Source organism: Lates calcarifer, linkage group LG9 (genome assembly GCF_001640805.2).
Source record: "Lates calcarifer isolate ASB-BC8 linkage group LG9, TLL_Latcal_v3, whole genome shotgun sequence".
Classification (NCBI taxonomy): Eukaryota; Metazoa; Chordata; class Actinopteri; family Centropomidae; genus Lates; species Lates calcarifer.
Window position 1 is genome coordinate 13,213,159 of NC_066841.1, and position 103,858 is coordinate 13,317,016.

At 40.7% G+C, this 103,858-nt stretch overlaps 3 protein-coding genes and 1 long non-coding RNA gene across 4 annotated transcripts; 2 read left to right on the forward strand and 2 right to left on the reverse strand.

The window, feature by feature from the left end:
* Positions 1 to 29,150: 29,150 nt before the first annotated feature.
* On the reverse strand, positions 29,151 to 30,681 carry LOC127142812 (uncharacterized). Its single transcript, XR_007813885.1, has 2 exons — positions 30,624 to 30,681; positions 29,151 to 29,813 (listed from the first exon to the last, which is right to left on the reverse strand). It is a non-coding gene; the product is annotated as an uncharacterized LOC127142812 (long non-coding RNA).
* On the forward strand, positions 30,644 to 78,002 carry znf462 (zinc finger protein 462). Its single transcript, XM_018662375.2, is given in 16 exon segments — positions 30,644 to 30,774; positions 52,431 to 52,681; positions 52,907 to 56,814; positions 56,816 to 58,147; positions 58,816 to 58,950; positions 61,457 to 61,603; positions 61,605 to 61,882; positions 63,037 to 63,155; positions 64,821 to 65,018; positions 68,080 to 68,335; positions 68,490 to 68,629; positions 69,310 to 69,380; positions 69,382 to 69,534; positions 71,787 to 72,096; positions 72,820 to 72,955; positions 73,436 to 78,002. Coding segments are annotated over 15 exon segments (7,614 nt in total). The 5' UTR covers positions 30,644 to 30,774; positions 52,431 to 52,470; the 3' UTR covers positions 73,656 to 78,002.
* A 3,685-nt stretch (positions 78,003 to 81,687) lies between these two features.
* Positions 81,688 to 90,220, forward strand: rad23b (RAD23 homolog B, nucleotide excision repair protein). The gene is given in 11 exon segments (XM_051072921.1): positions 81,688 to 81,900; positions 82,882 to 82,963; positions 85,793 to 85,872; positions 86,853 to 87,034; positions 87,146 to 87,201; positions 88,058 to 88,185; positions 88,370 to 88,502; positions 88,609 to 88,736; positions 89,081 to 89,160; positions 89,162 to 89,270; positions 89,466 to 90,220. Coding segments are annotated over 11 exon segments (1,158 nt in total). The 5' UTR covers positions 81,688 to 81,834; the 3' UTR covers positions 89,580 to 90,220.
* A 1,545-nt stretch (positions 90,221 to 91,765) lies between these two features.
* Positions 91,766 to 96,494, reverse strand: klf4 (Kruppel-like factor 4). Its single transcript, XM_051072920.1, has 5 exons — positions 96,152 to 96,494; positions 95,906 to 96,017; positions 94,281 to 95,169; positions 93,359 to 93,529; positions 91,766 to 92,890 (listed from the first exon to the last, which is right to left on the reverse strand). Exons 1-5 carry the CDS (start codon positions 96,154 to 96,156, stop codon positions 92,715 to 92,717), a joined length of 1,353 nt encoding a protein of 450 aa, XP_050928877.1. The 5' UTR covers positions 96,157 to 96,494; the 3' UTR covers positions 91,766 to 92,714.
* Positions 96,495 to 103,858: the final 7,364 nt, after the last annotated feature.

The window sequence follows — 103,858 nt, forward strand, 5'->3', positions numbered from 1 at the left end:
TTTCCCACGGGGTCCACCCATTATGTCAAAAAAGTAAGTTAGAAGGGGGTGCTTAAAGTCAGTTTTGGACCCGTCTGAACTTTCAAAGACTACCTCTAAATTACTCGAGGTCTCATTATCCTGATAGTTTTGGATTCATTCTGTCCAGACTGTTCAGATCTTGACTAGAAAGAGGTTTGGCTACATTAATCCCAGCATCCCAGAGATTTACATCCATATTGAAATTGGCACCTCTTTACGTCTAATGCCAACTTTCAGTGCCAGCACAGGAAGTAGTGTGACCTAGATGCAGCAAGGCAGAAAGGGTGTGGAGGACAGGATTGTGGATAGGGGTGTAACTCATGCAACTTTCATGCAGAATGCCAAGTTTGTGTCCCGTCACAAACCATATATTTTTATTAACAATAACCATAATTTTAACCTCAAGCCCAACCCTAACCAAGTTGTTTTAGTTGTGTAACCCTAAACATACTTCCACCATAATTTAAGTGCCAACAACAATCTTTCTGTAACCTTAACCAAACCATGGTTGCCATGCCAGATATTGCAGAGAGGGAGATTTTTAACCACACTGCCATTGAATGTAATCCAGGTTTTGCAGATTCGTCCAATATCAATGTTCTTGTTGGGCAATATGATTGCTGCACCATAACCAAAATCTCTTGTGATTAAAAAAAAAAAAAATCATCATACATAGGAAAGCCCAGCATTTCCCTCACCAATCCTGCTCCATTTTTTTAAAAAAAAGGAATGATTGAAAACATCCTTGAATCCCCCACCACAATCTGGTTCTAATCTGCCTCCTCCTACACTAAGGACAAGCTCCAACATGGTGTCTGTGCTGATGAGTGGGTGAATGGCTGTCAGCTGCCCTCCACGAAGGAGCTGCGTGATGCCAGGGTGACAAAATTTTAAAAAAAGAAAAAAAGAGGGCAGGAAGGATTGCCACCGAGCCTGCACACCCAGGCAACCATCTGTTCTGAAACCCTTCCTGTGGGAGACAGTGCCTCCCCTTCACAGCCCCCTATGGAACTGTCTGCAAACCTACCATGGTTACTGTTAACATGCTACTTACTGTAAACTGAAGCCTGTTTGCACGGTCTCACTGTGACTGTGAAAAGCCTCTGCACTATGTCCCTACTTTGCAATGCTCACAACTAAATCATGCGTTTTATCCTTTTCAGTTTGTCTCTCTCATTAAGCTCCAGGTCCTCTCAAAATTCATCCTGTACAGCTGTAGCATGGCAACACTGACTGTACTGAAAGATCCATTTTTGTGGGGTGGTATGGATTGTCAACAGGGCCGCAACTAGGATTTCTGAGTAACTGAGGTCATCAGAGTCCCCACATACCCTAACACCTGAGGAAACACCTATGAAACAACAAGTGCATATAAATACAACTAACTAAATGTCTCAAAATTTTTCTCCTTTAATCAGTATGTAGATCTTTCCAGGAGACTACTTAGAAAATAGAAATAGACTTTCTATTTTAGCAAACATTAAGGTGTAATTGCCATTTCAAAGCATTTTAATGTTGCTACAGACAAATTCAGGTGGAGAAATATCCATTGATTATCTATTTTGTCAGCCTAACTATTATGGCAATCAGCTCAAAAATATGTAAGTTGCTAACCTCACTCCTGCCCTAAGGACATGTCCTCACCATCACCAGTGGTTGGTTCTTCATGTTTGGCATCATTTTGTTGGACTCTGGTGACCAGATGTGTGACCATAAAAAGAGAACAACAGACAGATACATAGATAGACAGACATAGATAATAAGACAAAGAAATAGTTCTCCAAGTGCCAACACATTTTAAGACAACATACATTGACTTTCACAAAGTCTCAAATTACTATCATTCTCCAGCAATCTTCTTTGAAATACCATTCGATTTTCCCAAACATAATTTGTCACATCTGTGACATTTTACCCATCACAGCATGGAGCTCCCAGTGTTTTTTTTTTCATCGCACCAGAGGGAGCCCCTGTCACTGCTCTGCTATGTTCTGTCCCTCTGCAATTTCTAATGCCTCCTCCCTTATGATAAATTAATGCTGGATGATGACGACGGATATCACTGTGCCAAGGTAACTGCCATTATGGGGCAGTGATTGAGGACTGGTGAACCGAAGCTGTAGTTTATACTGTCTCCCTGGTGTAAAGTGCTGGTGTGGAGCCCATGTGATGACAAGGGTCATTAGCTAGGGGAAGGTCAGCGGTGTTAAACTTATGTGCTTAAACTTGATGAAGACTGATACCCAACAAAAAAGGTGACTCGTCTGAGCTTCAAATTGTTTCATACATAAAAGACATGAATCCCATCCCATATAGCACTTAGTAGCAGTATAGAGACACAAATTGTTGAGCACCTACTGTAATGTTGTTGTAAGCTGTCTAAAGACAGGGATAAGTGTTTATAGACAGGTTTCCAGTGACATGCATGTGCAGTCATGATGCAGAAAATTACTCAAAATGACTGCATGATTATGGGGAGATCAACATGAAAAGTTGTTTTTGTGCCTAAAACTGCATGAATCACAAAAGTAATGGGTAAAATTGTTAATTATCTCTACAAAAACCCTGTGTTAGCTCAGGTTTAAGAATTAGCTACAGCAATCTGGTCAGAGTACTGGATTTTGTAAAGGCAATAGATGGTTTTAGTCTGAAACAGCAGCAATAAATCCCAGTTTCAAGACATCTCACAGTATTGCTGTGTATTTAAGGCTGTTAAATGATTATTGCTAACATTTATCAGGCTCTGTGTGTTGACGTGTTTCAGTTAGAGAATCGGTCACAGCTGATGGAGAAGACTGATGGCTTTGGATGGAAGATGTGTCACGTTGTTATGCTTCTAATTTTCCAGAGAAAAATCAGGCATGCAGAGTCATTTTTCCATGATTCTGTGTGACTGATCAATAATACTGATTAAAACCTATATTGACTGTGTTTGTCAGGAATGCAGCTCTTCAATCATGAGTTTTTATATTAATGTACATGTGGCATTTTTACAAATATAATGTAACTCATTCTGTGCTTATAACTTTAACTTTAAAGCTAGTTGATCTATATAGGGGCGAATCACAACAAAAGTAATCTCAAGGCACTTTTCATATAGAGTAGGTCTAGACCATACTCTTTAAAATAGGTATTTATAGAGAGAGACCCAACAGTTCCCACCATGAGCAAGCACTAGGTGACAGTGGCAAGGAAAAACTTCCTTTTAAGAGGCAGAGACCTTGAGCAGACCCAGATTCCCAGACAGGTTCCATGTAAAAAATGTAAGGTGATACCAATAATACAGTAGTAGTAATGACAGTAGTGATAATTAAAGTAATAAAACTAAACTAAACTAAAATAAACTTAGTAAAACTAACAGCAGTACAAGTAACTAATTAAGTAACTAATTCTAGCAGCAGGTGTTGAGTGAAGTTGTAGGAGCAGCAGGAGACTTGTCATCACAGATCAGACTCTACAGCTCCAGAGGCAGAAATACCTGCAGAAAGTGCAGAAGAGGAGAGAGACGAAGACACACTACGGAAAGGAGAGATATGAGTAGTAACATGAATGAATCCATATTGAGTGGAGAGAGAGAGAGAGAGAGAGAGAGAGAGAGAAGCTCACTGCATCATGGGAGCTCTCCCGGCAGTCTAGGCTTAGAGGTTCATTCTTGATCTTGGAAACAGTAGTTTGCAAAAAGAGCAAAGAACAAAAATAAACATGAATTTCATGGAGGAATGGTGGACCCTGCCACCAGCAATGAAAACTGCTAAATGTAAGTACACTGAATGCCTATTGCACGTTATTAAGTTAAAAGGTTTATAAAGAAATATAATCATCATAACTTCCTCATTGATAAATATAATAAATGTGATACATAAAAAAATATATTAATCATGTATTAATTGTTTAATACTTGCTGATAATTACAACCTCCTAAGACAAAGTCTGTTGACCTTGTAGCCTTTCCAGGAAATGCAACTGCAGCTCTATGATTCATATCTGGAGATTAGCCACAAAGGAAATGGTGCTGACGGAGTAGGTGGCTAATGTGTGAAAAGTGTGTCAATCTAGAGTGTGTGAATTTGTCTGAGGCAGTAGAAATGTGTGTGAGTGGTTTGGAAACTGAAAGTACAATGGTAAGTGGGTCTGAGGTGACAGGTCAAACGTGCTGGAGCATGGTTGTTTGTGTGAAGACTTAATGAAACTACTATAGTGTGATTTTGAGCAAGTTATTACCCTCTGCAGTGATGACAAACACTAAACCTAGACAAGATTTCAGGTTTTATTTTAATTTTACCATCAGACAAAAAGTATTAGTTAACTCCTGGAACCTGAGGTTGTTTTGCACTCACTTTATTTGTTGGTTTGTGGTATTGTCCCTACATGTTCAGCCAGGCTGCCATGTTGTTGCTTTCAGAACAGGTTAGACTGCTCATTGGTATCCTTCAGCATGTGGTTATTCTGTGGCACTTTACATGCTCTGTTGTTTACACATTAGTAATGTGCTACTGTAATGAGTTCAAGTTTTTTTCAGTGACAAGTAGTGTAAGAGATTACAATATGAAATTCAGTATTTACATAGCAGTTACCATTCCTTGGAAGGCTCTGTATCTTCATCAGTTTGGAGATAGACCTGTTTGCTGTGTTAACACTTGCAGTTTAGTAGAGGGTTGATATCAGTTTGATCTCTGTGCATTCAGGGGACAGACTTGGTGCAGGAGTTGTTGAGAGGCAGTTAGCTTCTACCAAAAGACTAGAAATGAGACCTTGAAAAAGCAGCCTCATTCACATGTGTCATCCTTGCTGGCTTGCTACAGCCAACATTCGGGAATCACCTGGGTTTTGCTCAGGGTAAGAGGGTGAGTAAACCCTCTCAGTTTCACTGTGAGGACAGGACTTCTGGAATTCTGCAGCAAACGTACGATTGAACTAACCTTTGGGACTGTAGCACTCTGTATATACAATAAAATGCCTGGAAAGATTAAATGTTTCTCTGTAATTATGTGTTTAAATCCAGTATTTCCACAATTTTGTAGCCCCCACCCCCACCCAAAACAACTCTGACCCATCTGAGAATGGACATGGGACTTCTGGGGGTGTCCTGGGGTTCCTCTGGGCTATGGGGTGGGGCCTCTATGGATCTGGCTTGTTACAGCGCATCCTGCAGATGCTCAGCCAGATTGGGATCTGGAGTTTAGAGGCTGAGTCAATGCCTTGGGCTCTTTGTCATGTTCCGCCATTTCTGAGAAGTTTTTGCATTGCAGTGGGTGTATTGTCCTGCTGGGGGAGGCTGCTGCCATTGGGCAGTGCTGTTAAAGACACACTGACAGAGCTGGTCTGAGGATACAAATTCATTTAAAAAGTAATTACCATAGCTATAGAGTAACTGGTTATGCAGTAATTACTTATTCAGTGAGCAATTGATTACATATTTAATGTAACTTGCCCTACAATAAGGTATTGTGATGCATTGTGATGCACCGATAGACCAGTTAGAAAAAGGTAGAAATGTACAAAAAATAATTATAATGTTGAAATCAAGGCCATGTACTGCAACAAGAAACAACTGTTGTACCATTTTATTTCCTTTCTTTGCCTTTTCAATCATTAAGCTCAGTATTCAGCTCACAAATCTTGACGCCCCCATCTCCTCATCTCCTTACAGTATTTCTCCTGTCTGTCATTTCCTCTGTTTTGCCTTTGCACCACGTCGCTCAATTATATTTATTCATGCATGTCTCGGTTGATATACAGTATGAATATTCTTATTAGATGCTGTTGTTGAGACCCATTTCTTTATGGAGTGTTGAATTTATATTCATGACCATGGATGCACATTTGAAGGTGCGTAATGATAAAGGAGTCATGTACTACCACGCAAGGCTATAGAGGAAATAATATTTGTTATGTTTGCATCAGCTGGAATGAGCCTGTGTTGCAAACACAGGGATGACACCTTGACTCAGATGAAGAAAAAGAAAAAATAAGAAAGAAATATATTGGATCTGAGTGTGACTCACAGTGGTTTTTGATCATCTAGCATCACATGTGACGCAAGTATAAGGTAGGGGAGTTGTTTGTTGTTCATGGATGAATATTGGATGTAGAAGTTGAAACAGTTGAGGGAGAATAAAACCTGTTGCAGCATTTTAAGTATGGCGAAGCAATCAGAGCATTTACACATACATTATAGGTTTGAATAAAGACATGTATGAATTCAGTCTGGGCCATTTGTTGGTTTAGAGATAGCATTACAATGCAGCTGAATGAAAGACATGAAGAAGAGAAGAGATAGGGAAATAAACATGAGACTTCTGACTCTAACATTACATCTAGAATATTACTTTTCCCCAACTGCTAATATACCAGCACTGGTTGTACAAACAGAACATCAAAAGCTTTACATTTGCTGATTCGTGATCTCATGTTTTGTCATTCAATAACCAAAAACTATTCATTACAACGCAACATTAAGTCCTTACACTAAAAGCTTTATTGTGCAATCACCAGTTAAAAACAAAGATTCATATATTTCAGAGCAATGAATAGATAGACACCACCAACAGAGAGAGCACAAATAAGACAATAACACAGCAGTTGTTCTAATTTTGCAGAAATGAGGGACAGCTAGCTGATGGTGGTGAGTAGAGTGAAAAGAAGAAGCCATTGTGTCTCACATCTGTTCTCCGCTGTGATATTCAGCCTCAAGAAATACAGAGTAGAAGAGTGGACGATATTATTTTTAAGGAAATTAGTGAGTGAGTGTTTTAACAATGAACCACAACTTTCAATGTAACTGAGTTTGAATGGCACAAGTGTGAAGGGCTTTATTTCTCTTAATAACTCTTCTCTTTATGGCCACTCTCATCTTCTTAAAAAGAAAATGAAAGTGTTTCATGTGTTTAAAGTCTTTTGAGTAATTTATTATTGCAGTTCTATAAATATAATGGATATGTGAGAGACTAATTGAAGTACCAGAATTGAAGTACCAGGCCAACACATCCTGATTCTAGTATGTGTAAGGTGTGGAAACTGCTCTGAGTAGTGTGCAGTTGGATCTACCAACCATGTTTACTAGCACTTGGTCAAGATTGTGGTTAACGCAGAAGAAGTCCACAGTGACTTAAATCTTGAAACGTGTGTGTGATTATCACCCCCTGAATGAAACCACAGTTTTCTCCTAACCTTAATCAAAGTGTTACCTAAACCTGACTACATACAGGGAATCAAACTGCAAACCCTGGTCTCTGGAGGCAGAGTGGTGTGCTTTTTATCATCCACCCCAAATACATCCTGTATACATCTGTGACTCCCATGAGATGCTTACACTCAATGCAGTGCTTTATCCCCCCACCCCCCGAAAAAAAGCAGCCTCTTGACATCATCCAGGCGGCAATTATGTTTGTCAGCACAACAGAATTGGGAAAATAATTTTGTATTATATAAACATAATTTCTCACATATAAGGTTGGATCTATACATCCCAGTCTGCAAGACTTATACACCACAATGTGCAGAACCAGAGCTAGTAGGATTATAAAGCACAGATTGCCATAGAACCTACTGGCTTTAGTTATAATTGTCTCTAACACCACCAGATTGACATTTTTTTTGCTTTTTACTTATTCTGTGAAATATTTCAACATCTACTGAATACATTGGCACAAAATATTGCACAGATATTCATGGCTCCCAGAGAAGGAAGCTCACTGACTTCGTTGATCCTCAGAAATACCTCTGTGAGGCTGACATTTCTGACTTTGAGTGAAATATCTCAACAACTACAGCCATGAAATTCAGTACAAATATTCATGTCTCCTTCAGGATGACGTGTTATCGTGTCAGTGATCCCCTGACTCTTCCCTTAGCTCCACAATGATGTAAAAATTTAATATGTCAAGCATAGCGTGTTAGCATGCTAATGTTAGCATTTAGTTCACTTGTGTAAAAACCTCATAGAGCCATATGCTAGTCTTTTAGCACAACCCCAGAAATGTGCCACATTATAATTCACTACACATATTACTTGTGTATTTGACAAACTTACTTCAGAAATCTATAATTCCCAATAAGTAGTAAAAAAAAATTGACAACAGTTAAAACTGGTGGAGTATTCCTTTAAGAAATGTAAGCTTATTCCAGTATCATCTGCTGTAGGCTGCATGACGGCCTACATCCCCTGATCTGTTCTGCAGCGTGTTTTGACAGCGGTTTTGTTTTTCTAATATATGTTTTCCAAGCAACAGAGAATACACTGCATCATTGTGAACGTCCTTGGCTGCAGCAGAGGCAGTGTCACTCTTTGTCAGCCATTATGACATCCATCATGGGACAGCCAAGCCAAACTGGGCCTACGTACGGTAATGCTAAACATCTGCTTGCATTCCTCAATTGTCTCCTGGTGCTTTACTCCACAAGAAGAGGGAGGTGATGCTGGCCAGAGCAGCCCTGCTACAACATCTGGAACGATGTCAGTTTCCATTGGTCCATATCTGCTGCTTCGCTGAAATCCTGACATTCCCCAGCGTGTTTCTTCTACCCTTATCCCCATTCTTTAACGTTGCGATGGAGTTTACTTCTCCGTGAGAGTGGAAGGTGTTGGATCAAAATTCCCGTAAAATGCAGAAAAACTTCTCCAGGGGCTGTACAGAGGAGGTTTGCGGACACAAAAGCTTTGGTCTCATGCCAGGGGTATTTCTGCTGCTGGCTGGCCAGGGCCAACATTGTCTGTGATGTAGCCTCAAAATTCTGGTGTGACCTAGCCCAGAGGTGGAATGCTTGGAAAGAGTAAATGGCCTTTTTTAAAGAATCACCAATTCTCCTCTGTATTTATAGTTTAGGGGAAATGTGTCATGTGAGGAAACTTTTAAAAATAAACCGTCTGTATTTCTAAGCTGAGAAACAGCCAGACAGAAACAATGAATAACAGACAGAATGAGGGACAGATGGACAGATGAAGAGACATGCAACAAGTCAAGGTAGGTAGACAGACAAACAGATGGATAAACAGAGGAAAGACAGGCAAAAACGGCATGTACAAGAGGGAGCTATGAGGGAGAGAGAGAGAAAAAAAACACAATGTTCTTCTTTGGTTGGGAAAATTGAGGGAAAACAGCTCTTCACTTCCCAAAGAATAGATTGTCATTATGACTACCAGCTGCAGGGCGCAGCGACACCGTGGTGACAGGTCTGAGATTGGAAATATGATTGGCTAATCCTGCAGGATGAGACGAAATACTGCGCCTTTCAGGAGACCAAGGTAAACTTTGTTGAGGACGGGGAGTTAATTGAAGTGTCACTCCACTCCCGATTTGAATGACGTCTCGGACAAATGAGAATCACTGTTCCCCTCTCCCTCACTCCCCTGCTCTGCATAAATCTCTGTTTGGAGGTCACTGACTCTGAAAACAGCATCCGGTCAGTTAGTTCACACCAATATCTTAGTCACTCTCTGGCATAAAACGGTCGCTCCGGCTTTATCTGCTGCCAGTGGGCTTGACTGACATGCATATTAGCTCCTTTCTCCCAAGGCTCTGAAAACACATCATATTTTCCACAACTTTCATTTTCTCTATTCAGATTGTGGCCACACTGAGGAGTCCTTGTTGCATACTAATTGCGCCATGCTCACCTCTGAGAATGAGCGAGACATCTATGCAAAGAACCAACTATTTTTCACTGTCTCTGTCGCAATAAAAAGTGTCATCCAAGACAGGTTGCCAAATACCTAAGATCCGGCGTCATCCGTGGAGAACCGGCGTAGATCAAAACGGGGACAAAATGTGATTGTTTGGGGACGAAAAGTCTACATGGCAATATAAACACGGTCTCTCTTCATCTGCAAACCCTGAAAAACCACCTTTTGTTCCCCCACAGCCTCCGGTGATATCCAACATCCCAACTGTTGTCTCTCCCCTCTCCCAATTCTAATTCCACAGCAATCACCTTTGCGTTTGTTTCTCAATTACACGACAAAAGCAGGGCCTCTTGTCTTCGACCCTCCCCCCTGAAGGATATCAGACGATTCCTCTGACGCATCTCTCAACCTTCACGCTCCCATTGTTGTGCTGTAAGGTATGTTATTTCCTGCCTGAGAGAAAAGACGAATGCAAATAATGAAATGCTGGAGTGACATGTAAAAACATTACAATTCTGAGGAGAGAGACTAGCCCAAGCACCAGACGTTTCTCTAGAACGCACACAGTTTTATAACCTAAATAAAGGGTTTGGTAGAGGGACAGAAATTTTAAATGAGACAAAGACCAAATGAATTGAATACACAAAACAAGATTTTGTGTAATCAACAAGACTTTGGCATGGTGGGACTTCAGGGGTGAAGAGGCTGCTTATTCACCTATCTCATGTCTCAATTTTATCTACAGGCCTTTTCATTATATGCATGGAGAAATTTCTCAAGGAGAATGGGCTGCTCACAGAAAAGGAAATGTAAAAAAGGCAATGAAGAGCTTCAGTAACCCTGTTTTGTTGCCCATTTTATAGATAGCGTGTGTGATGAAATATGGTCTGAGCAGGCCTTGTGTTTGGGATGAAATGAGTAAGATGGTGTGTGTGTTTGTTTGTGTGGTTTAGGATGATATGAGTAACATGTTGGTGTGTGTTGGAGCCAGAGGATGCATGAGTCGCACTGGAGGACAGAGGAAATGGCAGCTGCTGTGGCACAAAGACAGACTTGCAGACACAGAAACTTCAATAAGTCAAACCCCGGCTACGAAACATACTTTCACAATGAGGTTTATTCCTCATATCAATATGCTTATACATTTTTTTTATTTTTGTCTGCTTGATCTTGCACGTAACAGCTCATAATGTGTCATTAACCAAATTCACAGAATAATTTCAATCCAATTTACTCTGGAAAAAAATACAGAAAATTTTATACAAGTGGGGTGGACATAATAATAGAAACACCTGTCAGTATAGTGCAGTACAATTCAGAAGAACCACAAACAGAACCATGTCACATTCACGAAGATGGGGTTTATTGCAGGAGTGTTGTGCTATACTGAATTGGTTTTAGCAAGGTGTACCTAATAAACGGACAGCTAGAGAGTATACTTTTAGATATCTAAAGAAGAAAAAAACTGAATTGTTTTGCTGTATTTTTTGCCAGCAGGTTAGTCATTGTACATGGGATTGGTCAATCAAATACAAAATGAAGTAAATCTACTAATCTAGTTTAGGCCATTATTAGTGTGAATGCTGTTAAGCACTATAGTTCTTCTAATCTTTTGTTAGTGTTTTTAGTTTGAGGCTGTGCAGGACGTAATGACTGTAACCCACTGCAATCTGCAAAGCCTCTAAGTCCCACCTATTACGCAAACATGACCGTGCTGACCTCATATTAACAGTTTTGAAAGACTTTGATCAACTTATTATTTCAATAAGTAGTATGAATAGAGTGTTTTATTCATGAGTGAATTTTCACTGTAAAAAGTGTTTCTCACTTCTCTGTCGCTGTCAAGTGCTTTAGATGTGTTTTATGGAGCCATTAGGTGAATCAATCACAAATCTAAATTGCCTTGGAAACAGATGGAGGGATGAGGGAGGGTGGGTTAAGTACTGCTGGTCTCTGAGAACTTTCACACACAACGGTCTCCAGAGTTCTCTACGCTAAAGTTCTGTGGATGGATGCTTTGTTGATGAGGGAGGTCACAGGAGAATTACCAGACTGGTTGGGGGTGACAGAAAGGCTACAGTAACTCAGATAACCACTCTTTACAAGTGTGGTGAGCAGAAAAGCATCTGATTGCGTACAACATGTCCAACCTTGAGGATACATCGGCAGAAGACCATGTCTGGTTCCACTCCTGTCAGCCAAGAATCTGAAATCTGAGGCTGCAGTGGACACAGGCTCACCAAAACTGGACAGCTGAAGACTGGAAAAATGCAGCCTGGTCTGACGAATCTGGATTTCTGCTGAGGCTCGCAGATGGTCAGGTCAGAATTTGGCATCAACAGCACAAATCCATGGACCCAGCTTGACTTGTGTCATCAGTCCAGGCTGGTGGTGGTGGTTATTCTTGGCACACTTTGGACCCCCATTCAATCACTGTTTGAATGTCACTGCCTATCTGAGCCACAATTTGCCATCTTCTAATGGCCACTTCCAACATGATAATGCACCACGTCACAAAGCAAAAGTCCTCTCAAACTGCTTTCATGAACATGATGATGAGTTCTGTGTCCTTCAGTGGCCTCCCCAGTCATCAGATCTGAATCCAATAGAACACCTCTGGGATGTGATAGAACGGAATATTCGCAGCGTGAATGTGCAGCTGACAAATCTGCAGAAATGATGTGACGCAATCATGTTAACATGGACCAAAGTCTCAAAGGAGTGTTTCCAACATTTTGTGGAATCCGTGCCACGAAGAACTGAGGCTGTTTTGAGAGCAAAGGGATGCTGTAACCAGTGTCAGCATGCTGTTCCTAATATAGTGCACTTGTTCTTATTTTAACCTAAACTTGTTGTTCTAAATTAACATTCCTATATAAGAGAGCAGCAACAATGTCCTTGCTGTACATTTGTGTTACTGGGTAATGCACAGGTAAAAGTGTAAACACTTAGATTATTTATGAAAGAATGTGCGTATGTGCAAAGACACACTGTGACACAGATGTCTGGCAGGTGCAAGAGGGGCCAAGTTGTCAGAGCAGCAGCAGAGTCTGTAAATATGAATATTAATGTACAGTACAGAAGCTGCATTATTATGCTAAAACCACTCTGTCCTTCTGTCAGAGGTAGAGTTACAACCAAAATGCACTGAAATAACAGTTCATTTTCAGTTTAGTAGTTTTGTCCATCAACTTTTATTTTTAAAAATTGTTGTAGAGGAGGAGCAGAAAAAGAAAGAGCCAAAGAAGACACAAGAAAACAAAATACTGGCTTATGTTACAGAGTGTTTTAAAAGACATTATCTTTTTTTTTATGGTCTGGCCTCTTGCACAAAGTCTCCAGCTCCTGCTGGTATCATCTGACACATGGTGTGTGTGTTTGTGTGTGTGTTGGGAGAGAGAGAAAGAGAGGGTGAGGGGGTCTGACAAAGGAATGTCTGAGTGAAATGAAGGCTAAATCTGCCCATCAATAAGCAGCTTGGGCCTGTGCCACGAGGGCTGCATGCCTCCCTGCAGATGCAGCTCCACTTTGAAAAAAAAAAAAGAGATACATCTGGATCTCAAATTGTGAGCGTGAGTGTGTGTGTGTGTGTGTGTGTGTGTCTGTCTGTGTCTGTGTGTGTGTGTGCATGCCACATGCAACTTGGTGCTCCTTCCAACTAGGATTAAACTCTCAGACATAGACTCATCTAATCACTGGTGGCCCAAATGGAGAGAGAAAATCCAATCCCCTCCCAACAAAGTGCGATCACAAACACACACACAGGCAAATGTGCACAGCAGAGCACGGCTAGATGAAGAGCTTCCCCTCTGTCAGGCCAGCAGCTTGTGTTATTTAAAATGCTGGTTCACCCAAATGCCCACAACATGTTTTCTCACTTGCCAGTGTGACATTGTGAAAATAACATTGTTATTATCCTGAATTTTCTGACATTTAGTGAAATCCATTCTTCTCTCTATCTGCACAATGTCTCCTGTGTCACTGGCTGCTACACAACCCTAAAGCAGATTTTTTCCACTCCAATGCTTAACAGTTGGCAAGGTATTCTTTTCATCAAATGATGTTCCTTTTTTTTCTCTAAATGCACCTGTGGTGATTGTGGCCAAAACGCTAAATTTTAACTTCATCTATCCCTAGCACCTGTTTCCAAAAAGACTCTGGCTTATCCAGATGTTTCTTTGCATATTTCAGACATTGACTTATGTGATGAGGTCGCAGGTAAGGTTTCCCTCTGATGACTCTTCCGTGTAGACCCTGTTTGTGCTGCACAGTGGAACAGGGCACCGCCACTCCTATGTCAGCTGAACCTTCCTGCAGGCCCTCTGTGGTCACGTGGGGGTTTTGCTTTGTCGCTCTGCCCGGCAGACTTTAGCAGTTTTATCTGTTTTATCTTGGTCCTCCAGATCTTTTCTTGACTTCCACAGTTCCCCTTAACTGCCACTTCTTAATGACATTTTGCACTGTGGAAATTTTGAAGCTGGAAGCGCTTTTACCTTTTTATAGCCTCCCCTGCTTTGTAGGCATTGGTTAGCTTCATCTTCAGAACCTTGGTGGGTGCTTAGAGGAGCTTATTTCTTCTTCTTCAATTTATCACTGTAATAGCTTGTGACCTGTCTTATACTGCAAGTCCTAATGAGTCAATTAAGACCTAAAAAAATCAACAAAATATAGAGTTTGCCGAGTGGAAATCCCTGGTTTAATCTACACAAATGTATTGGATTATAAGTGTTCTATCATTTTTAATGTAAAATCTTAATTCTACAAAGTAATTAGTAACTTTCCATCTTAGCATCAATTAAATTTTGTTTGTGGAGACACAACTGAAGTGGATCTTTAAACTTAGATTGATGAATTTTATTACACAGAATTAAACTTCCTTCCCAGAAACAGTATTTTAATTAAACTGGTTGAAATTCTTGAACTAAAATCACAATATCCTGAGTCAAAAGTGATGTTAACTTTAACAACAAAGGCGTCTGGCTGTTGAATACATCAATATACAGTATGGTATAGTGTATGTGTGGTATAGACAGATACCAGTGCTCAAAAAAGACAAATGTTTATTGTTTGACGCTGTGGCAATGCTGCTCATCTGTCATTCATGCCAATAGAGCACAGTGGATTGAAGTGAAATTAAGAGAAATAGCAAGGGAGGAAAGGAAGAGGGAGATGGAGCAGATATGGCTTGGCGTTGATTGAATTCTGCACAGACAGTGGCCAGATACACCTGGGTTCCTCTGTTCATCTGAATCCAGATATTACCCCTGAATATAAAACATCAGAAGCCTGACAAGCTGCCCCCAGTGTTTCTGAGATAAGGTGGTGCTCCTTCAGATGCAGTTCAGATTTTTTTCTTCTCTTTTTTATTTTACAAGGATGCTGCCCTTGTGAGCAGTTGTACCCTCCCACATGATTATCTGTAGAGGAGAGATGAGTATGAACAGCAGAATCTGCATTAACGTCTACAGAAACAAGCAAAAATAAAAAAAAATAAGAGACCTTTTTTTCTGTTTTGTGACAATTATCGCGCAGAATAAGTTGATTCTGTTTTGCTTATAAAGCTGTCTAACACTTACACTCAGGAACAATGTGTGTCCATCAACGGCAACAAAATGAATGTTAAGAAATGCAGACACATACACTTCCCACTGAGGCGTACGCTCCTACATTGAGAGGTTTTGCTTATTTAAAGCAGATATGATTACCTTGCCGCTCAAAAGCCATGCAGTTCTCCAGAGCTGTCATTGTTGATGTACACCAATTAGTTCACAAACCGACTGAATCAGTAACATGCTGTTCTTGTTCCTGCTGCACCATCGTTGACATCATTCTTATCCAAATTTCATCACAGTCAACAACGTGCAAATTACTGTATGCTTCAAACTTTACTATGCATTTTTTTCTTACTTCATACAGATTTTCTATTTAACCACAGTGGCAGGAGAATATTGACTGTCAGGCATTTAAACATAAGCCATTTCCACACTAACCTTTCAAATCAATAGTCCAGCACTGCAACACACACGATCACACTGCATCTGCACAGCAGTTTCCAGGAAGTGAAAACATACTGTTCATTGTGGCAATGCACCATGTTCCCTTCTGAGAATAACTGTACTAAAATCACCAGTGGACACTGGGAACTTGTTTTTCATTAATTCATGTGTCCAAGATCACTATGACCAGAAATCATTATTATGTAGCAACTGATTCATTCATTCATTCAATTTCACTATTTATTTATTACTGTAAAGGGGGAGGGAAATGCGTGTCCTTTCTCAATTATATGGGCCTCTGGATCCTTCTCTTCAGGGATTCATTCATAGATTTGCTTTACCATCTAAACAACTGGAGTTATTTTCTATGGAATTACATGGGAATGAATGAGCCTGAAAGTGTAAAAAAAAAATCAGTAACTGTGGCACAGTGTCAGTAGAATGAATAGAATGAGAGAGAAAGATAGAAATTAGCAAAGACATTCTATTAATGTTGTTCTATGGCTGCTCCATTTGGTACTAGATGACTCCAGTCAGAAACAGATTTAAGTGTAATTTGTGTGTGTGTGTGTGTGTGTGTTATTCCTGTATATTATACATAGAGTATTTCTGTCATGCAAAGGCTTTAATGTAAAGTATGGACTTTTTTATGCAATTGTCTGAAGTATTGGTGACTGACAATAATCATAGAGATAAAACCTTCCCATTCTTATTATTGTCCAGTCCTGGACCAATTCAATAAGGTATGAGGGCTTTGAGAGATTTATCATCTGTTGAAACAAGAATTAAGAGTCATACAAGCACTGTCTCATGAGGCCAAAACAATAATAAACACAGATTGCTGTTCATGGATTGTTCACTATGACTTCCTCCCACGTTATGTCAGGTCCTCTTTAATGTCACCCCCCACACCCCCACCCCCAACACACACACAATTAAACCTCATTACACCACATACCTCCTGAGCGTTTCTGCTTCTCTACAGTACGTGCAATTTCGATGCCTTCAAATACCAAGAAAATTATCTCTATCTTTGCTGTGACATTTCAGCACAGCAAGTCATCAGATCAATAACTTCATAATGATGCCCTGTGAGGATTTTTGATAGAACTGGGGAGGATTAGACTTTTTGCAGACCTCTGCTTCAGCTCCATCTCACCGATTCAGAAAGCCGCAGAAAAAGACTGCAACCATAATCCAGATTCAGGCACCTGCAACATTACAGCCATTCCCACAGTTTTCTCAGATAAAATCTCAATCTATATACCTGCTGCAACCCCCTCCCCCATCCCCCACCCCCCACCCTCTGTCATTTCCACCCAGTTACATCAGCAGCTCTGTGTGTAAAACCTGAAAGAGAGGCTCCTGCCATTTGGCCATGCAAAATTAATGAATGTAAACTTTTTTAATGCATTGAACTGGCTGTTTGTTTCTGTGTGTATACAATATGCTGTGAGGGAGGATGTGGATTATAGCCTTGCTACCTCTGTCTAATGAGCAGAAACCTTAATCCACACCTACCAGCCACTAATTCCTAACCTGACTCACCTCACTCTCGCTTGGAGACTAACACTGAGTAAGAGTGTGTTGATGGCAGCCTGACACTGGTTCACAAAGAGTGTTATCAGCTTGTATTAAGGTCAAACTGAAATTAAAATTCATCTTTGCTAAGGAATCAGATTCTGTATCCACACACACACATTCCGGTTTTCTGGAGTGTGGGAATTTGTAGTAACAACTGACAAATTCTGTGGAAGTAATTTCATTGGTGCAATATTTGCATGGGTATCACTTAAATCCCAACGACCTCATGAGCATAAGAGACTGTCCTCCCATTTGGGCCTTTTCCATCTATAAAAACTTGGAACACTGTTATGTTCCAGAGGGTGTCAAACTGTAATAGAGGCAAGGGCAGCTTACAGGTGTTAGGGGGAGACCTCATCCACACCTCTCCTGACCTTAGGCAAATGTGTGGTATGAGTTAGAGGACAGGCATGCAAGTGTGATAAAAACAATGGTAAGCAGTGACACTGACACACAGCTCATGCAGACAGTTAAGGTAGGCTAAAATCATTGCACAATTTGTGTCAAATGTCAAGTCATAACTTTGTCAAATCTGTGAGATCTGTGTGAATTATACTTTTCAAGGTTATCATTATCTCCAACATCCTCCAAATAAGTGCCCAAAAAATTCTGCTCAGAAAAAGAGGCTCCAGAATATACCTGAGAATTATCACATTTTTAAGATTTTTAAGATTTTCAGCATTAAAGTAATATCCAGTGATAGTTGTAAGTGCTAAAGTTGAAGGCAACTGGACTTCTTTTAGGTTTCCTGAAGACATTTCACCTCTCATTCAAAAAGCTTCCTCAGTTCTGAAAACTGGTTGGGGAATCCCAGGTATTTAATCTCTAGGACTCGTTATGCGAGTCATTAGGGTCACCTGAGCCAAGGTGTGAATGGGGGTTAAATCTTAAATCTCGTAGGTAAGGATCTCAGGACTGTGTTATAGGTGGCTGACACCAACTTTCAGCCACCACCAATAGTTAATTCTCCAAAATGTAAAGAAACACAAAAATTAAATTTAAAAAAAAAAATGTAGTTAGGTAGTCAAATTGTAGTTTATAGCACAACTCCCATACATATGTATACAGATGTATACAACTTTAATGTCCAAGAAACATAGCACTGTGTGTACAACAGCAGCCACTGATTCAGTAGGTGTTAAAATGACATTAGTGAAACGTTATGTATAGTAAGAATCAGTGCAAAGGTTACAAAGCTAAGCTAACTAGCTTCCGCTTTCCAAATGGAGCTTCCATTTTCCAAGTGGGAGCTAGTTAGCCTGGATTGCTAACTCTCACTTCCTGATTGGAATAAGCTACACATTCAACAGCACAATAGGAAATGTTCCATGTTGTAAAAACAGATTAAATCAGCAGTTAATGGAAAATGCTGCACTATAGGGGGTCTTGGAATAAAATTCATAAGCTATATAGGCCTATACTCTCCACCACAGTTAATAGCAACACCCAGTAATACCCACCAAGAAGCTTAGATGCTTTTTCGACAAACATGTCCGAACAGTTTTATCCTCTCGTGAAAATTGAAAAATATACACAATAGCTGCAGTATAGCTTGTATTTGCTTACACAAAAAGTGAGGAAAATTCCAATTTCAGTTGAGCTTCAAGGTATAAATTGTAAGCATTCTCATACACATGCTCTACATGCAAAGATCACACAAATACATGTCAATACATTATCAGAATGAACCAGCACACACGCACATACCAACATATACACATGGACATCCACACCCTTATTCAGACTTTCCTTTACACACACATTCATACAGTGGAGCTACAGGATCTGTCAGGCCATGCGAGACTTCTATACAAGTTATCATATCGTTCAGCCAAAAGGACATCCTCTTTGAAAAGCCCCGCTCACAGACACACCATTTTATTTGTCCTTATAATTCGGTTTACCCCAGCTGACAAGTGTGATGTCCTTTTACACACCGGCTGAGGGGGGAGAAACTGCTGACATGGACACTTGTCCCATGAATTTTGTGCCAGCGGCAGGAATCTGCTGACGCCGCCAACTGTCTCAGGAAGAAATCTCAACAAAGAAGTGAAATTAAATGCCGACAACTTCTTCTGTGCTTCCTGGAGTTACACCCCGGCTTTAATATTTCATACCAGCTTCCATATCTTCCATATCTTTTTATTGATGGCTCTGACCATACCAGAATTAGGTTCAAGGAGAAGCGCAACATAACGTGGAGTGTGATTTTACCACTGGTCACTCCTCGATGTAGGATTGTAAAGCACCTTTTACTTATCTTTGAGTTATTCCAATATCCATACAGGGTAACTCCCTGTACTACCTGGAGAGAAAAATGAACTTGTGACATTTTGGATGGCTAAATTAAGTGTATAGTGTATAGATGTGTATAGTCACGTGATCACTTCCTTTAAATACAATAATGAGATTTAGGGAATTTTGGAGGAATGGTTGTTGGAATATTTCTATATCTATTAACTGGGAGAAGTGAAACAACCAAGTCATCTGAAGGAACTGGCCACCCAAAAAATATGGGTCACTGTATTGCCTGCAGACTTGGATTTAATTCCAGAGATTTAACCCAAATGGAAAATTTGCCCCAAAATGAAATTCACAAATATTGGGCCTGTCATCTTGAACAGGCATGTACATTTCCAAACATGACTGGCAGTCAGGAGTTTTCAGACCTAAAATTCAAATAATAGCAATGTAGAATGATTTATGAAACCTAATAGACAGTTTTCCCCATTCGCAGGATTTCAGAAGACCACTGTTTGTTGTGGTTTCCCCCCTCAGGATGCTGCATGCTTTTCATTTATTTCTCATGATTGCATGGCAGCCTTGGTGGGGAGATGAAGTGTGACCTTGGAGAGACTGTGGCACCTTGTAGCACTGTGGGTGCATTGGAGATATCTTCTTTATGCGCTAGTATCCCCTCATATGATGGTACAACGTTACAAATTCATGATTTTTAAATGAATGTTATTCCCACAGTTCTTTCCCCCGTGTTTACTGAGAGATTACAAGGTTGTAATCAAATAGAACTGAGAGGAAGAACTCATCTCAGATCTCACCAAGACAAAGCCCCCAGAGGATTGTCGAGAGCCTGTATCAAGGACAGTAAATCAGTCTGCCATCCTGCTCAATATGCTAAATATACATATATCTATACCTGTAGACATATCTGCTTTGGACCCACTGACTCTCATGAGATGGCTGCTCATGTCAGCACAGATCCCCCAATGTTGACAACTGACTCTGCCCACTGTGCTTGGTATTTGATTTGTGCTGATTAGCCATGCTAGCACTGTGGCTCTACAAATGGTGATGCTAGCCAGTCCACCACTTTGGTCCTGGCTGAAATAATTCAACAACTATTGGATGGACATTCATACTTTCAAGATGGTGTATCCAAATGAGATATGTGATATATGATGAGTCCCTTAATTTCCCTCTTATACCATGAATAAGGTTGCCATTTGTGGTTTTGAGTGGATCATCTTGCCGACTCTTTCATCAAGCGCCATCATCAGATAAAGATTTAAATTAGTTGAACTACTTTGTTGACTGCATACTTAGAAAACTGACAGCATTCCCATAACTCTAAGCTGTACTTTGTTTTTAGAGCTGATTAGCAAATGTTAGTTTAAGACATCACCAAAGTGCAGCCTTACAGAGTCTAACAAAGTCAAAGACCTCTATTAAGACTCACACATTGCATAATACAAACAGATTAAAATGACATGTTCTTGTAGCTGCATCTGTTAAGATGAACATGGGCTAAATCCTGCAAAATAAACATGCGAGACACCACAGTGGGTTAAGAATAGCAGCAGAATAACTTGGATCCTGTGGGACTTCCAGATCTGGTAAGATAAATGAGTGGTGGCCACACAACCCGGCAGCACAGTAATGGACAAGGAAGAAAATACAGCAGTGGAAATACATGTAGTGGTCCCAAGTGGCAGCAACATCAAGATGAAGGACTATGAGAGGCTGAAGGAATAACCCTGTCTCACTATCAATGGGAAAAGTTCTATTGATGGTGGAAGCACTTGGGGCTGGGACCTCAGTGTTGGGATAATGGCAGGCAGATCTTGAAACAGATATTGTGCAGAACACATTTTTAGTCAGAATTTTAACTCTGTGCTGTTAGTCAATAGCAATGCTGATGCTTGGACGCCCTTAATGTACGAGCTTGAATCTCTGAAAGGCAGAATCAGCAAGAGAGAGCAATTTGAAGCGAATTGGTCAGGAGAGGCAAGTGAAAAGCATGAAGATGAACATTTCAAATGTTTCTCAGTGATTGGGGTGTGATTGTTAGCTATGCATGTTGTTGTCTTGTTTGTCTCTCCCCTGCACTCTAAACTCTCCCTGTATCAGTCGAGATGCTTTTAAGGGGAGCTGACAGCAAAATGGATTAAATGGGGTTTGCTGACGGAATACATATCAAATCTGCGGGCATGCAATTGTGGGCTGCGGCATTTGCAAGGCTTATGACTTCTGCTGAGGCTGTGGATCCATCAAGCCATGCCTGTTCTCCTCTTCTCCTTGCTATTCAGATGTGGAGGAAGAGAGAGGGCGAAAAAGCGAGAGGCAAAAGGAAAGAGCTCTTGATCACCTGCTTTGTCTGAAGTGAGTCACCTTGCAAATATATGAATAGCAAATGCAGGAAAAGTAATCTGGTGGCGCACTGGTACATCCTCCTATTTGCATACCTGCCAGCCCCTGTAGTTAGCGCCTGCATTTCAGGACTTGGCACCTCAAATACGCAATGCTATGCATATATTTTCTTCCTTTTTTCTACATCTGTGTGTCTTTATTTTTCTATCTCGTCTCTTTCCTTTGTCTCCTCCGCAGTCCTGTCCATCTTTTCCCCTCCTCTGTTTGCCCCCCCCCCCTTCCTCCCCTCAACTCCCCTTCACCTCACTCATCCTTTTCCCTCAGTCTCCCTCAGACATCAGGGTGTATTTCCCCCCCGGCAGGATGCATGACAGGGGAGCAGGTGGAACGGAGAGAGCAAATGACAAATCTCTCTCTCCCCGTCCCTCCCTGCATCTCTCTCTCTCTTGCTCTCTCTTTCCATCTCACCCACTGTCCTGCCAGAGGCCCTCCTCAGCCTTCCTTCCTCCCTCCTTCCAGCACCTTCCCATCCTATCTGACCACATTGATATTCAAATCTGCCCAGGCTGCATTCCACCTTCTCTTGCCATGAAGGTCTCACCAAACCACTGAGGGAGAAAAGAAGGTGGGCTATAATGTCCCCACCCTGATTCCTAATCCACAGTTAGACATGTGAAAATGACAGGGCATATGCTGCAGGTGGTGCTCTCACAGAGCTCATATCCAGCTAACTGGCGTGCAGTTTGCATTGAAATAAGCTGAAGGTGGTTAATAAAAAGACTATGTAAGAAAATGGTCCAGCCCGCGGTTGAATTAACTTGTGTTTTCTGTCCCTAACATTTGCGTACATTATGTGCTCATGTGTCTGTCTGCATTTAGCTGCTTCTGCAAGACACACTCCCCAAAGAGAGATGGCAGAAGAAAGTGAGAAAAGACTGTTTGTCTGGCTGTTGTTGTTATTTACATGGTCCCACATGACATGCAAGCGGAGCCAACGTCTCACATCTGGCCATGAGCTATCATTATCTTTGCCTTCTTCTCTCTGATGAGTCTGCCCCAGCTCCTTGCTGAGGAGCTGGGCTTTATTTAATGGGCTCTTTCAGCTGTGGTTTGCTAGGCGGAAGCCTCTTACAAACCCATTTAAAGAAGGGTCTATGGATTTCATGGCTCCCCGGGCACTCTCTCCTCCTTTCAATAAGGTGAAGTCCAAGGCTTTATCCATCCGTCAGTGGGCCAAGGGAACAGTGGATGCAGCAGTTTTTAATCCCAGAGATGCCACTGTCCACTGTATGCTTGGCTGTTCCCTGATAGCAGGGCCTCTTTGCACAGCTCTCACCTGGGGACTTTTTAGTTCCTGTGGCAGAGCAGATTTATTGTTACATAGATGGGGATAAAGACTAGGCACCTTGGACGACGCCTGCAGACAGAAGATTGAAGATAGAAGGATGGAGGGACAGACAGAGAGAGAGGATGGAAGCAGATGCAGATGGCACTTTATAATGCCACTTTATTATGGCTGAACACAAACTAAATGGAATGGAATTGTATGTCTGCCATTTCTCTTTGTAATAAAAGGCTCAGGTCATTATCACACCCTGTTCCACTGCTGTTTACAGCAAGCAACATGGAAAATATTGCTGTAGTTTTTTAACATTAGAGTGCTGTTTGCTACTGCCAATTCATTTCACCATCTTTCTCTGTCTCAGCCACCGGCATACAAATGAAAGGCTTAGTAGGTGAGGGCCGATCAATGTATGATTCAGTTAGTTAGAAGCAAATAAAATGTGGTCAATTTTCGCCCCTTTGATAAATCAGGAGTGAGAAACATCCACACCTCTCTCAGAAATAAAAGTATTTTCTATTCTCAGTCTCTTCACTGCGCCCCAGAGAATTGTGGGGCAGTGGTTAATGGCATTATCAGAGGCAATCACTTCGCTGAGGTCAGAGAATGAGGACTTGAAAGCAATAAAATTCCCCACCATGAGAAATTATCCGCCAGCATACACGCAGAAACTCACACAAGCATGCACACACGGTGGCATTTCTACTGTGCAAAAACATATGGAAAAGTAACTGTAGGAAACTGATTGCAGCAGATAAAAGACACAAACATAAGACCAGTGAGTCATTTTTAGCCATGCTAGCAGTATGGCTCTAGGAGTAATCTAGCAATCTAGTAGTAGTCTAGCAATGTCAGTCTGTTTCAATTATATGTCAACAACTGTTGGATTGGATTGAAAATTTTGTACAGACATTCATGGTGTCCAGAGGATGAATCCCAATTGTCTGATGTTTGGTGATCCCCTGACTTTAGCTCCACCAGCACCATCACCACCACCGTTAGCTTGCTAACATGCATGGTGAACATGGTAAACATTATACCTGCTGACCATTAGCATGTGCCATTGTGCAGCCTCACAGAGCTGCTAGCATGGCTGTAGACTCTAGATCTGATATTTTAAAAATAAATAAATACCAGTGTATTCCAGCATGATGTGGAAAAGTATGCCCTTGACTGTTTCATTTCTAATTTTCAGAGTCAATAGTGTAATAGGTCTAACATTAGATATTATGAGAGTTATTTATTTGATCCCAAATTAATAATGCTAAGAGATTACAAGTGTGAGTGTAGAGTGTAGTGCTCCAACTATGAGAAATAAAAAGCATGCCATCCAGACATACCCATTTGTTTGCATCCAGTCCATGTGTGTAGATCAGGCCTTCACGCTGTCAGTACCATCAGCACCAAGGAAGCAGTCACAGCTAGTCAGCCATGAGGGAGATGAGGGATAAGCAGGAGTGGCAGAGCAATCCGTCAGCCCTTTAGAAAGGTGATACATCCAGTGACAACATCTACAGATTATCATAGCCAAATGAGCTGTGGAAGGGTTATGCAAATCACTGGGCAGCTGGCATTCTAAAGCCATGCTCGTTCTGTCTTGTTTGGCCCAGTTCCTTACAATCTGTATCCATGAGACTGTATCAAAGGTTCAAATTTGTATCTAACTAGATGTGTATGTGAATGAACTGCTTGCTATTTGTTAGGTGCTGATTGAAGTAAGGGAAAATGCATATTTTGTCTAGTTCACTTTAATCAATTGATAGTTTTTTTGCTGAAGGCCAGTTGAAAAACGTTGTGATGCTATAAAATGTTTTCTTGTGTTTTCTGATGTTCCTTTCCAATTTGCTCTTAATAACTGAGGATGTTCTAAGAAATATGATTAGAAACATTTTTGCATATTTTAAGGGAAACAGCAGAATTTCTAAATTGTGACAGTAAAAATAAAATACTCACTCAGCCTCTTGTTTTGTGTGCCATCACAAACTATTGTGTTCCACAAAATATATAAAGTGCTGTCATTCAAAAGTGCATTTTAAGTTTCGACTGCTGAAAATTCCCTTCAGATTACACAGCAGGTATATCTATTGTTCGCAGTGCTATTTTGATATGCACTGTAAGTGCAGTGTAATCATTGCACTGCCTGTTCTCTTTTGATTTGGAGGAAAATTTGACTAGAAACCACACAGGGTACAAAAAAATCCAACTAAATAAAAGCTCAGAAACACCTGGATGACTGACTAGGTTTTTCTAAACACCTCAGACACTGCTCATAAGTCTTGTTAATACTTTTTGCACAACATCTTCACAGATTCTCGCTCTTTTTATTATCTTTATTTGCTTATTCTCACTAACAGTCACAGGAAGCGGGGTTCAAGAAGACAGTAAGGTATGGTAACACGCTTGTACAGGTCACTAGGCTGCAGGGTAAACACAGACAAACACAAACACACCTTTGAGCAACTTAGGACCTCACATTTACTTAATTTGCATCTTAAAACTGTTGGAGAACACACACACACACACACAACAGACCAAATCCATGTGTGTATTACAGTACAGACGCCTTGAGCAACATTTCTGGTAATCCTGAAAACATGAAGACATTTAGGAAACATTTCTGACATGTTAAAGGTCTTATCTAAATGAAATAGTATCTAAAGCATTAATAATTCATAATCATTTCTCCATTTAGGCACATGCCATGACAATTGCCCTTGCAGGCAGCAGCCAGTGGTTTTATTTTCCTTTTATGCACATTGTTATGCTCGTGTTTTGTAATTTAAGCGATCCCTCATAGCTGCAATGTCATTTTTGGAGAAAAAGCTCTTCTGGAGAGATGGTGTAGATACTGACAAAACAAACAATAGGTGTTGCAGTTTCTTTCATCATAATCCCATAGAAAAATCCATTTCAATTAAGAAGACATGTCAAAATCCATCTATTTAGCAGAGGAATCCTTTCATTCTACTGTCTGTCTGCCTTACTTGATAATATAAAACTATGTCAGAACTGAACTGGCACAAACAGTTGCAATTGCATGTTTATGTGTGTATGTATGGGGTTGTATCTGTGTCTTGTGAGAGAGAGAGAAGTGAAAGAGGTTAAAAAAAAAACAGACTTGTAGTTGAAGGTTGTTGCCCATGAAAACTCACACTATCAGGGCAGCAATCATTTTATCTCCTTGTATCTCCTCTGTCCTCTCCCCACCAGAACAAAGATATGACCTCTCATAATGTTTGCTGACCCATGGAGGACTCTGCTGTGTCTCAATTCCAGTCTTAGGAACCTTTCAAGAGGGCACATTTGAGTCTTCAGAGTCCTAGAGTCAAAACTTAAATCCACCTCCAACCACCAAATGCCTGTCATTAAACCATGTCTATTTGCAAACAAACAAAAGAAAAGAATTATAAGAAGATGTTTGTTTTTAATGAGCAATATGATTTTCTCAGTGAAAGGGAGATACATTAATATCAATGTATCCAAACAGTCACTGGTCACCTTCTAAATCTGTACAGCAGCACTCCCTCTCCTCCCACTCCCCCACTGCTCAGACCATCTGAATCCCTGACGACTGGTCTGTTTTTAGCTGTGCTGGATGGAGGCCTGGCACGGTGCGCGGGGGAGGCCGGACCAGTGGGGATGTCCTGGTGCAGTCTGTCCTACACTGTACGCTGGACTCCTGGCCATCCCATATTAATCAGATTTGCCGCAGCAGCCATATGTCCAAGCAGCATGATAAACCCCGGCTGCTACCTGGCACCCGCAGGACGCACTGTCAACACAGTGTGTATGTGTGTGTGTGTGTGTGTGTGTATGCGTGTCTGCATGGGTGTGTATATTTCACACATGACTTCTCCAGACACATTCCTTCAAAGATCTGTTGAGACATCAAAATGATATTGGAATATGTAATGCAGGTATTTTTTGTGGGTTTAGAAAAAAAAAAGCATGAATGAACAAGAGGGCATCAGAGGTAAACCTGAAGGAGGAGGAAGTCAGTTTTGGGCCAGGTGATCATTTGCCACAGTGTTTGGGAAATACATGGGGCTATGTACGTCACTACAACAGGAGAACTGGCACTATGGAAGTGCTTTAAAAAGAGGCTCATTCCTGTTTCCATCTGTCACCTTATGCTTAACAGCACATTATATATTTCATATTCTCACACGATTCAGCTCCAAAGGTGTCACATATTTTAGACACTGTTTATATCACACTGTGTAACAGCACTGTGGAGGAACTGGCCCTGCATTAGCACCGGTGACACGGATAGCAGGTTGGTGATCCAAAAAGCAACTGAATATCATTTCCTATCTGAAACTTTCTATTAAATTCCACAAAATAATTAAAAAATTTTATTCCACAATCCATAATTCATAACCAAACATCGCAAGAGGCAACACCAACACTTGTCAAACATGATTAACGATGTCTGTATCTTACACAGATTTAATTCCTCTCAGTGTCTCTGCCTGTAAATCAGACAACAATCACCAGTGAGCCCACTTGAAAGATTTGTGTCTGAGGTTTTTCAGGTATTTGAAAGTCACAGACAGAATTATTAGGGATAAAACTTTCTGGGATTCAAACAACTTTTTTATGAATGAGTCAAACATGGCTGTTAAACTGAAAATGGAAAAAAAAAACCTCAATACAGAGGACAAATAGTTCAAATGCTTTTAGATGAATAATCAGGGCAGATGTTGTTATTGCCATCTACTGTCTGCAAAAGGCAAGAAAAAAAAACTAATGCATCTCACACAACTGTGTACATCCTGCACAGGAAAGTAATTACTTTGAATGAGTAAAAATAATAACCATAAATCTACAAGAAAAAAAAAGTCCTATACTTAAGGTTGGATAAGCTTTAATGAAATGAAGCTTTAAGGTGACCTTTATATAATGCATGATTCATATACAGCACTGTGTAAACATGTTAGGCACTGTAGCTGTTTAGAGTCTTATCCATCACACTCTATCATCACGGAGGCATCTGACTGGTTCCAAATTCATTCTGTGGCATGACAACGAGCCCAAACATAAAGCAACGGTCGTAAAGATCTATCTTCAGCGACAAGAAAAACAAGGAGTTCTTGCAACAGATGGTCTGGCCCCCACAGAGCCCTGATCTCAACATCATCAAGTCCGTCTGGGATTACATGAAGACACTGAGACAGCCTAAATCCACAGAGGAACTGTGGCAGGTTCTCCAAGATGCTTGGAACAGCCTTCCTACCAAGTACCATGAGGAACTGTGCACAAGTGTACAGAGGAGAATGAGTGAAGAATGAGCAAGATAAATAAAAACTACTCATGGCATTATTTTTGAAAGCATCCTCATCCTTTATAGCATTTTTTACATGGGCCTAAAACCTTCACACGGCATTGCAGCTGCCAACTAAAGTGAGTTACAGAAAAAAAAAATGCTACAATGCATTCAAATCTAAATTCTTAAAATAGTTGGAGTGTATGAGTCTAAATGCTTTTGACAAAAGAACTCAGAAGTCTACGTTTCTAATGAGATTGTTCTATCAGAAATAATCTTATGGTGCAATAATATAACAAGAACACTTCCACCGTGTAAATAACCTAAATATATTTCAGTGCAACATTTCCTCTTAACAAAAGCCACCAAGACAGAACATTTTCACATATTACAGTCACTCAATTACACATAGGTAAACCCTTCTCCTCATCACCCACCCTCCCCTATGTCCCCCCCCCCCCCCATCTCGCCGCTCAACCCCCACCCCCTCACCCACCCACCCATCCATCCTTTACACTGACATACATCTGAGCAGGACCCTGCTGCACCTTTTGTCTTGGGCTCCCTCCTTTGTTAGCAGCTGGTGGACAGAGCAGCAGCCTGCAGCGGCAGGAGCAGCATCATGTGTACTTTACAGTGACAGTTTAATGACAACATACTGCAACACACCACATCAGATTTTTTCTTTGAATGAAGGACAGAAATTATGACATGTGATTTTATTCATTGTTTTGCTTTGCTTTTATTTGAATAAAGATGTTAAACCTTTTAATTTTTTTTTTTTTTTTTTTTTGGTGGGGGGGGGATAGTGGATGGAGGTGATTTTATTTTGAAAGTGTTGAATGTTACTGGTCGTTAGTGGTTTAAAAATTCGATCTTTTTAAAATCATGGTTACATTTTAAACATTTATTTTATTTTTTTAAAGAATATTATTAACTTTGAATTAACAAGTCTATCTATATATCTGTCTGTCTGTCTGTCTGTCTGTCTGTGTTGTTGTTGTTGTGTGTCTGGTTGAAGTGTGAAGCAGCATCATCACCACCAAAGTGAACTGCAGATAACCCCATGACGTGGCACACACAGTATGGAAAGCCCTATATAAAAATTCACGGTGCCCGCGTGCATCTTGGTGGTGGTCTGAGCCGCTGATAAGGCTTTGCAGGCTATCTGACTTCAGTCTAGATGAAGGATGAGCTTCTCAGACATAGACGTTGTCCATCCTGCTGATGCTCCCTCGTCTCATCGTAAACTCTTGTGCACCCTCTGGTGCTTGCTAGTCTCCCAAACTTCTTTGTGTAGCCTGCTTTGCAGATTGTCTTCCTTGTCTGTGTGGTTGCTCATTATTCAGAGACAGACGGATCTCAGGTCATCTGCAGCTGCAGCAAAGGAGAAGCAGGAAAGATGGCGATCATCCATTAGACCGACCGGGCGCACGCATGAAATACGAGGACAACTTTTGGGAGGATCGCTTGAGGAGAAGATTGTACCAGTGAGTTTTTTACCCCTCTTGCACTATATTTCCAGTTTCGCCAAGATTTCGGTCTGGGCTTTCAAGGTCTGCGAGAACGTCGCTATGGTAGATCATGGGATATAATTTGGAGAGCGCCTCGTGAATGACCTGGAAAGAGCTGATCCCCCCCCCGTTTTTCTCCTTATAGTCCAGGTCCAGCCGACTTGGGAGAGGAAGCTGGGGAGAGATTTTTTAGTCGGGTGGGCGCTCCGGCTGGCACCCATGCAGCCCAAAGTCAAGTGGGTCTTCTCGCTTCCCACTTAATATCCTAAACCAACCCCTAGCGCTTCCTTCGCTATGTCGCCCTTCGGGTTTGTTGTCAAAGTGACACAAGGAAATGGACGCGGCGGTTGTTAACCGAGGGCTCTGCCTTGCGTGTTTTCAAGCGGCACCGGAGCGGAGTGTTTTGTTATTCTGACATGTCTGGTCAGGGGAATTAACTGGCCCCGGCTCGTGCGTCCCCCCCACCCCCACCCCCCGTCTTCTCCTGGCTTGTGCGTTGTGTTGTTGCGCGTTAGCTTCATGGAGAAGCCATTGCACGGATTGCTCTCCTCTCCCAACCAGCCTCCATTAGCGACACAGAGGAGCTGGCATTAGCCCGCTGGTCCAGTCACACACACACACACACACACACACACACACACACATACATACACTCACACACTCACACACTCACCATGAAAGCCATGTCCAGTGTGAAGAGGCTATATGTGCTCCCTCCCCTTGCTCCTCTCAATTTTAAAAAAGAAACCTTATCTGGTGGCGATTTTGACTCGGGTTCTCCACAGGGTTGGAGCTAGATGTCTCTTGATGGTGGTGAAATGAATGTAAGCGCACTGTGGCTTTCTATATCTATTTAATTCTAATGTTTTGTTCTTGTTCTTGGTGCTTATTGCTACATTGTTATCCGCTTGCCCCCCCCCCCCGCACTGTTTGGATGCCTTGTTTGCTGTCACTGGTCTCAAGTCAGGTATGTCATACTAGTGTAAGGGCTTCACCATAAAATGGAGGAAAGCAGATGAGTCTCCAAGGAGAGCCCTGGAGTCAGACAGGCAGGATCCCTCACGCCAGAACAAAGGTTGTGTTCTTTAAAAGCTGATCAGCCACACAATCTCTTCTTCTCCTTCTTCTCCTTCTTCTTCTTCCTCTTCCTCTGCTGCTGCTTTTTCTGCTTTTTTCAGCTCCGAAGTTAAAGTCTGAGAGGAAGCAGAAGAACTCAGCAAAAAAAAAAAAAAAAAAAAAAAAAAAAGTGAGGCTGGATCAGTTAGTGGGTCTTTCAAGGTTAACGTCTGTGTTTTAACTCCATGAACTCGCAGCTTTCGTTTTTGTGTGTGCAGTTTACACACAACTTGGCTTGTACAATGTGTGGAACTTTGTGGACAGGAGTACATGTTTTTGTGTGACTGCGATGGCTGAGGGACACATGGATGAGATAGGAATTTTAATGCAGAATAATGCAGTGGGGTTTTCTTTGGGCCATGGAGGTAGTTAATGTTCAACAAAGTGGTCTCAACACAGACTAACACACACATTCTCTTTCTCTTCTGTTTGTGTGTGCATGTGTGTGAGAGTGAAGTAATGGCTGTTGCAGATAGTTTCTTAAAGGAAGTTCTCAAGATGATTCTTGTTTCCTTGTTTTGGATGACTTTTTTTGGTCAAAAAAGGGTTCAGCTGCTGTTATCTACACTGTTTGATGGCTGTGAATGCAAAAGTAAAGTGTTTGGTTTATATCATTTGTGGACTAATTAGCTACACAGGAGCTACTGGAGTTCTCTCAGTTTACTGGGAAGAACATGGGCCTGTTAAAGCAAGGTTAAACAGTGCTTATTTGGTGTTTCAAGTATGTTAAATTACTTTAAAAGTTATTCGGACTATTGGGTGAAGCTGTTGGTCATTTATTAACAAGCTCTATGTTGTAATGCGCTCTGTGTCCACTGCACAATCTTAGGTGACTTACACTCACATATTATATCCTAAAGGTGTCTGTTGACCAGCCTGTCAGGAGAGTGGAGGTGTGTTTGCAAGCTGTAGTGTGTTTCTGTGTGTAGCCTATGCGTGTGGCAGTTGCTGTGTGTGTGTGTGTGTGTGTGCGCGAGCATGGCTGTGTGCTACGCTCTGCAGTTCCGCTGGCCACTGTGTGAAATCTTGCTGACAAGGAGACTGTGAGCTTGACACACTGTGCTGCGACAATGCTGGGGCTGAGAAGAGCAATCAAAATGGTGGCGATGCTCCTTCTCTCCCTGGCGTGGCAGGGCAAACAGGTTCTCAAGGAGGAGCCGGCAGAGGACGGCCGCGCAGGAATCTGCTGCGGTCGACACATTTTGTCTCACAGACGGGTGCAATGGAAATAGTCTGTTGGTGGATGTTCTTCAAATGAGCCCGGTGATTTTAAACCTGGATGTGGTTGTGATGTGTGTGTATTTTTTTTTTTTTTTTTTTTAAAGAAAGCTCAGAGTCAACACAGATTGTCTCCGACACAGTGTGCTGTGTCTTTGCGCTCAGAGTTCCTGTTGTAACTTTCACAAGTCTTCAACACATTCCTGACTCTTTCTCCATTGTAAAGTGTATTCATGCTAGAGTAGTAGATAATCTGTGTGCTCAGGTTTTCAGTTCAGCTCCTCAGTTGAGGTCATGTGGGTCAGGGCTGTTTGCGTCTGCTGTGGCTTAGATGGCATTTCCACTGGTTTGTGTTATAGTAAACCAAGGCTGGATTACTAATAGGGCAAACGGGCAACTGCTCAGGGGCCCCCCAGACTCTCAGAGGCCACCAGACGTCCCCAGGTTCTCTGTGTGGCAATTACTTCATTTTAATTTGAATAATTACAGATTTGTCTGGTAATATACAGTGTAAATGTCAATTAAAAACTAAAAAGCACAGGGCCCTAAGGTGGCCCCTGAGAGCCTGTGTCTAAATTATAAAACTAAAAGGATTAGTTCATTAATTGATCATTTAATTGACAGAAAATTAATTGGCTTCAGTCATTTTTCAAGCCAAACATTTATCCGGCACCAGTTCTTCCAGCATGAGAATTTGCTGCTTTTAATTGTTTTGTATCACTGTAAACTGATATAACTACAATCTGTTGCTTTCCTTTATCATATAGTTTATTTGTAAACAGAATATCCTAGGAGTTTAGACAAAATAAGACAGTTGAATATGTCGACAACTGTGATGGGCAGTTCTCACTTTTTCGGGTCATTTTTCAGATATTTAGAATAGATTGATCGATTAATCACGAAGATAATCGGCTGATTTATCGATAATGCAAAGGATTATTAGTTGCAGCCCCCCTAATTAGAATTTAGTATCTTAGGTATCATGTAAACAATTACAATGGCTGTTGTTTGTCATCAATTTATAACAAACTAAGTGACACAGAGCACACCTGGGGCAGTAGATTATAGAAATTCTGTTCTGGTTTCTGGGGCTTGTGTGTTTTTGTGTGTCTACACAGCATTGAATTATTCACAGTGCCTTGCATCACGCTATAAGATACTGCACTATGTCAGACATTTAACACTAACATAAATATTTCTTCTTCTTTTTTTTTTTTTTTTACATTGACTCTTGTGGGTTTAATCGTAATTTCATGGTCCATAGTGTGACACACTAAATATTTGTACCATATCTTTTCTAGTGCTACCGAGGCCATCCAAAACCAACCTGGTTGAATTTTTACCTCTGCATAAAATATTTAATACACATTGTTGCTGCAGTTCAGCTTTAAGGTGACAGGGCAGAACTGAACTATGGTAGATATTACATAACTGGATTTTTGCAAGGTATTTCAGGATTACGCTAAAAAAGCTCGACAGAGAGGACAGAGGATTAAACAAGAGAGACTTCTGTGATGGTTTGAATGCTGGAAGGAAGTGGTTGTGAAGCTCATCACTCACCCTGATACTCTTTCTGTGTCTCTTGCACTCTCTCTCACACACACACATACACTAGTGCTTTCTCTCTCTCTCTTTCTCTCTCTCTCTCCCTCCCTCCGTCTTTCTCATTCACCCACTCACATTGGGTGATGCACTCCTCCATTCTTCTCTACCTGGGGCAGTGAAGAAGGCTAGGGAGGCGCACAAAAGCAAATTGAAATGCTCCAGTGAGTGCTTTCTTGACATGATGCATGGCTCATGAGATGCAGGCTGGCCCTGCTGCTACACTTGTAAGTCTGCTGAAACACACAGGCCCCACATCCACATCACTATAGTCATTACAGCAAGAAAAAAAACACTCTCACTGCTTGCTCTTGCAATTTTCTGACCTTCTACACTTCATAAACGTGTATGTCTCTCTGATTTAGCTGCAAGATTTGATACTGTTGGATTGTGTTTAAACCCACCATGATCAGCTGAATAATTTAATGCTGTGTAACTAGGTACAGGCCTGTTTGAAAAACCAAAAAGGCAAGATCATGTCAGGGTTTAAATGGAACAAGGAAGTGGCTTGCTAGAGGTGTCATTCCAGTTTCTGTTGTCAGTTGCCACGTTACACTGCTGCAGAACTGGTTCCTCCTCTCTGCTTTCCATCAGAACATCAACAGTTCAACGCTGCCTTTCCCCTCCTGGAAAAAAAATGCTTGTAGCTCAGACAGTTGTGTCTATCTTTCTCAGTCTTTTCGGCATGCATGTGTTAGGTATGTAGGGAGGCTGGACTTATAGAAAATGAAGACTTAAGTTATAGAGTGACCATGCTGATGAGACAGTTTGCCCAGTGAGATAAATTAAGCCATCTATACAGGGTCCTCAGGTTTCCAGCCTAAACTCAGGATTTATACCCCTCTCTAATAAGACACAGTGAACCAACTCTGTCAGCCTCAAGCTGCCTGTGGTGGAAAAAATCCTGAATTCTTTGGAGACGCCCGTTCCTTGGGCAGTGTGGTGCCACTGGACAAGGCCTTCATTGAGCAGGAACAGGAGTGGTCTTGTAGAAGGGATCCACACTGGCTCGGCCTACGAAGCAACAGAGCTGTCCAAGGACGATTAAATATTTAAGAGCTTGGAAAGGAGGTCTCAGTGGTAAGTTAATATTGATGGGTCTCTCATCTTTCCCTTCTCAAACTTGTTGAGTTGCCTCGAGAGGTCAGTTTGGCGAACCCAGAGAGGAACTTCACTTCTTCTCTTAGATAAGCTTACCAGTAGCTTTAAAAAGATTGACATCACACATTCGCCTTTCTGCGAGTGAACCGGACTGACTTTGACTTTTCAGCTCTTTCTTTTATTATTACTTCCTGTGTCCTCTTTTGGTCACTCTGAAATACTCCATCCTGACTAGCTTGTAACCTCACCCACTCTCTGTAACTGTAGTAACTGCCATGTCAGGCTTACAAGGAAGTCAGCATTGCAGTGTTTTCTGGCAGTTGTCCACTGAGCACCACTTATAAGAAACCCTTCAGTGCATCTCACAGCCTTTTCTTGCACTCTTTTTTTGGTGAATTGGTAGAATTAGATACTGCTGAGGAGTATTTTGATAGAGACAAGAAAAATGAAATCAAGGTTTTAGACTTTTTATTGAGATAAGAGCCTTCAGTGAAAAATGGTTTGAGAAGGAGGGACCATTTTTGCTAAAGTTTGGCATCTGGATTGCTTAATCTATGTAATTAGCTCACAGTTCTTCATACATGTTGTCTGGGATAAAACAGAATTAATCTGAGACAGCAGCAGATTGATTTATGTCAGGAAACAGTTTCCTAGGATAGTTGGGCTACACAGCTGCGTGGAATGTAAGGTTTCCTGGAGTAATTGTCCTTGTGGAAAAACACTTCCTGGTTTCTCTCCAAGATCTGTCCTTGGACATCCTTCACTTGCCCGACTCTCTAGTGGTGTTTATTTAGCCCATAAACCTGTGCATTTCAGTTGTTGGAGATCTGGATGAAACATTTTTTTCAGCCTTGTATGTCTTGCCTGCGAACATGTACGGTTTAGAGGTATAAATTGTGTGGAGCAGCGAGCACATTCGTTTTTTTTTCCTTTGCTGTAGCCTACTTGTGTACAGCACTTGATAGAATTCCTTTTCTCTGAATTTTTCTCTTCAAGCTCGAGGGAAGAAACCTCTTGAGAAAACCAAATATATCTACCTATTCCTTCCCATATAAAATTGTAAAAATAATCACGCCTAAGGCTATTAATTAAATTGTGCACTTAATCATTTTTGGATGGAATATTTAATAATGTTGCTGAGGGTTGCCCCAAGTTTTATCTTTTATGCTTTTCAGTGTAGAGAAAAACGATTTGAGCTCTCTCATAGAGGCACTAAAACATGTTTAGACCATGTCTGGCCACCTGGGCTACATTATAAACTACAGAGATGTAGAAACATCTTCCTAAAGTTTTTTGTGACAGTGTGGTCGAAAGCTCCATATTTAGATGCATAATCCTCAGATCTCTTCAGCTTGTGAAGAACATCAGAACCGCTTTCTAGGTGGCCATCTTTGCAGTGAGCAAAACCACACGTCTCACTTCTGCTTTTCGCTGACTGTCATGACAGTCTGCAGAGGAACCGTCAGGAGGGGAAGCTGCTTGCTCAGGTCTGCGCTCTTAAAGTTAAACACTTCCATCTGTGTAACAAGATAGCGGAGTGAGCAGAGGCAGCTCCACACTCAGCTGAGCAGGACAGTCAAAGACCTTGAGGAGCACAAAATGGTGGATGGCCATGCCACTGATACTCCAGCGTGATTGGCTGCGTCTCCTTGGCCACAGTGGGGCTGGCTGTGTGAAATGGAGTCCTCTGTGTGGAGCGTTGGCCCAGCCTCAGCTCTGATGCAGAAGATAATTCTGTCAGCCCCGAGAGAGAGAGGGAGAGAGGGAGAGAGGGAGAGAGAGAGAGAGAGAGAGCGCAGCCAAGTGATGTGACTATACTAAAAGAAGGTTGAGCAGTAGACTTCCAGAGAACTCAAGCCATGCATGTCTGCTTGCCTCCACTTCTTCTCCTCATGCAACCACTTGATTTCCTGGGTTCTGACTTGTGTTATTAACTGCATTTTTCATTCAGTGCTTTTTGCATTGAGCAAGCTTGCAGTGGCCAGAAAAAAAAGATCAGCCAGGATGAAAAGGTTTATTTTTTGGTATTGTTAACAGGAGTGAGGAGAGTGACTATGTATGGGTATTCATTATCTAACCTTCACACCCAGCAGGCTTTAGCCGAGGGATTTACCAGCTCCCTGTTTTGTTGCTTTGTGAAAATTTCAGGCTTGAAGGTCACATAACTATCTCTGAAGGCTCATGATTAAAACGTAAATGCAGGAGATGTAAAAAAAAAAAAAAATGAGTGTAAGGGCTACATTTTGAATGGGCAAAGTTTTTTTTTTTTTTTTTTTTTTTTTTAAGGTGAGTTTTCACCATGACAACCTGAAGACAGTAGCCTCACGGAAGATGGCTATTAATGCTTGTCTTCCCTTAATCTGCTTGGTCATTATCTTCAGTGCAAAAGAGGCCAAATGTTGCTACTGAGTGCTCTCTGTTGCAGCCGTCCCCCTTTTCAGGAGGAACAATCTGAGCCCTTTGCTGAACACAAAGGCTACCCTTGGAGCAAGGTTACTTGTACCATGATGATGGCCAGCTTCTTTTATTTTTTTTTCTGTGCAGCTTTAGAGAGAAACATGGAATTAGAAAGTTGGATGTCTTGGATTGAGAAAGGAAATGTCTCGGTTTGCACAGAAAGATTTTAAGGAGAAGACTGAGTGCAGTGATATTAAGTATTAAAGGCTGTCTGACTGAGTGGGTGATGTCAGGTAACCATCTGTCAGAGAGAGACAGGCTGACACAGGCACTGTCTGACCTTGCAGTATGGACGACCCAGACATAAAGTAGAAAATTATCATCTCTTCCTGGGATTAGAGTTGCAACTGAAAGTCATGTTAATGGCATTCCTCTCTCCCTCTTTCAGCTTCTGTCTTTCTTTTTGAAGTGAGGACTTGCTTGAAGGCCTCAGTCAGCAGAATACTTTGAGGTCCAAAGATCAAAATCCCTCAATCCTCTAGGCTCTGCTCATTGTCCTTTATTACTGAGGTGGCACATGTTCATATCCTGTAATGCATTAACTTTGATGTTGAATCAGATGATATCTCAAGATATTGTTGAGTAAACCAGTTCTAAGGGCAGTACGGACATGTAAATGTTCATTCAGTGACACAGTTAAAAAAAGGAACCTGTTCTGCATCTCCCTGCTTCATTTGGTTCCATTAAACCTGCATTCAGTCGGCTTAAAAGGATGGTGGTAAGCCTACATGAACTTCTCCTTTACCCAGAATCCTTAAGGGTTGCTTGGGCCTGCTGCAGCGTGGTGTTTCTCCTTCCTTTTTTTTTTTAACGCCCTCTGAATGTGACACCAGTGAAGGTCAGGCTACAGACAGATCAGCAAAGCTTGCTGGATTGCAGCGTCTGAAAGGCTCTGCACCTGTATTTACCAGTCCTCTGAGACAATCTGGGATTACTGAGCTGGTTTCACAAAAAAAAAACCACACATTTTCTTTCTCATTCATTCAGTTAAAGTAATCAGTAAAAGAAAGTTAAACACAAAAGGCTACTGTTTGTATTCCCTCCGTGGTAAGAGTGGGTAAACAGTTCAGTTGCATAAGTATGCGCATACCTCAATAATTTGGGGTTGTAATAGTTTTGAGATTCAATTAGTTGCATTGAAAATCATGAAGTGAGCTAATGTTGCACAAATTAACTGCCCTGTTTCTAATTAGATCAAGTAAAACTAGATTTTAAGTGAATGTCAAAGGGGCCAATGCGACATTTTCGAGATGTTACAGCTGAAAGTCTCAGATTAGGAAAAGGAAAGAAAATAAAATTAGATTTAAGACCCTTGACATTTTTTCTGGAACATAGTAAACACAAACTTGAAGACTTTGAGGAATTATGGCACCATCAGGACCTTATCTAGATCAGGTCATCTTTCTATGATAGATGTTCATGTAAAGAGGAAGCTCTAAAAGAAAAACTAACAAGAGGTCAACAGCAAACTAAAAATAACTGATGGACTGTATAGCAGAGTCAATCCACAACATACACTTTTGTGAGTTTTATGTGTTCTGCATACTTCTAAACTGAGCAGTAGGGCAACAACCTAAAGACAAAATCTCACTAAGAGCACATGTTCATTTTGCAAGAATGTGGTTGATTCCCATGACAGGAAATGGAACTTGTGATCTGATGAAACTAAGGTAGACGGTTTTGATCTTAATTCCTAAATACAGAGCAATGACACATCAAGCACAGTCATCAAGTCATCGCCTTAAAGACAGTGCTTACTGTAAAGCAAGGTTTAAAAAAAGTTAAAAAGGAGTCTCATATTTTATTTTGGCTGAAAAGTGTCTAACAGCAAGTTAACCCAGTGGCTTCAGGAAGTATTCAGACCCTTTGCCATCCAGTACATAATGACAGAGTGAAAACTTCTTTTCAGAAAGGTTTTGCAAATTAGTTAAAAATCAAAAACTGAAATCTCTCATTTACAGACACATAAAGTATTCAGACATTTTGCTGTTTGCTTTAACTGTCTCTGAGATGTGTCTGGAGTTCACCTGTGGCAAATTGAATTAATTGGACATACACAGGAGACTGTAGACCTCCATGATAAAATTGTGGTGAGGCATAGATTGGGGCATGGGTATAAAACCATTTCTGAGGCACAGTGGCATTAATAATGTTGAAATGGAAGAATTTTGGAACCACAAAGACTCTTCGTAGACATCAGGCCAAACTCATTAACCGTTCAGGTAGATGACCAAAAACCATTCACTTTAATAGAACTTTAGAAGTCCTCTGCAGAGATGGGAGAACCTACCTCAAGGACAGCCATTTCAGCACTTCCCATCCAATCTGATGGCGTTTGAGAGGACCTGTCAGGAAGAATGGGATAAACTGGCCAAATCCAGGTGTGCAAAGCTTGTAGAGACTTGTCCAAGACTTGAAGCTGCAATTGCTGCCAAAGGGGTAGCACAAAGTACTGAATTAAGGGTATGAATACTGCGAAATGAGAGTTAACAGTTTTTTATTTTTAATGAATTTGCAAAAATGTCTAAAAGCATGTGTTCACTTTGTCATTATAGGTTCTTGAGTCCAGATTTATGGGCAAAAATAGAAGTTTTATCCATTTACAATTAAATCTGCAACACAGTGAAGTGTGCAAAGACTGAAGGGGTCCGAATACTTTCTGAAGCCACTGTAGTTTAACAGCAGCACAAGTTAAGAGGTCAGAGAGACTTGGAGCTTATGATGGAGTACTAGAAGAATGTTTCTGGTCAAGGCCGTTCGCTGGTTAATGGTTGACCTACTTTTTTGAATGCCATATGCTTCCTGAAACAGATTTGCTGTCAGATTAAAGCCAGCCTTTTTTAATCAGGTGGCTGATAGTATCTCATGACAATGTTGATGATTTTATCCACTCTCAGAGACATTTTGAACTTTTGGCCTTGGTTGGTTAATTTGTTATTAATATAATATAGTTTAAGCATTACCATGATGAGGATCCAAATGTGTAGCTACATATCTGGTGCTTTAGTTTGAAAGATGATGCCACTGAATCAGCCATTTTTATTTATCATGTTAATCTAGAACAAAAACTGAAACAATCCATTAAAGAGTTATCATCAGAGTTTGAAAGTACCCTAAAGTCTGGGTTTAATCTCAGCTTAAAATATATTGTAAGCTGAAATGTATGTGTATACAGGGAAGGGTGTGATGGCATTGTTGTTGTATTTCCAGCTCTAGTTCAGTCTTCTCTGTCGCACTTAATGCCATTCCCATCCCTTTCATTCCATTCCAGCAGATGTCTGATGAATGTTATGACAAAACGCTCATACTGAACATTATTGATTCCTCACATCTCCTCTGAAAAGGCCCGGTCCATTGATCGGCCAGGTGGGATCGATGTCTCATCTCTGTGTATTCAGTCTTCCTCAAATGAGTAGCACCATGTGATCATTTAAGGAAGCTCTCTGCTCTGATCACAGACAGGGAGGGGTGAGGTCACTGTCCAGCTCACTGTTGTTGTTGTTATCACAAAGGACCTGCGACACAGTTGCAATGAAACAGATATGCTCATCAAGACTACACAAGATCAGTCTGTCAATTTCAGGTGGTTAGATTGCAGTACTGTAAATTAATTCCAGTGTCAGGGATCTGTTAGATTAAAGTGGGTCATAAACATATTATTACACATTTAAGTGCATGTACAATGATCAAGGTGTTACAGGCCAAAGTGACAGCCCCCACTACTGCTGCAAAATGATTTTTTGGTTATATTTAGGGTTCATTATTTTTATTTATCTGTTAAAATATTATCTGGTTAAAGTCAGAAATTTCAACATCAATAATTTAAAAACACCAGGGTTGGTTTGCGGGAGATTGTGATTGGCAGCTGTCACTATTTTCTGACCTCTTATGGACTAAATGGGAAATCAGTGAATTATTTTATTTTATTTTTTTACTTTGTAGTCATCCACTTATCTCCTCACTGTTCTTCATTATCTGAGCTCTCCTCGTTGCATGAAGACCCTGTTTACTGTAAACCTCAGTGTTTTCTTGTAGCAGGGAATCCAACGCTTTTGGCTGCCAGGTGACGTAACATTGGTTTGAAAATAAGTTTAGATCAATCTGCTTTTTATAAAAATGATGAGTATTAGCACTTACATACCTCCACTTTACATGCTTACTGATAAAATATGAGAGTACCATGCACTGCTTTGGTTGTATCTGTCAATATGTTGTTCTTTGCTGAAAGGATGAGGCAGCAGCACAGTATTGGACTATGAAGGTCAGTCAGGTCGGACCAGCTTTTCTCTTTTGAACCAGTGTTGTTATCTGCCACAGTGCCGATAGATAAAAGCCCAACTGTGAGCCAACAAGGGTGTCAGCTGCACGCAGGCCAAAGAATCGCTACAAACCAGACACTGTTATTTTGGCTGGCTTGCATTTGAGGGCACCATTCCTAATCTGAACCAAAATAACTTCTAAAGCATGTATTAAGAAATTCTTGGGAGATCCTTTTTAGGGAATTATGCTCTGTGACATATTCAGACCCCTTGGCTTTAATGTGTGTTCTGAGACCTTTCAGGTGAGGCTAAGCCATGGAAAATCCAAGACAAGTTGACGCTGGCGCTCTGCACTGTGTGTATTCGAGGTGGTGATGGTGCTCGGTGACTGTGTGCATGTGCGTGTGTGTAATCTGTCTCGACTGAATGTTTTTTGTGCATGGCAGTGAATTTAGGTGCATGCACAAATGGCTGCATGTTAGCAGATAGTACAAATGTTAATTATGCTTCCTCAGCACCCTTTGGCTGTGGTTCTGGGGCTTGTAGCAGCCCTGTGACTGTTCACCATAAGTAATACAACAGGAAGGAGCTTAAATTATATCATAAATGTGTCTGGGCCCCAAAACACTGTTAACAATATGATGTTTTATTTAAGTGGAGTGTGCATGCTGACATACCATTGTTTTTTTTTTTGTTTGTTTTTTTTTATATGGTGAACATGTTTCCAGCATTATAATATTAATTTGGAGTCATGCTTTTGTCCATCTGAATTAAAAGTCTAGTATTCACTCTCTATTAGCCCCTTTTTTGGTCCCTACCAACTCCTGAAGGAAACATCTGACTCTTTAGCTGCTAAATGCTTCAGCAGCGTTCATCAACTAATCACTAACTGTGTCTGTCTGCTGTTTGGTGTTGAGCAGTTGGCCTGCAGTGGGTTTTTAGAGTTTTTTCTTTTAAAACAGGTGCCTATTGTAGTAAGAACTTTGCTAGGAGAGCAGTGAGAGTTAATCAAAACAGTATATCTGCTTGCCACACAGCTTAATAATGACCTGAAATTTGCTATAGGGCACCATAAAGCCAAGGGGAGCTTTTATGGCCATTGTTTTTGGGCATTTTGTTGACAATGAAAAATCAATTAAACCAGGAAATAATCTTGAGATCAATAATCAAAATAATCATTAGTTGCAGCCCTAGGTGGCATGAACTTTACACAGATATGGTACTGTTTTATGTATTTACTCCGTGACACCACAAAACTACTTTCTGCAATGTTTATAAAATAAAATATTGGAACTGCCATAGCTAGAGGTATTTTTGAAATAATGATTTAATAAACAGTTAGATGTCAGACAGTTAGACAATTAGACATGGTTAATGACGTTGAGATTGCTGTTGTCACACCTATTTTGGACCTTTTAATCATTTCTAATATAGTTATAATCCTCTCAAGCCTCACAGTCCTCTCTGTTACAAATTTAACACTCATTTCAGCATGTTGAAGTTTTCTCAATTCTACTCAGGATCAAAATTTGAAATGTTCTATCAGAAATGACAGTGTAGTTTTCACATTGCTTAGACATCTTTTACAGTTAAAGTGGAGGTAGTGATACATGCTACAAAAACAGACTAGACAACTACTCAGGATACTAAAATGTTTATGTCTCTTTTCTTTGTGTGCCTAACCAACAGTGCAGAACTGTGTTAATTCACTGTGCAAATGTTGTTTCATGAACTTGAAAACATAAAGGGAAATAAACAGTAGTCGTGGCATGTGCAAAAGTTTGGGCAAATAGTTCAGTCAGCACTTAATAACCTCCCTGTTGTTTCTTGACTCACTGCAGGACATTTGCATCCAGAGTTTGCTGATATTTAATGGAATCCATTCCTCCATCTATCTGCAATGCTTCCTGCGCCACTGGCTGCCACATAACCCCACAGCACAATATTTCCATCCCCATGCTTAACAGCTGGCGAGGTGTTCTCTTCATCAAATGCTGCTTCTTTTTTTTCTCCAAATACACCTTTGGTTATTGTCGCCAAAAAGCTTAATTATGCATACTCAACAACGTAAGCTTTCCTTTTGATGACTCCTCCATTTATGCCCTGTTTGTGCATTGTGCAGTGGACACATGCCCCACCACTCCTGTGTCAGGCGAACCTGCTGGTCCATTGTAGTCTCACGGGGGTTTTCCTTTGCCGTTCTACCCAGCAGACTTTAGATGCTGTATCTGGGTTTTCATGGTGCTCCAGATCTTGTCTTGACTTCCACAGACTTCCCAGCTTAACTGCCATTTCTTAATTTCTTAATCACATTTCAGGCAGTGGAAATTTCAGGCTGGAAACGTGTTGATATCTTTTTATAGCCTCCCCTGCTTTGTAGGCATCAGTTACAGTGGCTACAGAAAATATTCAGACCCTCTGACTCTGCACACTTTACTGTGTTGTGTGATGAAATTGAGTCTACACTCAATAATCCAAAATGACAAAGTGACATTTCTTTTTTTTTTTTTTTTTTTTTTTTTTTTAGAAATGTTTCCAAATGTGCTAAAAATCAAAAACTGAAATCTCTCATTTACAAAACTATTCAGACTCTTAATTCAGTACTTTGTAGAAGCCCCTCTGGTAGCAATTCTAACTTTGAATCTTCTTGAGCAAGTCTCTACAAGCTTTGCACACCTGGATATCAGGTGTCGTCATAAATACTGTTTATCCTCAACTGTCCATCCCCATATTAGGCGCCAAATTAAGTCTGTCCAATTAAAAATGTTGTATGATTAGAAAACTGGTGTCCATTTATATCTCCAGGGGGCTTTTTTTGTGCCTAGATGACTGTCAGTCTACAACATGCTGTAATATTGTAACTGTGATATTGCAGGTTATCTGTCTGTAAACCAGTACAATGGAAAATTATCTTATTGATCGGCTCTAATACCACTCTAAATCTTACACCTAATGATGCAGTCACCAGGTGTAGGATGAGCACAAAAAAACTTTGACTTTGAAACCAAAGCCTTACCTCATTTTTCTCTGGTTTCAAAGTCTCTCAGTTGTATCTGGTAAAGAGAATGATTAAAGGTTTGGTGCCAAAATAAATATTTCTTGCTGCTGCTTGACTTGGCCCATACTTGCATCAGCAGATGTTGGATTTCAGTAGAATGATTGAGCCTTCAGATACAAAGCTTTTGAAAGGCTGCAGAGAGGTTTGTCATTCTGTGATAAAGACAGGTATTTTTGAAAATCAGCTAAGAGGTCCTTAAGTTGTTAAGAAATCAAAATGAGTGCAATTCAGGAGCAATGTGATAAATGATTAAAGAAATAAATAACACAAGATATAACATTTCTTTAATACCTCTGACTAAATGTATTCCATTCATTCAATACTTCACTCATTCATGATTCACTTCTACTTGCTTGATTTCTTTAGTTTTGAAAACAATATAACAGCTGACCTTTAAGAACCTTTACTCTACCCGTAATGACCATTAATAAATAGTGTAGGTTAATTTAATGATAAAATTATACTGTAAGGGATTGGTCTCTAAATCAGATTTTTCTCTTTGTAGTAATCCTTACACATGCATTTCTAGAAACTCTTTATTTTGACTAAATATCATCGCATAGATCCAGAGACACGTAGGCAGATTTGGCGCATTCGGGAAAAACAGGTTGTGCTGTTAAATGTTTACTAAACTTAAAACAAAAAGTGAGAGGACAGGGGGGTGGGTGGGCAAGCTTGAACACAGCATGGGAACGACAATATCCCAGGAAGAGAGCCAATGGAAAAAATAGCAGTTTAATAGTTAGAATTAAATTAAAGATCAAGTGTTATTAGTTCCATATATGTTTAACTGATCCCTGACAACAACATCTTTAGTCAGACTAAACAGGTAATCTAAAAGTGTCACCACAGTCCACCATTTTTCTTTAAATCAGTTTTTAGAATCAATACAATGTAAAAATCAACAGAAAGGAAACATTCGTTAGTTGTGACCCTGCTTCAGTGTACCTGACATGCCTGCAGCTGCTTCACAGTAAAAGCCTGTTATTGCTGCCAGGATTGTACTAATTTAAATTTGACTCTGGCTTTCAGTTCCATCAGTTTCTATAGAAAAGCAGTACCTCATGCTGCTTTAATCTCTCTAAAAGATACCTTCTCTTTCAAACATATTATTGTAAAAGTTATGCAATTAACCGCTCATTGTCATATTCACTCTTTTTGACCAAATGTATTATTGCCTTATACTCTTCGATGAGTTCTTTTATTACAGTGTCCTGTTTCATGGCAGACAGTGTCTAAAAGTGGAATTATGTGTCCTAAAGACAGGTGTATATTATTACAATTATGAAAACTGAGAAATGGAAAAGGCACTGATATTTAGGCATTTATGTGATTGCTGTAATTGTAAAAACTGCCTGATTACAGAATCTTTAATTTAATTGTTTGAACAGAGAGCCAGTGTGCCAGCACGCAAAAGCTGCTGGCTACAAACCTGTTCGCTTTGCCATAGTGGTGTGTGCCACATGTCTCATCTTTCATGATTGATTTATGATATATTAATCATCCTGAATCAATGTAAACAAACCTCAGTGGCACCAAACTTGTACCGGTGAGGTGTACTGCTATCCAGATCTGATATGTGGTTTTGAAGCCAGGTTTTGCTGTTTTGTGTACTACCTTCTAAAGTTTATGGTTGTACTGAGATCTGATACTTGTTGTCATTGGCATGGTTTTTCTGAGCCACAAATAATAATTTCCTACTCAGAAGTTTCTGTTTTTATAATGTAATGATTTATCATATACTTACTTGTTATACTAAAGTTCAGTTGGATTGTTCCATTCCACCTACGTGATCTGTGAAAGTTTGCCTCATAAATCTCCATAAACATCTGTATAGAGCAGGTGGACATATGAATACAACAAGTGTCCTACCACTTATGTCAAGCTTTTTTTGTTGACTGTGTTATAAAGGTGCCGTTTTAACTCCCTGGTCAATTCGAGGCTGTAATATGCGGCATTTCTGTGTTGGATTGCACAATGATATGCACTGTGTGTTATTTGTGTATGAGCAATGGCTAAGCACACTATCAGATCCGGTGTGTTGAGTTCTCCTGTGCTGCTGACATCAGAGGATGGGAGTAGCCATCTTGATCTCCAGCTCTCTATCTCCTGTTTGTGCAAGAGGCCAAATTCTCGCCGGTCCTGTGACGCAATGCTTCTCTGCTCTTCTGCAGGCACAATGAGATCTTTCTCTGCTCTCTTTCTGAGTGAACCTGGTGAACACAGTGGGCTAAAGAGATCTGAATTTGAAGTATTATGCAGTTACCTCTGCAATTCTCCCTCTCTCTCTTGCTCTCTTTTATAACTTTCTTGAAACTAAAAATGTATTGATTTTCCTCTGATGTTGTCATCTCATCTCTGCAAAAATCAATTTCCATGGCTCTGGCTACCTGCTGTTATTGCCACTGTATTTTTCCTTTAAAAAGCAGGCTGTCATTTTCAATCAATGGAACATTAATTATTGAGCCTGCGCAGGTTGACAAGATGCATGTCCCGTCTTGTTTGCCAGATAAATTATCTGTAGCCAGGATGCTGGCTTTATAATAATGTAACACATCCGTGGAGTTTTGTCTCCCTGACGGCATGAGATGGTAGCACTAACCAACAGTTAAGGACAAAACCTCTGTACTCCTAATCAGCTTAATGCTGGCTTATTCAAAGGCCCTCTTTCAGACAGAGCAGCTGCTGTCAGCCAGTTTGAGTAGAGGGTGTGACTGCTGGCAGAGCTCACCGATGCAGAGAGACCGGTTGGTGATTAACAAATGTCAGTAGACTTTGGAATCTGGGGAGCCCAGTCTGATGGCTTTGTCCTCTGTTGCTCACCACTGAAGGTCTTCCAGGTGGCTCCGTCATGCCTCCCTTCTCCTCCCACCCTTCCCCTCCAGGCCTGCTCTCCCCTTCTGCTCCTCTCTGCCCCCTCTCTCGTCTTCTCCTCAGGGCTCAGGGTTGCAGAGCTCTGAGATAAAGAAGTTCAGACATGCCTCACATTTTTAGACCCCCTTGTGGAAAGTAGTTGGCAGCTCCTACAAAACACATTTGCTGTATTTCTCCCCACAAAAGTGGTGGTGCCTGCCGCTCACTCTGACCTATTCTGTCTTTCTTTGGAGCGGGGGATTCTAGCATTTCTCTGAAAATCTCTTGATGTGAGAGATAATGTCCCTGAGAAATGAAAGGACTAGGCAAAGTCAGGCTGGCAAGAGAGTGAGATGTTTTCTGCTGAGCAGTGTGGGCAGAGGGCTTGGGTACAGTACTGTACATCTGGCAGATAGATTTCTGTCAGCAGCTCTCCAGTGACAGGCTGCCTGCCTTTGAGGAAGAGGATCAGATCTGCGGGTCCATGTTGTGTGCTGGCTGAACACCTAAGCGCACATAGTCAGCTCCTAAAATGGCTGCCCTTGAAGCTCAGCTCAGAGGAGGATCTGAACAGCTCAGTCGCTGCCTGTTAGAGCCCCAGCTGACTAGATGAAAGCAGTTACACAATCTCACCCATTAACTTGGTGTGGCGCAGGGACCGGCTGAAAAGACACAGCCAATTCTAAGGCAGATGGTGGTTGTGTAGGAGGCTTTTTTTTTTTCCTCTCCTCTTCCCCGGGCATTCCTCTCCCCTCCTTCTCCGAAAAGGATTCTCTTGATATCCATGTCAAGGAACCTGGCATTAGGAGGCAACTTTGTTCAAAACTGAAGTGAACTGCCAAGAGAGCAGGGTGGGGCCCCGTGGTGAGGTTGTAACCTGACCCTGAACAACAATGGATCCCCTGGTTGCTCAGGGACATACTGGCAGCTTGGCCGGCTCACATGGAGCTTTCCACTGGCTGGCCAGTTGGGTGTGGGAAGCAGGGCGGGATTCCCAACTGTCTCTGGCTGGAGCTCACTTGAAATTTCTTGGTTTCAGTATCCAGACCAGTGGACTGTATTTCATAGTGGTATTGAAGCTATATCTAATTTCTCTGATGAAATCAAAGCTGACTTTGTAACCAGTATCTATTTTTTCAGTTAACAGTTTTGCATAATTGGCCTCAATGGTTTTTCTTGTGGAAAGAAATTGCTCTGGAAAGATGCTTTCAGATGCTTCCTTGTTCCTTGTTAGCAATCAAGTTAAAACAAGTATTCATTTTCTCCAGGTTAAACTCTTTCAAGTATTGGCTAAAATATAAATTTATCCAATTAAGTATTATACTCCACAACATTGTTGGACTCATGATGTACAGCAGAAAGCAGAAAAAGAGATATCATCTTTGCTGTTCCACACCAATAGTTTGGTGAGACATTCAGGTGTGTTATGCTAGTTTTGTCAAATGAAGCCTCGAGCTGCTAGCCTCAACCTGAGATAAGGATCAGGCTACAACTCCACACCACCAGGTTTTTTTTCTCAGTTTCAAACCTCTAGTCTTCAGCCCCAGCTGACACTGACTCAAGTGACATCACTTGAGGCACTTTATTAGACTTTGCGCTGCTCCCTCTGGAGCCACAAAAGGATTTGGGCAACTTTTATATGACTTGTGAGCAGACTTTGATGTGTGCAGTCAAGACAGTTTTACCCAAAGTTCGGAGTTGGCCATGTCAGCGTACATGTTATATTAATTTAATTTAAAAAATCATCAGACAAACTGAAAAATCTGCAGGGCCAAAGGGAATATAGAGCGCAAGAGGCTTATATGGTGTGTTATATTTCCATTTAAATCATTGACCTTTACCTATTTGCATACTTAATTAACCTGCTTATTGACTTGTTTTAATATTATGCACAGTAATATAGTAGTGTGTAATATTTATGTAATATTTTTTCCCTGTTAGAGTTATCTAACAGTATACAATGTCAGGATTTTAAAAAATAATGATGAGTTCTATAAAGATTAATGCCCAAATGTAAAAAAAACATACTGGTGCCACTCTTGCTCACTCATGCTGCCAAATATAACTTAATTAGAATCCTTTTTCAGAATATAATTTTAAGAGGCATAAATTGAAGCACTGAGTGTTGATTATGGTAGTGGTATACAATGAAGCATTGATACACCTTCTTATCATTTATTATTATTTTATCATTGTCATGAAATTATTTATTTGGGTATTACTACAGCCATTGATTCATATCGTTTGGCAGTTCAGCAAGAATATAAAGAGAACTGACTTAGTCAGAGTCTAGACATGAACTGTGATGTATTGTGGTGTAGACTTTCTTTTATTAAGAACAATGGATCTACAAAAGGTCATGCTTGCAGTGTGAACCATTAATCCTCTTTGAATACATGCAAAATATTTTGGTCTTTGCTTAATGGAATACTCAAATATATGGTTATTGTAAAGGACTGACACTGAGAAAAGTGGCTTTCAGCTCTCAGCAAACTGTGTGTTTTAGTTTGGAAAGTGTGTGTTGCCGTTTTAATAGTAAATCACATTTAATTTTATTGAATTGAAAGTTGTCCTCCGGGAATGTTACATGTCCTCTACCTCTTTTTCTCTATTTCCTCATGTTTTCAGTTATGCTATAATTGTCAAGTTGTACAATGAAGGAAAAAAATGTGAAAAAATATCTTAAAAATGTCAATTATTATTACTTTGTCAGTACACAAGGGAGTGTTTTACAGACAAAAAATGTTGTCGCATCCTCAGGCTAATGCTCTGGTCGTTTTTAACAGTTACAAACGGAACTGACACCCAGTGTACACAGGATTTGTGTGTGTGTGCACGCATACCCTTGGTGTGTACACAACTTTCCATGTGTTCACTTCATTGTTGTTTTAGTCATGTGTTTCAAGTTTTTCTCCAACTGATATAGATATGGAGGGTGGGACAAAATAAAGGAAACACCTGGCACTTCATCAAGAAGTCTTCATCAAGAAGTGCCAGGTGAAGAGAGTGGCCACCTTGTCGTTCAGAACAGCTTCAACCTGTCTTTAAATGCTGCCACAGTTGGCCTGAACTGTTCATGAAGCCGCCCTTAAATGTTGGTGTAAAATGGTCACCTTGTAATTGCTGGCAATTATGCATCTGTGTAGAGCAGTTATCAGACCTAATGAATCTCACAACATAGCCACACCCATGCCATCACCTATCTTCCACATTAGTTGCACCTTTCACCAGGTTATGTTTCTGTGTACATTTGCTTTGGATATGAACTGTGTCAATATAGAATCCTTGTTATTAAGTTTGGCTTTGTTAGAAGAATCAAACGTTTTTGCTGAGAGTTGCTGATTCCCTTCTGTGGTAACTTAAATATTCTGTTAAATGTTCGTTCATTGACTGTCTCCAGGCTGGTTTACTTTTGTTAGTGCTGTTTGTTCATTTTGTATTTAACAGTTTGCAGTTTTTATGTGGTGAGTTTGATGTCCAAAACATCTCCAACACATCTTTGAAGTTTTTTTCCTCCAAAAAAAGGTGTAAAAAAATCAGATTGATTGGGCTTTGATTTGAAAGTCAAGGTTATAAACTGTGCCCTTTAACTACCTATTTAATAACCAGAATGAGCTACAAATTACATTTGCAATATTTTCGAGACAAAATCACAATTGATTAGAAAACCATGATGAAAGAGCTGTGAAATGATGGCCACATCATCAGCTTACATTTTTTTTCTGGCCAAGTCCGAACTGCAGAGAAGCACCCAAAGACATAAAGCCTTCATCTCTCAGTTGATTCATTCAATCTTATTTCAGAGCAGTTGATACAATCTGATGGAATAGTCTGCTCTAAATACTGAGCTGTGGAGCTGCTCTCCAGCTGTTGCTTATCCCAAGGTAATAAAAATGGGACAAATCAGCCCATAATCCCTCCTCAGTCCCTCCATTGTTCTTGGAATGATGCTATGCTAAAAAATGGGACCTTCTTAGTATTCTGAGTAACATCAGCATCTGCTGAATTCTCCTCTTTGTCATGTTTTGTGTGGCTTTCTATCAGAGTCTGTGGACAGCTCCAGTCATTTTAGAGATGGAAAATCACATTTATATAAATTTATGATACTCTGTCTATCTGGTGTTGGCATCATAATGAGTCAACAGAAATCTGTGGCAGTTGCACATGAATACGCAGGTGTATCTTCTTTAGTCAGATTTTTAAAACAGTGTTTTCCAACCCTTTTTGCAGTAACAAACTCAACATTTCTCTATTTGCATGGTTTGTTTGAGAGGTGTTTGATTTCAGTACAATAACAGTATTTTATCTAGAAAAAGATTTTCCCTCCAACTGTGCAACATTGCAAACAACATGCTACATCTCTTTGAAGCAAATGCAACCAGAGGAGGTTGTATAAATCTAGCAGATGAGACTCTGCTTTAAAAGCATATCTTTTGAACACATAATCATAATCATAAACATTTGTAAGCATCATTTTTTTTTTTTTTATACCAGCGATTGTTATTTGTCATGTGGAAAAGGTGTGCACTTGATTATTCTTTGTTCACAGCAAGAATTCCAAATGTTAATCATGTAATGATTGGAAGGGCACAACGCTGAATATGAATATGAAGCATTACCGGATAATATTATTCCTGAAATGACTAAAGTCTTAAAGCTTTGTGATAGTTCTGTATATATGAGTCTCCCTCTATAGTAAATAGCTCTTCATTTGCATTGTTAATGGATTTTGCCTTTGGCTCCTGTGAATAGTTTAACTATTACTCCTTACAAAATGATGTATGTCCTCATGATTTTCCTCTCTTTTTCTCTGCAGGTTTCCCTGATTTTCCAGGGAGTGCTCCCTCTTTTCAGTGATGGAGGTATTGCAGTGTGATGGCTGTGACTTCCGTGCCGACTCATATGACGACTTGAAGACCCACATTCAGGAAGTGCACACTGTTTTCCTGCAGCCTGCAGATGCAGATGAGTCTGACTCCCTGAAAGACGAGGATGAGGATGAGGAGGAAGAAGAGGAATATGAGGATAAGGATGACAAGGATTATACGCCTCCTAAAGCTGGGACAAGTATGTCTACCACATTAATTCAGATGTTACTGTTAATTTATTGAGGATTAGGTCTGTTTCTGTTTCAAATAACACTTTATAGTAGGATGATCACATATTTTATTGAGGATCATAAAAATGTGTGTGAGTGATGTGTTGTGGCCAAATTTATTAACAGAAACCGCATAAAGACTAAATAATGGAAGCAAAATGTTACTGTTTTATGTCTCTCTTTGTCTTTTTTAGGTCCCAACTCTACTGACAGTTCCAACCAAACATCACAAAAGCAGACAGCTGAAACCCATCTGCCGTTTTACCAGTGCAAGTTCTGTGTCCGTTACTTCAGATCAAAGTCATTCTTAAGAAACCACACCAAAAAAGTGCATAATGTTGCAGAGGAAGATTCAGATGCGAGTATCTCCTCGCAGACAGCTAAGCAGCCCAGCTACACTGTTATAATGCACAATGACCATTCAAAAGTGTACTCCTGTCAGTATTGCACGTACAAGTCTCCACGCAGAGCAAGGATAATGAAACACCAACTAATGTACCATAACAAAGTTCCCTCAGAGAGTGCAGGAGATCCTTCAGAGTATGCTGAAACTGAAGAGGAGTCTGACTCAGCTGGCGGGCTCATGAAGGGAACGTTTGCCTGTGAATGGTGCGACTATCAGACTGACCAGAAGGACAGCTGGACTAGTCACGTGGTGAAGGAGCACAGTGACAAGGTCAAGATAGTTTCCTGCATTGCGGAGCTGGAAGGGGAGGCAAGTGCAAGCTCACCCAAACCAGATTCTCCCTCCTCTTCCCATAGCCCAACTAGATCAAAGACGAGTTTTGCTGATGTTCATGGAAAAGAGGAGGAGACGGGAGAGAAAACGCCAGAAAACACTTTGGAGAAGTCAGTCCCAGAGCTCTCATCCTTTCAGTATGCGCAGATTAGTGCAGTAACACCCAACAGCACAGGTTCATCTATTTTGTCCAAGAGGTTTGCTTCGTCCGATGTCCCCAACAGTGTAGATATGGACGCCAACTTACTCAATGAGGATGACTCTAGGAGCAGCTTAGAGGATGATGACGATGATGAAGAGCTGGGCGATATAGATGATCCCAGCTATACTGGAACCCTGTCAGCGGACGCAAAGCAGCTTTTAACTGATGAGGATAATAAATTACTGGAGACTAAAGGAATACCTTTCAGAAAGTACATGAATCGCTTTCAGTGCCCTTTCTGCTCTTTCCTCACCATGCACAGGCGGAGCATCTCCCGCCACATTGAAAACATTCATCTCTCCGGTAAAACCACAGTGTATAAATGTGATGAATGCCCGTTTATTTGCACCAGCCCTCTTAAACTAGGCACGCACAAGCAGAGCCACAATTCCTCAGATTTAGAGACCTTGGACCTAACGAGTGATAGTCCAGAACCTCAGAACGACAGTGCTGAAGAGCCAGTTAATGGGGGTAATGTAAGCTCCAAAGTCAATGGAAAAAAGATAACCAGCACACCGAATGACCAGCAGAACCCTCATAGGTGCACACTCTGCAGCTTTTCCACCACCACTCTGAAAGGTCTGAGGGTTCACCAGCAGCATAAGCATTCCTACTGTGATGACCTAGATCCCACTGTCTTTGAAAGCCAGCTGACCGACCAGCCAGACTCTGAGGCAGATGCTTCTCCAATCTTTCTACAAAAAACCCAGACCTCCATTTTAGGACTTGCCACCAAAAAGCCCCTAGTAACAGGGAAAAGAGCCAGAAAGTCTATTAATGACTTGCCTTTGGACTTGTCTTCAGTCAAGAAGAGAACTAGAATTGATGAAATTGCCAGTAACCTTCAAAGTAAGATAAGCCAAAGCCAACAGGACATGATCATAAATCTTGATGATATGGATGACGAAGAGCAAGCAGAAAATCACACCAGTGCTGATAAAGAGGGTAGAGACCATGACAGTAAAAATCCAGTCTTTGCCTACAACACACAACAGCTTCATGCAAGAGAATCAGCTATGTCTCAAGAGGGAGGTAGAATAGGGAAAAGAAAAAGTAACCCCAAGTCAAAACCTAGAAACATTCCCATATCTCTGACTCTCTCAGACGATAGTGAAAACATCTCTGCTGATACTGGTGACAGTACTGTCCAAGAGAACATTGAATATTCAGAGGAACCCGGAACTACACGTTTCTACTGTAAACACTGTGATTACCACAACAAGTCAGCTCGTAGTGTCAGCACCCACTACCAGAGGATGCACCCTTACATCAAGTTCAGCTTTAAGTACATCCTGGACCCCGAGGATCAGAGTGCGGTCTTCCGCTGCTTAGAGTGCTACATCGAGTACACAAATTACAATGATCTACACCAACACTACATGGATCATCACCCTGAAGCAAGCAATGTGCTCAATTTCAACCAACCACATCTGTTATACTTGTGCCGCTTTTGTTCATATACAAGCCCCAATGTTAGGAGCCTAATGCCACATTACCAAAGAATGCATCCCACGGTGAAAATCAACAACGCCATGATCTTCTCCAGCTACATAGTCGAGCAGCCCCACAAAACGGGCGAATCACAAACTCTGAGGGAAATACTAAACTCTGGCCCCAAGACTTTTAACTCAGCCACGTCAACGCCCAGGTCCTCCTCCAGCCCAGTGCTGAAAACTGTTTCCAAGACCCCTGAATCTAGCAGTGAGGCAGACACTATTAAAGAAACAGTGAGTGGTAATGTTGTTGTCTATGACTGTGACGTGTGTTCCTTTGCCAGCCCCAACATGCACTCTGTTTTGGTCCACTACCAGAAGAAACACCCAGAGCAAAAGGCGTCTTACTTCCGTATTCAGAAAACCATGAAGGTCATGTCAGTGGATCAGTCACAGCCTTCAGCCAACTCTTCGTTCAACCTCAGCATGTCTACATCTCCAAAACAATCAAGTGCAGCTCTGTATGGATCAGATGAAGAAATGTACTACTGTAAACACTGCGTGTACAGCAACAGATCTGTTGTTGGTGTGTTGGTCCATTATCAAAAAAGACACCCAGAAGTAAAAGTGACCGCAAAATACATCAAACATGGCGCTCCCACCCCTGGTTTGATGAAATTAATGGACGAATTGCAGATTGCAGCTCCCAAACAATTTTTGAAGCAGTTTCAAAATAATGGTCACGATGGATCTAACAACTCAAGCCCTAAAACAGGAAGTGGTGAGAAAAGTGAGGATGAGCTGTTCTTTTGTCAGCATTGTGATTATGGCAATCGCACTGTAAAGGGAGTGCTCATTCATTACCAGAAGAAGCACAGGGAGACCAAGGCCAACGCTGACCTTGTACGTCGTCACACTGCAGTTGTGCGGAGTCAGCGTGAGCGTGCCCAGATGGTTCAGTCGGGTAGCGTCTCCACTGCTGTGGTCCCGCCCCCCCCTGACCCTGAGAATGCTACGCCCCTGCGTTCCCTTAAGTGCAGACACTGTTCCTACACATCTCCTTATGTCTATGCCCTAAAGAAACATCTGAAGAAAGAGCACCCCACTGTGAAAGCCACAGCCATGACCATTTTACATTGGGCATACCAAGATGGTATCCTGGAGGCTGGCTACCACTGTGAATGGTGCATTTACTCCCATGCTGAACCCCAGGGCCTGTTGCTCCATTACCAAAGACGCCATCCTGAGCACAATGTCGATTATACATACATGGCTAGCAAGCTATGGGCAGGGCCAGAAACCACCCAACAGCAAGGAGGCAATATGGAAACTAAACATTACAAATGCAGAGACTGTGCCTTTGAGGCCTGTACAATATGGGACATCACCAGTCACTATCAGGCAGTCCACCCCTGGGCCATCAAAGGGGATGAATCTGTGCTCTTGGATATCATCAAAGGGAATGGCTCAGCTGAGAACATCCACCAGCAGGTTGCCAAAGAACAAGCGTCTTTCAATTGCCAGTCTGCTGACGATGATGGAGCACTGGTCATCGCCACCCCACCTCAAGAAAGCAATCCCCATCCTCCCCACCCACGTCTTTCCATCTCTAACAACCCATATCAATGTACTGTATGTCTGTCTGAGTACAACAGTCTCCATGGTCTCCTCACTCACTATGGAAAGAAGCACCCGGGCATGAAAGTAAAAGCCGCAGATTTTGCACAAGGAGGCAGACATCAACCCCAGTTCTGTGTACAAATGTCGTCACTGTCCATATGTAAACTCTCGCATCCACGGTGTCTTAACCCACTATCAGAAGAGACACCCGTTAGTCAAAGTCACTGCAGAAGATTTTGCAGATGATATAGAGCAAATCACTGACTTAAATGAAGGAGATGACAAATGCAAAACTCAAAGGCAGGGCTACGGTGCATACAGATGCAAAATGTGCCCATACACACACGGGACGCTGGAGAAACTCAAAATCCATTATGAGAAGTATCACAATCAGTCAGCTTCTGTTATGTTCACTCCCTCTCTGACAAATTTCTCCTCCAGTAAAGAGACAGAGCCAGTAGCTGAATGCAGTGCTAGTAATATTTCAAGTGCAGCAAAAGTCCAGGAGGTCAGTGAATTGGACCTTGCCCTGTCCCAGTTACCCATCAATAAGACAGAAAAACATGCTGTATTCAAGTGTCAGCTCTGCAAATACTTCTGTTCCACCAGGAAAGGCATCGCTCGCCATTACCGCATCAAGCACAACAATGTCCGTGCTCAGCCGGAGGGCAAAAACAATGTCTTCAAATGTGCCCTGTGTTCATACACAAACCCTATACGCAAAGGTCTGGCAGCACACTACCAGAAGCGTCATGATATTGATGCTTACTATACCCATTGTTTGGCAGCTTCCAAGACTTTAAGTGAAAAGCCTAACAAAGTGATAGCAGCCCCGCTCTCAGAGGGAGAAAATTCAGAAATGAGTGAGGACCTCCGTTTGGCTGTGGAGAGACGAAGGTGTTCTCTCTGCACCTTCCAGGCCTTCAGCAGGAAGAGCATTGTCTCGCATTACATTAAACGCCACCCAGGTGTCTTCCCCAAGAAGCAGCATGCTAGCAAGCTTGGTCGCTACTTTACCGTTATCTATGCCAAAGAACCAGAGAAGATTGCCGTCGGTGCGATGGCAGATGAAGACAAGGAAGTGCTGGAGGTTCCCGTTGAACCCGAGCAGGACAGAGAGGTGGAATGGCTGCCATTCAAGTGTCTAAAATGCTTCCGGTTGTCCTTCAGCACGGGTGAGCTGCTCTCTATGCACTACAACGACCACCACAGCAATGACCTGAAGAGGGACTTTGCGGTGTCGCCGGGTCCCGGGGACGAGGACTCTGAGTTGTACCAGTGTTCTCACTGTGAGCTGAAGTTCCTGGCTCTCCCAGTTCTGGCCAAACATCTACTGAATCACAATGAGGAGTTTCAGAAGAGGGCCATGAGGCAGGAGAGGAGGAAGCAGCTGCTCAGCAAACAAAAAGCCACGGAACTACCCGACACCAAACTTGAGAAGGTGAGTGAAGATACAAGACTCCCAAAAACCTTTGAGTCCAAAAATAAAACGGCTATAATTAAATTTCCTTTTGCCATTGATGTCTTTGAGAGTATACTGTAAATCATCTGATGCCACTGTCACAAGCTACTACAATCTGCCATACTGAAAGTGTTCATTAACTCCTGGAGGTTGGAGGTTCCCATGTCATTATCTGTCCCTGAGAATAGAGATAATTTATTGTAAATGACTTTATAAATACACATTCACTGCAGATGTACATAATGTGGTTCAGTTCTGCCAAAATTGAAGAAACATTTAAAGAGATAATTATGTGTTTCAATTTTCTTCATAATGCAAAATGAGATGTGGTAATTGGTTTAGTTCATTAAAACATACCATTGATCTTGTTTAACAGTGGATGTCTGTGATATCATGGCAATAAGGTAAATCCCATATAAAAGAGACAGTAGTGTCTTCTGACTGTGGCAAATACATCATCTGGTTTAGATTCATAGGCATTAATGGCACTGGGTAAATTATTTACCTTTAAAAGGTTTAATAATATAATTTAAGATAAGCATCTTAATCACAAATCACTTTCATATAATTTAAAAAGAAAGAATAACTGTGACTAAAAACTGTTTTTTTTTTTTTTTGTTGGTACTTTTCTTCTTGTCTCTGAACAGGAAAGCCCTGTAAATAAAACTCCCATAGGATTCAGGTGTAACTTCTGCGTCGAGGTGCACCCCACCCTCCGAGCCATCTGCAACCACCTTAGGAAGCACGTCCAGTATGGGGAGGTCAAAGAGGGACATGTCAAGGTAAATAAAACTGAATTTAGTCTTAAATTTCTTTGAAGCTGTCACTGTATAGTGTTTCTTCTTATTTCAGTTGGGGACTTGCTACATTAAATCTAGAATATTGTTATGTATTTTTAACTATGCACATGTCAATGTTAAAATGAAGTTAAAACAAAACTAAATTAATGAATGTAAGTAATAGTAGTATAGTAATAAATATACATTAATATTATAATAGGAAAATTATAGGAAAATTAAAGACACATAATAGCAATATAGTAGGAATAATAATATTTATTTTGGGAAACATACTTCTTGCTGAGAGCTAGATGAGGAGATTGACATCACTTCCATATGTCCAATGTCCATTAAGGTGCTGCCAGCGGCTGGTTAGCTTAGCGTATCATAAACACTGAAAATGGGAAAATTAGTCCTTTAGAGGTGCTGGTAAGCAGATTTTGGTACATTCAGACAGAGCCAAAGTTCCACTTTAAATGCTAAACTAAGCTAACCAGCTGCTGGTTGTGGCTTCATATTTTGTGCACACACTTGAGAGTGGTATCTAGCTTCTGATCTAACTCTGAGCAAGACAGTGAATATGCACATTTCTTAAAATGTCAGACTAGTTCTTTACCCAATTGTGTAGCAGCTTCTTCAGAGATCAACCAAATGTACACAATGCATTATTTCCTCCTGTTTTAACATTAACAACACTCAGTAGACCCTCTTCGTCTGTCCCCTGTGTGTCTGAGTTACAGTCTAACTCCTATCCAGCTCTGCAGCGATCTGTTTTACTGGGCTCGGGTTCTGTTTCCCATTTTGTTTATTACTGACTGAGGCTTCTGGGTAGACAGTCTGTCAGCTTCCCCCAGAGAAAACAAGCAATGCTGTCCCATTGCAGTGGAGGGGGTGGGGGGCGTGGAGAGTGGAGGACAGAGTGGTGAGCCATAACTTTTAGGGCAGCGGCGGGTAACCATTCGAACATTAGTATTCCACTGAGGCTGCCAGTGAGTGGGGCAGGCCTAAGGATCCAGCGCCTCACCCAGACGGAGGCCTGGTTCTTCCGTCAGACACTCCAGTCTGTCTTTTATGTATTTGAGATGAGATGGTTTGGGGCCACAGAGAGCGAAGACGTAACGAACGCACCGTGGTAACTGAGATCTGCCAAGAAAAGAGCAGCATTTCTGTTGAAACTTTTACTTTAATGAGTAAATTGTTATTCTGTGCCGAGCTAATGACACTAACCCCATCAGGGTTTGGGTTACCTGCAAGCATTCATGGCCCTACAACATAATGACCACGTCCATGTGCAACATCTCCACCAGATGGAATATACTGTATGTTTCACACGTCGCAGAGGGTAAAAATAAATGTTGCTTTTTTTAGCCTCACGAATACAGTTTCAATTCTGGAGCTGCAATGGTTTCTGATAGAGTTGGATGAAGAACAGGCTGACAGTGCAGTCAGGGCAGACTGGATGGCAAGGTTGGGCCTGTGGATGCCACATCTTATTTATGGCTGCATGAAGTGCAGGGTCAGGTCCTTCCGCAGAAAGAATGAGCTTCCTCTAGGCGATAAAAAAGTCATGGTGATTGTCTGTCTGCTCGTGACGACTGCAGGGGCCAGCCTGCACACTCCAGCAGATGAAGGAAGTAGAAACCGATGGTGAAGTTTTGTTGTGCAGCAAGCCTCGTGTTACTGTTGGTAGCTCTTAAGCTGCTGCATTGTGTGACTTGTTTTGTATCCTTCTGTTACTCATAAGGGTGATTTAGCATCATCATCAGGTCTAGTAGCCAAACAAAGTTTATGAGTCTCTGAATACAGTAAATGGTTGTTGTTTGGTGTAAAGATTTGTTATTATTATTAGAGTTAAGTGAGGGATATATAAAAGATGGAGGAAAGTTAACAATGATATGTAACAAAGCTCCTGGGCTCAAATTTCTGTCATATTCCATTAGGTATAGAGCAATAAAGTCAATATCAACTGAGTATCGTGTGTCTGTAAATGCCGGCACACTACAGAGTTTCAGGTCAGGGTTGGAGCTGGCTGTTGGCTAAGCTTACGGTTAAGGCTTGCCCATACTGGACTTGAATCAGTCATGTTTTTTATCATTTGTTCTTGGACTAGAAACACTTTTATCTTCCGCCCGTACAGGCTCACACTGCAGCTTGAAGCGTTTTGGACCAGTGTTTAGACTCATTCTGGCATGTATTTCAGACAAATGTCTTGTGTATAAAGGCTTCCAAATCAATGATATACCCACATGTTGATGAGTACTCCAGCATAAATGTACAAAGAGTGAGTAAGAGACACAGAGCGAGAGCGAGCTGTAAGTAGAATTTGACTGAAAATTATTGCGCTGATACAGCATAGGCAGACCCATAGGTGCTGGACAGATGCTTAACTGTTGCTTATGCACTGTTAACATCTTTCTCTTTGTACAGCGTCTGCATAAGGAAAAGACTTTGACATTAAATCAAGAATAGGCACAGACAAGTTACTGAACATCACTTCTTTGTCTTGCAGCAGGAGGTCAGCGAGGTCCCCCTGACCCTGCCTTCAGAGAGTCTTACCAATGGAGACCTGGAGGGGGATGAAGCAGCTGGGGCCGACGGCCTCGAGGGACCCGTGGCCGCAACAATGGGCCCATCCTTGCTTTCCGCGGCTTCTGGATGATGTCGGCATTGCCGCGGAGACGGTTGACTCGGAAACGGACGGTATCGAAGGCAGGGCAGCGGCCCTCGTGGCCGTGGCAAGGGCCTCCGCGTCGGAGGGCCAGCTGAAGCAGCGATTAGCGGCGGGGGGTCACCCGTGTGCCCAGTGCGACAGAGTCTTCATGTCCATGCAGGGGCTGAGGTCCCACGAGAGGAGCCACTCAGCCATGGCACTGTTCAGCAGAGAGGACAAATACAGTTGCCAGTACTGCCAGTTTGTCTCACCCTTCAGGCACAAGTAAGTAGGGAGGAGCGGGGTCTATAATTGACTCCTCTGGTAGCTACATTCGCAGAAATACAACAGAAAATCAAGTGATATATTTTTATAATGCACCCAGACAAATATTTTGGTTGTTTTAGAAAAGAAGTCGTGAATAGATGCACCTGAAATCAAACTTGAATTGTTGAATATGGCACTGTAGTGCTATCCCCTGTTGCTTTTCATTAAAGTGTGGGGGACTCTGTCACAAACAATGAAAACTACTAAATAGTGAGGTACATACAAAATGTAAATGCCCTGATGCTCATGATGTGTCTGTTCCTGCCAAATTTACTTCTATTCACTGTCACTTCTTTTCAGTGATAGATCAGTATACCCGCACCCTTATATGTGCAATATGTAGCCATGGTAGAAGTCTATTTTGAACTCGCCCTTGTATACCTTACATGTCGTACACCAGCTGTTTTACAAAACAACTGGATGCTAAACTCATTTGGTGCAGAGCACAATTTTACACCTCATTCTGTTTACCCTGTCACATGCCCTTTGAATCCTCAATCTTCTCGAAGATTTCCTCCCTCCTAGGAGAGCAAGGCAAACATTAGAAGTAGACAGACATTTTGGCTGTGTGATTTGTTTTATCCATCACAGAGACACAGAGCGAGAGGGAAAGAGAGAGTCCTCATCTCCTCTGAGCTCCCAGGTGTAATCCCTCTGTACTGTATGTGCCCTGACCCAGAAAGAAGCCGCATTCCCATGCCACCTAGGAGGCTGGCATTAAAAACACAGCCACCGTCCCCACAGGCACTCACACACTCATTCCCACCAGGGGATTGTGGGTAGATGGGTTCACCCCACGGCTCCGTGTTCTGTAGTCATTGGAAATGTGCGGCTGTTGTTTGTGAGGTAAACAGAATCGAGTGCTTTAGATGCTGCTGAAAACCCTGCTGTTGAAATCATCAAAGTGGATGCTGTAGAGTAGATCTCTCTCTCTCTCTCTCGCTCTCTCTCTCTCTCTCTTTCTCTTTCTTTCTTTCCTGTCCCCTATTCCTGTCACTTTCTCTCTTTATCTGCTATCCTTTTGTCCTCATTTCATTTATTTTTTTTCTTCTTTTATCCTCTTATCTCATATCCTCCCCTTCATTTTTTTGTATGTTTTGTCTCATCACCAGTCTGGACAGACATGTGCAGTCTCACCACGGGCACCATAAGCCCTTCAAGTGCAAGCTCTGCCCCTTTAAATCTGCCTACTTGAGTCGCTTGAAGAGCCACCTGCATAAGGCACACACAGGTAAAAGCACACACACACACAAACAAACACACACATACGTTAAATCACATCTTACAGCTGTATCTATGACTAACAAGGTATTCCTGGGCCAGAATAGCAGCCTCCTGTTTATCATCTTCCACATGAAGATGTTGTGCTTGATTTAGCTTATCCAGCACAATGCAACCAGTGGATTAGCTTGAGGAGCAGCTTCACCATTCACTGAGTATATTAGACACACCTAATTAAGCACATCCAAAGGAATCAAATTTGGATTTCAGCACAAATAGCCCAGATGAATATATTGTTAATATTGTTTATCTGGGAATATGGTGAGAAATCCTCAGAGAGTTACAAAGGTGAAGGCCTACAGGTGTCTTCAGTCAGATGCGATTCTCGGCCTGTGATCGTTTTTGTTTCTGAGCGGGCCAGACGGCAACATTGATCCAAAGACATAAGCATTCGAGAAATGCAAAAAAGCTCCACCTGAGCAATCAATACGCAACAAGAGAAACAATCGTAGCACCGGCAAAACTAGAGAGGCCAATTTTCAAACCGCATCTTGAGTGCTCTCGACTGCCTGATTGAAGGGAACAAGAGGCAGCAGTAAGAGTTAACAACTGCTGTGGATAATTGACACAAACCAACTCTGAGTTGCGATTACATTTGAAAAGTTTGGTGATTATGTAGACAAAAAATATACATTAAATCTAATCTCTGTGGCTCAGTTCTGCACTGTTGTGTCCTGGCTTATCAGTCCCAACAAGCTAAAGAAAGTCTTGGATTGAAGTATCCACATCCAGGATCTTATTCCAAACAATATGGTCTTACCAGAAGCAGCTCAATAAGGAAGTGGCTTCTTTATTAAATTCTGGTAAGAACATGTTACAGCCAGATCAGATTTGGGTGTAATGGCTTCACTTCCCAAGATGCTGCTCGCATTAAAGTTATTAAGCAAATATATTCAGCAGAAACAGGAAGCAAGATGCTATAAATCACCTGTGGGTAAATTCAAAACTCTACCGAAGCATTTGCCACAAGCACACACAGTATCCAAAACAGCATAAGCACAGTCATAAACTGGAGCAGCATAAATCAGTGAAATACTGTCCTCTGTCCTCACCAACCTGCACAAAACTCCATTTTATGTTGTTTACATTCAGGGTCTTTAATACTTAGTCAACTAAAACAACAGTAGTTTCATGTTTTAGCTGTAGCATTTCTAACACACTATATTGTTAATTTTGTTGGATAATACAAAATCAACTTTGTACAGTAATTTCCAAATTGCCTAAAAGGAAAGTACATATGTTGAAGGATTTGAATGTGGATCCAAATTAATATGTTTGATAATAATTTAGTTTTTATGTAAAACGTGTGATGCCTCACAATATTTCTGTTTGAATTTTGAATGAAACTTCAATAAATCGGTGCAGCTCAACATTTTCCTATCAAAATTACATTAATTAGTCCAAGGGGAGCACTAAGTGAGCGCAAGGTGACATTTTTGTTACAGCTTGTCTCAGAGGGGAATGGCTTTGTTTGTGCTGGAGGATGTGTTTATTATCACTTTTTTCCAGCATCCACAATGATTTATAGATCTGAGCAGATCCTCATCTAATATTCCTTTTTTTTATTTCATAAAGTTGTCGAGTCGTTGCCTGATGATTCTTGTTTATCTTGCAGGTGAGCAGCACACATACAAGTGCTTGTCGTGCCCCTTCTCCTCCATGACCATCAGTCAGCTGAGGGAGCACTCTCTGAGAGACCATGGTGAGGCCCTGACCCTCCCCAAACTCCGAGCTGCTACCCAGGCTGCTCATGCCACCCTCAGGCCCTCCCGGCTGGCCAGTAACACAGAGCAGACTCCCTTGGCTTCAGATGGTATGAGATCATGTGTAATATTATTGTAATGGCTGTAGCGTCACACGGTAGGCTTGTCAGGCCAAATTTTGGAAAACACTAATCAAAGCAGAATCCACTAGAATACAAAAAAGAAACGGTGTGAGACGAAAGGCAATTAAGGTGCTTTAATACCTTCAGTGTCTGATTGCTGCAATTTGCATCAAAATTCATACTCTTTCTCAGAGCCATAACACAGGCATGACACACATATTTTTCAAGTCAGTGTAACTTGCACTTTGTGAGGAAATCATTATTTCTGAGGTCCACCTGGAATTAAGTTCATAAATATGCTTTGAAATAATAGAAAAAAGACGTTTCTTACAACACAGGACTTGCCTGAGAATTATCACATTTTTAAGTTTTCTTCAGTTTTAAAGTCTTCCAGTTATAACTGTCTGTACATCCAGGGGTACACTGCAAACAGGAACTGCTAATAGCTAATCCGGCATGCTGTTAATGCTTCCAATTTTCCAGATTGTAAACAAATAGAATAAAAGCAACCAGGCTCAAGTTGTAGCTTATGGCTAAGTAAATGACGCCATGGTAACGTTATACTTCCTGTTTACATCTCCAAAAGCATTATGGAAACTGTAGTTCCAAAGCATCCCCCGGATCAAAGTAAGACAAAGATTATCTTAATAATGGAACTGACACAATCCATGAATGTAAACTTTTTTCATGTTGCACCTATTTTCCTATTGTATTTTCACATTAGTGTAGATGCGGCTCAGTTTTAATGCATTAAAAAAAACACTCTTAATGTAACACATTAGATTCACTATAAATCTGGAAATCAGCAGTTATAGCATCAACAAGTCTGTGTCTTATTCATAGTCTCTGGGTCTCAGGGTTGTGTGCACAGATTGAATAAATTATACTTGAGAATTAAGAGTCTGACTGCTCAGATTTGGCTGCCTAAGCCTTCTTTACTGTTGATTATGACATTTTTCTCAGCAGAATATGTTCAGTTAAAGAGGCACCTCCACTGTAGGTTGGTGTTGCAGCTACCTCCTTGATGTGATGCCATGTTTTAGGTGTTTTAGTGTCTGTGCAGCCACTGCCTTAGCTTGCAGACTGTTCTTGGCAGCAGCTGTCACCTTGCTGCTGGAGCTGTGGAATCTTCCCTGGAGCTGAAGCAGGGCAGCATTCCTCAATGCACCAACCACCACTGTCAGCTGTGCCCTACCAAGACAAATGAAGCATTGAGAGAGAGCAGAGCTGACATATTGAATGTCTCTCTACTATGCCAAAGCAGCTACCTTCAGTCGGATGTCTAAAATTCTGATGTTTGCTGTGGAATAGAGGTTTTGTGCCTTTTTTGGCAGTGAAATTTGTTTAGAATAGATTATCATTTGATTGCTTCTCATTAACAGGGGTGGTTATTTAAACGTCTTGAAAATGGATTGAATGTAGCTGCAGTTATTTGCACCTGCACCTGACCAAAACAAAAAAAAAATTAAAATAAAATAAACCCACGTTCTTTGAAATCCCATCCTCACTTTCTGATGCTGTTTTAAGGTCATTCTTAAAATATTTTTAAGTTGTTCTCCTCCTCTGTCTTCCTCAACTCCTCACATGTGTTCCACCTCTCGTTTATGCAATGCAATAGGCAGTTTTTGTCATTAATCCATTCAAGAAGACACATCACCGCCTAACTACAAAATTTACTCTCCATCTGCCATCTCATCTCCGTACATCTCCACAATGCAGAGAGAATATTAAAGGCATGAGTGGACTGTGGCATTGTTTGATTCATACGAATTCCTCTGGCTCTACCACAAAAGTGAGAAATTGGATCTAAAGCATTTTATAAAGTAAAAGTTAAAGAGTAAAGTTTTTTTCCCTCCATGCTTCCTCGTGCTGAATGAGGCATTTTTCACACGAATAGATATTCTATTAGTGTCACTGTGGTTTATTTATTGATGTGTTGGAGGCTCAAAGTAGGACGAGAAGATGAGCTTGCTCTCTGATATTATAGACTCATGAGAAAGGGGATGAGGAGGGAAAGAGGTAGGGGACGAATGATGACAGTCACAGTTACAGTTCTGTATCTGTGAGGGGGGAGGGGGGAGGGGGGCATTTGGAGTCAGTGCAACTCAATTTGAGATAGTTCTGACTCCTTTAGAAGAGAAAGGATCAGCTGCTGCCTGCTGATAGCCTTTTATTAAATATTAAAAATGTGCATTTTCTTTTTGAAAGGAGGCAGAAGAATCAACTTGGAGAGGATACATAAAGTAGGTTAAACTCCATCCTGCTGTGCAAAGTGTGTGAGAGAATAACACACTTTATCTAATGAGTCTTATATGCACACTGACTGTAGTGGGTTAAAAACTAGTGTGCAGATCCTCTTGAAGTTAGCAGAAAAGACATATTGTTTAGTTTAGTGATTACTTCCTGTCTGTGTTATGAAGTCTATATTCTGCAGACCACAAGTGGAAGACCTCTGGTCTTCAGATATTTGCAGAAATGTGAAAATACTCTGTAACAAGTTAAACTCCTTCATTTAAGATCCTACATAAGTAAAGTACAGAAGTTTATCAGTCAGAATTTAAGTATCGAACGTGTAAGTAATCATTCTGCTGAAGAATGACCCCTGCAACTGATACATAATTTAACAGTTTTATACTGTATTGGGTTTTGTAGTTTTGTCCCATGGTTACTAACCTTGAGGTCTGGTCCCTTCCAAGGGTCACATGATAAACGTGAGGGGTCATGAGCTGAATATTTGTGCTGATGAGATATGAAAAAACCATATTCATTCTTTTCTCTAATCTTTCTTTTTTTTTTCATTTAAATAAAACCATGTGAGAAGTTAAGAGGAGATGTCTTTTGGTAGAATGCTAACAACTTATAAACATCTGAAATGTGGCAACCAGACGTCTTTTACAGAACAGAACTGTACTAATAATACAAAAACTTATGTATTATTAGTCATGATTGCTACACATTAGCCTTGCCATGTCTGCATGTATCCAAACAGTATGTTACAATGAAATAAACCATTCCCTTTTTTTAAAATTTCTCTGCCCCCCCCCCCAAGATCCTTCATACCTGGAGCCAGCGGATGTTCGTCAGCAGCTCAGTCATTACCAGCTGGCCTCCCGCAGTCAAATGTCTTCCGGCTCAACACATGGTGGCTCGATAGTGGCTGACAGTCGACCAGACGGCGTCCTCACTTGCGAGTTCTGCGAGTTCAGCTCTGGATACATGCAGAGCCTTCGCCGGCACTACAGGGACCGCCACGGTGGCAAGAAGCTCTTCAAGTGCAAAGACTGTTCTTTTTTCACCTGCTACAAGTAAGGAAAGACTCTGACCTTGGCAGAGAAACAAAGGAGAATGAGTGAGATGTAGTGTACTTCCAAGAATACTCACACATGTAAAAACGCTTGATAGGGAAAAAGGACTTTGGTAGTCCAATGATCCTTCTTTCTGTGTGTGCATCTGTCTCAGGAATACCTTCACCATGCATGTGGAGGCTGGACACAACAACAATGCACCTGAGGACCTCCCTAAAGACCTGCGCTGCCCTCTCTGCCTCTACCACACCAAACACAAGAGCAATATGATCGACCACATTGTCCTGCACAGAGGTACGCGTCACGGACATCGAAAACTTTTCTTTTAAAGGAGTAGTTTGGCATTTTGGGAAATAGGCTTATTCGATACTGTTCAATACTACAAGGTTAAGGCTTATAAAGCATTACTGGATGGCTGAGAAACTGATATGCACCTTCTATTTCATTATAAGAAATGTAAATGTAATTGATAGGAAAACATTATGCACAAATGGAGCTTTTAGTTTTTAAATAATTAAGGCGCTGTTTACTGTGTATGAGAGCGTTTATGAGAACTGACACTGACAAAAAAAAAAACACTTAAAGGAAGCACAGAGGGGTGGAACTGCTCTGATGAGTTGATAAAACTTTTTCGAGTGTTTGGGTAGTGATTATATGGCATTGTCTTCAGTTATCTAGAAGAGTGTTTGTGTTGAAATTGAGAAAATGACAAAACCACCAAAAGGTAACAGCCGCTGTGATTACTTTTTTCCTTGTGTTTTTCTGTGTGTGTATGTGTGTGTGCATGTGCGTAAGTGTGTGTGACAAATATCGGTTGATATCTCTCCTGCGCCCTCACATATCCTCTTCCCATTCTGTCATTAGCTCTCACCCCCACCCCCGCTCTGCCATTATTATTTTTTTTTTACCTTCCCTTCCTCCGACCTAATAATCACTCTCTCTCTCTCTTCCTTTCTCTCCTCTTCTTCTGCCAGAGGAGCGAGTGGCTCCGCTGGAGGTCAGCCGCTCCAAGCTGTCACGCCACCTTCAGGGCCTGGTATTTCGATTGCCACAAATGCACCTTCACATGCTCCAGTGACCAAGCCCTGCAGCTGCACCTGCAGAAGCACGCTGAGATCAAGCCTTACCAGTGCCAGCTCTGCTATTATGACAGCAGTCGGCGGAGTCAGCTAGAGGAGCATCTCCGCCTTGAGCACAAGGTCAGTTGGAGTCCAGATATGATACACATGCTGTTTTCTGTTTATAGATTTAAATTGATATACCCTTATTGGTTTTTAGGATATAATTTAAAATATAGGAGGAATATTGCCATCACAACTTACACAGTCTGTCGTTTCAAACTGTTCAGTTAATTATATATGGCCTTTGCTATTTTTATGGAAGGTAATGAGGCCTGTGCCAATCAGCTGTCTACATTTAAGATCACATGTTACAGCAAATCCGATTCGCAACTTTATCCTCAGTAATTCTAACTGTAAAAATACAGATATCCTGTGAAAAGAGTTTTGTCTTTGGCCACTGGAAATAGTTTTATAGAGTACCAAAGTAAGGACTTACAAAAGTCCTATTCTGGAGTGATGCCGTGCAGCAGGTAGGATGAGGATGCAGATGGTTTGGAACAACAACAATCGATACCCAATAAAATATACTTAAGGGACTGAAATTAGCGCTGCAACAGTACAGGGAATTGCTTTGTTTACTTGGGTGTTTTAGGTTCAGCCAAACCCCAGTAAAGGCTTGTCTAGCAAATTCTCTTAAAAAAAGGAGACATAATTGTCCAAATGTTGATTATTTTTTTTTTTAGAGTAGCTTAACCACTAGCATCAGTTAAATGTAAATAAGCTACTCCCAGTGACTCTAAGTGAAGAGTTCCTGCAGCAGCTTCACATTAAAATCTAAATCAGTGGGCCTTAAAATTAGGCAGGGAAAGCGCTGTTAATGATCCCATTGCAGCCTCCATTTTTTGTGTGTATGGTATTCTTTCAACACGTGTAATAAAAGTTTATTAGATTCCAATTTCAGTGGATCATAAATCAGTGTAAACTTTCAAATATTTTCAAGTTGTCCCACAAAACACCTTTATCTTATTTTTACATTCAAACTTCCTCTGTCTTCTTTGAGACAGCATTTGCACACAAGCTGATGAATCCCAAATTAACCTCTACGCTGCACCTTGGCATTTAAGGAAATAGAAATATCAGTGAGACGGCCACTGATACAACAGACTAAGTAGATGAGTAGGTGCATACAAATCATATTGCTGAAGCTTCTGTATATTCTAATCACATCCAGGAGAGAAAAGGCTTCATCTCTCAGCCTCCCTTAATGGGGATAATTCATGAGATGATGTGAGAAGGCAGATGGTATTTTGGGATTTTAGAGTACATTAGAGTACTGGTTATGGTTTTTCATTCTTTACATGACTAGATCTCTAATTTTACAGAGTGCATGCAGGGATAAGGTCCAGCCCACCTGTTACCTATAATATACTCCACCACTAGTGGTCAGTGATTTTTGAAAGCTGCAGCAATGATTAACTTAGATGTTAAGATCCCAGATGGTAGAACATGATATCTGTGGATCTGTAACAGCGAGGAGAAAGAGCATGAGAGCTGTGTGAAATATACAGAGATGTGAGGAGGAAAAGGGAAGGAGGATAGGAAATCAGATGAATGCGGAGAGGTCTGAGAGGTCTAGCTGTACCCCTTTTAATTGTGGTTTTCAGTCAGAATTAAGCACCCTCCTCATTCATATCATCATTTGGCAAAGAAGTGCCAAAACATTTGGTAGATGAAGGTCAGAAAAGGTCAAGAAAGGAAGCTAGATATTTCTAATCTGCCTTGAGCATGACCACTGCCTTCAAGAACCCAAGCCATAATTTAAAAGCATTGAATCATTCATCATCCACTACACTGAGCAATCATTTAGCACCTCTCTAGCTCACTGAGTTGCAGGTTTTAATTGCACACCAGGCAGTAAATTCATTTTATTTTCATGCCTTTGCAATACTGTAAATGTATGCCTCAATCTTGGAAGCGTTTAAACAGCCATTGTGGAACCTGGGAGTCAGAGTATCTGTTGTTAAAAGGAAGGAGGAGAGAGATTGAGAGCTGCAGCTGGAGGGACAGACATTTTCACTGCAAGGGAAGTGGATTGCAGGGCTACAGCTCTGAGTCTGTAGGGAGTATGGGAGGGGGGAATTACTCAGAAGGAGTGTCATAATTTACTGAACAACAGGATGCATAAGCAATGAGATGAATAAGATCTGTTATCAAATCATCCATCTATGTTGAAATGACTTTGGTGTCAAATCATTTTAGCTCATTCAACAGCTAAAGCTGCACGGTGCAGTATACAAATACACATCTTGCAATTAAACTGATTCTATAATTGAGGACAGTGAACCGAGCACACCATACAAAACTGATAAATACCTCCTGTTTCCAATCAGGTTATCCGAAACTTTGAGCTGATGGGCCGGGTCAACCTGGACCAGCTGGAGATGATAAAGGAACAAGGGAGCAGCGCAGAGGAGGAAGAGGAGAGGGAGATGATGGAGATGATAGTAGATAGAAAAGTATCTGCAGATGAGGAGGAGGACGACGACGAAGGAATGGAAATTATGGAAAACATAGTGGATGAACAGAGGGAGATGGAAGATGATCAGATAGAGGACAACATCAAAGAGGAAGAAGAGGAGGAGGAGGAGGAAGAAGAGGAGGACGCTAAGAGGGTAGAGGAAGAGAAGCCTGCCCCACAAGGTAAATTATTTATTATATTATCAAGCAATGATGCCCCTAAAACTGTCTGTCAGTAGCAGTCAGGGTGTAGAAGAGAAAAAGCAGTATCACATCAGACTGTCAAGTGTTTTCTGAAAGAGCAAACACGGTATAAACTTCACACCTGACCAGTCAAGAAAAACAACTTCTGAATATTGTTTAACAGTTATATAGCAGCCTATCTCACACCTGATTTCTTCGCAAAACCTCACATGTATCTACTGAAAAGCCATTTTGCTGTTGTCTTCTCAGTTATTTTATATCAAATTGTGATCTGTGCGAAAACTCCCCTGTGTCTCTTTTGAAGCCGAATGAATGTCCTCACGAGTAAGAAAATGATCACACTTCTAGAATATTGTTTATTTTGGAAATCCCATAACATATGTTTTTTAATGTGTTTTAGCTGTCCTTCATGAGCAGTGTTTGTCTTCCAAAATAGCCAAAGTCCTATTGTTATTCTAAATTGATTTCTTCATTTCAGTCCTCTAGGCTATAATTCACTGAATATTCTTGGCTGGACTTGGTCACTCACTGATGGAAAAAGTAGAACTAACGCAAAAATATAGTGGTCTATAATGGAGCCCACATTAATTTCTAATACATTAATTTCCTCTTTGTAACAATATGTCACAAATTAGAAATAGGAAGCAAACACACGTGAAATTATTTTATTCTTAGACTTATCATTTGAACTCTGTTTCCCAGAGGTCCTTGCGTCTCCTACCAGCAGCAGCAGCAATTCTGGGCCGAGCAGTGCAGAGAAGCGTCTTCCCTGCGAGTTCTGTGGCCGCTGCTTCACCAACAGCCTCGAGTGGGAACGACATGTCCTTCGACATGGCATGTTAGTATTGTTTCCTTTTTCTCTTTCTCTTCTTCTTTGTAAGTGAGCTATTTGTTGGATTGCCATGAAATTTGGAACAGGCATTCATAGTCCCCCTCAGGATGAAATGTAATTACCTTGCTGATCCTCTGACTTTTCATCTTGCACCGTCATCAGGTCAAGGTTTTAATTGGTTCAGTGCTTCTAATCACAACCAAATACATGCAAAACCTGTTTTTTTTTCTAGTTGGTGTCAGCTGTATTTTGTGTTTAAAGCTTATTAGCAAATGTTAGCATGTTAACATGCTAAACCAAACATTACACCTGCCAAACATCAACATGTTAGCATTAGCATGAGCATGAGCTAGCAGACTTTTATTCTTGTTTTATTACTGTACACCTGTGTATTTAAAATTCTACTCTCTCTGTTGTTTTATTTTTATTCCTTTATCTTTCCACATGCTCTGACGCACTTATTCATTCTCCCTCCTGCATTTTCAGGACGGTTAATAACAGTCGGATGGACACCAGCACCACTTCAGCAATAGAGGCCTCAGCTTCATCTTCCACTGGCTCCTCTGTCTTGATGGACACAGGACTGGATCTGTCCAGCAACAGAAAAGAGGAAGGGTACCTTGCTGATCTTTCACTGAGAAGTCAAAGCCAGTATGTAGAGGACAAAGAAATGCTTGACACCAAAAAGGATCAACAGTTTGGTTGAAGAGATTGTGGCCTCTTGGCATATTGAGATAGAAAACAATAACATTGGATAGGATCAGCACTGAGTTGGATCTTAAAATAGAACGTCAAAGGAAACAAAAAGATTGAAATGGAAAAAAAGTGACTTCTTATGAGTTGGCACATTATTAGACTTTAGGTGTTACATATATAAGTATTAGGTTGTGCTGCATAAAATGGCTGAGCTCTTTAAATGAGCGGTCCCCTAGGACAGATCTTAATATATTGGTAACCAATAGTGAACAGAACTCTTTATTGCTGACATTCTGGTCAAATCTACAGTGAAAGATCCCACCTAGATAAAACTAAGCTATTTATAAAGAATTTTGTCCAAAATGATGAACTAAATTTAGCATTTTATTATTTGATGCACCTTTTACACCCCCCCCCCCCTGCTCATCCAAAACAGGGGTACTGTAAATTTACCTAGAAGAAACAACAGATATGAAAGCATTTACAACCGTGGCCCACTGTAGAGCTACCTTTTCTTGTTTCTTGTTGGAATTTGAGCCTTTTTTCATCTTAGCCTTGTGTTAAATGTGTAGAAGTATTCCTTGAGGAAGAGTCGCACCTTATCTATTTTAGCAAATCACAAATCATGTTTTATTCATTCATAGAAATACTGACAATTTCCCCCCAATGTTTGTAGCAAATTGCTATATTTTAGGTCCCTTAATATTATACTACGTATAAGCCTTCAGCCTGTGGCACCCTTCACATTTTGACTGTACTATTTTATTGTCCAGTAATTTCACTGATAAAATTATGGGGAAGAAAAATGGTAATAGTTTAAATGTCCTTTTCCCTGTAAGATATCATGTTGTTTGTGATCCAGGTTACCAATATCACAGTTAACCTGTGCATTCAGCAGATCAAAGTAACAACAGAGATATGTTCACTGTGTCATGACTGTACCCATATGAATAGGTATCCGTTAAGGGTTAACCTGTAACATAACTACAGGTTTTAAAGGAGCTATTTGTAAGTTTTCATTACGTAGCTGGTGTTAGCATTAATAGCTATTTACTTCTCAGTCTAGAAGAAATATTGCAAGTTCAGCATCAAACTTTGTTCCTTTATTTGTTGAGCGTTGTCTCCAGCGATGGAAAGCAACTGCAATGTTTTGCTTCTCGTTTTATCACCTCTTTTCTTTTACTGAAGTTGGCATGCTAACCAGCTAGCCGCAGCCAACCAGCCTGTCTCATTCTGATAGCAACTCACTGTAGCTAGCAGACTGCTCTGAAGAAGCAGCACTGCCCAGGTTGCGTATTCTAACTTCTTGTACTGTAAATGCAACAATAGCTGAAGCTGTTGGCAGGCAACCATCACAATCACTACCACCTGCTCCCGCTGAGCAACCGCATTCTGTGACAGAGAAAACTTACAAATAGCCCCTTTAACGGTAGTGGCATCTTGACCAACAGACAGATTACACTTGTCTTTTCAGTGTAAAATAAGTAATTGGATGTACCAGGACCCAGCTCTGTCCACATACCTTCAATGAAAGATGGTTACGAGATCTCTCCAAGATCCATATGATGTGAACCTCTGGGTGTGGTTTGGTTCACTGGATTATACTGTGCACAGGATCGGACCACACTATGTACAGACCAGACAAGTGTCAACCACCATTGCTGTGCCTTAAAATGCAGTTCCTGTAAAGGCCACTATATGGCGTTAATTGCTTTTTTTTAAAAAAGTTTAACTTTGAAGTAACTAGGAAAATACCCAACTTCTCTCTCAAAATATAAAGTCAAGATTTATTTTCACAAGAATTTATGGCTTCAACAGCTGTTTTCACTCATGCTAATGTGTGCCTTAGCAGCAATTTTGAGAGTCATTATTTAATTCAGATCAGATTAGGTCAAATTAGATTCAACTTTACTGTAACAACAAAATATGGTTTAGCAGCTACCCAGAGCAGAACAAAGAGGATGTTGAGGCTTAAAGTATTACTTTGGACCAGATTACCAAAATAAATAAATAAATAAAAATAAAAAAGAGAAAGAAAATATTTTCTCAGTGGTAAATGCTTCAGTTGATTTGCCAGGGATTTTGACATAACCTTCTCTAAGATTTCTGCTGCCACCCTTATCCAGTGGAAGTGAATGGAATTTCATTTGTTATACTCACAGCAGTTTTCATTGGAACTCTTTCCTACCAAATAAATTGTCCCAATGATAATGTGTTCCTGTGTGTTCTGCTTTCCTAGAGTAAAGGGGGGTGCAGTTTAGGGAAAGAAGTGCTGCTGTGTGGGTGTGGGGTTTTATCTGTGATGATGACAAATGGAATTCCATGCTAAATGGGTGTATGTTCAGAGCCATGTTTGCATGATTGTCAGGTGTTTTGGCCTTAGAGAGCCCTGGTGATTACCTCAGCTCCATCCAGGTTCCTCCATAGTGTCCATATTTGGATCTTCAGGCTCCCAAATGACTGACAGGCTAACATGAAGCACAACTCAAATCTAGGCTTCAAAATGTCTCAAGAAACCAATGGCTGATGCAACAGACAGGGCCAAGTTTTTCATACAGTCTGTTGTCCAGCTTTGACATGATGGGATACACTGAAAGGACAAGTGTAACTAGGTCAGAAAGCCATAAAACCATTTCTTTCCACATATATAGAGTATATGTGCCACTGGGACTGTATGTTGAAGATTGACTTTAAAAAGGTGTCAAATCCCCCAACTAAAACCCCTTTAAATTCTCATCCTGTATTGACACAACTGTCATAGCTTGCATTTGTGTGCTTCTTTTTAGACAAAGTTGTTGTGTTATTGTTGATATTGACAAAAGGCAGAGATTGTATTTGCTGGAATTTGCTGCTTGAATGCCCTAAAGCCTTATAAGAAGTTAATAGCAATTATGTCAAATTTATGTCCAATTCCAATGAGACCAATAAGCGACGTTAAGCAGTCTGAAATAAAGTGACTGGTAACCACAATTTAGAATTTGAAGAGGAACATGGTTAATCTAATTGTGTTCTTGGTACCAAAATATTTACCAAGCCTGCTGTGTTTGCTGCTGTGATTGTCTTTCCTGAGCATTGAACCATTGATGGAAATAGGAAATCTGGGTTTGGACCATAGAATTTTAGAATTCGAGTTCTATGGGTGGAACCCAGATAAACTACATGTTTGCAGCCATGTATAGAAAACAAAACTACTTGTTAAGTGTTTGAACTGTGGTGTTTCAGAAAGGATACTTTAACCCTTTTTTCCTTTAGGTGTTCTTATTTTTAAAAAAGAAAAAAAAGAAATCTAAAGATGATAGATAACCCTTAGGGGCTTTTTGAGTCCCCAATCCAACATTATTACGCTGTTGTACAATGTCTGGTTACAATGAAAAATATCTCCTTTTTTGTAATGTAATAGGAATGAGCTGACAGGAAGAGCAGTGTGGTTGTACAATATTTAAACACATGAAGGAAAATGATGCAGTTCTCTAATAATTAATGGTCAGGGCTTTTATTTTGAAGAAGAATATGTCAAAGTAAGAAACTAGGAAAAAAATGATTTCCTTTGGGAGCATTTCCTTAAACTGCTTAGTCTTTCTGGGCTTGGCTGCCATCTGGATTCACAGTCAACCTATAGATCTCTCTGAGATCTAGCTCACTCACATCTAATCCCAAATCTGACACCCAAATATCTTCTGTCCGATAAGGGCGGCTCACTTGCTCAATGTTGACCTGCCCTTAGTCTACCCAGTGGGTGGGTACTGTAGCAGCCCCACTGTGCCCCTCAGTCCTTTTAATATCTTAAAAACCAGTTGACTTGGTGCTGAATCTTAAAGCCCTCTTTCTGTTTTACAGGACCAGCTTGTAGCTTTTTGAAAGTAAAACTGTTTGAAAACTGTTGTTGTAGTAATAAGCTTTGTAAGGCAGCTTGTTGCCCAGCTTGATAGCCCAGTGTAAACCAGATGATAAATTGGGACAATCTGGGTAATGAAGCTGTCAGCCCGAAATTGTTTGTTGTTCTGTGATCATTTTAATAGAACATGACTATGAATCCCTCACTGTGTGCAGTCTATAGACTGTAATATTCCCAGTTTACCCAAAGTTAAGCCCCTGCTGACAACACACTGGATACTTGTATATATGTTTAGTTTGTTTCCGATGCATTTCTCTTTTCAGACTGTTGTCTCCATAGTTTGACACTAGAATCTCTCCTTCTTGCCTTTCTTCCCATATAAATCTGATTACCTGATGGTGGGTTGTGATGTTGCCTAGAATGATTGTTTACAATTTTATTCCATTTATCTCTGGATATTCTGTAAATATTGTAATTCATTGTCTTTTTTTAACTTGATAATAAAGTTATCAGATAACGGTTGATTATGTTTCTCTCCGCACTGTACAGACATGCCATAAAATTTTAATTAGGCCTCTACAGTGTGGCATTTCCTTGCTTAACGGTAATCTGTTAAAGGATAAGACTGAGCTACAGTATGTGATGGAACACATTGCATTTTTAATCTATTTTCTGCAGACTTGATACTCTTGATATCACTTATATCACTTCCTCGGGTGTGATATATGACTTCCACTGCCCTCTAAATTAGCAAATTATGCATATCAGCACAGATGTCAAACTATTAAAACTCCCTGATAAGCAAGCTTCCTGAATAGCAAATTGAGAATAAGGTGTAAGTGAAGTGTTACATATTTCAAGGGCAAAGTGATGCCAATGGAATTAATACAGAAAAAGCAGGTACCACCACTGGACAAGTTTTATTTTTCTAATTCAATTACCTTTAATGCTTTCTTACGAAACAATCACTATCAAATGATTACTTCATGCCACCATTTTTATACACTTAGTCGTCTTTACAAGATCATATACAAGTTCCCAGTCCATGCAGATATATGTCTCTAGGTGGCAGAACACTAAATCACAGCTTGAAAAAAATGAGACAGGAAACCATTTACAGTTGGCAGCAGAGAGAGGGGCTGAGACTCAGCAACCTGTACATTTACGTCTGACGGCTCCTGAAAAGGTCACAAGGAAGTGACCAGAGACAGGACAGAATACCAGACTCTCACCTGTGGAGCCAGCCTTATCTTATTAAAATAACATTCTTGGCTTTCATTTTTGGACAATTTTAAACTAAGATGCACAACATGGTGTGTATACATGTGTGTGTGTATATATATATATATATATATATATATATTATATATATATATATACATATATATACACACACACACACACACATACATTTTAACATGTCATTCGAAGCAATGTTAGCATGCTGATGTTAGCATTTAGCTCAAGGTATCACCAGTACATCCTCACAGTATCAGCTAGCATGGCTGAAGAGTCTCGTTTGTTGGAAAACAGACTTTGTGTAGTATTTGTCAGTGATACTCAGGGGAAACACTTGGGTTCAATGATGCAGCAGTTCACACACTTAATTACTCCTCCTCCAAAAACCTAATCATATGCTTTATGATATTTCCTCATGGTTATCCATCCTAGCTTTTGTTCAACATGTTTCCAATTTCCAGTGACATACACGATTTTCTTTGCAACATGTCCGCAGAGACCTTGGGACAACCAATAATAGTCCCAGCAGCTTGTCCACAGGAAATAGCTCCGGGCTGAGAAGGCATCTCAGTGGCCTTCACTCTGTGTTACACCCTTCCACCCTTCTGCTTCTCTCTCTCTCTCTCTACTCCACTCCACACCCTGCAAGAGCTCTGCTGACCAAAACCACAAACCCCTCAAATGCCAGCTACGAGTGTGTGCCTGTGCACGTCTTTGTGTGTACATGCATGAAATGCTGAAGCTGTTGCACCCTACATACCACAAGTCATTTAAATCAGCTATGCTTCCGTGTTTCACCAGTCCTTCTTTTTGCTAACTGTATTACATTTTTTAAAAATAAAAAACAGCACTTGGAGTAGTCTATCTCCAGTGTCTTCCCACTGAAAGTCTCGATTTCACACGTCCTCAGCATTTCCTCCCCTGCCTGCTTTAGAAGGGGCTAAGTCTTTATTTCACATGTCTAACATCATCTCTTAAAAATATCTCCAAGTCACCAGAGATCAGACTGTAATCTCTGTGGCTCACCACTTCAGAGGGGGGCCGATGGCAGACTGACGACCCCTGGAGACAGGAGCAAGAGGCACAGCCACAGTGGGGAGAGGGTAAAGGAGGACACTGCTGCTGCTGCTGCTGCTGTTGCTGCTGAGTGGAGCAACATAAGGAACGCCTGGTGAGTGTGTGCTCAGGCCAAGGCAGGCGAGGGCACAGCTCTTGTTGTAATAACTGGATGACGGGGGGGGGCGCGTTGAGAGGAGAGATAGAAGGCAAAGCCGGGATAGAAGAAGAGTGAGGAGGGTGAAGAGTGGCAGAAGGACAGGGGGAGAGGCAGCTGAGAGGAGAGACAGACTCATGCATACAGTCAGACAGTGAGAGGGAGTGACGTGAGAATAAGGGAGAAGTGGCCTGGGGAAGAGACCCCATCGAGCTCCAGCATATTATCTCTGGTACTTAACAGTCCTCTCAAAGTCAGAGCTGGGCAGCATGGCGGCATGCGAGACAGAAGTCAATAAAGCATCTGAATACTGAGTGCTGAATGGATAAATATTGAAATTCCTCCACACTGGAAGGACCTGGGATTGTCAAAACGTGTGATAACACCATAAAACACTATCTCAAGCTCAGTGAGGGCAGGATGTTTATTCCACCATCGTCAGTATTGAGAGGAACAGGATGGAAAGACACCATAAACACTCGACTTGAGCATTCAAATGCAAAATGCAAGTCATGTTTTGAATTAAGAGCTGACACAAGCCTTCATGATTGATCCAAATACCTTGAGAAACGCACACATGGAAGCATCAATATGTTAGATTGTTGTCAAGGAATTCCTAACACAAACACTGAAAGTACTGCAGTGCACTTGCTTGCATGGTTGAGTTGTTGCTCTCTCTGCTGCTCATAATGTCTTCAGCTGAACTGGAGTCTGCTTGAGGGCAGAGTAGTGTGTGTTCCTGAGAGGGTTAGTGAGAGTGTATACATCAGGCAATATTTGTACCTTCATCCCAGAAGAGTAAATTAACATTATTGTTTACTATTACAACATAAATCAGCAGTGTGTGTTTATGTGAACATATGTGAAAAATGAGAGAAGGCTTTATGTTACTCTTCTTTTACTGCTTTTATAATTTACCTTCTCTCACCTTGTGGTGTATTACTTGAGGAAAATGATAGACAATAAATTACATTTTAAAAACGCAGTTCACAAGGGGCTCTAAAAATAATTCTCTGTGCTATATTTTTATGGTCCAGTACAGCACAGTAAGCATTCAATGTATTTATCTTCATTCTCATTTTTTACAAGTGGAACTGTTGCAGTGAAATTTTACTGCGGTGGGCATATATTCAAACTTTTTGGTAGAAACTATATGTAAAACAATCGTGACTATGTTTATTTCCAGTAATTTTCAGCCTTGGCAGCACTCATCCAAATTAATAGATTTAACTGATGCAAAATTAAAACATTGTTGGAAAGTGAATACATTTACTCATACTACACTGCACCTAACTTTACTTGATTATTTCTATTTTTTCTTCTTACATCTTCTCCTCTCAATTTCAAAGTTAAATATTGTACTTTTTACTCAGCTACATTTATTTTGTAATTATAGTTACTACTGACTATGCAGATAAATACAATAAAATATACTACAAGATACACTACAAGACTGACAAATACTTGCATGTTGATGCATCACTAATAATAATCCAGTAAATTTCCACACAATAACAGTACAATACTCTTGAGAAAGGCCAAACTTCATAATATGTGCAATTAAATTTTAATGCTCTGAGTATATTTTCATGATAAAACTTATTTAAGTATAATGTAAAGTACAGTACTTTTCTTTGAATATTTTTGTACGGAGATTTTGCTGATTTTCTGTCAGTAAAGGGCACAATGATTCACCAACAGGTGAATTACAATGAAATGTCACTGTAATGCTATAGTTAACCAGCAGGGGCGCTGTAGCCTGAATGAGTCACACAGAAGAAGAGAGGCGAAAAGCCATGGCGGCTGACAGTTTGTAATGAGCCAACAAAAACAGCAAAGATTCTCGCAAGTTGGATCTACAACGTTTAAATCAGGCTCGGGGAGAAAAACTCAGTCGGCAAAATGCTGATAACTCTGAAAACCCTTCAACAGCAGACGTTCAAAATCGACATCGATGAAGAAGAGACGGTGAGAATTGAAACCATGCATCTGGGAAGGGGGTGGAGTGGGAGTGGGTATGTCCTGGAAACGAGCCCTTTAGTTTTTGACCATTTGAAATAAGACGATTGATACATGGGTCTGAGTAAACACAACAGATTAATTATAAATAGACAGACTGTTCAGGTTGAAATGGCTTGTGTTTGACGGGGAACTTGAGATAGATTCGGGTTATTTATTAAGTACTGGTCAGGAAAGTAGTTTGTATTGTCAGCATTTAGCCGTAGCCCGTTTCAGGTTCCAGATGGGGGGGAAAGATGACAAGTTAACCTAGCATTATCTGTAGCGATCAGCGTTTGAGAAACGGTAACCTATGATAAATTATTATTGATCTTTTTTTTGTCAAATAGATTAAAATTAGCTTGGCAGTGGCATTTGTTTAACGTTATTACAGTGTAGTTAGGCATTACCTATAACTAAACTAGCGGTAGTTTTAACTTAAGGTAGTGTAAACCGGCATTAAACGTTAGGTTTCAATTAAATCTAAATTTAACCGTCGCCGACTGAGGTCTGAGGGCCACTGTACATTTTAATAAAACTTTACATTTTGACATTTGACTTTTAGAAGGCAGCTTTTCGCTAACTTTTACTTTCGATGAGTCTCCATAACTACGTGAAACATGAAAATTACAATTCATAAATTTGGATTTAGGTGTAAGACTTCGGTATGCTGCCAGTCTGTAATATGAATTCAGTGTTTGTTGAGTCAGTTAGACTTAAGAGGCAGAAGTATCATGTCTGTTCAACTCCAGTTTTACGATGGTGCTAGTAGTTAACCTATTGCACACTTTGTACCTTATTTTTAACTCGTGCTTACGTTATACAATCAGGGATGGACAAAATGGTGGAGGAAAAGGTGAATCATTTTATATTGCCTGTACTCTGCATAAAACACTCGTGATAAACAAAAGTCCCCTGATTTTTTTCTTTCTGTCTTTTTTCCTTCCACAGGTGAAGACATTAAAAGAGAGGATTGAACAGGAGAAGGGAATGGACAATTTTTCAGTTGCTGGACAGAAACTGATATATGCTGGTATGATAAATGAATATATACGTAAAACATCACAGTTTTCTAAAGCCTGAGATGATGTGAATTGTCTGCCCAACATTACAGAATCTGAAAATATTCAGTTTATTTTAACATAAGATAATGAAAAACATTAAGTCCTCACCACTGACCAGCTAGAACTGGGGGAAGTTTGTATTTTTTGCTTGATAAATGACCTAAATGATTGACTTGTCAGAATTGTTGCCAGTTATTTTTCTGTCCATTGACTAGTCAGTTAATTGCTGCAGCTCCAGATTCAATCCTTGTTTAATCATACCATTTCTTGATAGGTTTTCTTTTCCTTCTTGTGCAGTCAAAATCTACATTGCCTCAGTTTTCAGTGGTACATAACACATTTAGAAATTCGCGCACAATATCTACCTTACATTTTACTGCATTTGTTTATTGGGTATTAATCTAAATGCTTCAACCCATTATACTGCTCATTGGTGTATGTATGGTTTGGTACACCTACAGAAAAGTACAGAAATCAGGACAATGTTACCTTTTTTCTTACCAGCAGCCATGCTCACTGCTGTATGCTGATTATATACAGTGCACAACAAAACTGAGCAGACCCCCATGAATTAATAAATGTTAAATGATTCAGAATTGTAACTATGTTTAAGTCTGTGTTCAGGGTATTTGATCTTAAAAACAAACAGATCAAATAGACTACATTGAAAATATAAGCCCCAAAGTAAGCTCAATGTAACAAAAGTGAGTATGCCTGTGATTTCCAGTTAAAGCTATCTGCATGAACAAGTAAGAAACCAGATTGTGAGATTTGATAAAGATGGGAGAGCATCAGTGGATGACTAAACATCAGCTGAATCACAGTTATCACATACATCCAATAACAGAGGGCGCGGTGATCATCTTCAAAAAATGATGCTAAGCAGATCATGCCTTGAAAAACAGACTGGTAAATATGTCTGATTTAGCACAAGAATTATCTGTGAAAATTAGTTTTTCATTGACTGATCAGACAGTGAGGAGGACATTGTATGAAGTCAACCTCTGTCCAAGAAGAAAACCATTGCTGACAAAAATGAAAGATTAAACTTTGCCAAAGAGTATGAAAAGAAGCCTGATGAATATTGGCAGCACTTTCTTTGGTCACATGAAATCCAAATAAATTTGTTTGGATCAGGTGAAGTCCTGGCCAGGACCACCACAGTAACTGCACAGGGCTGACCGTGAAATATGAAAGTGGGAACATGTCGATATGGGGCCGCATGAGTTCTAGGGGAAGATGACATTTCTGGGTGGAACTATGAATGAAAGTTTGTATGTCCAAGTACTGAATGAAAATATAACTCCCTGTCTCAAGAGACTTGGCAGGACAAGAATTTTCCAACAAGACAGAGTGATCTGCAAAAAGTTTTTAAAGAAGCAAAAATGAAAACTATAACCTGGCCAAATATGTTTCCTGACTTAAATCCAACAGAAAACCTTTGGAGTGTTTTAGAGTGAAAGGTAGAACAACAAAACTCCTCCTGCAAAGAGCAGCTGAAAAAAAAAAAAAAAAAACGTCAGAACATCTCTCCACAGATTTGTGCAAGGCTCAAAACCAGGAGGATTGAATCTGTTGTCAAAATTAAAGGGGACATAAAAAATATAATAAAATCAAAGAAGGGAATAACACTAGTGAAGAGTATACCAACTCTTGTTGCGCTTGCATCTTCGATATGAACCTGTCATTAGAATGAGATTAGTCTGACATTTTTCTAATAATTTAATTCATCTATGGCTCTGGCTAGCAACAAATGTAGTTGTGCTAAAGGGACAGGATTTGTAATCACTTAACATTTTAGTGACATTGACCTGTGGTGTTCTCAGTGTTGTTGTACACCGTAACTGCAACTGCTGGCTGCTGTTTATTTCATTGGTGGTCCTCCTGTAGCTCCCTCGCTCACACTGCTGTGCAGATCCTGTATTTTACTGGAGCACAGAGCGCTGCTCTTGACGGCCGACACACTCTGAGTAAACTTCACAAATGTTGGAATTAGGTTGCCTCACCATTCAGTGAGTCGAATCCTGCTTGATTCCCTTCCTGTAGTTTGGATTGGGACGTCCCCATTCGTAAGTTATTGGAAACCGTCATAGGGTTGTTCTACTGTATTTACAGTCAAATCTGAGTAAATAACCCTTCAGAAAAATGTGATGATTAGATTAAGGTTTTGTTTATTTTTGTCGTCTGACTCAATTTCTGAGTCATAGCGTGGGGCTTTTCTTTCGTTTACTTTTGGATTAAAGACTGAGCCTTTAAGTGGCCTCCACTGAGACAGAAATTGCCATATTCCTTGCTTTTTGTTGTACTAGAACTTATGTACTTGTAAATAAACATCTATTTTCACATCTGTAATACCTGTTGCATTGTTATGCAGATGTTCAGCCACTGGATTTGTTGTTCTTATCCATTCAAAAGCCTTAGCCTAAGGTTAATGTTGCAAAAAATCCTGATTATACCACTGTAAATTGTAAGTTTTATTTTATAATCAAACATGACTAAGTCCAGGGGAGGTTGAAGACATTTCATAGGCACTGTGTATGAGCATATTATATGACATTTTAAACTAGAGGGGTTTGTGTGACCCACTTAAGTGGTTTCTCAGACACATATATAACAAAATAAAAGCAGTGCTTTACAATAGAACAAAAAGCAGGTGATTTATCAGCACAACAATCTTCTATTCACTGATACAACATGATACCATCTTTTGTTACAGCCCTGCGTGTTGTTTCAGAGTTCACGGCAGTTAAAGCCAACAGAATTGTGACCCTTTTTTTTCCTGTTTTTTTTTCCCCCAGGTAAAATCCTCAGCGATGACACTGCCCTCAAAGAGTATAAAATCGACGAGAAGAACTTTGTGGTCGTCATGGTGACAAAGGTTCAGAAATAAAAAATAATTTTAGTAAATGGAAGGTTATTGTATTATGAATGAATTTTAAGATATATTTGTTTATTTTAATCTTTATTACTCCTATTGTTCTTATGTGTGGAACATCGCGCCCTTGAATGTTCTGAGTAAGAGCTGCTACAGAATTATGATTAGGTTTTGTAGACTTCTCCTCCACTATCAGCCACTTCTGTCTGTCTGTCAGGGCTGTTAACAAGCTCTCTTGGTGCACATGAACAAGAGGCTCTGACTCTGAGTGGGGTCAGTGTTGTCCATGCCAGGCTCTGGTTTACTCCTATATATTACATTACACATAACTTATTAAAAATATCTTTTAGACACACTTTCTCCTTAGAATATACATGTATGTATTTAAGCTGGACTGCTGTTGATTTCAGACAGTATTTGGTTATATTTTGCTCACACTGAAAGTAGTGAGGCTGTCCTAGTCCTGTCTGAATCTTCCTGCTGTACCAACTTCCCCCTGTATTACAAATGTACTATAGGACAGTAAAGAAAGTGGTGATCAGGCTGTGCTTTGTTCATGCAGAAGCTGTTCAGTGGTCACACTATTAAATTGCATCACAGATTATATCAAAGACGTGGATATTGCATTGGAAAAAGATGGAAAAACGCTGAATGAAAGGAGACTCTGTATTTGTAGATTAACATTAGAGACTCGGGTTTAGGTGCAAAAGAAGATGATTTGAGTAACTAATCAGGAGCAAACTCAATATGCCTATCAGAACATATGGAAGAATGCTCAAGATAGGTCTGTCACAGAGGTTGTGATTGGCTGTGATTAGCCTTTACTAGTATAAGTCAAGATAGCTAAGGCATTCTTAACTCAGAGTAAAATACAGCCTAAAATCAGCATTGTAGTGACAACTTGTAAGCAAATGACCCATTGTGACTATGAAGTGATATTGGGCGAAGTGACATATTTTAATATTTTTCAAACTGTCTCACAGCCTAAAACGGCCTCAACCGCCCCACAGCCCTCGGCTTCCACCTCAGCCCCCAGCACTACAGCTTCCACAGCGCCTCCCGCCTCGTCATCTGGCTCTGAAAACATGACAGAGCGCACCTCTACAGACGACAAACCGGAGGAGAGGCAGTCCTCGACCACCGAACCAGCTTCCTCCCCAGTCGGGTAAAGATGGGTAGATGTTTGTCTTTAACTATTCATCTGATAACAGCACGTCTCGCTTTGAGAAGTGATGTGCAGATCACGCCTCACCCAAGGTCTGTTTTTCTCTTGCAGAAGCTCTGAGGCATCAACAAACACAAACCTTATTGATGAGGCCGTTTCAAATCTAGGTGAGGCCGCATTTGTAAACCTAATTTGTAGGTCATTATCCTATGACGTTTTATGGCTGCTAGATCTGACAGAAATGTAATTATGAATCTAATTTTGTTGGTTCATTTTGTCCCACATTATTTCTTGTTGATACCCATAGCGTGCTGGTATTGATGCATCTTAATCAGTAAGCAGTCTGATACAGCAGCTCAGCCAAAACATAATCCCACAGTTCCCCCCGGCCACATGCTCTGAACTTTGCAAATATTGCTTTGCTCAGAGCAAATCCTTTAGGTCTTAATTATTATGACTCATACAGCCACTGATAAGAATTTTCAGCATTTGAGGTGGGTTGTTTATTTTTATGGGGCACAGTAGAGAAGTTAATCTTTATGTATGCTAACTCCTGAAATTGTCTTCCCCTGTTATGCATTAAAGCTGTGCTCAGCTGATGCATTTTGTTGTTTAATATGCAGCCATAGGATTACATTTTATTTTAGCTTAAAGACACAGGAGCGGAACATGTCTTCTGCTTCACAATATGGTGATATTTTATGTTTTATTCAGTTGACATTTTAATGGCTGTTATAAGATTAGTGGTTTTCTTTAAATTAAAACTTATGTTAATTTCTTTCTGGGGGGGCCTTGACAATTGACACCCATGTTTTAAAATAAATGACTAATACACATTTTATGTCCAGCACTGAAACAGAACTTGACATTATTTTTCAAATATTGGGTCATTAACAGTTAGGAAATGATTGGGCTCATATGTAGCTAATTACAGCCCTATATCTGAGACAACACAACTTGACAGACTCTTTGGTGCCATTACTAAAAAGCACTTCCCGTGTTGGTTGGTGTGTGTTCCCTCAGTGACAGGCCCATCATATGACGCCATGGTGAACGAGATGATGCTCATGGGCTACGAGAGGGAGCAGGTGGTAGCAGCTCTGCGAGCGAGCTTCAACAACCCAGACAGAGCTGTGGAGTACCTGCTCACGGTAAGAGCAGTGGTTACGTCTGTGGCGTTGGCAAATGTGTCTTAGGTTATGCACCAATCCAGCAATGTGCTTTAATGCGTGATGGGTCTACAAGTGGACTACAAGTAGCTCTGAATGTCAAAATATCTGCCTGATATCCTAGTTTGTTTAGTGTATGTGACATGCTTCATGACTGCTCTGACAGGGTATCCCAGGTAGAGATCAGGGTCATGCGACGGGACCTGATGCAGTGGCGCCTCCAGCGAGTGGGGTTCCAGCTGCCCCCACAGGGGGTTCTAGCATCCCTGCCAACACTGGCTCTTCACCAAGTGCTGGAGGTAAATGGCCCACACTATTCTGTGTATTCCATCAGCCTCAGTGAGCAAAGCTTCTTCTGCTTTTTGCTGCTGCTTACATTTTCTGACTCATACTTTATCCTCTCAGTCAATCCCTTGAGTTTCCTAAGAAATCAGCCCCAGTTTCATGTGATGCGACAGCTGATCCAGCAGAACGCCGCCCTGCTTCCAGCTCTGCTGCAGGAGATCGGCAGGGAAAACCCCGAGCTGTTACAGGTGAAGTACTGGCAGAACTTTGTGTGTTTTAAATGATGAGAACATTGCAGTAAGTGTGGGTATATCAGGGGACCCTTGACACAGAACTGATTTTAAAAATGGTTTAAGCACTGGAGTTACAGGTCACTTAAAGGGACACTCCACTGATTTTATTCTTGTGAGTTTTCAGAATATATTCCTAGAAGCAAATAAATAATAATCAGTTATAATTTGTTGTGTATTTTGTTTTATTTTTATTTTTTCATGCAGTAATTTTTTTTTTTTTTTTTTTTTTTTACTTCAGAGTTATAAGGGACAAGATAACAGTAAACAGTTTCTATTCCTCAACTCATTTACCACTGCAGGAGATTAGCAACCACCAAGAGCAGTTCATCCAGATGCTGAATGAACCCAATCCAGAAGCCGTGCCTGTCGGTGGCGGAGCCTGGATCGGGAGGAGCGGGGGGAGCTGGAGGGATGGGAGGTGACACACCTGGCGGAGGTCAAATGAGCTACATCCAGGTCACGCCGCAGGAGAAAGAGGCCATCGAGAGGGTGAGGAGGAACACTGTTATTAAGCCTTTCCATGAAGTCCAAACTTCAGTGCTGCTTTACTAGAAGTGCTGCACAACTCTGATGTTGTTTTATTCTCCACATAGTAGAGACTAGTAAAACATGAGGCACAAATTTTCAATTTACTTATTAGAGTATTGTTTGGCTAATTTGCAACACCTCTCTCTCTAATTCCAGCTAAAAGCTTTAGGATTTCCAGAGGGACTTGTTATACAAGCCTACTTTGCCTGTGAGAAGAATGAGAACTTGGCCGCCAACTTCCTTTTACAACAAAACTTTGACGATGATTAAAAGAGCCATCTTTATTTTGACTTTTTTTCTTATATCTTCCTCTACTTTTTGATTGCTGATATTAAAATATATGTGTACAACAAGCCTTTTACATTTCCAAAAAATAAGTTTTATTCACCACTTCCACATTCACCTCTCTTAATAACACTGGATCATTATCATAAGGACAGGCTGTTGTTTGTGATCAGCTTGAAATGGAGGAATAATTGAAATATAGTGACTTTGCAACAGAAATCACCTGTGTGCTATTGATTTCACTTTAGTTAAGACCTATGATTTTTTTTTTTAATCAATATGGTTTGCCATGGCAGTATGTTTCACACTATAAGTAAGGTTAGTTCAGGGTTTATCCGAAAGGTATTCACGCACTCTTATTGGTCAGTTTTTTTCAAGTAATAGAGATTGAAACATTAAAGCTGTGCATAATAACATGTATGGCACCGGTTCTTTTTCTATTTGACATCCCTCATCTGCATGTAAATCAACAGGATTGTTTGGCAGGGGATGTGTAACAATGTCTGAGCTGCGATGCATATATGAAGGCATATAAACATGTATATAGTTTACATACATGTGATAGGGTTTAGTTGCAACGACTGTCATTTTTACAGAAAAAATAAAGTTTTCAAGATAAATGAAAACTGTGCCTGTTTCTGCTGTGTTTGCTTGGAATGTGACTGCAGAAATCGGAATGCAGAGTAAACCTCAAATACTTAGAGTAACAGTAAATACACTTGCAGTGTTAGTATATGACAATTACATTATCAACTGATCCTGATCATTTACTAACAAAAATTCTAATGAGGTACAGACAGTAATTTATTTTATTGGTGTCATCTTATTTCCTGGTTCTGCCCCAGAGTTGTTGGTAAATTGGATTATTTACCAAGGACCTTAAAGGTTTTCCACAGTGCTCCATTAAAGAATGAGTGTTTAAAACTGAATTAACCTATAGGGGGCAACATAGACCACAACATGATTCCAAAAGTCAATACTGAATTCTGTTTGCCAGCCTGAAGATGTGTTTACAGGAATACCACAAAATAGGTCTATATCTTAAAAGTTAACAACATTTGAATTAAGCAGCAAAACAGTTTGGCGTCTTAAGATGAATGAAATATGTGAATTGTTAGATTTTATGTCATGGGTCTTCTGTGCCTACACATTTTCATTTCACAAACACTGGCACTTCTGTCATGTAATGTCAGTGTAAGTTATTCTTTTTCTGATGGTTTCTACTCTCAAGAATGTAATCACATGCTTTGCATAGTGTTAACTGACCTTTCTTTTAGGGGTTTGTGGAATTACGAGATCTGCTATCTTTTTTTTATCCACAAAACTAGTCATAATGTGCTATTATTAAACTGCAATAGTGAGCAACTTTGCCATATTTACTGTTTGTTTCCTCTTAAGGTCCATTCAAAGATATGCAAATACTGAATTGTTTCTTTCTACTGAGGCCAGTACAGTATGCAAATATTGTGTGTGCTTTACTGACTTTATTGACTCTTTAGTTCTACTTTGGTGCACAAATTAATCTAAGGTGTATACAGAAGGATTACATACAGAATTCATGTATGTTATTTTAGTATTATTATATAACTATGCAACGTTTTTGTGAAAAAACACATGTATATTGATACAGCCCATACATACACTGCAAAGAAAGAGGCATAATCATTATAATCGTACAGCAGATGGAGATCACGACACTATCTTATTATAGCATCCCTGTGGGTTTCATTCACATTGTGCACCTGAGAGCTCCAGCACATATAGTGACAGTCAGATTTGGTGTCACCCTTGAATGTCAGCCAGTAACTCAGTTGTCTTTCCTATTCTTCCCTCTGACAGGTGGAAAGGGAACCCCATGGAAACAGGACATTGTAGGAGTGTATTTTTTTGAAGATCTTTTTAACGGCGATATTGTGTTAGTTTGCCTGTGGCAATCTCGTGATTATCGGGGGGGGGGAGATTACGTGTGAGCTGACTGTGAGCTATTGCTGCCATTTAAATGTGCTTCTCCATTTCACTACCAGGGAAATCTACAATTACCATAACTAATGATGAAACTTTACTTAATGTGCATGTCATTTTTTGCGACTAATATTGTTTATTGTTGTTTTTTTAGCCTTTTCAGTGAAGTGAATGATAACGGTGCAGATAGAGTACAAAGATCATCACTGTTTTCTTATTTCAAATACATTTTATTTTATTATACTGTAAAATACAAAACAATAACAAAGCAATTTTATTTACAAATGTACAAAATTCAAGATTATATTACATATTTAGGCTATAAACAAAAAAATCTTTGTTCAGAGTTACTCATTCAATACAAAAATATGAATGTCTCATATAAATTATTGCACTTTTCAACTGCAGTGCATTGAAGATTGCCATCACCATTTTAAAAAGTGAAGTGTTCACCTGATTTAAGTCAGATTGTGGAAGAGGTTTCCGAGAAACACACAAACAACCATATGGCACTTTTTTCATAGTTTTCACCCATTTGTATATTTTCCTTAATCTTTGGTACCTTTTCTTTAAAAAAAAAAAAACCTTCTTCAGAGTCACTGAGCACCATTCTGTATAAATTAACATTGTACCTGAAATTAATGGCATTGCAGGTGAAATGTGTATATAAATATAGGTGTATTTATTAATACAGTATTTTGAACAGTGTGTAGTTGTTAACAGAGCCTATAATGGTATGTTGCTGGTAGAAGGCCTCTGGAGATGTCTGTCTGTTGCTCCTGGCTTCCCTGACAAAAAATACATTTCCAGTTTAAAGTTGTTGGCACCTGGTCCTCCAAGTTTTGTCGGTTAAATAAGACAAATTCCAGTTTGGTCCCTTTCATAAAAGTTTACAACCCTGACTGAGAGGTTTCGTCGAGTCACCTGCACAACGTGCGAAGGCTGGATCAGTCTTGAGAGAAATTCTAGGCTCTTGAGGGAGTAATGCTCTTTTTGCCGTGAACACCACAGCTTGTCTTGTTGCTTGACAACGGCTTGAAGGCATATTATGGTTTTTAAAAAGAGTAGGTCACAAGTTTGTTCAGGGTTGTGCTAACATATATTTCTTTTTCAGGAGCCTTCATCCATTGCCATCCGGTCTGGTCCTCCAACCGAGTCTCATAAGTGTCTCTTCATATGGAGAGCGAGGTGGTCTGACCTTGAGAAGGCCCGGTCACATTTCTGACACTGAAACGGCCGGTGGCCTGTGTGTTTCCTGTAGTGGCGTGTGAGCTCGTCCGAACGTGCAAACTTCCAACCACAGCCCTCCCAGTCGCAGTGGTAAGGCTTCTCCCCTTTGATGGAAACACAATACACACATGGAGCAGTTAGTACTGGCCCTGAGGTTAAACTGGCCCAACCTTCCCCACTTCCAGGAGAAAAGAGGTCCATCCTGTACTGCAGCTAGAGTATAAAGGCCGAGCTAAGCAGCCCAGAGTTTACATTCGAGCAGGGATCAACCTGTTTCACTGCACCTGCTAAACAACTCCCCTCACCCATCCCACACCCACCTAACCCCCATCCAGGACTCAATAATTCAGTGTGTTTGTACCCAATGTGCAACAGATGTGGTGTTTTTATCTCTGAACAATGAAAACAGTATGAAAGTGTTAAAAACTGTATTAAACAGTGTTAATACTTCTCCTAAATAAAAAGCAAACCTGTGATTACAAAGTACAAAGCTATCTGCATGTGACATAAATTAAGATATAAATAGCATAACAAAACAATGGATGACAGAGCACTGACGTGTAGTTGCATACCTGTGTGTGTGCGGTGATGTGCTTTGAGATGGGAGCTCTTTGTGTAAGTTTTCCCACACCCAACGTAGTCGCACGTGTGCGTGGCAACTCTCTTCCTCGGCCAGGAGCGCCTACCACGTTTGGGCTTCGGTTCCTCCGGCAAGCAGTCCCCACTGGAGATCATGAGGGGCTCTGTGGGGTCAAAAGATCACAGTCAACACCACTGTACCTCATCATAAAACCACATGTACAGAGAAAATATTCACTGTATAATGTATAATAATATGTATTCACAAAGTGTACTAAGGTCACAGATTCTTTTGGCTTACATGAAAGGCAAATAACATTTTATTTTGGAGCTTTGCTGAAGAGAGCTCTCACCTCAGATGCCTGAGATGACATAAAAGTTGCAGAATCTCCCTTATCATTTACAACTGTGGGTTATTTTCTGTTATAAACTTTAAAATGTCTTAGAAAACATCAGCTTTCTTCTTAAACAACACAAATATGTCAGAACACAGCCAGTATTTCAAAAAACATAATAGTACTATAGTTTAAACTCAAAGTGGCATAACTAATGAGAACATCATAAGTTTTTATGAGGACAACATTGATCTAATGAAAACAACAAAATATCTGTCATGTCTTATATTTATTTTGTTAGGTTTAAAGAACTCTATTTTTTCTTTGAGACCATGGGATGTAGGCTTTAAACCCTTTGAATGGCTGGTTTTGTGGTATGAGATATAATTAAAGCCCTTAAGTTTGTATAAGATGTATTTAAATAGACTCTATGGACTCTGATGTTATATTCCTGCTGTTTAAGATGTTTTTACGTGTACATATGTATTTTCTTTGACTACTTGACAAAATCTTGATAAAATTTTCCCACGTCTAAGTTTGAAGTAGCTCTGAATAATGAGAAAAAGAAATGTGCTCTAACCTTGGTACTGCATGGAGGCTGGCTGAGGGAAGGAGGTGTAGCCCTGCGGGGAGCTATGGTGGTATCCCTGGGGAGGTAGAGGGATCTGAGCGTGGGGATGCCCCAGCACCTGGTGCTCCCTGCTGAGCGGATTGTCTGGGGAGAGGGAAGAGGATGAGGATAACCTGCTGCCAGTCATGGACCGCCCTCCGCCGGGGAACCCGTGTAGATCCAAGTGGCCGGGCCGCTGCTGCTGCTGCTGGCCCCCTCGGCCCTGGGAATTCACCCCGGCCAGGTGCAGGTCAATGGGCTGTGAGATGGTGCAGTTGCTGTGGTTCTCCTGTTTTATCCTGTGGCACGCAAATGACGGCGAGGCGCGCGAAGGGGTCGAGTCCGACACGGCGCTAACGCAAGCCTTGCTCACGTTGACGCCTTGGCTGTACTCTCCCATGTCCATTGTTGTCTTGACCACAAACTTGCCATGGAGACTGGTGGGGTGGAGGTACGCCGGGTCCAACTCGGGTCTCATAAGCTCTGCCACGAAGCCTCCGGAGGGCGAAACGTCAGTAATATCTGGGATGGTATAGAGCAGCTCGCTGGCAGTGCCCTGAGGGGAGGGGAGAGGGTACGACGAGGAGAAAGAGCCAGGGGAAGGAGACAAGGCCTGGCCAGAGGTGCACGCCATGGCCTCCTCCTGCTGCTGCTGCTGCTGTTGCTGCTGCTGCTGCTGCTGCTGAAGAATAGAGTTGGACAGGATAAAGTCGTAGTCCAAGTCCAGGTCTGGCTCCGTGTCTTTCTTGGACATGCTGGGGCTAGTTGTGCTGGTGGCAGTGGGATGGTCTGGGTCAGGGCAGTTGCTTCCGGTTGGCACACTGGGTCTCTTAAGATGGGACAACTCCTCCTTCCATCTCTAGAGGAAAGTTACAGAGGCATTAATGACTGTACTAGTACAAGCTGCTTGTTTGTGTCATGTTACTGTTTACAAGATACAAACAGTGGCCAAGAAAATCACACTTGCATTTGTCCTCTCCTACTTAGAAATCAGGATTTCAGAAAAAAGTCAATGCTTCAAGGAGAAAAGAACATGGATCTATAATGCAGAGTGATTACAATGACAGCTCAGCTACAGAGCTAAGTCTGGTGTAGCAAGTGTCCTTGACACAGAGCACTTCCTAGAATACAGATTTGTTGTATTCATCCTGAAACTGCACTGGAAAACACTAAGGAGTGGCACATAGCAGGTAAGTAGCACTTGTCTTTGATGAATAAACACTGAGCCATATAGAAAATAATCAGCCTCAGAGTGCCATCAGGTAGATTCTTGCTACCCATGTGGAACCTATTAACAACCTTTTCTAACAGCAAACCGCTTATTCAGACTGGGCATCAGGTATTTTCTGTGGAGTTGTGTAGTAGTCTACATGCTCGCATAAAAACCCTCACTGGAGTAGCCTATGTAAACTGGTGCACGCCCCAGCAGAGCGTGGTGTCAAGCCCTAACAGAGCACATAATAACACGGGAGCGACACGCTAGAGAGCGGCTACACTGTGAATAAACTGCACAGGCTACATACTGTTCCATTTCCCCCTCCACAGATTCGTTGATTCCCGTGGCTATTTTGGCAAGTAATAAGAAGGCTACTCACTAAATTGGCACTTCCTATGGATTTACTCTTGACAGTGGGGCCGCTGGCGAACGTGGATATAGATGGAAGAAGCGTTCCACCTAAAGCCATCTCGACGTCATTTGGAGGCTGCCTGAAATTAAAAGAGAAAATATGGTAAATCCTCGTGGAGTGATCCTAGAGCAGCGAGCGCAGCTTGTTATATAGTCCGTAAGTAGATGTTCATCAGCTCAGGTGTTGTTATTAAAAGTTTCTCAAGGTCCACACCTCATCAGTGAGAATCTGGGTGTGATGTCCTTTCGGCCGCTCTTCGGTGTCACTGCAGTGGGTTTTTAAAAATTTTTATGTTGGTTAAATATCCCCGGGTTCAAAGTTCCTGCTCCGCGTCGCGCGCTATACTATGTTCCAGGACATGCTGCCGCCGATGGGCGCGCCGGGGTGGAAGCAGCCAGACAGACTGGCTGACTGACTTTTTTTTTCTTTTTATAACGCTAAAGCGAATTTTTCTGAACGGGAAGACAGAGAGGCGACGGACGGGGGGGAATCCCTCGCGCCTGTTGCCATGCAGGGACCGGCAGCCTGAACTGAGAGAAAACCGCGTGAGAGGTATCCTTAAATCACTGGATCAGGACACGCCTTCGTTGCCCGGCAACAAGCGCGGAAAAACATTAGCGCGAGGGAGGGAGCACGTGGGGGGGAGGAGGGCAGGGTCGGGCTGGGACGAGAGAGAGAAAGAGAGAGAGAGAGAGAAGGAGGGAGAGAGAGGTTTGTTTGTATTCATAGCAACGGCACCTATCCTTACCGCTGTTATCCCTGTGAAATGTGGGCGAAGGAGCGCATCCTCTCAGACTGGCTGACACGGGAATAACAGTGACTTTTATTTAATTATGTCAGGAGGGGGTCACCTGCAGGCGTGGCCGTCACCAGGACGGACAAAAGCTTATATTAGCCTGCTCATTAGCTGCATGGGTGGAAGAAGTATCAGTACTAGTGTTAGAAAATACTGCACTTTAAGTTAAAGGCCTGCATTTAAAACCTAACTAAATGCATGGCTGGATTAACCAGCTAAGGCGCCCTGAGGCAATCAGTTGTTGTTGGGCCCCTCTTGACCCCCCACTCAACATGGCTACAGGGTTTCTCCATTATTTCCCCAGGCATCCAGAAAACAACAGTGATCTATTAGTTGATTAGCTGATTAGTCAACTGTCAGTACTCAATTTACTTCAATGTGAATGAAAACTACTTTTCAAGTTTTTCTGTGATGGCAAACTCTATATCTTTGGGTTTTTGACTGTTGGTCAGACAATTAAAGAAATGTTAACTTGGGTTTCAGTGAGTAATGATGGACATTTTCGCACTATTTTCTGACATTTTATAGACTAAATAATTTAAATGTATTGATGATGATGAATGAATGATGAATAATTGTTGGTTGAAGCCTTACAGTATCATCTTTCCTGTGTTAATTACTTGATTTCCCAGAAAAAATGGAACAAAACTTTACAACTAACAGCAACAACATAAGCTACAGTAAGTCCATCTACAGGACGAGGCTAGAAGATGGAGGATGAAATCTGTCATAGATGCTATCCTACTTAAGTGATGTAAATTTCTAAGAAATTTGTGATTAATCACTTTATATAGACCTAAATGATATATACACCTGGGGCTGTTGGAGCCCCTGGGCAGTTACTTGCGTTGCACAGTGGGTAATCCAACCATGAGTAAAAGTACTCAACTATTATCAACTAAATAAACTTCAAGTATCAAAGTAAAAATATTTGTTCTGTGGTAAAATGTCTCCTTTGACTGATGTATTATTACAACATTATTTTATTATAATACTGAAGCCTCAATATTTACACAGTATGTTAATGTTGTAATTGCTGGAAATTGGTCCATTTTTATAGTTATTGTTTAATAGTTTAGTCCAGCCTAGAGGTCAGGCCCCACCTGAGGAACTCAGGATAATTAATTAATGGTCATGAGATGGTTAATTGGAGAGAAAATAAGAAAAAAAAGTTCTGATTTGTATTATATCATGGACGATCTGATAGCTGAAATATGACGAAAGGCCCCGACCAAACACTGCTAGAGTTACATAAGATGAAAATATCCAAATAAAGTACAAGTATTTCACATTTGTACTTAGTTACATACTTGAGTAATGTGCTCAGGTACTTTCCATCACTGATGAGCTGTCACTGAAAAATAAAATCACATTGAGGCTGTAGGTTAGGTGGGTGATATAGACATTTATAACAATTTATTCATTTTTTATTGCCACCTGATTCCAAATATGTAAGTGGATTTGTGGATTTAAATTTACATACATGGATTTTGAAAGGAGTAGCCAACCCACAGCATACACATGCATTAGCAAAGCAATGTTTATTTTTTCTTTTCTTGTGTTTTACTTTCACAATTACTGATAGTGAGTTTATTTTGCATGTAGCACAAGTAACCTATATATTTGCATTAAGCATATAGATGTATGTGCTGTACATACTGTAATATATAGTAAATACACAGAGATCTAATCCTGAGTCAAGTTCCATACACTGGGCTTCTATGTGTCTAACTTTCAGTGTTATATTTCCTGAAACAGGTGTATGGGATATCAGTTTTCTAGGAAGTAACTCTAATTAATAAGCCTATATTTTTATTAAACAATATATATTGGCTTACCTTGCAAAACTTGTCTACTGCCTAAAAAAAGTAGTCCCATGAAAAACACTACAGTATAGTCATGAAAACACTGTATGGGAAATAACTTACCTGGGAACATTCAATAGCTGAGAACTGTTCAGTGTTGAGTTTGAGTTGGGTTCAGGCAGTGTTTGCTCAGAGCTAGCGAGCTAACACAAACCTCTCTATCCAACATAATTAGACACATTGACTCAAGAGTTCAGCGGCAAGAGCAAACAAAGCGCTTGCTGCTGATCCTGCTGCATCAGGATCTGTCCGTTAGGCAAGTCAACAAACACGCCGTCACTCCAACAGGACACATTCACTCTAAGTGTCTTGCTGGTGTCTTCATTCAAAGTTTAAATTACATGAATGCACGATGCTTTGGTTGGGCAAACAAAAACTGGTGGGAAAAATATAGGCTACAATACCATGGGAACTTTGTAAATAGAAAGCATATCCTGTTGGGCAACCCATGATTTATTGTTCATTATGTTAGTGAGACACTTAATATATATCCAAACAACAAGTACTATATGTATTCCTCAACTACATGGTGAGGACTGATGACTTTAAATCTACAATGTTTGCACTGCATCTCTTGTTCTTCAAGACCTGCTTCCTACAGCAGGTAGGAACACAATGGGGGCTCTGTCATTATAGCCATATTCTTTATGGTGGGAAATAATGGTTTTGAAAGTGATCCGGAAAACAAAGGCTTGACTTTGACAAGTGAGTTGCTTTGCATTGCAATAATGACAGAGCAAGGAGGAATAGAGGAAAGGGATAAAGGAAGGAGAAGACGACACCACTGTGTGCTATTCCTGACACAATGAAGTCATAGTGTTTTAGTAACTCACACCATACACTTGTCCAGAATATGTTAATACAACTCTTACAGTATTAACTGAATGTAAAAGTGGGAATATGAACAAGCAAGCTACAATACCCTGCTCACAATGAATCATTTAATCTGTAACGCAACTCCAGATATTGAAATTATGTTAAAAGCAAGAATCGGATGTGCAGAGACTGAGGTAGTGTCATTGTGTCAACAAGGTTAACTGTTACGTGAGTGCTAACTTAACACTTAAGAAGGGTAATATTTTCCTCTCATTAACATCAGTAAATGTTGTTTCTCTGTGCTCTTATCAGTGTAAATCAAGTACGGATGCCATGACACCTACCTGAACAAGAACCTTCAAAACAATTATTGTTTTAAAGATGAGCTCAGGTGTTGTTGTTGGCAGTGCTGAGAGTTTCGTCGACATTTCGACATTCAGTATTTTTAAAACAGTCATGGTTACATCTGACATAAGCTGTGGTTATGCTAGTATTCAAATCAAGATCAAGCACAGTTGATAATCCAGTCACATAGTTGTGAACATTGATATTATGTAAATAGAATGTGAATAGCCAAATAACTCTAGAGAATTTTGGATTTCCACCCTCGGCGTGAAGGTGACATGGTTTCTACCAGTTCCCCCTCCTGGAAAGCACCCAAGTGAATATGAGTACCAGCTGATCATAACTCCAGATATTGAGGTTTTCAGTGCTCTCTTCCAGATGCTGTTCAGTAATTAAAAAATAGCTTTCATTCTTTCCTTAATTCTTGAAAGCTGAGTCAAGCTTTTTCGATTCTCAGTGCTGCACTTCCCTCCCCTCCACCTCACATTAACTCTAATACAATTATACATGGAGGAACTTTCTGTCTGTTTTTTCACCCACTGCAAAGCCAAAGAACCTTTGAACAGCTCAGGCACTATCCGTAGGGGTAACCATAATGATTACTCTCTCCAGCACTGCAGGTTTTAAGACTTAGAAATCAGTGTTTTTAGTTTAAAGTCACAATTTCCTATCTCAGATTGGACAAGAAGTTTCACAGGTTCTGCACAAAGAGAGCAAATCATGTCTCATTGTGTCATACTGATGAGCAGGTATTAGAATCAAACTAATATAAATGTGTAAGCTTGCAATTAACAATTGCTTTTATTATTTATTAATCATTTAATCTGCAAAATGTAAAAAAAAAAAATGTCAGAAAAAGTGACAGTGATCTAAAAAAGTGATAAAGATTAATTTTCTGTTGATCAGTTAATTGATTAATTGAACTGTTCAGGTCTTTCATATTCCTAAAAGTTAAGATTTCTGATTACTGAAACTTTCCTTTTCACAATTTGTAATGGCTCAATCTTGAAGTGTATATTCATTACTAAAACAGAAACTTTCAGCTGATATAAAACATTCACATTGCAAATTATGTAAATCACTTAAAGGGGCTATTTGTAATTTTTCTATACTGCTGAACACAGTCTCTTGCAGGAAGCAGATGGTGGTGATGGTCCCTTGCAAGGAGCTTCAGCCATCATTGCATTTACAATAATACAACCTCTGGGCAGTGCTACTTCTTCAGGGTAGTTTCAACGTTACAGTGAGTCGCTATCAGAAAGTGACAAGACAAGTTGGTTATACCGTGGCTAACTAGTTAGCATGCTAACTTCATTGGAAGAAAAGAAATGATTGAACTGGAAGCAAAACAAGAGTTAACATTGGGATTCCTTTCCACTGCCAGTGGTGAACATTTCTGGTAAGTAAACCACTACTAATGCTAACGTTGGCTATGTAACAATAGCAAATAGCTTTGTAGGAAATGTAAAACGTAATGAGGACATGTTATTAATTTAAGTATTTGGCAAGTCACATCCGATCTTGCAGTACAGTATCCACATGTACTGACGACAGCGTTATGAGACATTTTTGGTTGGGCACTCACAGCACTTGGTTAAGGTTATGGAAAGATGGTCTGATTTATAACAGAAAGCGTTAACAGTGAACGTGTGTATGTACACTTAACCAAAACCATGATTTTTCCCTAACCTTAACCAAAGTGCTTTAGTTGCCGGAACCTAACCGCAGACCGGACTTTGGACACGAACCCCGGTCCACTTACAGTTGTGCACTTTGTATGCCCATCCTCCTTGCGAATCTGCTGGCATTAATAAATATAGTGCTTCATTCATTCAAAAAAAAAAAAACTTGCCTCTGAACATAATCCACCAAGTGATTACATTTCGTACAAAATGAATTGGCTGTTGCAGTTTAGTTGTATATACACAATAATTACTAGGAGACAGGGTTGCACAGTGACAGAAAATTGCTTATGGTAATTTTTATTACAAAATTGTTCTGTATTTGTTTTCCATAGGGCCACTATGTTAACAGATGAGGCTGGTTGACAGTTCTGCTGTGTGATGGTATGCATATGGATGAGGTCTGAGTCAGTGGGGGCTGTTTGTTTGGACAATCCCAGCCAAGCCTTTATAGCTGGACAGGCCAGGCTGGGATGGAACCAACCAACACTGAGCTTTTATCACGTCGTATAATTTGGTGGTGGGTTTTCCCTAGTGTAGGAAAATGTGGTTTTGGGATAGGGTGGTGGTCGTGGTCATGTTTCAGGGCTTGTGTGGAGTGAAATGGGTTTAGAAGTGGAGGAAGAGAGAGGGAGAAAGTGAGCGAGAAACAGACTGAGAGGGGAGAGAGAGCTCCTGCCGGGCGGCAGGCTGTCCAGCCTTTGCCTGCCCTGGGATTCCTCGGCAGCCTTAAATATGCCAGTTATTTTTAACCAGCGACGTAACAGAGCCCAGCGCCGGCCCCCTCTGTTACAATATTTCCTTTCTGTCAGGAGGGGAAATGGAGGGGAGCCACACTTCCTGGTCACATGATGCAAGTGAGGCAGCCGAATAAGAGACATAGAACAGGGGAAGTGGGGAAGAGCAAACGAAGGGAGGAGAGGGAACTTGGTTGGGTGCCTCATACCCACACCAGCTCTCATATTCACTCAGCAACTCCCTTCTCCAAAGTTTAACCCCCTCAGCCGGCCAGATGAGGCATCAGATGAGGCACTCTGCTTTAATCAGATACTCAGACGTCAGAAGCCAAAAGGACAGGAGCAGAGATTGGTGTTCATGAGCTGCGGAGGAAATGAGAGTGTGGGTACGGCACATCGGCAGACAGAAGGGGTGGGGGGAGGGCCCTGTGACGTCAGGCCAGGGTCCCGCCAGGATTAGAAGCCTCTAAAAAGAAAAGGTCTGGGACTGGACTGCCAGAGCTGGAGAGAATGTGTTTCTCTGTCTGTCTGACATGGGAGAATCAGGGACTTCCCATGAGCTCACCTTGTTGACATACAGAGAACTTGGACTGGTTTATGTCTCAATCTGCACAAACCTCACTACCAGCAAAATCAGTACCAGCCTTATGTCATTAACCGTAACTATGACTGATTTTTATTGTTTCACATACACACAGCGAACACGTCAGTTAAATGGATTAGTATGTAGAATGTATTAGCCTTAATTTAGTTTGAATACACATAATAGAAATGGATGTGCAGCTAACAGACACACACTAAATGATTGCAAACTGTCATGATCTTAATTTAAACTTACATGTCACTATTTGTCAGTGATTGTGGATCTTTTTCAGTTTTGAATGTCATACATGTCTCGTTTTGTACAATAAATCTGGTGACAATTTTAAGGTAAAACTTGCCTTTTTGTCTCAAAACTGGGTCCAACCCATTGTCTTGGGGTTTGCTTGGTGACCCAGTGGTTTTCTACTAATGGATACTGGGGAAAATTAACCCAGTGTGAAGAGGTGAAACGTCTTCAAGTATCCACAACCAAGTCCAGTTGCCCTCGATTCAGCTTTTCTTGGTTAACCCAGTATTGTGTCATTGCCATATTGATCCAGATGGGATAAATTTTGACCCATTGATTCTTAGTGTGAAGTTTAAACCACTTAAACTGTGGTGCACTGCTATGAAATGAGCTTTGACAGCTTTAGATGGATTCACATTTAGGGATGATTCAGATTTTTGAACCCTATGATGAAATAAAGAGCAAATCAAGGCAATTCCTGAGGCAAACAGCGAATCTAAATCCACAGAATCTGAAATAATGCTTTTGTAATACTAATAAATCCAACTTTTGTTGTGTGTTGAGTTTGGAATGGAAAATTAATCCAAAGATTGTGAAATTCTGTTGATGTTGCCATAGTGTGTGAGCTGAGCATTCATGTACTGGACCTGATTTTTCATGCTTGATCATTATTGTTTTATTTACATGTGACTCACTGTCCGAACTGTCTGCACAAACCAGGCATTGTCTTTAATAAAATAGATACTCTTTATAATATTTATCGGCAGGGTGTAGACAACATAATGTAAACATGGAAAAGAGAGGTAATTTCCCTGGAAATTTGATTCACATTTACAGACGCTGCTTAAAA

Bases quoted from the DNA above. Each gene is read 5' to 3' on its own strand.
- klf4 (XM_051072920.1), bottom strand. The intron at 95,170-95,905 runs GTGAGTAGCCTT...ACTTTCCTCTAG, and splicing joins CCATAGGAAGTGCCAATTTA to AGATGGAAGGAGGAGTTGTC. The intron at 92,891-93,358 runs GTATGCAACTAC...TTTCCATCAAAG, and splicing joins ACATCACCGCACACACACAG to GGGAGAAGCCTTACCACTGC.